At 42.2% G+C, this 137361-nt stretch overlaps 2 protein-coding genes across 7 annotated transcripts; one reads left to right on the forward strand and one right to left on the reverse strand.

The window, feature by feature from the left end:
- Positions 1-15864: 15864 nt before the first annotated feature.
- Positions 15865-40376, reverse strand: FBXO8 (F-box protein 8). Of its 3 annotated transcripts, XM_070757476.1 has the most exons (7): positions 40128-40374; positions 39895-39991; positions 31957-32293; positions 21349-21475; positions 19513-19631; positions 18751-18947; positions 15865-18191 (listed from the first exon to the last, which is right to left on the reverse strand). In XM_070757476.1, exons 3-7 carry the CDS (start codon positions 32283-32285, stop codon positions 18004-18006), a joined length of 960 nt encoding a protein of 319 aa, XP_070613577.1. In that variant the 5' UTR covers positions 32286-32293; positions 39895-39991; positions 40128-40374; the 3' UTR covers positions 15865-18003. The 3 variants fall into 3 exon arrangements, with proteins under 3 accessions (XP_070613577.1, XP_070613576.1, XP_070613575.1); XM_070757475.1 differs by lacking the exon at positions 39895-39991 and having other exon boundaries at positions 15865-18136; positions 40128-40376; XM_070757474.1 differs by lacking the exon at positions 39895-39991.
- CEP44 (centrosomal protein 44) lies at positions 40369-94481 on the forward strand. 4 transcript variants are annotated; one of them, XM_070757470.1, is made up of 11 exons: positions 40369-40795; positions 60521-60652; positions 67773-67920; positions 68357-68503; positions 75308-75415; positions 81875-82024; positions 82822-83031; positions 86063-86138; positions 91697-91821; positions 93419-93456; positions 94170-94481. In XM_070757470.1, exons 2-11 carry the CDS (start codon positions 60564-60566, stop codon positions 94243-94245), a joined length of 1167 nt encoding a protein of 388 aa, XP_070613571.1. In that variant the 5' UTR covers positions 40369-40795; positions 60521-60563; the 3' UTR covers positions 94246-94481. The 4 variants fall into 4 exon arrangements, with proteins under 4 accessions (XP_070613571.1, XP_070613574.1, XP_070613573.1 ...); XM_070757473.1 differs by lacking the exon at positions 68357-68503 and having other exon boundaries at positions 40382-40795; XM_070757472.1 differs by lacking the exon at positions 93419-93456 and having other exon boundaries at positions 40383-40795.
- The last annotated feature ends 42880 nt before the right edge of the window (positions 94482-137361 follow it).

The following is a 137361-nucleotide window of genomic DNA, read 5'->3' on the forward strand; positions in this document are numbered from 1 at the left end:
AGGTCACATATTAGAGATTGGCTGATTTTGAAATCATTTAGATAATTAATACCAACTATACGTTCTGTGCAACGGAACATTGCTGATTAGACATCTTTGTTATAGGCAAGAATGTCTGCATAGGGGTGTTTAAGATGTAAGATGCTAAAATGTGGAATAGACTAAGCCTGTGCTAGATCCTGATTCAAACCAAGCTTCCTACAGCTTGCTTTTTTTGTTTATGGGCCTTAAGCATATCCAGCCAAGCAGTAAAACACTTTCACTAACATTAGTATTATGAGAAAATTTGACAATTCTTCATCCAAGAGCCAGATTGCATAGGAAAGGATGGTGTAATAGAATTCTGATGAAATCAATTTTACCAAGTTCAATATTATTATTATTATTATTATTATTATTATTATTATTATTATTATTATTAATTAGATTTGTATGCCGCCCTTCTCCAAAGACTCGGAGTGGCTCATAGGATACAAAAACAACACAACAACAAACCTAATTAATTAAAAATTACTACTAAAATGCCATATACAGTGATACCTCTACTTACAAACGCCTCTACTGACGAACGTTTTGAGATACGATCCCGGTGTTTAAGATTATTTGGTCTCTACTTCTGAACCATTTTCATCTTTACGAACCTCAGCCACTGCTGCTGGGATGCCCCACCTCCGGACTTCTGTTGCCACCCAAAGCACACATTCTTGCACTGCTGGGATTCCCCTGAGCTTCCACTCGCTGGGAATCCCCATCTCCAAACTTCTGTTGCCACCCAAAGTGCCCATTCCTGCGCTGCTGGGATTCCTCTGAGGCTCCCCTCGTTGGGATTCCCTTCGTTTTTGCCGGCGCCGCTTTGAATCCCAGTGAGGGGAGGCTCAGGGAAATTCCAGCAGCAAGAGAACGGGCACTTTGGCTGGTAACGGAAGTTCGGAGGCGGGGTTTCCCAGCAAGGGGAGGCTAAAGGGAATCCCAGCAGCAAAAGAACAGTTTTGGGTGGCAGCATAAGTCCGGAGGCGAGGATTTCCAGCAGCACAAGGCAAAAGGGGTGACTTTTGGGGTGGGTTTGCATGCATTATTTGCTTTCACATTGATTCCTATGAGGAAAATTGCTTCTTCTTGCGAACTTTTCTATTTACGAACCTGGTCACGGAACGAATTAAGTTCGTAAGTAGAGGTGCCACTGCATATTAAAATCAGTCAGCCAATTCATTCACAACCACACATTACATCTTGTAAACAGGGGAAGGGGGCTTGATCAAATTGCCCCATGCCTGGCGACATAGATGAGTTTTGAGGCTCTTGCGAAAGGCGAGGAGGGTGGGGGCAGTACGAATCTCTGGAGGGAGCTGATTCCAGAGGGCCGGGACCGCCACAGAGAAGGCTCTTCTCCTGGGCCCCGCCAGACGATATTGTCTAGCTGACGGGACCCGGAGAAGGCCAACTTTGTGGGACCTAACCGGTTGCTGGGATTCATGCGGCGTGTGTTAGTATCTACATTTATTTGTTTACACATGTTGTTTTAGAAGAATAAGATGAAGCCAATTAAAGATCTATAGTGCTTTAGGCAGGAAAGGTCACAAATGGGGATCACATGATCCCAGGACACAGCAACCATGGTAAATACATGATGGTTGCAAAGCACCCAATTTTTAATCATATAACAATGGGGATGCTGTGATGGTCATAAATGAGAGTCAGTTTTTATAGGGCTGTTGTAACTTTGAACAGTCACTGAACAAATGAATGTAAATTGAAGACTACCTGTATTCATTTATTTCATTGAACCCCCAAAAATACAGACCATCCAGGTTGTTGGCTGGAAATGGATTGCAAGGATTTTCAATTATGTTGCAGGATATCTTTTTACCTTCCTCACAATGCTTCTGTTTCTCTATTTCTGTATTAACTGGGCAGGAAAAGATCTTCCTCCTCAGCTAGAACAACATATTGAAGGACAAATTTCTTTGTACTCTAGGTCAGATCCCTACAGCTGATATTTTCTGGGTGTGTGTGGGAGCATGGAAAAGAGCCTCTAGCTTCTCATTGGAGCAAATTGGAAGCTTTTTTCTTACTGCAAAAAAAAATGCATGCATATTGGTTTGTTTGGAGCTACAATGAACTACAGCTACTGTAAATACAATCTAACCGACTCATTTAAGCAGAATAAATAACAATAGAAACTCAATTTGTCTATTTAGTCTAATACCCTGGTTCCCAATGTGAGGGGGGCAATTTCATTTTTAATGGGGGCAATTGGAACTTTGTTTAAACCTACATAATGGCCTTTTAAGCTTTCTCTGCATGAGTAGTTCCACTTTTTGAATAATAAGAATTATGTTATGGGGGGGGGGGGGGGTAAAGGCCTCAGGATTTTAGAGTTTAGGTGGGGCATGGCCAAAAAAATATTGGGAACCACTTGTCTAATAGCTTGACCTTTAAGTTGCCTGTCTCAAATTTCCAAGGTTTCTTTTGTTTTTCATTGAATCAAAATATATTAGGAAGTATAGGGATATGACTGCACAAATTCAGGCTGAATACATAGAGTAGTGAAGTAAGAATTGGCTTTTTAATATAAAAGAATTTGTGTGCTCTTTTTAAAAAAGACACCAAGATTAACATCAGAACAGAGCATTAAGCTGGGGTAAAACACTAACCCAATGCTTTGATGAATTATTAAAGACATTGCTTTGGCCTTATGCCAATGTATGAATGCATGTTTAAATAAGGATTATGTTTTCAACACTTAATCCAATAAATGCACCCCACTATTTTCTTAGCTATATTCTTCCAGCACTTACCGGTATATTTATACAGTAAATAACATCAATAAAATCAGGTCCTGCTGATTTCTGTTTGTATGGAAACCGTAGCTATAGTTATTTAATGATTTTTTTAAATAAGTGAACTAGTGTTTGAGGAGGAAAAAATAGATTTAAATTTTATTTATCTGTAATTATGAAAAAGTGGGATAGACATTGTAAAAACCGAATAGTAAAATATAATCCAGTATGTATGCAACAATTCTGCAACATATGACTGTGTTATGGAAAATCATATTTCATTTTCCCCTGAATTATTATCCTTGCTTCCTATTTGTTCTACAGTCTTCCTGGAATGGCTCTCAGAAAAGCTACAATAATGTCATGTATTTGCCAACAGCCACCAATTGAAGGAGTTGCCAACTAAAATGGAAGAAGCTACTAACCTCACCTTTTGATCACTGAATGAGAGTGAATTCTTTCTCAAATACAACTTAAATGATGATTGGGATTGAATAATACAATTAATAAGTTTCAAAGTGCATTTCTTTTTTCTTTTTAACTTTCAATACAGTCAATCCATGTGCTGTTAATAATTCCAAAGTCCTTGCATTTAATCATAACATTTAATGAACTATGTTTAAAATTCTTACTGAATAGCTGAGTGCAACTATAACTTCTATCAATAGACTGCTAAACCCGATTGTCACAATTATTAACTGGGTGAAATGGTGCATCATAGGGCAAAAATGTTTGAATCAAGGGTCTTCAAATGGGCTGTCAGAATGTGTGCAAAATCTGGGATACACGATTCCCAAGGAAATAACATTTCAAGATGTAGCTCTTCAATGCTACTGGATGCTGCTGCAGTCACTTTAACTTCAATTTCAACATTCTGTAAGTTTCCCGGGCAATCTTGCAACCTCACTCTCTATATCCAGCATTTTTCTGCCTGCTGGAAAGGAAAGAAAGGGGGGGGGGGGGGAAGGAATGAACTGAGGGAAGAATAGAGAAAGGGACCACTGCATTTTTTCATATGACACTTCTTGTGCACCCCATGCATTTCTCTCATGTTTCCCCTTGAACCATGCAGCGTCTCTTGGTTCCTAGCCCTCCCCATCATCTTATCTGATCCATGGGACCCCCATACATCCTACCTGACTTGAGTGGCAGCTGTCACATTAGCGCTCCATACCCCACTTCCCTTTTTTATCTATGCTGCCGCCAGGCCATATTCAACCCACATGGCATTTTTTATGCACACCCATGCACTCTTCTCAACCCATGCAACTTTTTCCATATTACCTGCACAATTCCTGACCCACACCCGGTACACCCCCTCATTTCCTTCCCCACTCAGCAACAGATACTTGCCTGGTTGCCTTGGATCTGTAACTTATTTCTGGCTATCCACTGACTTTCTCCTTGCAAGTGTTCAACAAGCAAAAGAAATGGGGGAAACTGGAAAGAATTTGAGAGAGGGAGGAAGGAAGGGAGGATTATCTATAAAAGCAGCCTTCCCAACCTGGTGCTCTGCTGCTGAAGATGCCATTGCTTCTATAGACCATTCTTTGATCAGAATATCACTTCTGAATGATACACAGATAATCAAGGTCCAGCCTAAAACATTCTAGCCTAAAACTAGATCACAGACTCATTTTTTATCTGAAAAGTTGTATAAAGCCCACTTCAACCACTGGTTGTTATCTTCTGCATCATTATTTAAAACTTTGAACCACGATAATCTTACTTTTGCAGAAGTATAAAATTTGTTGAAATAAACAGATATAAATAAATACTACTTTATTATATTTTTAAAATTATTCAGCATTGATCATCAGTACAAAACATGAATTAAGCCACTAATGTATGTCCACTTGTTCTGATCATAAGTATTGTGATTGAGCTTCTGTCAGCAGCCCTTGACAAGTAAGTACCTGGCAATAGCTATTCAACTATCTCTCTCTCTTTTCCTTTTTGAAAAAGCTGTCTGCGGCGACAGAATGGCGTCCAGGTTTCCCAGGTTATTGGGGTGACATACTGCAGTGGCAGTAGAGGGCAGGAGTCTGAGAAAAATCTCATTAATCATTTTAAATTAATCCAACATTCTTCACTCAGTAGGCCAAAGGGAGACTAACTTTTATAAATGAATGTTTTTCTGCAAAAAGATTCAATGTGAGTCTTGTGGCTTTCCAAATAAACAGATATTAAAAGCACATATACAGAGGAAATAGTTATTTTTCACTGTACCAGTTAGGATTCTCTCTCAATTTTTATTTAATTATTTTGTGTCCTTAATATATTCTACCCAAAGTGGTCAGGAAGAGAAAAAAAAATAACAAAAAATAACATAGGAAAATGTTAACTAGTCTTTATATTACTCATGTTTGCTTAATCTGAGCTAATTGAGGGAGATTGTAATTCTGCTGCAAATCTTCAAATTTAAATTATTCTGATTCCCAGTGGGAAAGAATTTCATAATTTTAAGAACGTATGTATTCTTATTTCATGAATTTTGAATATAAATAATATGGGCCAAGGAAAAGTTGCTCCATCCAAGACTGACATAGTATTTTTAGTTTCTTTACCTGCTGTTTTTACATTTTCTTTACTTGTATATGCTACTTAAATCTAGTGGAGCTGGGTAGCCAATAAATTTTAATCAATTAATCGGGATTGCCAGGTGCAATAAGAAGAGAGAATTAAGCCAATGCTCTAAGGCAGGGGGCTCAAATTCACGTGGTCAGTGTCATCACGTGACGTATCAGGATTTTCACCCCCTTCACTAAACTGGGCATGGACATGACCAGCATGTGATGGATCCAGCCTGTGGACCATGAGTTGACAGCCCTGCTCTTAAGGAATCCACAGTGACAGAATATTCATACAGACATAACCATATCAAAGGTCTTGTAGTATGCTCATTCCAAGGCCTTGGCTGAACCATGTGTCACAGCTTCAAAAAAAAAAAAAGTTCTATTTAAAATCTATTTGTATCCATAAGTTACATGGTGTGGGCTAAAGGACCAGGCTCCACTTCCCTGTAGTTGAGAAAAATGGACCGTTGAACGTACCTGAACGGTCTTCTCGAAGCACTGCAAGGAGAGTCCAACGTGGGTAATACTCCATTCTGATTGGTAGGGACTGAGTTTAATTTTAATATTAGACAGACATCGCCCCTCAACCCTTCAGTCAAATAAAACGAAGGAGCAGTAAACTATCAAATTTTTATTAAATAACTATGCAACCAATGCAACAGTGCAAACGTAATAACTTAACTGAATACCATAACCCTGGTCCCTTAAGCTGGGAGGGTTTGGAGTCTCCTTGCAGTGCATCGAGAAGACCGTTCAGGTAAGTTCAACGGTCCTTCTCCAATGCACTTGCAAGGCGAGTCCAACGTGGGATATGCCCAAGCCTTAGTTAGAGGGAGGGGTAGGCTTGACCAGGGGTGCTGTAGTGGAACATATCCCTTGTAACACCCGCCTCCCAAAGGCTGCCTCTGATGAGGCAAAGGTATCTATACGATAATGTTTAATAAACGTGGAAGGCTTTTCCCATGTAGCTGCCTTGCAGATATCCTCGAGAGATGCCTGCGTGGTCCAGGCTGCTGAAGCAACTGCACTATGAGTGGAATGTCCAGTTATTCCTTGTGGAATCTGTTGACCTCTTGCTTTATACGCCTCAGAGATACAGTCACGTAACCAGCGACTAACCGTCTGAGATGAAACCCTGTTCCCCCTAGCGGTTTGGGAAAACGACACAAATAACGCCTCTGAGGTTCGAAAGGATTGTGTCCTTCGGATGTAGATCTTTAGGGCACGTCATACATCTAACTTGTGCCACCTTAACTCAGAAGGGTGAGTCCCATGTGTGCAAAAGTCTGGTAGTACCACTTCCTGGGCCCTGTGGAACCTGGAGTTCACCTTTGGTACAAAGGCCGGGTCTAATCTTAGTACAACCCGGTCTGGATGAAATTGGCAAAGGTCTGGTCTGACCGACAAGGCTGATATCTCCGAAACCCGTCTGGCCAAGGTAATTGCTACCAGGAAGGCGGTCTTAATTATCAGAAATCTTAGTGTGATTGTCCTAATTGGTTCAAATGGCGGTCCCGTCAAAGCTTGTAGGACAAGCGGTAAGTCCCATGTTGGATATCTATGGACTGTCGGAGGCCTAACGTTGGAGGCCCCTCTCAAGAAGTCCTTAATCCAGGGATGACGAGTTAAAGAACGTTGGTAGTCCTGCGCAAGTATGGTGGATAATGCTGCCACGTGTCTGCATAAAGTATTTGGCGCGAGTCCTTTATCTAATCCTGCTTGGAGGAAGATCAATACATTAAGTGGAGAAGCTGTTTGTGGATCCACACCTTGATGTTGGCAAAAATTACAAAAGGCGGACCATGTGGCTTGGTAAATGCGTTTTGTCGATGGTCTGCGAGCGGCCTGCATGGTAGCGATGACTGTGTCAGGTAGGTGTTGACTTCTCAGGCGGTCCCCCTCAAGTGCCACATGGTCCATGCTCCTCTGTTGGCTGTGATAGAGATAGAGGTTTGTAGCAAACAAAGAATTTGGAGGTATAACCCCATTGTCTCAGCAAATGAGGAGAGTAGAATTAAATTACAAAGGGAACTTAATGGATTCTTTTGTATTAATGCAACAGGTGAGATTAAACAAACAATAGTTTGGGATACACATAAAGCAGTAATGAGGGGTAACTGCATTAGTACTGAAGCTTTTATTAGGAAATCCTGGGATGTTAAGAGGAATAATTTATTAAAAGAAATAGATTTAATCCAAGAAACTTTAAAAATTACAAGAAATAGAGAATGGAATTTATTATTATCATTTAAGAAAAAGAAATTACAATTACTTGATGAAGAAAGATGGAATAAAATGAAGATGATTATGAAACATAGAATTAGAGGTTGGAGTAACAAATCAATGAAGCAAATGGTACACTATTTGAAAAAAAGAAAAGAGAAATCTTACATCTCTGCTTTAAAAGATAAGGATGGTGTAATAAAACGTAGTAAAGTAGAAATGGAAAAAATAATGAGAGATTTTTATGGGGAATTATATAAAAAAGTGTATGTTGTTTCGCAAACCTCAGAGGTTAAAAAGAAATTAAAGGAAGAAGATAGTCAAATGTTAAATGCAAAAATCACAAGTGAGGAGATATCTAGAGTTATTAAGGGATTGAAACCTGCCAAAGCTCCAGCTCCAGATGGTTTTACTGCTGAATATTATAAAGTGTATATGAATGAATTATTACCGCATATGGAGAAATTGTTTAATAATGTAATGGAGACTTTTGAAACTCCACAGACGTGGAAAATGTCAGAAATTATAACGGTCCCAAAACCAGATCGTGATTTAATGGACCCGAGTTCTTATTGCCCCATCAGCCTATTAAATCAGGATTATAAGATATTTATGAAAATATTGGCAAATAGGGTGGAGAATATATTACCAAAAATAATTGGAGAAGATCAATACGGATTTGTGAAAGGAAGGAAAATTTATGAACCAATAAGAAACGTGGTCAAGGTTTTACACCATGCTACCAGTACCAAAAGAAAATTAAGCATTTTAAAATTAGATGTTTATAAGGCTTTTGACAAAGTTAACCATGACTACCTATTTCAATTATGTAAAGACTTAAATATGGGAAACATATTTTGTAGAGTTATAGAAACAATATATAAGGATAATGTGGCTCAAATCAGAGTAAATGGCAATAGAACAGAAATGGTTAAAATTCAAAATGGAACTAAGCAGGGTTGCCCACTATCCCCAATGTTATTTGCATTAGCAATTGAGACCCTAGCAAACAAAATTAGAAATGATAAGGAATGGACAGGCTATCAAATAGGGGAACTTGAATTGAAATTAAACTTATTTGCAGATGATGCTATAGTGATGTCTGAAACCCCAATTGAAATGATGAAAAGAATAATGATACTACTTCAGGAATTTAAAGATCAATCTGGACTTAAGGTTAATATAGACAAAGCAGAGATAATATGTTTAAATACTGGCCCTAAAGAGCAAATCGAGATTCAAAAAACTTCAGGACTGAAACTACGTTGTAAAAAAATGAAATATTTGGGAATTTGGTTATTCAAGAATCCAATAAAAATAGTAACGGCCAATTATAACCTAATATGGAAAAAAATCCAGAAGCAGATTAAAAATTGGAAGGGTAAAAAGTTAGGAAGAATGGCTAAGATTAGGGCCCTTAAGATGATGATAATACCAAAAATGATGTATTTGTTTCAGGTTCTACCTGGTAGTTTTCCTGAGGCAAAATTAAGAGAATGGGATAATAGACTAAATTTTTGGATTGAAGGAGATAAAAAACCCAGAATAAGGAAGCATTGGCAGTTTGCACAAGAGAAAGAGGGAGGTTGGGGCAGCCCATGTCTAGTATTATATAGAAATGCATTTCAAATGGAAAGGTTAATGGAGCTACAGTTATGGGGGGGAAAGAAATGGGTAGAATTAGAAAAAGAAATTAATAATATAAATAACAAAGAACTATTATTTAAAAATTGGAATAGAATTGAAACCAGTACCTTAAGTGATCCTTTTAAAGCATGTTTAGAAATATGGCTTAAATGGCAGAGGACAAGTGGAATAAAGGTATCCAGGCTATCAACGTTACATGTATTGAATATAGGGGATGATGTTAACCTAAGTAGAATTATTAAAATATTAAATAATAAAGGGATAATGAGAATTGAACAATTATATGAGAAAGATGGAAGAGTTAGTAGAACTAGATTGGAATGGTGGATTGGTAAACAGAAATGGTTGCAGATTAATGCAATATGTACATACTTAAACAAAAGTGAGAATAAAGAAGCCTTTTTACGGGAAGAAAATAGTTTAGAAAAAATAATAAGTGAAAAGATAAATGAAAGTAAAGCACAAGCCGGTAATATATATAGAATGCTATTGCAGATGGAAGAAGTAACAAAAAGTTTAACAAGATGTTGGCAGGATGATTTACAAATAGATGAAAGACAAATGAAAGAAACAATAGAAAATATATACAAGATTAAAAATACGAGAGTTAGAGAGATGAGAAGAAAAATCTTACATAAATGGTATTATACACCTGTACAAATTGCACACTTCCAGGGGAAAGAGAAGGGCAAATGTTGGCATGGGTGCCAGAAAAAAGGAATTTTTATGCATATGATCTGGGAGTGTGCAGAAATTCAGAAATTCTGGAATGTAGTCCAGAATGAAATTAATAAAATGTTAAACATTAACTGGATTATTACAAAAGAAATAGCAATTTTAATTAAATATAGGGAACTAGGAGAATTTAAGGAAATTAAAACCGCAGCATTGGAAAGTGCTCAAGCGGTGATGGTATTAGGATGGAAAGATTCTACAAAATGGACAGTACAAAATTGGTACTGGTATATGGTGGATCACATACATTTTGAAATTATGGAAATAAGATTAAATAATTTTGATGAGAATAAATTGGAGAAGCTGATGGTGCGATGGAACAAGGTAAAAGACTATATGTTAAGTAGAATCTGTGATGTAAATATGAAAAATAAATTACAATCACTCTTTCAGTAATATTTGTTCAAGATAGAGCCAAGGATTAATAGATAGATAAATAAGTAAAAAAAAATTGAATCCTCTTGTAGGGGTGGTGGGGGTGAAGGGGTGTGTGTGTGTTGTTAGGTGACGGTCACATGCACTGTGCACTGTTATATGTTTGTTTTATGTAAACCTATAAAACCAATAAAAATTATTTTTTTTAAAAAAAAAGTGCCACATGGTCAGTTGCCACCACTGTGGCTTTTGGTGCACTACGCACCCCTGCTTGAGGGAGATCAAGTGATCTGGGATCCTCCAGTAAGGAGCGATGGACAGGTCGTTTAGGTCGGCAAACCTTGCTCGTCTTGGCCAGTATGGGGCTAGCAATAAAATTTCTGCCTGCTGTGCTAGTATCGTTTTGATTACCTTCGGTATTATGCATGTTGGTGGGAATGCATAAAGGAGTCCCCAGGGCCACGGGTGTCGAAGTGCATTCACTCCCTCTGCACCCAGCGATTGGAAATGGGAAAAGAATCGCGGGAGTTGCGTGTTGTACCGCGTGGCCAAATGGTCGACCACTGGGTGGCTGAACCGGCGGGTTATCTCCTGAAAAATCCTGGGTTCCAGTTGCCATTCCGCCGGATCTATGATTGTGCGGCTCAGCCAATCTGCTTGAGTATTCTCCTGGCCTGAAATATGTTCTGCTGAAAGGGATGTTAGATGAGTCTTGGCCCACCTGAAGAGTGTCTCTGACTCCTGCATCAATCTTCGGGATCTCATGCCTCCTTGGTGATTGATGTGTGAACGTGTTGCCACGTTGTCTGTAAGGATTAGTATGTCTTGTCCTTGGACTAGGTGGGTAAAGCTGTGTAGGGCTAAGGATACTGCCCTGAGCTCCAAGTAATTGATATTCACCTCTTGCAGGTCCTGCGATGACCAGAGGCCCTGGGCCATCTGTCCCGATGAGTGCACCCCCCAGCCTGTCAGGCTGGCATCTGTTGTTATTACAATTGGTATGTGGCTCCTGAATGAGCCCTGTTGAATCGCTGCTGATGCCCACCAATTTAAAGACCTTCTGAGGCGTGGGCTGAGGGTCACTCTCCAGTGTGTGTGGCTTGACTTCCTCTTTTGAAAAAGTAGTAAAAACCACTGGAGAGGGCGCAGATGGTGTCGGGCCCATGGTACTATGTCTATGCAAGATACCAGTGTACCCAATAGCTTTGACAGGAAGGAAAGCAGGATCCTTGTGTGTTTCTGCACGGAATTCACCAGAGTTCTTATATTGGCCTGTCGTTCCGGTGATAGGTATACAATGCATAGGCCTGTGTCTATTACTGTGCCTAGGTGTGCTAGACGCCTTCTGGGGATAAGTGACTCTTGTCAAAGTTTATTGTGAATCCATGTGATTGAAGCTTCTGGATGGTTAGGGTCAGATCTCGGTGCGCCTGTTCCGGAGATTTTGAGAGGATGATAATATCGTGGAGATACACCATAATCCGTAGTGACTCCTGTCTGAGTCTGGCTGTGAGGATGTCCAGCAATTTGGTGAACATCCTGAGCGCTGACGATAGTCCGAACGGCATTGCCTTGTATTGGTAATGCACTCCCTCTAGGCAAAACTGGAGGAATTGCCTGTGTGATGGATGGATAGGTACATGAAGATATGCTTCTCTGAGGTCGATGGAGGTAAGGAAGTCCTTGTGGTGTATGGAAAACAGAATTGAATGGAGCGAGTGCATTTTGAACCTCTTGTATTGCACAGAGGTTCAAATTGCGCAGGTTCAGAATTAACCTGCATCCCCGAGGACTTGGGTACCATGAAGATGACTGAGTAGAACCCCTTGCCTTGTTGTTGAAGGGGTACCTCTTCGATTGCCTCTATCTCCAATAGATGACTGACCTCCTGACGTAATAACTCTCTTTTCAGAGGGTTTGTGGTTAGTGGACATGGTAAAAAATCGGTTTGGGGTAGCTGAGAAAAGTCGATTCTCAACCCCTGAGACACGGTGGCTATCACCCATGCATCTGAGGATGTGATCTCCCAGGCACTGGCGAAATTCTGAAGTTTGCCACCAAGGGGATAATGGTCTGTCAAGTCATTTGTTACGTCTGTATTCTGTTGTTGGAACCTCGAAAGGGGTGTCTTCCCTGTTGTGAGCCTCTGCCGCGATCTGTGAAGTATCTGTCTGACCGGTATGCTCCCTGATTGTAGGAGCCCTGAAAATAGGATCTTGAACCTTGGGAAGAGGTTGAAGAGTGCTCTGCCCGGAAGGGCTGTCTACGGTTGAAAGGGGTGAAACGTCTTTCAGATCTTTTATTTGCTCTTGGTAGCACCTTTTTCTTGTCTTTGTCCTCGATGAGCACCTTATCTAAGGACTGTCCAAATAATTTTTCCCCCTGAAAGGGAGCAGCCGCTAAACGCCATTTTGACTTGGCGTCTGCTTGCCAACTGCGGAGCCATATCATCCTTCGAGATGATACTGCTGCTGCCATGGCTCTGGAAGCGAACTTCGCTGCATCAACTGTGGCGTCTGCCGAAAATTCTATAGCTGCTAATAGCTTGTTTAGGTCCTGTCTTAGACACCCGTCCTCTGGGTTGACCCTCGTCTGAATTTCTTGGATCCATAAGGTAGTTGCTCGCTTAAAGAACGAGGCTGTGGAGGCTGCGCGGAGGGCCCATGCTGCCATCTGGTGTGTCTTTCTCACCAGTCTCCGTCCTCCTGTCCTCGGGCTTTAGGCCGTCCGCCAATTCCGAGGGAACCAACGCGTTGGTTACAAGACTGGCTACTGGATCGTCTATTGTCAGAGGCGCCAGTAAATCCTCCATTTCCTGATCGAAAGTGTAAAACTTTCTCTCCACAATTGAAGGGCCGTGCGCTGCTGTTGGATGCTTCCATGGCCGTTTCACGTTCTCTATGAACAGTTCAGATGAGGGAATGTTTTCTGTCTCCTTCTGGCGCACCTTAAACAAACCCCCTGTTGTGGCAGTTGTTGGTGCTGCTCCAGCCTGCTTTCCCTCACCTGCGTCGTCAATGGTTTGTTTGGCTTTGTTTAGCAGTACACGAAACAGAGATTGTTTAAACAGTCCAGTGAAGGCCGGCGGTTCTGGGATCTCCTCCTCCCCAGAAAGGTCCTCATCCCCATCGCTATTCCTCCTCCTTGGTGTAGTCTTCCTCCATAGATTCAGGTAACGATGGAGGGGCCTTAACTATCTAAGGGTCTCTATTTCTTGGGTGTGGGGCAACTGTTGTGTATTGCTGTGCCCGTTGCCAAGCCATGCGAATAAGCATTGGCGATGATATCTTGCAGAGCTGGGGGCATGTTCTGCCATGTGTCCTGCGAGGTGCGCAGCCCTGCTGCTGTTGGTGTAACGTAGCAGTTGGTATTTGACCATACTGTGTTACATAAGATGTTTGTGGAGGTGGTGGGATGTTAGGCCAACTGGAAGTTTGACTAAGAGGGGTTGCTGGGAGAGGTGGTGGTAGGTGAGGGCGGTCTGGTGACCAGTCTTTTTCCGTTGCTGAGCCTGCTACCCCTGTAATGTTCATGGGGGAGGCCGGTGGTACATGTCCCAAAGGAAGGCTAGCCTGCGAAGCAGAGGCTGCTGGTAGCAACTGCCTCTGAGTTGCCTCAAGCTGCTTCTCAAGGGCCTTGATTCTCTTTTCTGCCTCCCTAAGGGAAGAGCCCTGAGCTGATTTAGCCTTACGTTTATCTGATTTAGTTTTTTCTCTGGGGGTATGAGGTCTGGCAGTGACTGCTGGTTCCTCCCCCGTTTGATCCACCATAATTTTCTTTCCCTTTAAAACACTCACGGCAGTAGAATAAATGAGCAATCTGCAATGGTCTGCTCCGTTCGGGCACGTCGTAAGCAAATTCCTTGACCACGCGTGCGTGTTTCCAGCCAGATTTTATCGTCGCCTGTGTGACGTGAGCGTAGGAGGTGGCCTGGGCCATCTCACTCGCCCCGTCGCATTCTAATAGATTTTTTTTTAAATGGCCGGCGTTCTTCCGTTGCCTTGGCAACGGCCCGACGCTCCGACTTGTGCCTTGGATTAAGCGCCCACTCCAAGGCATTCCAAGATGGCCGCCGTTCCGTTTCCCAGCAACGGGCTTTGTTTGGGGCTTCCCGCCTCAATTTGGCGCTGATTTCCCCCCCTTCGCTCTAGGCAAAAGTCCGACCTCGCTCCTGTTCCTTGCGGTCCATGTTCACTGGGGGCGGCGGACCCCCCCAGCGTCAACCGCCTCCTAATTCCCGGGTATGACCGCGAAGGTCAGTGACCCGGTAGTCCCCAAATTTCATTAATTTTGCCCCCTTGCTAGAAGGGGGGAGCGGCAGCTCTGAGGGTAGTCTCTTCAGAGGGTATTAACCCTATGCTGCAAGTAGGGGACCTCAGTAAGATCCTCTTCTTTCCTGTAAAAAATAGAAGAGAAAAAACGGTGTTAAATAAGTTTGAACTTACAAATTCCCTTGTATTCTTAATGAAAGTTTTAACAGAAGAAAACTCAGAGTCCCTTTACTGCGACTGAGTTTTTAAAACTGAGGGGTTGAGGGGCGGTGCCTGTCTAATATTAAAATTAAACTCAGTCCCTACCAATCAGACTGGAGTATTACCCACGTTGGACTCTCCTTGCAAGTGCATTGGAGAACATGAAGGACTATTAAATGACAATAGCTGTTCCCCCACCTGTCTTGAAGTTGCAGCTGAGTCTCTTTCTCTGCACCCAATCAGGTATAATGATGCAAGCCAGGTTGGTCCTTGCATTCACCACCAAATTACACTCCACCCTAATTCTCCTGCCCAGCTACCTGCTCTCACCTGGGCCACATCACATCTACAAAGCTTATGGATAAATAGTTTCAAATGAATGTGGCTTTCTAGTTATCATAATATCCACTACATATAATGGCTCATTATAAATTGTAGAGATACAGGCAAATTTCACAATCATGTGTTCAGAATCTGGGTCACTCAAATCTGCAGAATGGCCAATCTATGATCTAGAAGCTTCAGAAAAAAAGTGTTTTAGACTTTTATCTCACAATAGGTACTTTCAAAAGATATATCTATTTTTTAATCTGAAAAATAATCTATCTTCACAGTGAAAACCATCCATTTAAGAAAAAAAATTATGCATATTTATCTAGAAGGAAAGGCTAGGAAAATATCTAACTTTTGAGTAGATATATAATCAGGGTTAAAATTGACTGTAGTTGATTATTCACAAGTCCTAATGCTATACCCTTTCTTAATGATATTTAGAAAGAATAATGTTGTCTTCCAGAAATATAGCCCCAAATGTATTTCAGAAGTTGGGAGAAGTTTGGGAAGAAGGAATACTGCATTTTATTAAATCCTTTAAATACAAGAACACAAATATGTATAAATATCTTAGAACAAGCACCTCATTATTCTAACTAAATAGGAAACCAATAATATGGCACTAAAGTAAGTCACTATACATATTAATAATGGTTCAAATTGGTTTTTCAAAGACAATATAAAAAGACAATATAAAAACAAATAACTTGACAACTGACTAAATTTTATTGAGGGAAATATTTATTTAAAATAATAATATATAAGAAATGAGGATTGTAATTCACTAATCTGCATTTTATCCTTCATTTATATTTCACAAGAAAGTTAACCAAAGAAACCCCTAACACCCCAACCGTTATTTGCAGTGCATTAAAAAAAAATATATAATTATGTCAGCTATAGAGTAATACTAATTTCAGATTTGTCAAATTAAGTCAACAAATAAGCAGAATTCAAAATGGGGAAGAAAATATAGACATTCTAGTAATTGGAAAAATAATTGTGATAATTAAATAACATTATCAAGCACTGTTAACATTGTTATTATTACATAGCATTTCAAATCCATCATTTAGAACACAAGTTATTAACCACTTTCATGTCAAAACATTACACTTATCAGATTTTCTTAAGAAAATCTTTGCAAAATGTCCTAGTCAAACTTCTTCAAAGGTGTTATTGATAATTAAAACTTGCTTGGAAAAAATATGTATAATAGATTTGGACTTAGGAACTATGGCTGGAATCCAATTGTGCACTTCAACTTTGATTCACGGTTACAGAAAATTTTACTTAGTCCCCTGATATTTTGAGAGGAGTTGCAAAAGAGACAGAAAAATGCTGGGGCCCAATACCACTAGCTTTAATGGACACTGGCTATATTATACATCTTTTTGCATCTGGATTGCAAGATTTTTTTGACAGATAGTTGAAGTCAATGCAGAAAGTCTATAGTCCACTATTACTTTATTCCTACTAACTTTTAAATGATATTCCCTCCCTCAAATAAAAGGTGCTTTAATCCAATCATATACCAATTTATCAAATTTAAACAAGGACAATATTTATTTCATTTATATAGAAAAAATATCAGAAGGCATTCCATGGTCTTAGAAATTACCACTCCTGTGGGTATATAGAAACAGATGCAAATATACCTGATAGTGAGAACAATGTTGGGGTCAGTGCTACATTTCTCCCACTATTCATTCAAAAGGCTCTGCTTTAGCCATGTCTGTTCAGGTCACTTCTTGTATTGCAAGTGCTGAATTAGAGCATAGCCAAGTTTCACTGCCTATTAGACAAAATATTACAGGATTGGCAAGAGAAATTTCAAGGGGGGGGACTATACCTACAGCGCACATTGCGTATATCATGGGAGCAGGAAGAAAGAACTGAAAGAGGTGGGAAGGCTTGTGCAGATAGATCCTTTGGATCCCAGTCTCTTAATTTAATTCACAAAGAATGTTTTCTGACCTAGATATGACAAAATGAGTATAACTAATGCAAGTAAATAGATCTTGCAAAACCTTGATTGTTAGAAAGCATACCTAGACAGCAACAATAATAAAAGCATCCAACCTTGTTTTTTAAATATTTTAGGCACTAGATATTGAGGCACAAGGATAGACTGATACCCTGTCTTCCAGTTTGGTGGTTATGAATCAGGGTGGGGAACCTATAATTCTCTTAAGTGCTGCTGTACTAAAATACCTGACTGCCCCACTCCACCAATGGTGAAGACTGTGGGAATCATAGTTTAGCAACATCAAAGAACCATAGGTGTCCAAACCCATAGAATATTATATAGTTTATAGCTGGTTATCCATCTGTGAAGTAAACTTTTAAAGAACATGCACAGTCTCACTATGTGAAGAAATAAATTATCCAATATATCTTTAAGTAGGAAGGGGGGGGGAAGGAAAAAACAACTTTATTTAAAATATTTTACAGTAAAATAATTATGGTTATAAATCTCTTTAGTCAAATACAGTATATACATATTACATTTTTTTTAAAAAAATGAACTGGTTAAAGTGTTCAAGCAAATCAACTGCACAAGTCCACCAACTTGTCAGTTTAAAACTATAATGTCAGTATAACATTCAGAAATGGTAATATGTCAGACAAATTGCAAAGTTCTGTGCAAACTGTAAGCAAAGTTTTAAAAAAAATTGCAAAAAATTCTTCAGCTTCCATAGTAAATTGCTAAAAAAGTTGCTTGTGTACATTTTGATTGCAGAAAGAGGTTAGAATAACCAGCACTGATTTAACCACCATACAGTATCTACAACAGATAGAATTTCTTCATTTGCTGACTTCTTCTAACGACAGATGGTAAGTCTTAACAAACTGGGCTTTTTATGCAGCTACATGGCCTATAAGGTAGATATTGTCATATAGATGTCCAACAAAATCTTCACTAATATTCTGAGCAGCACGACGCGTGTTTCGGATAAATTCTCTCTTTGACATTTTATTCTTCACATGAGGGCTAGTAAGATCAATGGAAAGCAGGATCAAAGAGTAACATAATACATAAACAGCATCTAAGCATAAAAAAGAATGAGAAAATATTTTGTGAAGCCTGCTTACAATTTAAGAAACCTGCACAACGTTTTAGACTAAAAGGATTTAAATTCTTTAAGACGGGACTCTAGGAATCTATGTTCTTTATTTGTAAAATAAGATAAAAAGAATACTGTGTAGAGCAAAAGGACTGCATTGTAAGAAAAGTTTAAAATGTATATAAATTTTATCCATATTTCCTTGGGAAAGTCAATGTATATTATGTTAAAATTCTGTTTGTCTGTTCGTCCGTCTGTCTGCCTGTCTATCTATCTTCCCTTTTTTGTAGCAATATGGATACTGAATCAATTTTCTCTGGTTTTTAATAAGTATCTATATGGCACACAATAATTCTTTCAAGCTTTAAAAGAATGTACAATGTAGTTGCCTAAGGCTTTTTCTCAATTCAGTGCTATTAAACAAGATCAGATTGAAACATGAATATCACATATGCTAAACTAGTTAGCTTTTAAATTTTACAATACCACATGATATGTCAACCCATCAATTCAAATAGATACATGCTATATACATTCTTACCTGGGCTAAGGCCAAGGTCTCTCATCAGGTCAGGGTTACAAGCACAAAATCGGTGTGAAAACTTTGTAATGAGAGTTTCAAGATATTCACCACGTTCCTCAGGTGCATGAATGTGTTTGAAAAATTCTCTCAGTGCATTTGGCAAGAATTGATTTCTGAAGTTGTGTAGTGTCACAAGATCATCTAAAACATCCCGCCTAATTTAAAAGAGAAAAATACTCTGAATGGTCTATGTACACATATTTTAGATACATTGTAAAATATTCTCTGCCTTTGCTTTTCAAAATATTTGCTTCTCAAAAGAAACTATTCAACTAGACAAATTGTACATAATCAGTCATCAATTTAATACACCAATATGACCATATGGACAGCAGTAGTATAGTCTTTGTCTAATTCTAAAATAAGATGTCTACCATTTCACTTCCTTTGGGAATTCAACGGACTATAAATTTTATCCACAATGCAGAGAGTATAATAATTCTTGATTAATGAATGCTATAAAAGATGCTGATGAAGTAATACAGAAATAAATACCCTGTTTCCCCCCAAATAAGATATCCCCTGATAATAAGCCTAATCGGGCTTTTGAGTGCCTGGCAATAAGGCCAAGGGCTTATTTTGGGGTTCAAAAAAAATATAACACAGGATCTTATTTTCAGGGAAACACAGTAACAGTATCGCATTATTTCATAATGTTTTAATAACAAATCCCCATAAATACAAGGGAATGTGATGTTCGTCATTTTATAATCAAGTTACCTTTCATCAAGATATATTCTCAGTTTCTTCCAATTTAAAGTTCTTGTACAGAAGATAAATTTAGCTATTTCCTTTGGTGAATCATCCAATATTCCCTTGGACATAAAGTAGTTAACTCCCTGGGAGAAAGAGAGATTTTATATGGAACATTAGATTTTTAAACACCCAGAGTATTTCATATGGAACAAATCTTAACAATTATAGAGTAATTCTATCTTATGAGGTACATTTCAACATGTTGAATCTAATTCACATGTAAATAAAACATGTGTTAGTATAGTTACAGTTAAGATTTATATATATTAAAGCAGCAGGGGAAAAGACTCTTTCCACAAATAATTCTAGTCTTTTAAATTGTGACACAACGTTGCATATTTATGATGCCTGTGGATCCATATATAATTTCCTAATTTGGCATTATGGAAAAGAAATTGTCAAAATATGTATATTTTCAATATAATTTAAGATAGACATTTTGTTTTGCAAAGTCATTCTCTAATAAATGGATGATTTTGGATGCATATGTTCAAATTCTGTTACTCATATACATGTCTTGAAACTAAAAAACCTATTCCCAATGTAAAAACTACATGCATAGAAATCACACACTAGAACACGTCATACAAAATTATTTGTTTAGTTTTTTTATCATTTCCTTATTATAGAAATATTTACTTTCTATAAAGATTCTTTTTTTGTTAATTTATTGCATTTAACAAAAAGCACTTTAAATTTTCATGAATTTCATACTTCCATTCAAAAGGTATGGCTATATAATTTTTCCAATAAAAATAGATTTTTTAAAAATATTTGTTTTGAAATATAAATACCATACAAGTAAATATTTTTCTATCGTTTTCAATTTTTGTAATTGGTGCATTACTCTATTGTATATTTTTATTTGTATGTATTTTATAATCTCTACAATCTCTTGAGCCTTAAAAGAGCAGATCTTTTATTCATATACTGGAATATATTTTCAATTTAAAGAGTAACTGGTACTGTTACAGCAAAATTTCATTTAACTCTAACATTCCAGATAATTATAACTGTGATATTGATACGGGTATTGTATTATCTATTATTAAAATTGTTCTATATGACTCCTGTCCCTGAGTACAGTAAGGGATTCACATTTCAAATGTATTGGCTATGTTCCATATGGAAATTATATGACGTATGTGTGTGTAATTCAACCATCTTTATTCTTTACGTCTTATAATATAAATTAAATTCTTCAAGCATTATTTTGAGGTTTTGTTTCACTTTCTTTTTATTTCTAGGTGCTCTTTTTTTCCTTTTCTAGCAACATAACCACCCAGAAATCCTCAAACTTTGCATTTCATGCACTGCAGGTCTTTCAATAATGATCTGTTGCAAAATAACTTTAATTAATTCAAAGTCTCAACTGGCACAAATATAAAGATGACCTATCTGTCCCTAGAGAAAGAAGTAATCTTGAATACTAATCAAGAAATATTTAGTGAAGTAAATTAGCTTTTTAGATTTCACAATTTCTTAAACAAATTCTAGAACACCCACACATGGAGGAGGGAGGCAGACAATTACATTAAAAATCCATGTGATACAAAAAAATTAAAAAATTAGCCAATATAACAAACAAAAAACATTATATATTTTAATTACGGTATATACACCCATACCCCCTTTAAATTTGTGTATATTTATATTTATGTAAATATTTCATATTTTATTTATATTTCTCCTATATTACAAAGATACAAGCATAATTTCAGGTTTGTAAAAGAGTTGAAAAATAAATAACAGCATCATAACGATAGCTAATAGTATTAATGATATATTAATTCTACTTACCTCTTCAGGATTGGCATTAAAAGTGAGACTGCCTTCATCTAGTTGCATATACAATTTTCTGAAAGAAAATCCAAGAGGTGGATTCTTATTGTATATGGAACAGTGACCCCAAGTGGATTTGCACAGTCTACAATGTAAAAAAAAAGTCTGTTACCTATAAAAATGTCACATTAAGATTTTAGGATTCAATTTCTTGAATATTACCATCAGGTAATTGCCTTACAAAACACTGTAAAATGCAGTATGTAAAATTATCAAACAATGTAACCATAGATTTTGATAGTACTTTTCTAAGGTAAGTAATCTGAGGAATGTGTTTGAAATTTCTTTTCCCTGACAAGCAATGGGATTGTATGACTCCTCCACGAGCCAAAAGAGGGAGTCTCTACAGTAGATTGTAAGACACAGAAAGAGAGGAATGCTACTGCACACAAATATTAAGATTTACACAAACCAAGGTAATTTCAACACCTTAACTTGTACAAGCATAAATGCTCTGTCTTACACATTGGCAAAAAGAATCATAATAAAAAATACAAACTTGTAGGAAACTGACTGGTAGATGACCTTCACTCTGTCAAAAACTTAGCAGTACTCTTATCCAATGACCTAAGGCTAGAGCCAACTGTAACAATATCGCCAAAAAAGCACTAAGAGTTGTTAATCTAATCTTACACAGCTTCTTCTCCGGCAATATTATACTGCTAACCAGATCTTATAAAACATTTGTTAGACCAATTCTGGAATATAGCTCACCTGTCTAAAACCCACATTACATATCAGACATTAATATAACCGAGAGTCCAGAAATATTTCACAAGAAGAGTCCTTTACTCCTCCATTCGCAACAAAATACAGTGGTACCTCATGATACGAACCCCTCGTCTTACGAACATTTCGTGATACGAACCCGGGGTTCATGATTTGTTTGCCTTGTCTTAAGAACCATTTTCACCTTACGAACCCGAGCCGGGGGCGTGGGCTCTCCTACTGCGCATGCGCTCTACCTTGTGCTCTCTTACTGCAGCAGGGATTTCCCTGCCTTGTGACTGTCATTTCCGGAATTTCCTCCCTGCCTCCCTCCTATTCCTCCTCCTGTATTCCGCCTCCCTCCCAGCCTTCGGGCAGCATTCGCCTTCCTCCGCCGCCATCGGCACCCAGCTCCTCCTTGTCTTCTCATTTCTTTACAAGTTGAAAGTCGGGCGGCGGCGCAGAGGCTGGGGGCGGCGAGGGTGTGTGGAAGAGGCACCTAAGGCAGAACTTTCAGCTTCTGGGTGGATGGGAGGAGTTAAGTGGCTGGGCTAGCAAAATCTCCGTGCTGCTTAATTTCTCCCAAAGCTGAAAGAAACGCTGGTAAATAAAAGCAGAACTTGCAGCTTCTGGGTGGATGGGAGGAGTTAAGTGGCTGGGCTAGCAAAATCTCCGTGCTGCTTAATTTCTCCCAAAGCTGAAAGAAACGCTGGTAAATAAAAGCAGAACTTGCAGCTTCTGGGTGGATGGGAGGAGCTAAGTGGCTGGGCTGGTAAAATCTCCGTGCTGCTTAATTTCTCCCAAAGCTGAAAGAAACGCTGGTAAATAAAAGCAGAACTTGCAGCTTCTGGGTGGATGGGAGGAGCTAAGTGGCTGGGCTGGTAAAATCTCCCTGCTGCTTAATTTCTCCCAAAGCTGAAAGAAACGCTGGTAAATAAAAGCAGAACTTGCAGCTTCTGGGTGGATGGGAGGAGCTAAGTGGCTGGGCTGGTAAAATCTCCCTGCTGCTTAGTTTCTCCCAAAGCTGAAAGAAACGCTGGTAAATAAAAGCAGAACTTTCAGCTTTTGGGTGGATGGGAGGAGCTAAGTGGCTGGGCTGGTAAAATCTCCCTGCTGCTTAGTTTCTCCCAAAGCTGAAAGAAACGCTGGTAAATAAAAGCAGAACTTTCAGCTTTTGGGTGGATGGGAGGAGCTAAGCGGCCGGAGGAATCAATGTAAAACGCCGCTGGGCTGTAGCTCCTCCCATCCACCCAGAAGCCGAAAGTTCTGCCTTTTGTTTACAAGCCTCCACGCGTTTCTTTCGGCTTTGGGCTGCTTGCTCTCCCGGAAAGACCCCAGCCCACACCTTCGGGAGCTTCCCAGCCGGGTCCCTTCCACGGGGCAGTGGCCACGGCTCCCCCCAGTTCTCCCGCTGACCCTTTTCACACACGCACACCATCCCCAGTCTCCGCGCGGCCGGCTGTCATCTTCTAAAGAAGCAAGAAGAGGAGGAGGAGCTGGGCGCCGGTGGTGGTGGAGGAAGGCGCCCAGCTCCTCCTCCTCTTCTTGCTTCTTTAGAAGATGACAGCCGGCCGGCGGCGCGGAGAATGTGGCTCGGATGCTGGGAAGGAGGCGGAATACAGGAGGAGGAGGAGGAGGGAGGCCAGGAGGGAGAGGGGGAAGGAGGGAGGGAGGAAATCAGAGAAGACGCACGTACAAACCGCCCGTGCATTTCCCTCCCTTCCCTTCCAGTCATTGCAAGCCGGACAGTAACTGTTGACTTTTCCGTTAATCCACCCACGAGGCTCCCTCCGGGCAGCCTGCGCTGTCTCCCCCCGTCTCCCCCCCTCCACCCACACCCGAACAAAATCCGAATGCCGGCGGAAATGAGGCAAAAGGGGTGAATTTTGGGCTTGCACGGATTAATCGCTTTTCCATTGATTCCTATGGGAAACTTTGTTTCATGTTACGAACTTTTCACCTTACGAACCTCCTCCTTTCACCAATTAAGTTCGTATCATGAGGTATTACTGTACCTTACTCCACCAGACCTGAAATATTGAGATTAGACAATTTACAACTAGTCGCCTCCGATCTGATCTAAATGTAGTTCATAAAATCATATACCAAAATGTCCTTCCTGTTAATGACTACTTCACCTTCAACCGCAGCAATACACGAACACTTAATAGATTCAAACTAAATGTAAACTGCTCTAAACTCAACTGCAGAAAATACAACTTCAGCAATAAAGTGATCAATGCCTGGAATGCACTATCTGACTCTGTAGTTTTTTCCCCAAACCCAAAAACATTAACCTTAAGAATGTCTACAGTTGACCTCTTCCCGTTTCTAAGAGGTTTGTAAGAGGCATACATAAGTGCACCACTGTGCCTACTGTCCCTGTCCTACTATCCTATTGTTCTGCCTGGCATGAGAGCTGAGCAGTGATTAAGGTCAAAATCAAACACACAGACTGGAGTTTCAGAAACACCAAAATATATTTCCTTAACAAGTTGGCTGAGAGCCACAATTACAGCAAAAGAATGTCTGTTTACTGCCAGAGTCTGAATGATCTTCAAGGCCGATAACAAATGTCCAACCCCCCCCCCCCCCCCCCAAGGTTTATAAATAATGTCTCTGAACTGGGCTGGAAAAAGGTTACTCACTCTTTTTTGCAATAGCTGCAGTCTTTCATAAAACAATTATCCAAAGCCTGGGTTTCTCCAAGGAAGCAAGGATGATCTGTTTCTCTTTCTCTGTTAAACCATGAACGATAGGAACACTCCCACAAACCTCCCCTTTTATGCATGCTGCAAAATTCCCTATTACTCTCAGCTGTGATCAAGATCATCTCCTGCATCTGCGCAACCTTATGTTCCTATCTTCTCCTAATCCTTCGCGCACACACATTCAGGATTGGATCATTAATCACCCCCTCCTCATCCGATCCAGACAAGGCCCTAGCTGGGGGTTCCATAGACATTACAGGGGTTTCCACCTCTATCTCTCCAGAACCTTCATCTTCCATCTCTCCTTCCCCTTCACTGTCTGAATCCTCTGATAGCCACACAGGTCTCCATTGCTCGGACGGACCCAGCATCTCTGACTCAGTCTGTTACCAGAGGAGCTGGCTATGATCCAACCACAACACTATTGCCTCTTTTATTGTTACTTTTTACTTATGTTATGTTTATACAAAATACTACTATCCTATACATGTTTGACAAATAAATAAATATGATACAATGTTTTATTTCAAGTATCTTTTTCAGATTTTAGATATACAATTATAGAAAAAACCCAACAGCTCAGTATGCAAGAATTAAGAAATGCATTGCAAAGTAAAATTCTTGAATGAATAAAGAAGTTGCAACAGTTTCATTATATATGCCAATCTCATCTCATTGCCGCCAGGAATGCTACTTTGTAGGACAGGTGTCTGAAGAAGGCAGAATTTAGTGGTTCGTATGGAGCTTGGGTAAGAGAATGCAGAACTCGAGGTAAGTCCCAGGATGGATATCTGTGAACAGTGGGAGGCCTGAGGTTCAAGATGCCTCTTAAACAGTTCTTGTATTTATTCAATTCAATTTATTTATTCAATTTTTTAATGCCACCCTTCTCCTTAGACTCAGGGTGGCTTACAACATGTTAGCAATAGCACTTTTAAAAAACAGCCAGCCTATTGCCCCCACAATCCAGGTCCTCATTTTACCCACCTCCGAAGGATGGAAGGCTGAGTCAACCTTGAGCCAGTGATGAGATTTGAACCACTGACCTGCAGATCTACAGTCAGCTTTAGTGGCCTGCAGTACTGTACTGCACTCTACCTGCTGTGCCACCTCGGCTCTATTTCAGGGAAACTGCGAAGCGGTTGTCTTCGGGGTCCTGCCAGGACTGAGGATAAGGCTGCTTGGTGTCGCTGGATAGTGTTGGCTGGAGACCTAGGTGGAAGCCTTTCATGAGGAAGGAAACAATTCTGTAAATGGGAATACACAAGGGAGAGAGGCCTTCCTAGGAACACCACTGGTGAAATTTGGACCAGGTATGGTCGTAGATCCTGTTGGTAGATATTCTTCTAGACTTTAGGATCACTTCCATGGCATCTGGATCATAACCTCGAAGGTCTATATCGCACCGGATAACAGCCAAGCGGTGAGGTGAAACCACTCTGGGTCTGGATGGTGAGAGACCCCCTGCTGCAACATATCCTCCGAAGTGGGGAGTCGCCAGGGGACCTGGACGGATAGCTGCTGGAGGTCCACTAACCAGGGTCGTCGAGGACAGTGAGGGGTTGTTAGTATTACCTGTGCCTGCTGGAAGAGGATCTTGTGGATCACATCTGGCAGGATTGGAATTGGTGGGAAGGCGTATAGGAGACCTGGAGGTAAGGGGTTCTGAGTGCGTTGATTGCTTCTGCTCCCGGGGATGGGAATCTGGAATAGAACTGAGGGAGCTGAGCGTTGGTCGCGGTCCCAAACAGGTCTAGCGACGGGTGACCAAATCTAAGGCAGATCTGCTGGAATAAGTCTGGATGGAGATTCCACTCCCCTGGATCCAGCATTGATCGGGAGAGCCAGTCCGCCTGCACATTGAGGATTCCCGATATTTGGTCGGCCGACAGAGACTGCAGGTGTCTCTCCGCCCAAAGGCCCAGCTTCAGGGCTTCCTGCATCAGGGCCTTGGACCGGGTGCCTCCTTGTCTGCAGATGTGGCTCTTCGTAGCCATATTGTCTGTTAGGATTAGGACATGTCGGTTGAGGATGTGTGGTTTGAACCTCTTGAGGGCTAGCGACACTACTGGCTTGGTTGACTCCTCCCATGACCACGTGCCTTGGGTTATCAGGCCCGGAGCGTGGGCTCCCCAACCCAGGAGATTGGCGTCCGTGGTGATGGTAAACTGGTCTGGAATCCTGAAAAGGGATCCTTTGTCCAGAGCGTAGGAAGTCCACCATGAGAGGGATCTCAGGATGATGGAAGGGATCAGAATGGAGCATGATGAGTTGCTGGTTACTGATCTCTGGAATGGCAATAAAAGCCATTGGAGTTCCCTAGCATGGAGGCGTGCCCAGGGAATGATACCAATACAGGACATCATCTTTCCCAGTAGGGAAGACAGCGTGGAAATGAAGACCTTTCTTTGGGATCTGACTTGAACGATAAGCTCTTTGATACTAATCTTCCTTTCAGGAGAAAGGAAAACCTGAGGTAGGTTGGAATCTATGACTGCCCCCAGGTGCTGAAGGTAGGTGGAAGGATAAAACTGACTTTAAAAAAAAAATTAATGGAGAAACCATGCTCCTGTAGGAGAGAGATGGATAAATGAAGATCTGTACAGGTGCCCTCTTTGGAGGGACCGTGAACTAAAATGTCATCCAAATAGCACAAAATATGAATAGGGGTAGCCCAGATATGAGCTTAGTAAAGACTCGAGAGGCCGAGGACAGACCGAAAGGCATGGTACTGTATTGATAGTGTTTGCCCTGAAAGGCAAAACAGAGAAATTGTCTGTGGCCTTTTAAAACAGGAATGTGGAGATAGGCCTCCGTAAGGTCTGAGAAGGACATGAAGTCCCCGGGTGCCAGGATAGAGGACAAGGAATGCATCTTAAACTTTCTGTATTTGATATACTGGTTTAATCTTTTAAGATCCAAAATGGCTCTCCATCCTCTGGAGGTCTTAGGGACCATAAACAGGGTGGAATAGAAACCAAGTCCTCTTTGCGAGAAAAGGAACTGAATAGCCTTAATGGAGAGGAGATGATGGATCGTTTCCTCCATGCGGAGACAGGAAGAAGGGGGTCTAGAAGAAGGGCACGAAATGAAATGTTTGGGGGGAATGGAGATAAACTCCAATTGAAGTCCCCGTGCCACTGTGGAAATAACCAGGGGTCCTTACAGGAACGGCGCCAACTGGAAATGAACTAGGCCAGGCGCCCAATGGGGATAGAGTGGTCATTACCACCTGGACCTTTTTGAGACCCTCGAGGCAGAGGAGCCTCTTTGATATCGAGACCCTCTGCCCCTGGGGATTCTATCTGATTGGGAACGAAACCGGGAATTATACTGACCTGAGTTTCTTTGAAAGGTGAACCCCTGATCTTGTTGGTGATTGGACCACCAAAAGGACGGAAGCCTTTTAACAGACTTCTTGGTCAATGTTCCCTCTAATTTTTTTCCGTTGTGGGCGGAAAAGTATAGTGTCTGAGCGACAGTCCCTTTGGGACTGGGTGGCATAGAAGAATAATTAAATAAATAGATAAATAAATAAATAAGAAAAAATTCCCTTCTTTTTTATTAAAAGAAATTAATAATAAAACAAAACCAAAATCTATTTTATTACTATCTTCTCCTCTTTTTCCATCCCTGTCTCCCCCCCCCTGTGTGTGTGTGTGTGTGAACTCTTGAACCATTTCCAATAACAAGTGAGCTATTGGAAATGGTTCAAGAGTTCACACACACACACACACACACACACACACACACACACACACAAACGGCTGGGGGTTTTTTTCTCTGTTATTATTTGGGTGCTTTTTACCATATGCTTTAAATAAAGAGTCATTTCTCTTTCTCTCTCCCCCTCTTGCTCTCTCTCTCTTTTTCTTACTTTCTCTCTCCCTCTCTTTCCCTCTCTCCCCCTCTTGCTCTCTCTCTCTTTCTCTCTCACTCTTTCTTTCTCTCTCTCTTGCTTTCTTTCCCTTCTCTCTCTTGCTATCTCTCTCCCCCCCTTCTCTCTTTCTCTCAGCAGCGGCATTGGGCAGTAGCTGTGAGGTGGTGGCAGGGTGATCAGCTGTGAGGCAGACCTCCGGAACAGAGGCATCGATGGCGAGGGGGCTGCGAGAGCGCTTTCTCCAAGCGCTTCGGGAACGCCTGCCCTGCCTCTACTGCAGCCCCCTTGCTGGAAGTCTGGGACGAAAGCGCTCCCAGCGAAGGGGCTGCGAGAAGGGCGGGGCGGGCATTCCCGAAGCGCACGGAGAAAGCCCTCTCTCGCAGCCCCCTGGCTGGGAGCGCTTTCGTCCCGAGGATCAATTTTCCAAGGATTGGAGAAGTCGTACCCCAAGGCAGGAGGCGGCGGCGGCGGAGGAGAGGGGGCAGATCTGGCGGGCGGGGAGCAGGGCCGAGAGGCCAGGGGTGCAAGGTGGGCCGGAGGCACCGTGGGGAGGCAGGGGCAGCCGCGGCTCCCTTCCCTTCTACTGCCGGCACTTCCCCGTCCCGCCCCCCACGGCCTGGCAGGAGGATGGGGATCGCGCGCCCTTGGAAAACGGTGCACGGGGGGGTATTTTGGGGTGCGTGCGCGCACACATGCACAGCTTACGGGGAACGCTGTTCTTGGTAGTAGGCCCCAGGATTTTCTTCTTATCAGTGGTTTATGTAAATAGAAGATCAAGTAAATCACCAAATAATAGCTTACGTTTTAGAGGGCCCCAGGAAAACTGCCACTTCTGCCTCACTCCCGCTTGCCAAGGGCAGAGCCAGAGAAGCCGCCTGGCTACTTTCGAAGCAGCCGACTTTGCCGCAAATCTTGAGGACTGTAGGGTGGCATCCGCTATATACTGGGCTGCTGCAAAGACTTTGTTGAGGCCTTGTTGGCCCCTTAAGTCATCGGGAGGGATATGCTCTTGAAGTTGCTGCAACCACAGAAGCATGGCTCTAGTAAAGAAGGATGCTGATGCTGCACATTTGATTGCCCAGGTGTCTGCCAGGAAACATTTCTTGAGCATTTGCTCCAGATGTTTGTCCTCTGGCTTGAAGACTCCTTCTGCCTCACCAGGCATAGCTGCTGCAGAATGCATGGTCTTGACCGGTTCATCTGCTTTGGGACAAATAAGAAGATCCTCATAAGAAGGTGAGGTTCTTCTCCAGTGGAGTATCAGAAGTAGGTGCAGGCTTGTCCTGACCTGAAAGGCCTGTGGCTGCTTTTGCCTTAAGTAGCAGAGACTTAAACAGCTGAAAGGGAAAAATAGTAGAGGATGGAGGGATCTTGATTTGAGATTCTTCATCCTCAGAGAGCCCTTGGAAGGGGTCATCATCATCCTCGTACGCCTGCTCAGATGAATCAGAGTCTGGTTCTTGAGGGACTCTGTAGGCTGAGAAGGAAGTCAGGGGTCTAAGACGGGTTTGACTACAAGGATGGGGCTGCGCATTGATGGCCTTGAATTTGGCATCAATGGCTTGAGATAAGGTAGAAAACATAGATTGCAGTTCAGGAGGAAGGTTAGTAATAGAAGCAGGAAATTCTGAGGGAACCCTGTTGGCCCTGGAAGATTCAGGTTCTGAATGGATTCAAATGGTCTGGTATCTCTGGACCTAAGCCCCATAAGTTAGGCTGGGGTTTGTTTAGGTTTGGCTCATCCAGAGACAAGACAGGTACACCTGAGGGAGGCAGCTCAAAGGAGTCTGGGGGTTCCGGGGAACTAACATGCACTTGGGCCTGCACTCTTAACCGTTTAGCTGATAGTTCACAAATTTTTTGGAGTGCTTTATCTCTTCTCTTTTCAGCTCTGGTGGGTCTAGCCACTGGAGGAGCTGCGAAAAAGGAGGACAAAATCTCATCACCAGTAGGCCTAGGGTCCTGATTATTTCTGGAAGAAGTGCGTCTCTTGGGAATAGCAGAAGGCATGGCCTGAACAATTACAGGGACAAGATCTGGAGCCAAAAATCTTATGATATATAGATTTAAAAGTGCTTTTAAAAACATCTTACATAGAGTGATGCAAAGAAACCTAATTGATTTGAAAAATGGAAAAAGAAGAATTTAGAGAAATTACTGTTCCTTCTTATTAATATCAAACAAAAACATTTCAAAGTCATTGATTTATATAATAAATCAGTGTCATTCTAACTAGAATTAGAATTTTCAATTTTTTTCCTGAAATATTGATTTACACAATAATTTTACTACTTAAAAGTCAGTACGATTGTTCCCTACGTTTTGTTGAGTAATTGAATAGTACTTATTGCTATTAACAGGATGTACAGGGGGAAAGCATTTTGAAATTCCGATATTTCCCTGAAATTTTCCTGTACCTTGAGATCTAGTTAAGGCGCAGTCGTAGATGACATCATACCAAATAGCTAACCAATGAAAAAATATCGGTAGCTGTGGAAGCAAGTTGTTGCCACAGTTATGCTAATTTTGCTCGACTGTCAGACAACGCGATCTTTTTTTTTTACATTATTTTTCCCTGACTTTTAAACATTTTAATAAGGTTTGGTATTTTCTCCTGAATTATTCTGGGTTTTTTTTACAAATTCCTTGATAATTCCCTGATATTTCCCGAACCGCCGATTTCCCTGATAATTCCCTGATTTCCAAGTTTGCTGGACACCCTGTATTATACTGAACTGTTTTGAAAGAAATCTAAGCCTGTTAGTTGTGGAAACAAAACTTTCTAATAATGCAAAAGGTCTATTAGAAATTGTATTTGGAAAGCCCCTACATTATAAAATAATTTGCTTTATGATTCAAGTTTATATTATTTATGGTTAGTGAATCCCATAATTTTTAGTCTTTTTCATTCAAAGCCAAAATATTGGCATAATTAATGAACTAGAATCATGTGAAAAACAAAGTACAGGCTCCTTGTGTTCTATGCTTTTATATATCAGGACACAGTAAAAAAATAATCTGGTCCATAGCAGTTCTTAAATGTAGGTAAAAATACCTTAATAAGCAGCAACACATTATATCAGTTACTATTACACCATTTGTGGATCTTTGACTATCGACTCTTGTGTTTATCCAGCTTTAGAACTCAAACAGAACTCAAAGAGGGTGTCCTTTCCCCCCAAGACTATATAGTAATTTTTCATCTGATTTTTTTTTAAAGCACAAGACATTTTGATTTTAATTGCTTTTTCTGCCTCGTTACCTTACCCCTGCCACAGAAGCTCGTCATTAGCAAGATCCTGCCACACGCATGAAGCCAGACAGAGGTCTGTTGCATTCAGGTAGGACAAAATGGTAAAACTAAGTTCAGGAGGTAACATTTCTAGATTGATGAATCCTTCTTGTTCTTTTGACTTCCGAGCTTTCAACAGGTGGTAAATATCAATTCCTCCTTGGGCATGTTTACGGTGATTAGTATTTGAAACATTATTAACAGTCATCCTTCTACCATTCTCCCTGGAAAGACAGCTCTGTCCTCCGTATTCCTGTTGTTGTAACTGCTGGTTCCTTGCCACTCTCCACAACCCTTGACCCATCTGCAAGCCTGAAGGTTGCAAACAAAAGGAAAAGAAACATATAAATTATTTCATTAAAAAGAACAACAGGATTTCTTAATTATAACTAAAATAGTTTGCAGATAAACATTTAATTATACTTAATTCTAATAAACATATATTAATAGACAGGATTTATGTGATTTTATGGAAACTAGAGAAATATGAGGTTAGGAAATTTAATATTTTGTCTAGAGCCATGGTCAACTGCAAATATCATTAAAGATAAAGAAAAACAAAAGATTTTATAGTATTAAATCTAAACTGGTGTTTAAAAACATGATCCATTGTTTCCTAAATGACTTGAAGTGATTAATAAGCTATCATCAAAATCCACTAGATTTCCTGAAATAAATTAATTCTTCTATCAACAAACAAGGAGGGAATGTAGCCAGGTTTCTCTCCAGTACAGATATAGCTATTAAAAAATTCAGAGAAATCTTAGGGATATAGGTTCATAAAGAATATAAGCTTCTGAGTAGAAAGATCTCATGAAACTATGAGAATTTGGATGAGACAAAATAAAATCAGATAAATTTCTATCAAGATAGAATTGTTAATCATTAGTAAATGTTTGGGAACTTCAGTAACAGCAGTCCCAGTAGTCATTTGTGGATCTTTGACTATTGACTCTTGTGTTTGCTCAGCTTTAACTAACATGTCAGTTCAATATCACTGTTCCAAGCTGCGTGGCCACATGGCTGCGCATGTGACAACAAACTTCCGCGTAGCACTTTCCAACTGCCACGCAATCGTGATGTCAAATCCACCCCTCCTCTTTTTAACCTGGCGCACACAGCTCTTTCATTCTTATTAGAAAAACGTTTCTCATTGGCTGCCTCACCTCGTTGTTGTTGCAAAGCAGCAACCTGACACCAGTCAAAGCCATTCAGTTTGTAAAGTCCAGAATAACCAAGCTTCACCCTCAGTATTTAGGCAAAACAGCTTAATGGAATGATGAAGCTCATGAACATATGCAGAGCAATCGAGACATTGACACAACTCCCATGTTTGTGCTTGCATCCTGACAGTCATTTTCCAGACAACAAGGTGACAGATTGCTGCTCTGTTGAATGTGATCTCTTTTAATTTTGGATGAAGTCAGCATCACAGCAGCTGTACAGTCACAATATCGTGACTTCAGATTTCTGATGCCAGATAAATTCAAGTCTGGATTAATGCACTCATTCAGTGATGTAGTTCAGTTTGTACTAAGAGAGCAACAGTTTGGATTGCTGTCACATCAGCTGGGTATTTGTGCAACATTCCAAGCATCAAGTGCCGATTGCGAGCCAGGTTTCAGCCTGATGAATGCCATCAAGACCAAAGCTTGCAATCGGCTGCAAACTGAGCACTTGGATATGCTGATTAATCTGATCTTACCTGACTTTGGGGCACAAAGTGATCTTGACGAAGTGTACTCAGAATGGTTGATAAAGAAAGACACATGTGGGAAATTGTAAGATGACACAGACTTTCAGTGACTAACTGTGTATATTACCGTAAACACTATACAAGTATTTTAATATTGCAGACTTGCAGTATTATAAGTGATACTGATATATAACACTTTTTATTAAGCAAGTACATTGAATAAACATAGCTTTGAGTTTCAAATAACACCGATTATGTTGTCATCTTAGATGACATCTGTGAAAAAAATTCAAGTGCTCAGGCATGAAAATGTACTGCTCAAACACTATAATTTTCTGCACACACCCCAAAAAAAATTAGAGGGAACATTGATGGTGAACGAGGTCGTTTCACCCGCTGCTGTTTGAAGTCACAAATCTGCCCGTTGCGGGCTGTGCCAACCCCAAAAACGACAGGAGACCAAGACTCCTTTTTCACTTCCCCTTCAGAGAGGCTCCGGGTCGATCCGACAGAAATTAGCTCCCACAAACAGCGGGGATTTGGCATCCCCCCACAGGAGTGAAGGAGAAGCCATCTCGCTGCAGTGCTGATCATGCCCTTCTCGTGCCTTATTTCAATGATGTGTTGATCACTGCCCAAAACCAAAACGAATTGCTCGCTTGCTTGAGAGCTGTACTGTCCAAATTCGAGGAGGTGGGTCCACATGTAAACAAAATAAGTGTATTTTTGCATCCCCTCTGCAGAATTTCTTGGTTTTTAAATTGACTCCTCAGAGAACCATTCCACGGCCTTGAAAACACAAGCCATCCTGGATGCCTTTCCTCCTAGTTCTAAGTCAGAATTGCAGGTATTCTTGAGTCTCCTCAATTTTTACACAATATTCTTGCTGCATAAGTGTTCAGTTGTGAAGCTTGCTGAACTCGGGTTCCCTGGCGTTGGGGCCTGCAGGAGAAAGAGTCCTTTTCCGCTGTCAAACAGCTCTTGGTTTCAAACAATGTACTTGCCTAATAGAACAACCACCTGCCTCTCGTTCTGACTTGCAACGCTTCACCGTAAAGGGTTGGGGCTGTGCTCACTCATGGTCTTCCTAATGGGGAAGAAGTTCCCATACCCTTTTTCTACCATACCTTAGAAGGCCGCAAGAGGAACTACGGCCAGATCAATAAAGAGGCACTAGCCCTAGTGACAGGGGTGCGCCATTTTCATCATTATCTCTATAGCCGCAAGTTTGTTCTTGAAACTGATCATCAGCCTCTTCTGGGTTTGTTGTCAAGCAACTGGCAATCACCCCAGGTGATGTCACCTTGCATGACGCGTTGGACAGTCTTTCTGGCTAATTATGATTACTACCTGACATAAGGATCTGAAAAACATATCGCTCATGCAGCTGTGATGAGCCACTGCCCATTGCCTCTCACACTAAAAGACTCCGCTCCTCCATCTATAGTTTTAGGATAGACTTTTGTCTAGGGTGGTATCTTAGGTTTTGCGGGGTTGGCTGAAGAAACAGATCGCACCTGAATTCTTTCCATTCAAAGCGTGCTAATCAGAACTCTCTGTAATGTGGGGTTGTCAGCATGGCTTTATTGAAGGCAAATCATGTCAGACTAATCTCATTGATTTCTTTGACTATGTCACAAAGGTGTTGGATGAAGGTGGTGCCGTGGATATTGCCTACCTGGACTTCAGCAAAGCCTTTGATATGGTTCCACATAAAGAGCTGATAGATAAATTAGTGAAGATTGGACTTAATCCCTGGATAGTTCAATGGATTTGCAGCTGGCTGAAGCGTAGACATCAGAGTTATTGTTAATGGCGAGTATTCTGAGCAGAGTCAGGTTACAAGCGGTGTGCCACAAGGGTCTGTTCTGGGTCCTATTCTTTTTAATATGTTTGTGAGTGACATAGGGGAAGGTTTGGTAGGGAAGGTTTGCCTATTTGCCGATGACTCTAAAGTGTGCAATAGGGTTGATATTCCTGGAGGCGTCTGTAATATGGTAAATGATTTAGCTTTACTAGATAAATGGTCAAAGCAATGGAAACTGCAGTTTAATGTTTCCAAATGTAAAATAATGCACTTGGGAAAAAGGAATCCTCAATCTGAGTATTGTATTGGCAGTTCTGTGTTAGCAAATACTACAGAAGAAAAGGATTTAGGGGTAGTGATTTCTGACAGTCTCAAAATGGGTGAACAGTGCAGTCAGGCGGTAGGGAAAGCAAGTAGGATGCTTGGCTGCATAGCTAGAGGTATAACAAGCAGGAAGAGGGAAATTATGATCCCGCTATATAGAATGCTGGTGAGACCACATTTGGAATACTGTGTTCAGTTCTGGAGACCTCACCTACAAAAAGATATTGACAAAATTGAACGGGTCCAAAGATGGGCTACAAGAATGGTGGAAGGTCTTAAGCATAAAACGTATCAGGAAAGACTTAATGAACTAAATCTGTATAGTCTGGAGGACAGAAGGAAAAGGGGGGACATGATCGAAACATTTAAATATATTAAAGGGTTAAATAAGGTCCAGGAGGGAAGTGTTTTTAATAGGAAAGTGAACACAAGAACAAGGGGACACAATCTGAAGTTAGTTGGGGGTAAGATCAAAAGCAACATGAGAAAATATTATTTTACTGAAAGAGTAGTAGATCCTTGGAACAAACTTCCAGCAGACGTGGTAGATAAATCCACAGTAACTGAATTTAAACATGCCTGGGATAAACATATATCCATCCTAAGATAAAATACAGAAAATAGTATAAGGGCAGACTAGATGGACCATGAGGTCTTTTCTGCCGTCAGACTTCTATGTCTTCTGTGGGGGGACTGGATGATAATCCCTTCCCCCATTTCAGAAGTCCATCCTGGACATCTTACGCAAGGGCCACCAGGGCATAGTTCGTATGAAGGCCCTTGCCCAGGGATATATTTGGTGGCCTGGCTTTGATGAGGATATCAAGGAGAGTGCAGCAACAGGTCATAACCAACACTTTGAATTGCGTCCTGAAACCAACTGGCAGCCAATGCAGTCTGCAGAGTGTTGGACAGATATGTGCATGTCTGCTCAAGAGGCTGCGTTCTGCACAATTTGCAGTTTCTGAACGCTCTACAAAGGTAGCCCCATATAGAGAGCATTGCAGTAGTCAAACCTTGAGGTGATAAGGGCATGGGTGACTGTGAATAGACTCCCTGTCCAAATAGGGCCACAACTGGTGCACCAGGCAAACATGGGGAAACGCCTCCTTTGCCACAGCCGAAAGATGATGTTCTAAAGTCAGCTGCGGATCAAGGCCGCCCAAGTTGTGGACACTTTCTGAGGGGGTCAAAAAAATCCCCCCCAGGGTAAGATGCACAGATGGAAGTGTCCTTGGGTGGAAAAACCCATAACCACTCAGGGTTGAGTTTGAGCCTGTTAGCACCCGCCCAGACCTTAACAGCTTCCAGATTAACTATTAATTAACTATTCATACAAGTCATTTGAAGAACTTTTATACGTTAGGTAGAAGTGGATAGTTGAGACCTTGCAATAAAGTTGGCATCCTTATTTCAACCATTCCTTATCAAATAGCTAAAACATTATAAACATGGACACTTTTTACATTTTAGACAATAACAAGCAAATTGTAGCTGAGTCATTATTATTATTTATTAGATTTGTATGCCGCCCTTCTCCGAAGACTCGGGGCGGTTATACTACAGAACATATGTAAAAAGAAAAAAATTCCACAGTAGCAACAATAGCATTTTAATTTAATAGATTAAATAAACTAATTTATATTAATTTAATACATAGTTACCATGCAGCTTTACTTTGTACAAACACATTCATGAGTACTAGTAGCACACTTGTTAAAATTGAACTATACTATTGAAATTAAATAGTCATCAGCACATTAGATTACTGTCTACATTGAAAGAGAAGCAGTATTGAAATGAACAGTTTTATCTTTCTTACAGTTGAAGATACAAAAAGTACATACAGTGATACCTCGTCTTATGAACGCCCCTTCATACAAACCTTTCGTGATATGAACCCGGGGTTTACGATTTGTTTGCCTTGTTTTAAGAACCATTTTCGTTTTACGAACCCGAGCCCGGATGCCTGGGCTGTCTTACTGCACATGTGTTATCGTACTGCGCGTGCGCTCTCTGACTGCCGCAGGGATTTCCCTGCCTTGTGACTGTCATTCTCCTTTGATTACAGCCCCCGCCGGGATTCCGTGCTGAGAAAGCGCTCTCGCAGCCCCTTCGCTGGGAGCGCTTTCGCCAAGTGCTTCCAGAATGCCTGCCCTGCCTCTCCTGCAGCCCCTTCGCTGACAGCTCTGGATGAAAGCGCTCCCAGCGAAGGGGCTGCAGGAGAGGCGGGGCAGGTGTTCCCAAAGCGGGGGTGGCAACATCATGCTTCGCTGGGAGCGCTTTCGATGAGTGCTTCCGGAACACCCGCCCCGCCCCTCTCGCAGATTTTCGCTGGGAGCGCTTTTGTCCAGTGCTGTCAGCGCAGGGGCTGCAGGAGAGGCAGGGCGGGCGTTCCGGAAGCACTCGGTGAAAGTGCTCCCAGCGAAGCAGTTGCGAGAGCGTTTTCTCCGAGCGCTTTGGGAATGCCTGCCCTTCCTCTCCTGCAGCCCCTTCGCTGACAGCCCTGGATGAAAGCGCTCCCAGCGAAGGGGCTGCGAGAGGGGTGCGGCAGGTGTTCCCGAAGCGCTTGGAGAAAACCCTTTCACAGCCCCTTCGCTGGAAGCGCTTTCGCTGAGCCAGCCCCTTCACAGCTGCCCCTCTGCTGCAGCCCCGCCCTCCCAAAGGGTAGGGCTGCCATGTCCCGGTGGATTCCATCCCTCTTGCCAGGACAAGAGGATAGTGGCGGTGGCTTCCCTTTGAGAAGCAGCAGCAATGCCAGGAATGTCACATCCACCCCCCCACGAACAAGGATCCTAATGCCAGCAGTAATGGGCAAAAGGGGTGTGTTTTGGGCTTGCACACATTACAGTATTTGCTTTCCCATTGATTCCTATGGGAAACATTGTTTCATCTTATGAACTTTTCACCTTACGAACCTCGTCCCAGAACCAATTAAGTTTGTAAGACGGGGTATTACTGTATAAGATTATGCAGGTGTGAAAGAACAACACAAATAACTTTGTCTTTTATTCTATCTGCAAGATCCTCCTATCCAAAATAGTAAATTGGTTTAAGGAAGTGTTGTTATATTTAAGATTCGAAGCCCTAATGACATATGTTCTAATGATAAGCGGAACTTTCTCTGAATACCCATAATAATAAAAGTGAGATTAGATAATTGCCAGAAATAATAAACTAAGCAGTAACAGATATGAGTACATAGGATATTATCCTCTGTCTGCATTCTTAGAATTCTTTCAAAAACTTTTACTAGACCAGGGTGTCAAATCATTTTTACTGAGGGCTACATCAGGATTGTGTTTGACCTCAAGGTGCTGGGGTGGGCATGGCCAGGGTGGGTGTGGCCAGCTTGATGTCACTTATGTCAGGGCACCTATAGCGACCTGAGCGGTCTGCAAGAGAAAATGGGCTCCTGAGCTCCATTTTTCGCTGCGACAACCTACCAACTGTCTGCCAACAAAAATGGAACCGGCAAGGGCTGCCTGCAGATCTCACGAGATCAATTTTTGGCTGTGACAGCTTCCTGCAACTCTCTGCCAGTGAAAAGCCACAGGCTGGTACTTCGCTGTTTCCAGTGCAACCCTGAGGCCCATATCTAAGCATCTAATGGGCCAGATCCGGTCCAACGGTTTGCCACCCCTATGCTAGAGTGCCCCTGAAACATTTCTTTTAAAAAATGGCCTTCAAAAGCAATTTTTAAAAATAAAATGTCTGGAAGTAATGGATAAAATGGCATTATAACTAAAATAAAATGCAAAGCAAATTAGCAGCATGAAATAAAAGGAAACTTAAGCAAACATTTGCTTATACCAACTTTGTTGTCTCTCTTGTCATCCCTTTCTATCCTTGCAAGCCAGTCTTGTTTTGAATGTATTCATACACTGATTCGTATTTTTTTCTTTTTAAATACCGTTTCCAAACATGCATCTGTTTTTCTTTCACTTCACCCATTTTACTTCCCATCCTTTATGCCACTTACATATACTCCAAGCTGCACTTGCCATGGTCCACATAGTTGGATGACATACATTGTGGGTGGAAACTGTAATGTGATAACTACTTTAAAAGCCAACATCATCTCACCATTAGGAAATGTACTCTGTCAGAGTACTGACCCACTCATACTAGCGCTGAGACACCAACAGCATCTTGCACCTGTTTCCAAATGCTCTTTAATTTCCTACAGGAGTGAAGAAAAAGGAACAGACAGTGCCACCTTTAGTTGAGGATTGGTCTCAAATACGATCTAGCCGAGGACGACAGTTACAAAAAGCTCCCAGGGCTACTTTTTGTCTGGATATATTGACCTACATTACCTGTACGAAATGAGGTCCCAACCGCCGCCGCGACGACTCGGATTCCAGTCCGGGTGCTAGCCTTCAAAGTGAGGGAGCGCGGCGTCATGCAGCTTCTGCTAGCCGTTGAAGTGAACCACCTTCCCAGCGAGCTTCCGGTTCCATGCGCACAAACATGAGCCGTCACCTCCTCCACGCACGCTCGCTCCCGCAAACTCACTTTCGATCTCCTGGCGGCTACTAGAGCAACGGTCGCCGCAGCTGGGTTTTTTTAACCGGAAGTGACGCATCGGATTTTGGCGGCGCGGGGAAATTGTCTGCAGATTCGCCTCGACACTTTCCATTACTTCGGTACTGAAGCAATAACAAAACCGACGTTGTTTCCCCCTTTTGAGACACCTCTGGAGGAGCCTCCGCCGGGGCGAGCGTTTTTAAAAATGGGTCTGGAATAAATGAATTGGGAATCTGTGGGCCTGAAACAAAAGCTGGGTTTGGCTGTCCGCGGGAGCGCTTAAACTGCCGCTCAGCGTTTAAGGTGGAAACGCAGCCCGTGGCGCCAGGGCAAGGCGGGCCAAAGCGAAAGCGGACGGACTGAGCGCCAACGGGGAGAAGCGACCTCTGGGCCCTTTCAAACGCCCTCTCTGGCCAGGTCTTCAGAAGGTCGCCGGCTTCGCATTCTAAGTGCAAATGTAAGTACCGATAAATGGGTCCCTGATGCTTCCTGAACTCGATTGTTTTCTTGCAGATGTTTTATTATCCAAATAACGTCGCCAGTGCTAGAGCAGGGGTCTCCAAACTTGGCAAGGTCTTTTTTTCCCTACTGGCGATTGAATGCAAAGTTTCCCCCTTTTTAAAATAAGTAGTGAAAACACTCAAGCCAGCATGGGTTTAAAACATAATTGCTGAGCTGGAGGGTTTTCCTGGCAGATAACTGTCAGGACTTGTGAAGGAGTGCTTCTCTTATCCATTTGGTCTTTGCAGCAATAGTACTATGGACAGTGATGCCATACCATAAGAACTGGAATCAACAACACTATTGCATTGTTTCTGCTCTTTCCTAACTGGGCAATTCTGGTAGAGGTGGTGGGGAATAAGGTGATAAGGCTGTGTCTTGTGGGATGTCATAGGATTCAGTCTGCTCTCCTCTTTACATCAGTCTATTAGGAGAAGATGTATGGTGGTTTTGGGTTGAAAGTCTGTAGAGATTCTCAGTCATCCAGGTCATCCTTATCCCAAAGGTGCTTTTTCAGGAGGCAACTGGATTTTCTTGTTTTTTGTTTTTGTTTTGAAGACATTTTGCTTCTCATCCAAGAAGCTTCTTCCTGTCAGAGCTGAAACGTCTCCTCCTGAAGAAAGTCCAGTTGCTTCCTGAAAAAGCACCTTTGGTTTTGGGTTTGTTTTCTGATTTCCCTATTTCCCTACCTCTTCATCCTTGGCTAGGCCGGGAAATACAGTTGGAATGTCTACCTCTCTGTTAACTTTGAATAGGATGGCATTTCCCCTGAAGAAGCAGATCTATGACTTGGAATACTCTTGGAGTCATGATTGTGAAAAATGCATAAGTGGAAGCTCTAGTTATAAAAAATTTATATATATACAGTGATACCTTGTCTTACGAAATTAATTGGTTCCGGGAGGAGATTCGTAAGGTGAAAAGTTCATAAGACGAAACATTGTTTCCCATAGGAATCAATGGAAAAGCGATTAATGCGTACAAGCCCAAAACTCAGAAACCCGGAAGCCGGGCCGCCACCGCCGAAGGAGGCTTGAGCCTCCCGGTCCTCCCTGCCCCTTCGCCGTACGTGTCATCCTGGGTGAAGCACTGTGGGGGGGGGGAGTCAGGAAAGTCCTCCTGCTCCCCCCCCAGCCGGCTTGAGCCAGGATGACAGACAGGGCGAAGCGGCATGGAGCAATGTGAAGCTCAAGCCGCCGCCGGCTTGAGCCTCCCTTTGCTCCATGCCGCTTTGCCCTGTCTGTCATCCTAGGCGAAGCGCTGGGAGGAGGGAGTCAGGAAGGTCCTCCTGCTCCCCCCAGCCGAAAACAACGGAGGTCCGCTGCCGCCCGCTTGAGCCAGGATGACTGGTACGGCAAAGCGACATGGCGCAATGTGAACCTCAAGCCACCGGTGGCTTGAGCCTCCCTTTGCTCCTCGCCGCTTTGCCCTGTCAGTCATCCTGGGCAAAGTGCTGGGAGGAGGGAATCAGGAAGATCCTTCTGCCCCCCCCCCCGCCGAAAACAAAATGGAGGTCCACTGCTGGCAGCGGCTTGAGCCTCCCTTTGCTCCACGCCGCTTTGCCATGCCTTTCATCCTGGGCAAAGCGCTGGGAGGAGGGAATTAGGAAAATCCTCCTGCCCCCCCCCCGCCGAAAACAATGGAGGTCCGCCGCCACCTGCTTGAGCCAGGATGACAGGCAGAGCGAAGCAGCATGGAGCAATGTGAACCTCAAGCCACCGGCATCTTGAGCCTCCCTTTGCTTCACGCCGCTTCGCCCTGTCTGACATCCTGGGCAAAGTGCTGGGAGGAGGGAATCAGGGAAGGTCCTCCTGCCCCTCCCAGCCGAAAACAAAATGGAGGTCCACGGCTGGCGGCGGTTTGAGCCTCCCTTTGCTCCACGCCGCTTCGCCCTGCCTTTCATCCTGGGCAAAGCGCTGGGAGGAGGGAGTCAGGAAGGTCCTCCTGCTCCCCCCCCAGCCGAAAACACAACGGAGGCCCGCCGCCACCAGCGGCTTGAGCCTCCCATTGCTCCATGCCGCTTCGCCATACCTGTCATTCTGGCTCAAGCGGGCAGCGGCAGACCTCAAACTGTCCCAGTGAGGGTATGGCTAGCTGATGAGGCCAAAATAAGGCCGAAATAGATCTATCCTAGTCTTCCTTAATTTTCAAATTCATCAAAAAAACATGTGACATACATATATATACTATTTTTTATAACTAGAGCTTCCACTTGTGCATTTTTCACAATCATGACTCCAAGAGTATTCCAAGTCACAGATCTGCTTCTTATGGGGAAATGCCATCCTATCCAAAGTTAACTGAGAGGTAGACATTCCAACTGTATTCCTTGGCCTAGCCAAGGATATATATATATCTTCATCCTTGGCTAGGCCGGGGAATACAGTTGGAATGTCTCTGTGTTAACTTTGGAGAGATAGGTATATATATATATATATATATATATATATATATATATATATATATATATATATATATATATATATATATATATATATATATATATGTTTTCGTAAATTTTCACGGGTATATGTATGTAGATTGTTCTGAGTTCGGGTTTTGCCCTGTGTAATGTTTTGCATGTCTATGCGACGTTTCGGTGAAATCACATTCACCATCTTCAGGCTGGAGTTCCAATCTTTGTGTTGTTGTAAATGGAATATTAGCAAACTGACATTTCTTTCTAGTATGTAGTGTGGGGGTGGAGATTTGCTTTGAATGTAGCAAATAGATTGGGTGACTATGCTTCAGTGATCTGATTGGTTGGTGTAATCATAGTTGTTAGAAGGAATGACATGAAGATTTTATGAAGTTTTTTGTTTAAGGCTGATTTCCAAATATAAAATTCTAAAATCATAATAATTAGAAGGATTGACATGTTGATTATTATGAAGTGTTTATTTTGTTTAAGGCTGGTTTCCAAATCTCTGGCAGGCGGGAGGTATCATCTCTTTTATTTAAACAAAGGGGTCTCTTTTCAATTTCGATAGCTTCTAGAGAGATTCTTTTATATAAATTCTCTGTTTTGTGGAGTAATTTAGTTTTTTCAAAGTCAATTTCGTGCCCTGTTTTTTTAATGTGCTGGACAAGGGAGGAGGTCTTTTCTTGTTTTTTGACTGCATTCACATGTTCTGCTATGCGTTGGCTCACTCTTCGGTTAGTTTGTCCAATGTATGTGGCTGCACATGTTTTGCAAGGGATTTCATAGATTCCTTGGTATTCCAATTGGATTTTATCTTTGGGGCTCCTTAGGATATTAGATATTTTTTGGTTAGTGCAAAATGAGGTTTTGATGTTATGTTTGTGCAGGATTTTACTAATTTTATCCGTGGTGCCTTTGATGTAAGGAAGGATGGTGGTGCCATTGTCCTGTTCTTGATCTTGTTTTTTGGGGGGTGTCTCTTTATTGATTAGGTTTGTTATTGTTTTCTCTTTGAATCCATTAGAAATTAGTACATCTTTGAGTTTGTTCAATTCAGTTTTTAAGTGCTCATGGTCAGCTAAGCGTTTGGTTCTGGTGATGAGAGTTTTGGCCACTGAGGTGATTTGTGCGGGGTGGTGGTGTGAGTGTGCATTTAGATAACGGTTGGTATGGGTTTTCTTTTGGTAGATAGTATGTCCTAGGCTGCCATTGGGTTTTTTATAGACCAGTACATCTAGAAAGGGAAGTTGATCATTGATTTCTGTTTCCATAGTAAACTGTATTTTGGGGTGTAGGCTGTTGAGATGTGTGAGGAAATTGTCTAGTTTTTCTTTACCATGTGGCCAAATTACAAAGGTATCATCAACATATCTCAGCCAAAGTTTGGGTTTGTATTTGGCTTGCTCTAAAGCATTATTTTCGAAATATTCCATATAGAGGTTGGCTATGACAGGTGATAGAGGTGATCCCATGGGGGCTCCCTCTATTTGTTTATATCTTTGTTCATTATAGATGAAGTATGTATTGGTCAGGCAGTGGTTGGTAAGGTCTAGGATATATTTGGGGGGTTTGTGTTTGTCCTGGATAGCTGTCAAGGCTTCTTTAATAGGTATTTGTGTGAACAGGGACACGACATCGAAACTTACAAGTAGGTCATCGGGTTGTAGGTTTTGTTTTTTAATTATTTGTATAAAGTGGAATGAATTTTGAACATATGAGGCAATAGTTTCTGTATATGGTTGAAGGTATTTGGCTAAAAATTTGGCAAGGTTTTGTAGAGGGGAGCCTATAGAACTGACTATTGGTCTGAGAGGTATTCCTTCTTTGTGTATTTTTGGAAGGCCATAGAGTTTTGGACATATGGAAGATTTTTCTCTGGGGATGATTTTTTGCTGGATTTCTTCGCTGATGGGAGAGGCCTTGATTTTAGATTTGGTGGTTTTTTCTAGGTAGGTGGTAGGATCTGTGCTTAGGAGTTTGTAGGCCGGGTTTTGTAGTAGATTTGTCATTTTTTCTTTGTATTCTGCTGTGTTCATTACTATAGTGGAGTTTCCTTTATCGGCTGGGAGGATTATTATTTCCTGGTTTTTCTTAAGATTGATAAGAGCATCTCTTTCTTCTTGCTGTATGTTGCTTTTAGGAGGTTTACTAGAGCAAAGAATATTAGTGACTTTAAGTCTGATTTTGTTAGCAGTATCTGGGTTGATTTTATTTAAAGTTGTTTCAATTCCACATATGATGTTTTCAGTTGGGATGCGTTTTGGAGTTATTGCAAAATTGAATCCCTTTGAAAGAATATTGGTTTCTGTAGTGGTGAGTATCCTGTCTGATATGTTATGTACTGTTTTGGTCATGAATAAAAGAGATGACACGTCCCGCCTACCAGAAATTTGGAAACCAGCCTTAAACAAAAAAAACACTTCATAAAAATCACCATTCAATCCTTCTAATAATTATGATTTTGGACTTTTGAAATTTGGAAACCAGCCTTAAACAAAAAACACTTCATAAAATCACCATGTCAATCCTTCTAATAATTATGATTACACCAACCAATCAGATCACTGAAACATAATCACCCAATCTATTTGCTACATTCAAACCAAATCTCCACCCCCACACTATACACTAGGAAGAAATGACAGTTGCAGACATTCCATTTTACAACAGCACGAAGCTTGGAAACTTCAGCCTGATGATGGTGGATGTGATTTCACCGAAACGTCGCATAAACATGCAAAATATTACACAGGGCAAAACCCGAACTCAGAACAATCTACATATATATATATATATATATATGTCAAATGTTTTTTTTTTTTTAGCATTTGACACATACAGAATATATAATACAGCTATAAAATACAGAATATACACATATAGCTATAAAATAAAATTGACTGCCTTGAAATGGTCCTGGGTTGGGCCTAGAGGCAAAAAGGAGCTGTGACGTTCCTTCAATATACCAGGGTGACCCGACATTAAAAAAACATATATATATATAAGAAAAGACTTCCTCCCTTGTCCAGCACATTAAAAAAACAGGGCACGAAATTGACTTTGAAAAAACTAAATTACTTTCCAAAACAAAAAATTTATACAGAAGAATTACTATGGAAGCTATAGAGATAGAGAAACACCCCTTCAGCATGAACAAACGTGATGACACGTCCCGCCTACCAGAGATTTGGAAACCAGCCTTAAACAAAAAAACATATCATAATCATCACCATGTCAATCCTTCAAGTAATTGTGATTCCACCAACCAATCAAATCACTAAAACATAGTCACCCAATCTATTTGCTACATTCAAACCAAATCTCCACCCCCAACACTATATATAAGTAACAAATGGCAGTTGCAAACATTCCATATTTACAGCAGCACGAAGCTTAAAACTTCAGCCTGATGATGGTGAATGTGATTTCACCAAAACGGATTCGGATTTCTTCCCATGTAGGATTCAGAGATTTCTGGCGATGTTTCAACGAGGTCCCACTCGTCATCTTCAGGCTGGTGCTTCTGTCCTTGTTCTTGGGCGAACACAGTGAGACCTGAGCTGCCTTCCCTCTATAAATACTGGTGGGTGGGTGTGGTTTGATGGCTCATCAGCTGCATGCTGTGTTGAAACTTCCTGGTGAATCAGTGGGGTAACACCTGGGGTCCTTGCTGTAACTGAGGTATGCTGCTTATGCAAATCACACCCAACTACCAGTATATATAAATTACAAGCCTTTGCAGACCCAATAGTCTCTACTTCAAAGTTAATAGACTTATTAGAAGAATATGGGAAAGTAGCTGGTTTGAAAGTCATTAAAAACAAGACACAAATATTAACTAAAAATATGACAGATTCCCAGATAAAGCAATTAGAAACTAAATCAAACATGAAAATAACCGAGAAAGTAAAATATTTAAGTACAGTGATACCTCGTCTTACAAACGCCTCGTCATACAAACTTTTCGAGATACAAACCCGGGCTTTAAGATTTTTTTGCCTCTTCTTACAACTATTTTCACCTTACAAACCCACCACCGCCACTGGGATGCCCCGCCTCTGGACTTCCGTTGCCAGCAAAGCACCCGTTTTTGCACTGCTGGGATTCCTCTGAGGCTCCCCTCCATGGGAAACCCCACCTCCGGACTTCCGTGGTTTTGTGATGCTGCAGGGGAATCCCAGCAGGGGAATCCATCAGCGCAAAAACAGACACTTCGCTGGCAACGAAAGTCCGGAGGTTGGGTTTCCCAGCAAAGGGAGCCTCAGTGAAATTGCAGCATCGCAAAAACACAGAGGTCCGGAGGTGGGGTTTCGAGGACTTCAGTGTTTTTGTGATGCTGCGATTTCACTGATGCTCCCTTCGCTGGGAAACCCCACCTCCAAACTTCCGTTGCCAGCGAAGCGCTGGTTTTTGCAGATTCCCCTGCTGTGATTCCCCTGCAGCATCGCAAAAACACAGAAGTCTGGAGGTGGGGTTTCCCATGGAGGGGAGCCTCAGGGGAATCCCAGCAGTGCAAAAATGGGCACTTCAGCTGGCAAAAGGGGTGAATTTTGGGCACGCATTAATCGCTTTTCCGTTGATTCCTATGGGAAACATTGTTTCATCTTACAAACCTTTCACCTTAAGAACCTCCTCCCGGAACCAATTAAGTTTGTAAGACAATGTATCACTGTATTTGGATATCAGCAAAATCCATGTCATTAAAAGAAGACAACTACAATAATTTATTTATTTATTTATTTATTAGATTTGTATGCCGCCCCTCTCCGAAGACTTGGGGCAGCTAACAACAATAAAGAAGACAATGTAAACAAATCTAATATTAAAAATAATCTAAAAAACCCCAATTTAAGAGACCAATCATCCAAACAACTATATCATGTGTAAATTCTATAAGCCTAGGGGGAAGGGAAAAATTTCAATTCCCCCATGCCTGATGACAGAGGTGGGTTTTAAGGAGCTTGCGAAAGGCAAGGAGGGTGGGGCAACTCTGATATCTGGGGGGAGCTGGTTCCAGAGGGTCGGGGCCGCCACAGAGAAGGCTCTTCTCCTGGGTCCCACCAAATGACATTGTTTAGTCGATGGGACCCGGAGAAGGCCAACTCTGTGGGACCTAACCGGTCGCTGGGATTCATGCGGCAGAAGGCAGTCCTGGAGATATTCTGCTCCAATGCCATGAAGGGCTTTATAGGTCATAACCAACACTTTGAATTGTGACCGGAAATTGATCGGCAACCAATGCAGACTGCGGAGTGTTGGTGTAACATGGGCATGCCTTGGGAAGCCCATGATTGCTCTCGCAACTGCATTCTGCACGATCTGAAGTTTCCGAACACTTTTCAAAGGTAGCCCCATGTAGAGAGCATTACAGTAGTCGAACCTCAAGGTGATGAGGGCATGAGTGACTGTGAGCAGTGAGTCTCGGTCCAGATAGGGCCGCGACTGGTGCACCAGGCGAACCTGGGCAAACGCCCCCCACAGCTGAAAGATGGTTCTCTAATGTCAGCTGTGGATCGAGGAGGACGCCCAAGTTGTGGACCCTCTCTGAGGGGGTCAATAATTCCCCCCCGGGGTTATGGACGGACAGATGGAATTGTCCTTGGGAGGCAGAACCCACAGCCACTCCGTCTTATCCGAGTTGAGCTTGAGTCTGTTGACACCCACCCAGATCCCAACAGCCTCCAGGAACCGGCACATCATTTCCACTGCTTCGTTGACTGGACATGGGGTGGAGATGTATAACTCGGTATCATCCGCATACTGATGATACCTCACCCCATGCTCCTGGATGATCTCACCCAGCGGTTTCATGTAGATATTAAATAGCAGGGGGGAGAGGACCGACCCCTGAGGCATCCCACAAGGGAGTAACCTCGAGGTCGACCTCTGACCCCCCACTAACACCGACTGCGACCGACCGGAGAGGTAGGAGGAGAACCACTGGAGAACAGTGCCTCCCACTCCCAACCCCTCCATCTGGCGCAGAAGGATACCATGGTCGATGGTATCGAAAGCCGCTGAGAGGTCAAGAAGCACCAGGACAGAGGACAGGGCCCGCCAGAGATCATCCATCAACGCGAACAAAGCAGTTTCCGTCCTGTAGCCGGGCCTGAATCCAGACTGCTGGGGACCTAGATAATCGGCTTCTTCCAAGGACCGCTGGAGTTGGAGCACCACCACCTTCTCAACCTTCCCCATAAAGGGAAGGTTGGAGACTGGACTGTAGTTATTAAGCACGGCTGGGTCCAGGGAAGGCTTCTTGAGGAGGGTGCCTTCTTATAAGGAGCCGGGAAGGACTCCCTCCCCAAGGAGGCATTGACAATCTCCTGGACCCAGCTCCGTGTCACCTCCCTGCTGGCCGAAACCAGCCAGGAGGGACACGGATCCAGTAAGCAGGTGGTGGAACTCACAGCTCCAATGGCCTTGTCCACTTCATCAGGTGTCACAAGATCAAACTCTTCCCAGACAGGTGGACAAGTACGTTCCCCAGTCACCTCGACTGACTCGTTGTCAGTTGCCTCTGTTATCCAATTGGAGTCGAGGTCCACCCAGATCCGAGTGATTTTATCAGCGAAAAACGTGTTAAAATCCTCGGCACTACTCTGCAAGGGCTCCCCAACTCCCCCCTGGTTAAGAAGGGAGCGGGTCACCCTAAAAAGAGCGGCCAGGCGGGATTCCACTGATGCAATCAAGGCGGCATGATACGCGCATCTTGCCGCCTTGAGCGCCACTTTGTAAGTCTTAATGTGAGCTCTTACAAGTGTTCGATCGGATTCGGACTTACTCTTCCTAAAGCTCCTAAAGCAAATTAAAAACGACTTAGCAATTTGGAAGAACTTGTAATTATCATTTTTAGGTAGAATTTCTACAATTAAGATGAATATCTTACCCAAAGTTTTATTTTTATTTCAAGTAATTCCGATAAATCCCGGAAAAGAATTTTTTAAAGAATTAACAAGAATAACAAAAAAATTCATACGGTAAGACAAGAAGCCTAGAATAAAATATCGTGCAATAGAAGATACAGTGGTACCTCGAGATACGAGTTTAATTCGTTCCGGACCTGGGCTCTTAAGTCGAGCAGCTCTTATCTCGAACGACTTTTCCCCATAGGAATTAATGTAAATAATTTTAATTGGTTCCAGCCCTCAAAAAACTCACAAAGTTAGTCTAAATTATGCAGAAAGACATGTTTTTAATGAAGAAATGTACATGTACATATAAATGAATAATGAAGTTTCTTTCACTTAACTTGTAAACTTTCTTAAACTTTTAAATTTACATATGTTCAACTTCTCTGCCACCCAATCCTGTAGGACAGAGGTCCCCAACCCTTTTTGCACCAGGGACCGGCTTTAAGCGATCAAGAGAGGAATGGGTGAATGAATGGACGGAGGGTGGGAAGGAAGGAAGGAAAGAGGGAAGGGACAGGAACAGAGGAAGGAAGCAAGGAAACTTATGAAAGGGGAGAGTAAGAGAGGAATGAGTGAAGGGAGGGAGGGAAGAAGGTGGGAAGGAGAAAGAAAAGAAGAAATAGAGGAAGGGAAGGTAAAAGAGAGAAAGAAAAAGAGCAAGAAAGAAAGAAAGAAAGAAAGAAAGAAAGAAAGAAAGGGGGAAGGGACAGGAACAGAGGAAGGAAGCAAGGAAACTTATGAAAGGGGAGAGTAAGAGAGGAATGAGTGAAGGGAGGGAGGGAGGGAAGAAGGTGGGAAGGAGAAAGAAAAGAAGAAATAGAGGAAGTGAAGGTAAAAGAGAGAAAGAAAAAGAGCAAGAAAGAAAGCTGCAAGCCCCCCCCCCCCCCCGAGTCCCCCAGGCCGGCTGCAACCTTTTAAAACACGCGCGCCGCTTCGCAGCTGTCTCCTGAAGCCGAACGCGGAAGTTAGCGTTTGGCTTCAGGAGACAGCTCCTTGGCGCTTGTATCTCGAATTTGGGCTTGTAAGTAGAACAAAAATATCTCTCCCCTCCCAGCTCTTATCTCGAGTTGCTCTTAAGTAGAGCAGCTCTTATGTCGGGGTTCCACTGTATAAAGAAAGAGGGAGTCTCGCCTTTCCAAATTGGAAGTTATACTACGAAGCCGTTTCTTTAACTTGGATTAAAGAATGGCTTACTTTACAAAACAAGGTTATTAAATCTAGAAGGCCATGATCTAATGTTGGGATGGCATGCTTTCGTATGGTATGAAAAGTATAGAACACATTCCTATTTTAAGAGACATATAATTAGGAAGGCTCTTATAGATGTTTGGATCGATATAAAGAAAGATTATTTTTTAGTTTTGCCAGAATGGATATCTCCTATAGAGGCCATAAGCCACCCAAATTTAATACAAGAGGGTAAGATCTGGAAATACAAGGACTTAGTAGATAATCAGTGGAATTTAAAAACGAATCAGGACCTGTTGGAGACAGGTATTGTTATAGACTGGTGGCAATATGCGCAGATTAAGTCTAGGTTCTATAAAGATAAAATAACATATATACTTAGAAGGGACAATAACATCTTAGGTAAATTAACAACAAATCAAAGAAAATTGATTGGAAAAACATATAAATTTTTAATTAATTGTAAAAATACTGAATGGACATTAAAGGATAATATGATTAGTTGCTTTAGAAACCTAAACAAAGAGATAGACTTAAATACTTGGGAAAACGTATGGACATATAATTGGAAAATAACAAAGTCAACATCCTTCAAAGAAAACCAAATTAAAATGTTTTATAGATGGCATCTGCCGCCAAATAGAATTTCAAAAATGTTCCAAACTAAGTCACCTAACTGTTGGAAATGTAAAGTAGAAATATGTACTTATCATACTTGGTGGACATGCCCAAAAGCAAAAGAATATTGGAACCTAATAGAAAAATGGTTAAAAGAAATAACACAGCAAGAAATCAAGAAAACATCAGAACTCTTTTTATTAGGTATTTCAAATAAGAAATATAAAAAAGATATATATTATTTAACAATCCATATATTAGTAGCTCCACTAAGTGTTGCATGTTATGTATGTCATGTCTGTCTATGCAATTTAATAAAAATATTTTTTTTAAAAAAAGAATATTATGACTTGCATATTGACAAACAAGCTGCATTCATTTTTATCGATGCAGAAAAGCCTTTGATAAAATAAAATTTATTTTATCAAAGACTTTTTCTGCATCGATAAAAATGAATGCAGCTTTTTTGTCAATATGCAAGTTATAATATTCTATCCAAATGGAATTTGGTGATAAATTCAGTAGAATGATAAAAGCAATTTACAATCAACAAACCGCACGAGTCCTGATAAATGGAGATACGACCAATAAAATAGAAATTAAAAAAGGTGTCCAACGAGGGTATCCACTTGCTCCCCTAATTTTCATATTAGCGCTAGAAAGTTTATTAAGAAACATAAGAAATAAAAAAGAAATAAAAGGCCTGAAAAGCAAAAAAGAGGAATACAAATTACAAGCTTATGCTGACGACATGGTTTTCATCCTTGAAGAGCTGCTGGAAAACGCTAATATCCTCTTTGATGAGATTGAAAGATTCGGAAAAGTTGCAGGATTAAAAATTAACAAAACTAAAACTAAAATAATAACTAAAAATATGACAACCAAGCAAAATGAAAAATTAGAGAATTCCCTAGGTTTAAATATAGTTTAAAAGATTAGGTATTTAGGATTAACACTAACATTGAAATGCTCAATAATAAAAAGAGATAACTACGATATAGTAATACAAAAAGTAAAAACAGACTTAGAAAAATGGGCAAAACTTCAACTATCACCTCTCAGCAAAATTGCCTTAATAAAGATGAACATACTCCCGAAATTATTATATTTGTTTCAAACCGTCCCTATTAAATTAAACAAAAACTTTTCCAATACCCTAGATAAAATAATTCACAGATTCATTTGAGCCAAAAAGAAAGCTAGAATTAATTTAAGATACCTACAGAATCGCAAGACAAGAGGAGGGATGGGATTACAAAACTGGAGATTATATCAACAGGCCGTAGCCATGACCTGGATTAAGGACTGGATAACCCTTTGAGACAGAAGATTATTGACAATAGAGGGCTTTAATTTGGAATTTGGATGGCACTCCTATCTGTTTGGTGCAAAAATAAATCATACAGCTTTTTTAAACAACACTACATAAGGAAAAATCTAATAGAAGTTTGGTTAAAAATTAAAGGGCAACATTATATACAACTACCAAACTGGATATCACCAACAGAAGCAATAATCTACCCAAATACATTAGATACAAACAAAATACAGTGGTACCTCAAGATACGAACTTAATTGGTGACGGGAGGAGGTTCGTAAGGTGAAAAGTTCGTAAGACGAAACATTGTTTCCCATAGGAATCCATGGAAAAACAATTAATGCGTGCAAGCCCAAAACTCAGAAACCCAGAAGCCGGCCGCCACCACCGAAGGAGGCTTGAGCCTCCCTTTGGCCCATGCTGCTTCGCTCTGCCTGTTGTCCTGGGTGAAGTGCTGGGGGGAGGGAGTCAGGAAGGTCCTCCTGCTCCCCCCCCCAGCCAAAAACACCCGCTTGAGCCAGGATGACAGGCAGGGCGGAGCAGCGTGGAGCAAAGGGAGGCTGAAACCGCCGGCGGCTTCAGCTTCCCATTGCTCCGCGGGAGCGGCAGACCGCCTTTGTATTTTTGGTTGGGGGGGAGCAGGAGGCGCAGGATCGGGCCGGCGGTGGGCGCGCCGCGAGGTAGCAGGTCAGCATCCTGGGCGGCTGGGCGGCGGGCGAGGAGGTGCAGCCGAGTGGACCTGGCTCTGGCTCCGGCTACACCTCCAGCCAGAGCCAGGTCCAGCTACACCTCCAGCCAGAGCCAGGATGGGGCGGGCAGTGGGCGCGGCGGCAGCGGTAGGGGCGAGGGTGCGGCCGATTCGGGGGCTGGCGGCCCCCGACGCAGTGGGGAACATCGGCGCGGGAGGCAGGAGAGGACCGGGCGACTGGAGCAGCAGCGCGGCTTCTTTTTGCCTGGGAGGGAAGGTGAAATGCCAGCGGCTCTAGCAGCTGCTACGAGCGGCATTTCACTTTCCCTCCCTTGCAAAAAGGCCGGCATTCTGGGATGATGGGGCCGGACTTCCCAGGCGGAAGGCGTGCCCCTCTCCGTGGCTTCTTTTTGCCTGGGAGGGAAGGTGAAATGCCAGCGGCTCTAGCAGCTGCTACGAGCGGCATTTCACTTTCCCTCCCAGGCAAAAAGGCCGGGCGAGGAGGTGGAGCCCGTTTCTTTCCTGCTGCCACTACTCTCCTTGAAGGTTTTCCCGACAAAGCGCTGCGCTGGGCTCCAAACTGGCGCAAAGTTCTCCCTGCCTCCTCTGCGGCCACCTTCCCCAAGGAGCCTCCCAACCGCAGAGGAGGCAGGGAGAACTTTGCGCCACTTCGGAGCCCAGCGCAGCGCTTTGTCGGGAAAACCTTCAAGGAGATAAACGAGCTCCGAAGTGGCACAAAGTTCTCCCTGCCTCCTCTGCAGACGGGAAGATCTTTGGGGAAGGCGGCCGCAGGAGGAGGAATAGGAGGATAAGCTGCAGCAGCACCCGCCCCGCCAGCACAAAGGTAACCCCGCCCCCTGGGCAGCAAGAAGGCTCCTTTGGGAAGGCGGCCGCAGGGGGAGGAGCTGGAGAGGCAGGATAACTTTGCGCCGCTTCGGAGCCCGTTTCTTTCCTGCTGTCACTATCTCCTTGAAAGTTTTCCCGACAAAGCGCTGCGCTGGGCTCCAAACTGGCGCAAAGTTCTCCCTGCCTCCTCTGCGGCCACCTTCCCCAAGGAGCCTCCCAACCGCAGAGGAGGCAGGGAGAACTTTGCGCCACTTCGGAGCACAGCGCTTTGTCGGGAAAACCTTCAAGGAGATAAACGAGCTCTGAAGTGGCGCAAAGTTCTCCCTGCCTCCTCTGCAGACGGGAAGATCTTTGGGGAACGCGGCCGCAGGAGAGGAATAGGAGGATAAGCTGCAGCAGCCCCCGCCCTGCCAGCACAAAGGTAACCCCGCCCCCTGGGCAGCAAGAAGGCTCCTTTGGGAAGGCGGACGCAGGGGGAGGAAGAGGAGGATAAGCTTCAGCAGGGAGGTTGCTGGGAAGCCCCCCAGCCCGGCTGTCACCTTTTAAAACAGCCGGGCGGCTTTCCAGGAGCCTCCCGCAGCCGAACGCCAAACCCGAACTTCGGCGTTCGGACGTGCGGCTATTTAAAAAGGTGACAGCCGGGCTGGGGGGCTTCCCAGCAACCTCCCGAAACCCGAACTTTTGCCGAACTTCCGGGTTCGGGGTTCGGGGGGTGCTGGGAAGCCCCCCAGCCTGGCTGTCACCTTTTAAAATAGCCGCGCGGCTTCCCAGGAGCCTCCAAACGCCGAACGCGGAAGTTCGGGTTTGGGGTTCGGCTTCGGGAGGCTCCTAGAAAGCCGCGCGGCTATTTTAAAAGGTGACCACCAGGCTGGGGGGCTTCCCAGCACCCCCCCGAACTTTTGCCGAACTTCCGGGTTCGGGGGTGGGGGGGTGCTGGGAAGCCCCCCAGCCCGGCGGTCACCTTTTAAAACAGCCGGGCGGCTTCCCAGGAGCCTCCGAACGCCGAACCCGGAAGTTCGGGTTTGGCGTTCGTACCTCGAAAAACGTTCGTAAGAAGAGGCAATTTTTTTCTGAACCCCGGGTTCGTATCCCGAGTTGTTCGTAAGACGAGGGGTTCGTATCTTGAGGTACCACTGTACTAACTTACGAACCATTATTAAATGATGATATTCTACTACACACAATTCAAGGATTACGAGATAAAGGGATTACCATTGACTGGATACATTATTGTTCTGTCGAGCTCTCTGGTAGAATCCTCCCCAAAATGCACAGATACAATTCCAGACACACACACACGTTTGAAAATTCAAAACAATGTTCTTTATAATGAAAATTCACTTAAACCAAGCCCTCTTTTGGGATAGCAAAGAGCACATGTCTCCAAACAAACTGGTAATTTATACAAGTCCCTTATCAGTTCTATGATACATAGCTTGCAGCTGTGAGGCAATTCACAGTCCTTCTTCTTTCACAAAGTGAAACACACTTTGCTCTGGTTTAGTTTCAAAGCGGGGGAAAATCAGCACACAAAAGGTCAAAGTCAGTAAGGCAGTCACGAAACACAAGGATCAGATAATCCTCCACAATGGCCAAACCCACAGTCTACTCTTTATAGCAGCCTCACTAATTCCCACAGCCCCACCCAACCACAGGTGGCCTCATTTTCTTTGATAATAATCTCTCAGTTGTTGTTGCCTATGCATCGCTCTCTGCATGCATGGCTGTATCATTAACTCTTGTTCTGAATCCAAGGAGAAGCTAGATAATTGATCTCCTTTTGAGCTGTCTGCCACACTCTCCTCCTCCCGGTCACTCATGTCTTCTTGGTCAGAGGAGCCTTCATCAGCATATTCCACTGGGGGCAAAACAGGCCTGCAGCATGTGGATGTCTCCCCCACATCCACAGTCCTTGGGGCAGGAGCTGGGCCAGAACTAACCACAACACATTATTTACAAATAAAGTCAAAATACAATGAAGATAAGAAAATAGGATTTCAATCGAAAAATCAATTAGACAAAATATTATTCAGCCCAGAAGAAAAATTGGTTTCAAAATTCTATAAACAATTTCTTAATGTAGAAATGATGGAAGATCAGCTTAAAGGACCCATGATACCATGGGCACAAAATTTCAGCTACACTATTAATATTGATGAGCAGCGTTCCCTGTAAGTTGCGTGCGCGCCCCAAAATACCCCCCCCCACGCATCCTTTTCCATGGGCGCGCACTCCCCATCCCCCTGCCAGCCCGCGTGGGGGGGGTGGGGGTGGGAAGGGGTGGCAGTAGGAGGAAAGGGAGCCGCGGCCGCCCCTGCCTCCCCACGGTGCCTCCGGCCAAACGCGCTCCTGGCTTCTTGGCTCTGCCCCCCGCCCGATCTGCCCCCTCTCCTCCGCTGCCTCCTGCCTTGGGGCGTGACTTCTCCCGCGGCGGTGGCGGCTGCGGGACAAAAGTGCTGCCAGCCAGGGGGCTGTGCGAGAGGGCTTTCTCCGTGTGCTTCGGGAATGCCCGCCCCGCCCCTCTCGCAGCCCCTTCGCTGGGACCGCTTTTGTCCCAGACTTCCAGCAAGGGGGCTGCAGTAGAGGCAGGGCAGGCGTTCCCAAAGCGCTCGCAGAAAGTGCTCTCGCAGCTCCCTCGCTGACAGAGAGAGAGGGAGAGAGAAAGTAAGTGAGAGAGAGAGAGAAAGTGGGGGAGAGAGTTAGCAAGAGAGAGAAGAGAAAGAAAGCAAGAGAGAGAAAGAAAGAGTGAGAGAGAAAGAAAGCAACAGAAAGAGAGCAAGAAAACAGAGAGAGAGAGCAAGAGGGGGAGAGAGAAAGAGAGAGAAATTACTCTTGATTTAAAGCATATAGTAAAAAGCACCCAAATAATAACAGAAAAAATCCCCCAGCCGTTTGTGTGTGTGTGTGTGTGAACTCTTGAACCATTTCCAATAGCTCACCTCTAATTGGAAATACTGTAGTTCAAGAGTTCACACACACACACACACACAAGGGGGGAGGAGACAGGGATGGAAAAAGAGAAGATAATAATAGTAATAGATTTTGGTTTTGTTTTATTATTAATTTCTTTTAATTAAAAAAGAAGGGATTTTTTTATCTTATTTATTTATTTATACATACATACATACATACATACATACATACATACATACATACATACATACATACTTCTATGCTGCCCAGTCCCAAAGGGACTGTCGCTCAGACACTATACTTTTCCGCCCACACCGGAAAAAAATTAGAGGGAACATTGTTGATGAGTGGAAAAAAATATGGATTATTAATTATAAATTGACAACATCTTCTACATATAAAGAGAATACAGTGATACCTCATCTTACAAATGCCTCATCATACAAACTTTTCGAGATACAAACCCGGGGTTTAAGATTTTTTTGCCTCTGCTTACAAACTATTTTCACCTTACAAACCCACCGCCGCCGCTGGGATGCCCCGCCTCTGGACTTCCGTTGCCAGCAAAGCACCCATTTTTGCGCTGCTGGTATTCACCTGAGGCTCCCCTCCATGGGAAACCCCACCTCAGGACTTCCGTGTTTTTGTGATGCTGCAAGGAATCCCAGCAGGGGAATCCCAGCAGCGCAAAAACGGGCACTTCACTGGCAACGGAAGTCCAGAGGTGGGGTTTCCCAGCAAGGGGATTCTCAGTGAAATCGCAGCATTGCAAAAACACAGAGGTCCGGAGGTGGGGTTTCCTATGGAGGGGAGCCTCAGGGGAATCCCAGCAGTGCAAAAACAGGCGCTTCGGCTGGCAAAGGGGGTGAATTTTGGGCTTGCACGCATTAATCACTTTTCCATTGATTCCTATGGGAAACATTGTTTCGTCTTACAAACTTTTCACCTTAAGAACCTCGTCCCGGAACCAATTAAGTTTGTAAGACAAGGTATCACTGTATCTATAAAATGTTCTACAGATGACATTTGCCACCTGCCCGACTCTCTAAAATGTTTCCAAATACATCACTAAAATGCTGGAAGTGCCAAAAGAAAATTGGAACTTTTTACCACACATAGTGGACTTGCCCAAAGGCCAAAAAATTTTGGGCTAAAATTAAAAGTCTTTTAGAGCAAATAACAAACTTACAAATTCCATTAAAACCAAAGCTATATATGCTCGGAATTATCAGGCAAAAAATAGCAAAAGAGGACAGATATCTAATAATACACATAATTACTGCCGCCAGAATCACATTTGCGCAAAATTGGAAACTAAATAATATGAGCCGGGGTGGCGCAGCAGGTAGAGTGCTGTCCTGCAGGCCACTGAAGCTGACTGCAAGATCTGCAAGTCAGCGGTTCAAATCTCATCACTGGCTCCAGGTTGACTCAGCCTTCCAACCTTCCGAAGTGGGTAAAATGAGGACCCAGATTGTGGGGGCAATGTGCTGGCTCTGTTAAAAAGTGCTATTGCTAACATGTTGTAAGCCGCCCTGAGTCTAAGGATATGGGTGGCATAAAAATAGAATAAATAAATAAATAAATCCCATCAACCTTAAATATAATAAATAAAATCTATGAAATTACTGAAATGGATAAATTGACAATGGAAATTCGACAAAAAGACAATACAGTATTCTACCAGAAGTGGAAAAGATGGTATAACTGGGTTGACCAAAAAAACTATTTAAAACTTTAAAAAATTACACTACAGTCAAATATGTTATTTACTATCAATCTTGTTACTCTTTATTATTCCTGTAACAACAAGGTCAACTTGCAAGTTGGCAAATATATGTTTGTCTTATCCTTTTTTTTCTGTATTGTATTTGTCTTGTCTTCTTTTTAGTGTAAATAATTAATAAAGACTATTTTAAAAAAATAAAACATAGAAACATAGAAGACTGACGGCAGAAAAAGACCTCATGGTCCATCTAGTCTGCCCTTATACTATTTCCTGTATTTTATCTTACAATGGATATATGTTTATCCCAGGCATACTTAAATTCAGTTACTGTGGATTTACCAACCACGTCTGCTGGAAGTTTGTTCCAAGGATCTACTACTCTTTCAGTGAAATAATATTTTCTCACGTTGCTTTTGATCTTTCCCCCAACTAACTTCAGATTGTGTCCCCTTGTTCTTGTGTTCACTTTCCTATTAAAAACACTTCCCTCCTGAACCTTATTTAACTCTTTAACATATTTAAATGTTTCAATCATGTCCCCCCTTTTCCTTCTGTCCTCCAGACTATACAGATTGAGTTCATTAAGTCTTTCCTGATACGTTTTATGCTTAAGACCTTCCACCATTCTTGTAGCCCGTCTTTGGACCCGTTCAATTTTGTCAATATCTTTTTGTAGGTGAGGTCTCCAGAACTGAACACAGTATTCCAAAAGTGATGCTTTTATTTTTTTTAAACCCCTACATGGCTTGACTTCAGAACTACCTTCTCTGAATAAAATTATCCTGTCCTGCCTTGATTGTCCCTTAAGCAAAAGTTTGTGAAGTAAAGTTGTGAAATGAAAGAAATGGGAATCAGAAAGAACTATTTTCTGTAATGTTCCACAAGTCATGGAACAGTGTTTTTTTTCAAAATTCTGTATTGTATTGTTATTTTAATTGTGTTGATTTTATGAATGTCTTGTACTTAGAGTTAGTTGAACCTGACAGATAATAGGTGAATGAATGAGTAAATAAAGTTTGTAAGACAAAATTATTCTGTTTTCTAGGCAACAGTGAGCATGTATTATTAACTAAAAAAATAATTATACCATGGCTACAGGAGATATTAAAGGAAACTTGCATAAAATAGAACAAAAACTTCGGATTATAAATTATCCAATTGATGTGGATTATATGGGGTAAGTGGAAGCATATTAGTAGCCAATATTTGGTATAAACGTGGCTTATTGGTGAATTGCCTATTGAATTTTCTGCTCAGCAAACAACTATTCTTTGTTTTTAAACAATGTACAGCGTTATCTGAATGTAGTAAAGCAGTCTCTTCTAATCAGAACAAACTAGAATGGGAACATTCTAGCAGCTCAAGCTGCTGCTGTTTAATGCCAGGCTCCCCTCATTCGAGGCTTAATATTTATTGTTGTTGTTGTTGTTGTTATTATTATTATTATTATTATTATTATTATTATTATTAATTAGATTTGTATGCCGCTCCTCTCTGAGGACTCGGAGCAGCTCACAAAAGCAATAGATACAATAAAATACAAATCCAATATAAACTATATTAAAAAACCCATTATAAAAAACTAACAACTCTAAAACAATCATACCAATCTCATATGTTGAGTCAGGAAAGGTAAGGGGAGAAATCAATCCCCCCATGCTTGGTAGTATAGATGGGTCTTCAACATCTTATGGAAGGCAAGGAGGGTGGAGACAATTCGAATCTCAGGAGGGAGTTGGTTCCAGAGGACTGGGGCCGCCACAGAGAAGGCTCTTCCCCTAGGTCCCGCCAGACGACATTGTTTAGTCGACAGGACCCGGAGAAGGCCGACTCTGTGGGACCTAATCGGCCGCTGGGATTTGTGCGGCAGAAGACGGTCCCGTAGGAATTCTGGTCCGATGCTATGTAGGATTTTATAGGTCATTACCAACACTTTGAATTGTGACCGGAAACTGATCTGCAGCCAATGCAAGCTGCAGAGTGTTGACGAGACATGGGCATACTAGGGAGGCCCACGATAGCTCGTGTGGCTGCATTCTGCACGATCTGAAGTTTCCGAACACTTTTCAAAAGTAGCTCCATGTAGAGAGCGGTGCAGTTGTCGAACCTGGAGGTGATGAGGGCATGAGTGACTGAGAAATGAGGAGGAAGCTGACCTGGCATGTATAACTGATACTTGGCTGGGCCAGGGGGGGAGTGTTCCCCTCTCAGAGATGTGCCCAGACAGGTTTCAAGTTATGCATCAGCTGCGACCCCAGGGAAGGGGTGGAGCTATTATTGCCTGGATGAGTCTTCTTCCTCGCAGGATCCCTGCCCAGAGATTGTTGGGTGTGAGTCTTCCTCTTGAATTTGGACTCAGGGGTTCCATTGAGCTAGTTTTTTGACATATTTGCCTCCCAGCTGCATTAGAATGGCTCTGCTTGTGCTGCTAGATGCGGTAGCCGGATTGGCGGTAGAGTTCCCCAGGCTCATAGTACTTGGGGACTTTAACTTGCCATCACTTGGCAAATCCTCGGATATGACTCAGGAGTTCATGCCTTCCATGACAACCATGGATTTGACCTAAGTAGTTCAGGGTCCGACTCATGGGGAGGGGGAACACACACTTGACCTGGTGTTTCTCTTAGGTCAGTAGAGGTATGATCTGGAATTAAGGGGTATAGTTGTTTCTCGCTTGTTGTGGTCAGATCATTTTCTACTGAGTTTAGACTTTAAGGTACCACTCCCCCACCACAGGGCGGCAGAGCCGATTAAGTGACTTCGTCCCAGATGCCTAATGTACCCTAAAGAGTTACAGAAGGAGTTTGGGGAGATACTTGACTCTCTTGTCCACAAACCAGCTGAGTTACTCTTTGTTTTAGTTGGTTTCCAGAGAATCTGATTTAGTGGAAATTTTTCAAGAAAAATTGCTCACCCTGCCCACTACTACTCCCCCAAAACAGCCCAGACACTGCCCCTGCTGCCAAATGTCCCACAGTGGTGGCAAGGACGTGAAAATGGGATGGAGCCAGTCTCTGCTACCTGCCTGCTGCCCTTGAATAGGCCAAACTCCGAACAACTTTTAGTTTTTTAAATTTGATAAATTTAGATATTTTTTCTTATTGTATTTTAATAATCAAGTTAATCTATTTTAATTATTACTAATTTAATCTTAATATTATTGGGGGGTTTCTTAATGAATGGATGACTGGGGTGTATGTAATATTGTGTATAGGATGAATGATTGGTGTGAGTGTGATGGTTGGAGTGGCTGGGATTATGGTATGCATGAGATGAATGAAAATAGCATGAATGACAGATTTGGCCCACCTGACGCTCGGGAGCAGGAGAGGAAGGGGCACCGATCTCTGGGGTGGCAGAGGGTCGGAATATTTCAGTGTTGCTGGGGAGAGGCAGATATGGCGGGGGCCACAGAGTTAGCCATTCCAGGGGAACGAGGGATCATTGCTTAATAACGATCCCTTGTTCTGGCTCTGTGAGCCCAATCTTGGGTACTGGTGATGAGTGTAACTCTGGCCCTGGGCTCAGGTTGCTGCTGCTCAATGCCAGGTCGGTGGTAAATAAAGCTCTCCTCATCCGGGATCTGATCCTGGATGAGGAGGCCGACCTGGCATGTATTACTGAAACCTGGCTGGGCCCAGAGGGAGGTGTTCCTCTCTCTGAAATCTGCCCAGCCGGGTTTCAGATATGGCATCAACCTCGACCCCAGGGAAGGGGGGGAGGAGTGGCTATTATAGCCAGGGAGAGCCTTTGCCTATGTAGACTCATTGCTCCGGAAATTGCGGGTTGCGAGTCACCATGACAGCCATGGACCTGACTCAAGTAGTACAGGGTCCGACTCACGAGGGAGGGCACGCACCTGACATGGTATTCCTTTCCGAGCAATTGAGTAATGGTCTGAGACTAAGGGGCTTAGAAGCACTGCCTTTGTCATGGTCAGACCATTTCCTACTATGGCTTGACTTCCTGGCTCCAATCCTTCCCCGCAGGGAGGCGGAACCAATTAAGATGTTCCGCCCCAGACGCCTGATGGACCCAGAGGGCTTTCAGACGGCGCTTGGGGTTATTCCAGAGGCACTCGTCCACAGTTCGGCGGAGTCTCTTGCGGAGGCCTGGAACAAGGCTGCAGCGGAGGCTCTTGACCGGATTGCGCCTTTGCGACCTCTCCGTGGCGGTAGACCCCGTAGAGCTCCATGGTTCAACGAGGAGCTCCGGGAGTTGAAACGCCAAAAGAGACGTCTGGAGGAAGAGTAGGTCTGAATCTGATCGAACACTTGTAAGAGCTTTTATTAAGACTTACAAAGTGGCGCTCAAGGCGGCAAGATGCGTGTACCATGCCGCCTTGATTGCATCAGCGGAATCCCGCCCGGCCGCTCTGTTTAGGGTGACCCGCTCTCTTCTTAACCAGGGGGCAGTTGGGGAGCCCTTACAGAGCAGTGCCGAGGATTTTAACACGTTTTTCGCTGATAAAGTCGCTCAGATCCGGGCTGATCTCGACTCCAATTGGACAATGAGTCAGTCGAGGTGACTGGGGCACGTACTTGTCCACCTGTCTGGGAAGAGTTTGATCTGGTGACACCTGATGAAGTGGACAAGGCCATTGGAGCTGTGAGTTCCGCCACCTGTTTACTGGATCCATGTCCCTCCTGGTTGGTTTCGGCCAGCAGGGAGGTGACACGGAGCTGGGTCCAGGAGATTACCAACGCTTCCTTGGGGAGGGGAGTTTTTCCAGCACTCTATAAAGAAGCGCTTGTGCGCCCCCTCCTCAAGAAGCCTTCCCTGGACCCAGCCGTACTTAATCACTATTGTCCAGTCTCCAACCTTCCCTTTATGGGGAAGGTTGTTGAGAAGGTGGTGGCACTCCAGCTCCAGCGGTCCTTGGAAGAAGCCGATTATCTAGGTCCCCAGCAGTCAGGTTTCAGGCCCGGTTACAGCACGGAAACTGCTTTGGTCGCGTTGATGGATGATCTCTGGCGGGCCTGGGACAGGGGTTTATCCTCTGTCCTGGTGCTCCTTGACCTCTCAGCGGCTTTCGATACCGTCGACCATGGTATCCTTCTGCACCGGCTGGAGAGGTTGGGGGTGGGAGGCACTGTTCTTCATTGGTTCTCCTCCTACCTCTCTGGCCGGTCGCAGTCGGTGTTAGTGGGGGGTCAGAGGTCGGCTCCGAGGTCTCTCCCTTGTGGGGTGCCTCAGGGGTCGGTCCTCTCCCCCCTGCTATTTAATATCTACATGAAACCGCTGGGTGAGATCATCCAAGGACATGGGGTGAGGTATCATCAGTATGCTGCTGATACCCAGCTTTACATCTCCACCCCATGCCCAGTCAACGAAGCAGTGGAAGTGATGTGCCGGTGCCTGGAGGCTGTTGGGGCCTGGATGGGTGTCAACAGACTCAAACTCAACCCGGATAAGACAAAGTGGCTGTTGGTTTTGCCTCCCAAGGACAATTCCATCTGTCCGTCCATTACCCTGGGGGGGGGGAATTATTGACCCCGTCGGAGAGGGTTCGCAACTTGGGGGTCCTCCTCGATCCACAGCTCACTTTAGAGAACCATCTTTATTTTTTTATTTTTTTTAAATTTTATTTTATTAATAGAGTTGAAAGCGACCGTTAGGTCATCGAGTCCAACCCCCTGCCTGAGCAGCTGTGGCGAGGGGGGCGTTTGCCCAGGTTCGCCTGGTGCACCAGTTGCGGCCCTATCTGGACCGGGACTCATTGCTCACAGTCACTCATGCCCTCATCACCTCGAGGTTCGACTACTGTAATGCTCTCTACATGGGGCTACCTTTGAAAAGTGTTCGGAAACTTCAGATCGTGCATAATGCAGCTGCGATAGCAGTCATGGGCTTACCTAGGTATGCCCATGTTTCACCATCACTCTGCAGTCTGCATTGGCTGCCGATCAATTTCCGGTCACTATTCAAAGTGTTGGTTATGCCCTTTAAAGCCCTTCATGGCACTGGACCAGAATATCTCCGAGACCGCCTCCTGCCGCACAAATCCCAGCGACCGATTAGGTCCCACAGAGTGGGCCTTCTCCGGGTCCTGTCAACTAAACAATGTCGGTTGGCGGGCCCCAGGGGAAGAGTCTTCTCTGTGGTGGCACCGACTCTCTGGAACCAACTCCCCCCAGAGATTAGAACTGCCTGTACTCTCCCTGCCTTCCGTAAACTCCTTAAAACCCACCTCTGCCGTCAGGCATGGGGGAATTGAAACACCTCCCCGGGCATGTTTAATTTATGCATGGTATGTTTGTGTGTGCGTCTGTTAGTATATGGGGTTCTTTTAAATCTTGTATAAATTTTAAAGTTTTCTGATTATTTCTGATTTGTTCTATCTTGTTGTGAGTCGCCCCGAGTCTTCGGAGAGGGGCGGCATACAAATCTAAATAATAAAATAAATAAACAAATAAATAAACTTGGAGCTTAGTGCAGTGGCGGTGGGGGTGTATGAAAAATGGAAGCCCCCAGCTGCTGCTGCTTTTCACTCTTCCCCACCTGCTTGTTCACTCACCCGGTTCTTCCTGGTGAGCAAATTGGCCCTATTGAGTTATCCTGTGATGGCTTAGAGGCACTGAGTTGTCAGAAGAGACTTGGTGAGCTGGCTATGCCAGATTGGCCATGCCAAGTTGTCCGATTCCAATACAGAAAAAAGTCTGTATTTTTTCATTAGTCAATTTTTCTGTCCGGTTATAATTAGAAAATTAAATAAGAAATAAACAATAATTGAGAAATAAAAGCTGTATATTAAAGTTGAATACAGTGATCCCTCGAGTTTCGCGATCTCGAGTTTCGCGAAATGCCATATCGCGAGTTTTCAACCCGGAAGTAAACTCCACCATCTGCGCATGCGTGCCCTTCCACGCATGCGTAGATGGTGGAGTTTCCCCGCCGGGCAGAGGCTTCCCTGGGTCTTCCCCCTCTTGCCCTGGTAAGACAGCATCGGCACGAGCAACGGCGTGGGCGGGCGGGGGCGGCACGCGCGCGGGAAACCCCACCTCCGCCTCCCAGCTGGGAAGCGGAGCCAGCAACAGCGTGGGCGGGCGGGCGGTGCGCGCGAGCCTGGGGACACCCTAACTCTGCTTCCCAGCGCGCGCGCGTTGCTGGGGAAAGCGCGCGCGCGCTTGGGGACTCCCTAGGTCCGCTCCCCAGCTGGGGAGGGAGTCCCCACCGCGCGCGCGTTGCTGGGGAATGCGCGCGCGCTTGGGGACTCCCTAGGTCCGCTCCCCAGCTGGGGAGGGAGTCCCCACCCCGCGCGCGTTGCTGCGGAATGCGCGCGCGCGCTTGGGGACTCCCTAGGTCCGCTCCCCAGCTGGGGAGGGAGTCCCCCACCCCCGCGCGCGTTGCTGGGGAAAGCGCGCGCGCTTGGGGACTCCCTAGGTCCGCTCCCCAGCTGGGGAGCGGACCTAGGGAGTCCCCAAGCGCGCGCGCTTTCCCCAGCAACGCGCCACCCCCAGGCGCGAGCAACGGGGTGGGCGGGCGAAGGGCGGCCGGCAGTGGAAGCAAAAACACCATCTGCGCACGCGCAGATGGTGTTTTTACTTCCACACCGCTACTTCGCGAAAAATCGATCTTCGCGAGGGGTCCTGGAACGGAACCCTCGCGATGATCGAGGGATCACTGTAGTCTCTAATAAGAGTTGGACTTTGCCAGTTCCTTTGATCCCTGTGTTGTTATAAAGTGAAAAAAATCTGTTAGAAAACAGATTTGTCATCCTATTCATTTATAAATGAATCATAATAAAATAAATTTGTTTCCATGCCATAGCATTTATTTTTCAATAAGTATTTAGCTAAGATTACATTCACTCCTAGAAGATTTTTAAACTCTTGATTGCTATTATTGTTTAAACAGATTGTACCATTTTATTTAAGATACTAAGCTTTAATGAAATTCAGAATACAGTATTTAAAACAGACAGCACATATCAAGTACATAGCAATTGCAACATCTTTCTCCATATAAAAATTACTTTTTGCATCCTTTTAATAAGGATGCAAAAGGCAGGGAATGCTTTGTTTAAAGGTAAAACATAAATCCAGTCCTCTTTTGAGAAAGGTTTAAGAAATAATCCTGTTTCAATTTTTATTGTTTTTACATGTTAAAAAGTAATGATGCACTCATTCCCCAAAATGCAGAATAATGATTCTGAAAACAGAATATAAAATAGTCTTACTTAAATGTATCCATGGTCTCCTGATGGTGTTTCAGAAATATAGAAATAAATCTACCGTGATAAAGGGGATATAAAGATTTATCAGTAATTTCTTATCTTGTTTTTTCCACTATTACAGGTTGGCAAAGGGTGATCCGTCTGTATTTTTGCCAATCATTAGCTACTGTTTCACATCATTCTCAACATATATTGCAGAACTTGTAATGGAATCGGGGCTGGAACTTACAGCAAAGAATGATTCACGTTTTGTTGATGCTATGTATAAGGTATATACCTTAAATATGCTAATGTGACAATGTTACCATTAATAGTAAATGAAGAAGTAAAAGTGTCATTATACCTTGAAATTTAAACATTGTTTAAATTTTATTGCATTATGGCATAGTGTTATAAGACCACTAACTTGGATTTCTATATGCTGTCCTCTAGCTAATATCTCTACACAGAGGATGCTTTGCTTCCCAGAGCGTCCTAGAATATTTGGTTATTTATTCTTTATGCTCAAAGAAAAGTGCTCTTTTTTTTGTGCAGAGAAAGTGAGAATTAGAACAATTCCTCTGAACTCAGAGAAAGGGTCAGGTAAAGAAGCATGCCTCTGGTATTTTATGGAAAGGGGCTTCCCCATACCTACTGTAGCTGAGCAGACATATAAATATCACTATCATTAAAATAAATTCCATTTTTTAAATCTATTTTCTGCAGCTTCTTCGTGATCAATTTCAGTACAAACCAGTCCTGTCAAAACAGCAGTTCCTTCAATATGGCTTTGCAGAAAGAAAAATACAGATTGTTTGTGATATTATTAGTTACATTTATAAAAGGCACAAAGAATTCAGTAACCTCAATAAGGTATTAAAATTTATTTTGTTAGCATTTTAAAGACAATACTAGTCTGGATTTGTGTCAACAAGCTCAACCTCAACAAGACGGAGTGGCTGTGGGTTTTGCCTCCCAAGGACAATTCCATCCAATTTCCATCTGTCCGTTCATTACCCTGGGGGGGGGGAATTATTGCCCCCCTTAGAGAGGTTCACAACTTGGGCGTCCTCCTCAATCCACAGCTAACATTGGAACAACATCTTTCAGCTGTGGCGAGGAGAGCGTTTGCATAGGTTCGCCTGGTGCACCAGTTGCGGCCCTATTTGGACAGGGAGTCGTTGCTTATGCCCTCATCACCCCGAGGTTCGACTACTGCAACACTCTACATGGGGCTACCTTTGAAAAGAGTTCGGAAACTTCAGATCGTGCAGAATGCGGCCGCGAGAGCTATTGTGGAGTTACCTAGGTTCGCCCATATGTCTCCAAAACTCCGTGGCTTGCATTGGCTGCCGATCAGTTTCCAGTCACAATTCAACGTGTTGGTAATGACCTATAAAGCCCTACATGGCATCAGACCAGAATACCTCTGGGACCGTTTTCTGCCGCACGAATCCCAGCAGCTGATAAGGTCCCACAGAGTTGGCCTTCTCCAGGTCCCGTCGACTAAACAATGTCGTCTGGTGGGCCCCAGGGGAAGAGCCTTCTCTGTGGCGGCCCCAACCCTCTGGAATCAACTTCCCCCAGAGATCAGAATTGCCCCCACCCTCCTTGTCTTTCGTAAATTGCTTAAGACCCACCTATATCGCCAGGCGTGGGGGAATTGTGACACCTCCCGCAGGCTTACAGAGTTTTATGTATGGTATGCTTGTGTTGTATGTTTTTTTTTTAATGACGCGTTTTTAGATGCTTTCTTTTAATTATTATATTTGTTACACTATATTGTTTTTATTATTGTTGTGAGCCACCCCAAGTCTATTGGCAGGGGCAGCATACAAATCTAATAAATTATTATTATTTTTATTATTAATAAAAATTGTTAGCATTTTAAAGAAAAAGCTAGTTAATATCAAAATACTGTTTAATAACTCACATTTTCATTTATTAATGTTTTAATTAATAATCTTTCTTTTAACCCTGCTGTTCTGTTCGAAAAAACTTCCTAATGTTATGTTCGGGTCACATACGACCCGGACCAAAAACTCTTCATTTGAAGTGCTTATGTTTGGTCAATTTGAAAACTTTTTTCACTTGGAAAGTACTCTGAACATTTCTGCACACAATGATATGAAAATTGAAATGAAAAAAGTAAATCTTATTGGTTTATTTTGCGGATATATTGCATGCCCCCCCCCCCCCCCGTTTTTGTGAATTTTTTCAATTTATGGATAGTTTTGCTTGCAAAATCCATTCTATTTTACGAAAGTTGGTGTGGAATTGGTAGCTTGAACATTTCTGAACATAATGATATGAAAATTGAACTGGAAAAATTGATGCATATTGGTTTATTTTGTTGATGAAATGCATGCCCCTCCGTTTTTTTGAAATAGTCTTCACTTTATGGATAGTTTTGCTAGCAAAATACATTCTATTTTACTAAAGTTGGTGTGGGATTGGTAGCTTGAACATTTCTGAACATAATGATATGAAAATTGAACTGGAAAAATTGAAAAAATTGAACTGGAAAAATTGAAAAAAATTCACAAAAATGGGGGGGGCGTGCATTATATCCGCGAAATAAACCAATAAGATTTACTTTTTTCATTTCAATTTTCATATCATTGTGTGCAGAAATGTTCAGACTACTTTCCAAGTGAAAAAAGTTTTCAAATTGACCAAACATAAGCACTTCAAATGAAGAGTTTTCGGTCCGGGTCGTATGTGACCCGAACATAACATTAGGAAGTTTTTTTGCCCAGCAAAAACTAAGCCCCCCCCCCCCCCCCCAAAAAAAAAAAATTCTCATAGAGAGAACCCCTGAAATGATGAAAAGTCATGAAATTTCAAGTTTCAGATATGCAGGGAAAATGTTTTACAGGGACTCAAACTTGGTTTCGGGTCACATACGACCCGAACAGAACAGCAGGGTTAATTTATATACCACTTACTAAACACACTATGATTCAGAGTTTTTTTTCTTTCTGGTGTTTGGAACATTTCAGTTTTATTAATTTTATTCTGAGTATAAGATTCACTGGAGTATAAGAGGCACCTTAGTTTTGGGGGAGGAAAAAAGGCCTCTGACTCACAGAAAATAGCACAGTACAGATGATATACACTATTTAGTGTGTATTTCTGTGCATATATGTCTGACCCATAAAAATAGCAAAGAATTAGAGAAATGTATGACAATATATTAATGCCAGAAAGTTTTCTTAAATGTGGGTCATGCTAACTCCTTCCAAATATTTAAATACCGTATATACTCGAGTATAAGCCGACTCGAGTATAAGCCGAGGCACCAGTTTTGCCACAAAAAAAGGGGAAAACTTATTGACCCGAGTATAAGCCGAGGTTAGAAAATGCAGTGGCTACTGGTAACTTATAAAAATGGAAACCAATAAAATTACATTAATTGAAACATCAGAAGATTACATGTTTTAGAATATTTATTTTAAAGAAAACCAGTAAACTAGCTCTGTAAATTTAAAACAGAATTCCTTCTCATCATCTCATCATTAATTGGATTTACATTATTGTTCTGTTTTTATATATGCTGTGAGCCACCCTGAGTCCTTGGAGAGGGGCAGCATACAGATCCAGTTAATTAATTAATTAATTAAATAAATAAATAAATCTGTATATCCAAACAAAGCTTCAGCATTAGCTGCTGTGAGGTTATCAGCATAGAAAACCAGATAGGTAGGTAGGTAGGTAGGTAGGTAGGTAGGTAGATGATAGATAGATAGATAGATAGATAGATAGATAGATAGATAGATAGATAGATAGATAGACAGATAGACAGACAGACAGACAGACTAGTGAGACAAGCAAAACTTGCAAAACACAGACAGCTCTTGTGGTTTTGTATCCTAAATATGCAGGTCCTATTAAGAATCAAACTCATTTTTAAAATATGTAAAATGCTTCCCCTCATACTTGTTAATTGAAACTTGCTCTCAAACCCACTTTATAAAAGGCAACTTTTAAAGATCCACAAACACACTTTAGGAATTCCTGTCTAGCTCTTGCCTTATTAGTTCCTATCCAAGCAAGGACAGCAACTACCACAAAATACCATTTTTTAAACGGTTTAAATCCTTTCAAAGGAGGGGGAGGAGAATCAGACAGCAGGGAGCCTTTTTAATCCAGCTAAGGGCAATGTAGAGGGAGCAAGGAATAGTTACGGTAAACCTGTTGACAAATACACACAGGGAGTAAAAAAAAAAAGCCTCCCGGTTTCAACAAGGGAAAAAAGGAGGCACTTTGGCCACACCCCCACTCCTTCAAAGAGGTAGCTGGCTTTTTTCACGGTGGGGGGGGGAGGGGGCATGCACACACCCTCTAAAATTCATCCTCCCCCTTTTTCTTTGTTGCCTTGGCTTCCCTTTCATTCCCACCCCCACGCTGCTCTAGGGCTTCCTCCCTCCTGCCGACTCAGATAGGGTTTATTTGTTGACAAATACACACAGGGAGGGAGCAAGGAGTAAAAAAAAAAAAAGCCTCCCGGTTTCAGCAAGGGAAAAAAAGGAGGCACTTTGGCCACACACCCACTCCTTCAAAGAGGTAGCTGGCTTTTTTCACGGTGGGGGGGGAGAGGGGGCATGCACACACACACACACACACACACGACCTCACTGGCTTCCCATTGCTTTTCCCCCCTCTCGGTTGGAGCACTTGGCTGGCTCCTTTGCTTGAGCCAGGGAGAGGAGGCACCAGCCCCACCCCTCCCACAGCTCCTACGGCAGAGGTCCCCAACCGCCGGTCCGCGGACCGGGACCGGGCCGTTGGGGTTTTCCAGCCGGTCCGCGGCGCCGCTGCCCTCCTGGCAGAGGACATTATGCAGGACAGGGTGGGGCGTCGGGCAGGGCGGGGAGAATCAGGAGGCTCCTTTGGCGGCTGGGGGCTGCCTGGCTTTGTGATTTTGGCTGGGGGGGAGTTAGGAAGGTCCTACTTCTCCCCCCCCCCAGCCAAAAACTCAAAGCCTATCTGCTGGATACGGGCGATGAGCGGGACGAGCGGCGCCGAAGCCGGTGGCTGTGGCAGCTGCTGCAAGAGGCTTCCGCGCCGCTCTGTCCCACTCATCGCCCGTATCCAGCAGATAGGCTTTGAGTTTTTGGCTGGGGGGGGGAGAAGTAGGACCTTCCTAAGTCCCCCCCCAGCCAAAAACTCAAAGCCTATCTGCTGGATACAGGCGATGAGTGGGACAGAGCGGCGCGGAAGCCTCTTGCAGCAGCTGCCACAGCCACCGGCTTCGGCGCCGCTCATCCCCGCTCATTCCCCGTGTCTGGCAGAAGCTGCTGCCCGAGTGCTCTTGGCTGGCGGGATTCAAAGTGCTGGGGTGGGGGGTGTCCTGACAGCCCCCCCACCCCAGTGCTTCGCCTCCCGCTGGGACACCCCCCACCCCAGCACTTTGAATCCCGCCGGCCAAGAGCACTCGGGCAGCAGCTTCTGCCAGACACGGACAATTAGCGGGACGAGCGGCGCCGAAGCCGGTGGCTGTGGCAGCTGCTGCAAGAGGCTTCCGCGCCACTCGTCCCACCCATTGCCCGTATCCAGCAGAAGCTGCTGCCCGAGTGCTCTTGGCCGGTGGGATTCAAAGTGCTGGGGTGGGGGGTGTCCCAGCAGGAGGCGAAGCACTGGGGTGGGGGGGGCTGTCGGGACACCCCCCACCCCAGCACTTTGAATCCCGCCGGCCAAGAGCACTCAGGCAGCAGCTTCTGCTGGATACAGGCGATGGGTGGGGACGAGCGGCGCGGAAGCCGGTGGCTGTAGCAGCTGCTGCAAGAGGCTTCCGCGCCGCTCTGTCCCACTCATCGCCCGTATCCAGCAGATAGGCTTTGAATTTTTGGCTGGGGGGTGGAGAAGTAGGACCTTCCTAACTCCCCCCCAGCCAAAATCACAAAGCCAGGCAGCCCCCAGCCGCCAAAGGAGCCTCCTGATTCTCCCCGTCCTGTGGAGAAGTGTGGAGGGCTGCGTCACTAAGCTCCACCCCTCCATAACCCCACCCCCATATGACCAAAGCCCCGCCCCCCGGGCCGTGGAAAATTGGTCTAGCTTAAAGCCGGTCCCTGGTGCAAAAAAGGTTGGGGACCTCTGTCCTACGGCATGCGAGAGGGGAAAAAAGCTGGTGCCTCCTCGCTCTGGCTCAAGCAATGGCGCCCTCTTGTGGTGACTTTGTCAATGACCCGAGTATAAGCCAAGGTTGTGTTTTTCAGCCCATTTTTTGGGCTGAAAAACTCGGCTTATACTCGAGTATATACGGTAGATCTATTCCAAACATAACTAAATCAGGGTTTAACTTAGCTACCTTATCTTAATACTAAAACAGGGCACTGTTACATTTCAGGTTATGCTTTCATAAATCTTTAAAATTGATGTCGCTTTCTGGAAGTATTATCTGCTATTTAAAAGAAGATAAAATAGCACTGGGCCTCGTCAGATAAAGCTTCTTCATTTTGTTAAGTTGTCTGGAACAATAATAAAGCAGCTTTTAAAAATAAGTCGAATAATTTGAACATTCTATAGGCATTTATAGTTATTGACTTACCTCCTTGCATATTTCATCCTCTTGGGGGGCAAAAAGGTGTGGCTTATACATCTGTCTTGTAGTTAAACTTGCAATAGTTTTAATAATTACTAAATTAGTTGTGAATTTATTCAAATTCAGGAAAAAGATTTATTTCAGTAATTGCTTTATGTGTGAATGTTTCCACATGTATATAGGCTCCCCAAAAATTATCTATCCCCAAATTGTCAGAACATTGCATTTTTCTCAGAATAGTTTTTGGAGTGATAGTTGTCATTCCTCCCATATTATCTGCTTGCTGATGCTATTCCATTAGTGCTCTGATTGGCAAAACCATGGCACTCATGCCACAGATTGCACGTGGAGCCATATCATATCAGCACGCTAGACTCTACCCTATACCAGCTCCAATGCACATGTGCGTGCTGGCCAGCTGATTTTCATCCTTGGAAAGGCCGTTTCACCATCTGGACGCTTCAGGGAAGCTTTCCTGAAGCCCTGGAAGCAATAAAATACCCAACGGACAAAGCAGAAGTTAGGAAAAAATGCACTTCTGGTTTGCCTTTGTGCTGTTTTGTGCATTCTAGAGGGTTAAGGGAAGCTTTCTGAAGCCTCGAAGAGTACGTATTGCAAAAAACAGCACAATAGGCAAACCGGAAGTGCATTTTAAGAACTTCCGGTTTTCCGGTTGTGCTATTTTTTTGCACTCCAGAGCATCAGGAAGCTTCCCTGAACCCTCCAGAGTGCAAAAAACAGCACAATGCCAAAATGGAAGTGTGTTTTCTGAACTTCCGTTTTGCCAGTTTGGGCAATTTTTTCACATATCAGAATTCAGTAAGGCCTGTGCACATGGGCAGGGGGCAGCACAAGGGTGAATATGCGAAGGGGGGAGGGAAGGGGTGTGGGCACATGCACACATGCTAGCACACACACACACACACCATTGGCACAAAAACCAAAAAAGGTTTTCCATCACTTCATTAGTGTATTGACATGATTGATATTAATACCAATATTAATATTAATATCATCCATCATATACTTTTAAGATCCTGAATTTCAGTAGACTGATGTAATAAACATACTTCGTTTTGCATAAAATGCAAACATTATCATAACTCTAGATATTGACTTTTTATATCTTATAGATAAAAATTCAAACAGAAAAAAGAACCCATTTGGTTAAATCTCTATCCCACACAAGTTTTTCTAATCAGCCTATTACTGTAGCTGTCAGTACTGTGGATTTGCAGCAGGTAGGAATATTCAATATTTTTTAGTATAAGAGTTAAATACTTTTCATGTCATTTTAAAATATTATTTTTATCCTAATGGATATTTTGGTGTTCCCAGATATTTTTATATGTTTTATCTGTTTTCAGCATAAGTAACTTTGTTGTTAATAATAATGTTCAGGGAGGATGTTAACTGATTTATTCTATTTTAATGAACTGATTATATAATTTCTTTTTTTAACTTTGCATCTTTGTACTGTAAGATGACTTTCAAATGTTCAGAATATAATCAATCATTTTTTATTATAGTCACAGGACAGCATTACAGATAAAAGCATTAAAAACAATGATAAAAATAAAAATAGCAATAGCACTTAAGCTTATACAGTATACTGCTTCACAGTACTTTTCAGCCCTTTCTAAGTGGTTTATAGAGTCAGCATATTGCCCCAAAATTTGGGTCCTCATTTTACCCCCCTCAAAACAATAGAAGGCTGAGTCAATCTTGAGCCTAGTGACATTTGAACTGCCAAATTGCAGGCAACTGGCAGTCAGCAGAAGTAGCCAGCAATAGTCTAGTCTAATCACTGTGCCACTGTGGCTAAAAAACCGGACAAAATAATATATTAGTAGTAGTGGATTATCATTAGCTGTTCATAATTTAGATCTGTTCTTCACTGAATCTTAATCAGTTTAAAAACCCTGCTGTTTCCCTCGGATCTAATAGGACCCGAAATGAAGTTTGAGACCCTGTAAAAAATTTTCCCTGCATATCTGAAACTTGAAATTCCATGACTTTTTCTCAATTGAGGGATTCTTTCTAAGGGTGGTGGGTTTTTTTTTGGGGGGGGGGGGGCTGTATAGTTTTTTCTGGGCAAAAAAAGTTAGCAATGTTACCCTCCGGATCCTTTTAGACCTGGCGTATAAAAGGGTTGGTTCTAGCTACTAGAATGGTCTTTTTGAATATTTTTTTCACTAGTATACTAATTTCAACATTTCTGAACACAATGATATGAAAATTGAATTGAAAAAAATTAATGCTTATTGTTTATTTTGCTCAGAAATGCCACCGCCCTGTTTTTGTGAAAGTTTGTTCATTTTCATCTAGATTAGGCTGCAAAATCTTACTTTTTTGACCATCTTTGGCATTGAAATACTAATTTGAACATTTCTGAACACAATGATATGAAAATTGAAATGAAAAAAAATAATGCTTATTTATTTTGCTCAGAAAAGCCACCGCCCCGTTTTTGTGAAAGTTTGTTCATTTTCATCTAGATTAGGCTGCAAAATCCTACTTTTCTGACCATCTTTGGCATTGAAATACTAATTTGAACATTTCTGAACACAATGATATGAAAATTGAAATGAAAAAATTGATGTACAGTGATACCTCAAGATACGAACCCCTCGTCTTACGAACATTTCAAGATACGAACCCGGTGTTTAAGATTTTTTTGCCTCTTCTTCCGAACTATTTTCACCTTACGAACCCAAGCCGCTGCTGCTAAGATGAAGGGGTTTCTTTTTTTCCACTTTTTTGAAGAAAGAAAAGGGAGGGGTGGCTTAGAGGGAGGAAAAGACTTGGCGTTTTTGCAAGCACTGAGGGGAGTGTCTTTTTAAGAAAGAAAAGGGAGGGGTGGCTTGAAGGGAGGAAAAGACTCGGCGTTTTTGCAAGCACTGAGGGGGGTGTCTTTTTAAGAAAGAAAAGGGAGGGGTGGCTTGAAGGGAGGAAAAGACTCGGCGTTTTTGCAAGCACTGAGGGGGGTGTCTTTTTAAGAAAGAAAAGGGAGGGGTGGCTTGAAGGGAGGAAAAGACTCGGCGTTTTTGCAAGCACTGAGGGGGGTGTCTTTTTAAGAAAGAAAAGGGAGGGGTGGCTTGAAGGGAGGAAAAGACTCGGCGTTTTTGCAAGCACTGAGGGGGGTGTCTTTTTAAGAAAGAAAAGGGAGGGGTGGCTTGAAGGGAGGAAAAGACTCGGCGTTTTTGCAAGCACTGAGGGGAGTGTCTTTTTAAGAAAGAAAAGGGAGGGGTGGCTTGAAGGGAGGAAAAGACTCGGCGTTTTTGCAAGCACTGAGGGGAGTGTCTTTTTAAGAAACAAAAGGGAGGGGTGGCTTGAAGGGAGGAAAAGACTCGGCGTTTTTGCAAGCACTGAGGGGGGTGTCTTTTTAAGAAAGAAAAGGGAGGGGTGCCCCCCTTGCCTTTCTTCCTTCCCACTCACCCTTTAGCCTAGCCTTGCTTCTTCCACCCGCCCCCTTTAGCTGCTCCTCCCTGCCCTCTGTTCGCCTCCCTTCTAAAGTTTGGGATTTTCCTGAAGGATTTGCACGCATTATTGGCTTTTACATTGATTCCTATGGGAAACATTGTTTCATCTTACGAACTTTTCACCTTACGAACCTCCTCCTGGAACCAATTAAGTTCGTATCATGAGGTACCACTGTATATTTGTTTATTTTGGTCAGAAAAGGGCCTCTTCCCCACGGCTGTGTGCACTTTTTTCAATTTATAGATAGAATAGCCTGCCAAATCAGAATATTTTCACCATCTTTGGCATTGGCATACTAATCTGAACATTTCTGAACATAATGAATTTTTAAAAAAAATGTTTTAAACACTTGGAGTCCTCCGGGTCAAAGGTTGGTTCTAGCTACTGGAATGGTTTTTTTGAATACTTCTTTTGCTAGTACAGTGGTCCCCCGATTATTGCGAGGGTTCCGTTCCAGGACCCCTCGCAATGATCGGTTTTTCGCGAAGTAGTGGTGCGGAAGTAAAAACACCATCTGCGCATGCGCAGATGGTGTTTTTACTTCCGCCGCAGCAGCGAGGAGCCGAAGATTGGGGTTTCCCCACCGCCCATGCAAACTCCTCGCTGCCGCTCGCCCGCCCTTCGCCCGCCCACGCCGTTCGCTCGCGCCGCTTCCCAGCTGAGTCCTGAAGCCAATTCGCTTCAGGACTCAGCTGGGAAGCGGCTCGAGCGAACGGCATGGGTGGGCGAAGGGCGGGCGAGCGGCAGCGAGGAGTTTGCGTGGGCGGTGGGGAAACTCCTCGCTGATGCCCGCCGCTCGCCCTCCCGCCAGTAAGAGGGGGAAGACCCAGGGAAGCCGCCCAGCAGCTGATCTGCCCGGCGCCATCTACGCATGCGTGGCCATAGAAAAAAAAGGCGCACATGCGCAGATGGTGTTTTGACTTCCGGGTTGAAAAATCGCCATATAGCCGTTCGCAATGATCGGGATCGCGATACCCGGGGGATCACTGTATACTAATTTGAACATTTCTGAATACAGTGGTACCTCGAGATACGAGTTTAATTCGTTCCGGACCTGGGCTCTTAAGTCGAGCAGCTCTTATCTCGAACGACTTTTCCCCATAGGAATTAATGTAAATAATTTTAATTGGTTCCAGCCCTCAAAAAACTCACAAAGTTAGTCTAAATTATGCAGAAAGACATGTTTTTAATGAAGAAATGTACATGTACATATAAATGAATAATGAAGTTTCTTTCACTTAACTTGTAAACTTTCTTAAACTTTTAAATTTACATATGTTCAACTTCTCTGCCACCCAATCCTGTAGGACAGAGGTCCCCAACCCTTTTTGCACCAGGGACCGGCTTTAAGCGATCAAGAGAGGAATGGGTGAATGAATGGACGGAGGGTGGGAAGGAAGGAAGGAAAGAGGGAAGGGACAGGAACAGAGGAAGGAAGCAAGGAAACTTATGAAAGGGGAGAGTAAGAGAGGAATGAGTGAAGGGAGGGAGGGAGGGAAGAAGGTGGGAAGGAGAAAGAAAAGAAGAAATAGAGGAAGGGAAGGTAAAAGAGAGAAAGAAAAAGAGCAAGAAAGAAAGAAAGAAAGAAAGGGGGAAGGGACAGGAACAGAGGAAGGAAGCAAGGAAACTTATGAAAGGGGAGAGTAAGAGAGGAATGAGTGAAGGGAGGGAGGGAGGGAAGAAGGTGGGAAGGAGAAAGAAAAGAAGAAATAGAGAAAGAAAAAGAGCAAGAAAGAAAGCTGCAAGCACCCCCCGAGCCCCCCAGGCCGGCTGCAACCTTTTAAAACACGCGCGCCGCTTCACAGCTGTCTCCTGAAGCCGAACGCGGAAGTTAGCGTTTGGCTTCAGGAGACAGCTCCTTGGCGCTTGTATCTCGAATTTGGGCTTGTAAGTAGAACAAAAATATCTCTCCCCTCCCAGCTCTTATCTCGAGTTGCTCTTAAGTAGAGCAGCTCTTATGTTGGGGTTCCACTGTACAATGAAATGAAAATTGAAATGAAAAAATTAATGCTTATTTGTTTATTTTGCTGAGAAAAGCCTGCCCCCCCCCCCCCCCGGCTGTGTGCAATTATTTCAATTTATAGATAGATTAGCCTGCAAAATCCTTTTTTTTTTTTCATTTCATTTTTCATTTGTTTGTGATCAGGGATGTTCAAATTAGTATACTAGCGAAAAAGGTATTCAAAAAGACCATTGCAGTAACTAGAACCAACCTTTTTATACTCTGAGTCTAAAAGGACCCGGAGGGTAGCAAGTGCATAGTAAATGTGAGGAGACTAGCAGGGTTTTAAGAAGTCTGTGTAAAGACTTCAGAATATTGATCAATGATTGAGGTGATAGAATGAAGATCTATTGATCTGTTACCCTCTCCCTAAAAGTACTGAATCTGACAATTATGTCATTTCTTACCTTATATTAACAGTCTCATTTTTTATCTTATATTAACAGTCTGCTAATGGATTATTTTTCACTGAATGAGGACAGTCATACAAAGATTGCTGCCCAGGAGAATTGACATTTCTATTCCACTCTGATTAATGTATAGCAGAGACAAAGATGCTGTATAGGAACAATTACAATTGATATTTTAAAAATAGGACTCTCTTTTATTAGAGGATTAGAATTGCCCCCCACCGGGAGATTAGAATTGCCCCCACCCTCCCTGTCTTTCATAAACTACTCAAGACTCATTTATACCACCAGGCATGGGGGAGTTGAGATATTCCTTCCCCCTAGGCCATTACAAGTTATGCATGGTATGTCTGTGTGTCTGGTTGGTTTTATAATAAGGGTTTTTAGTTGTTTTATTATTGGATTGTCACATGCTGTTTTTATCATTGTTGGTAGCCACCCCGAGTCTACGGAGAGGGGCGGCATACAAATCCAATAAATTATTATTGTTGTTGTTGTTGGTTGTTGGTTGTTTTTCAATCCCAACAGCCGAGAAGCCCCCCGGCTGTTTCAAAAGGCGATGGCCGGGCGGCAGGGCTTCTCAGCGTCCTCCTGAACCAGAACGCTAAACCTGAACTTTTGCCGAACTTCCGGGTTTGATGTTCGGGAGAACGCCGAGAAGCCCCCCCCCCCCCCCCCCGGCTGTTTCAAAAGGCGACAGCCAGGCGGCGGGGCTTCTCGGCGGCCTCCCGAACACCGAACCCAGAGGTTCGGCAAAAGTTTGGGTTCGGCGTTCGGGTGCGGGAGGATGCTGAGAAGCCCCGCCGCCCGGCTGTCAGCTTTGCAAAAGAGCCGCAGAGCTGTCGGGCCAGTCGGGAGGCTCAAACAGAGGTGGGGAATCCCAATAGGGAATTCCATGGGCGGAGCTTTGACATCACGAAGACGTCCTTCCTGGCCGGCCGAAATGTGGACTCCAGCTAGGACATCTTCGTGACGTCAAAGCTCCACCCATGGAATTCCCTATTGGGATTCCCCACCTCCGTTTGAGCCTCCCAACTGGCCCGACAGCTCCGCGGCTCTTTTGCAAAGCTGACAGCCAGGCGGCGGGGCTTCTCAGAGTCCTCCTGAACCCGAATGCTGAACCTGAACTTTTGCCGAACCTCCGGGTTCAGCGTTCAGGAGAATGCCGAGAAGCCCCCCGGCTGATTCAAAAGGCAACAGCGGGGCGGCGGGGCTTCTCGGCGGCCTCCCAAACGCCGAACCCGGAAGTTCGGCAAAAGTTCGGGTTTGGCGTTTGGGTTCGGGAGGACACCGAGAAGCCCCCCGGCTGTTTCAAAAGGCAACAGTGGGCCACCCAAACCCGAACCTTTGCCAAACATCTGGGTTTGGCGTTCGGGCAGCGGGTTCATAAGATGGAAAAAGTTTGGAAGAAGAGGCAAAAAATTTATGAACCCCGGGTTCGTATCTCGGAAAGTTCGTATCACAAGGGGTTCATATCACGAGGTACCACTGTACAAGAAAGCATATTAAGAAATCATATCCACTACTAACCACATATTCTGTGAAATTTATGAATTTATGAACTTGAAACTTAAATTCATTCTCACAATTATACAAATGGGACTGATGTCCAAGCAAAAAGAGGAAATGACATATCTTGCCCTCGAGGCTTGAGATTATCTGTCTGTGTAACATTAAGGAAAGCAAGTATTTCTAGTGAATATCAGTGCAAATATATTGCACAGATACATTACATCAAAATGCTTTTAATTGAATCAATTTGTTTAATACATCATTTACTATTAAGGGGTCTTTTACATGCACAGAAACCTCAAGTAGAGCATCATAAAAGTGTAACTAACATGCATATCCCTGAAGATATCAGTGAAACACTGCAGGAAATGAAATATTACGTTGTAAATAAGGTTGAGGTTTTGGACCATGGCATTGATGTCTTGGATAATATAGATGTACAGGTAAGACCATTCTTACTTTCTTAGGTCAATTTTGCTTGTTAAAATGACATTTGAAAAATCAATGTTTGTAAGTAGACAATTCATAATTGAGTAAACATTAATATGAATAAAATTATTTAGATAAAAAGCTTTTGTATTACTATTTTGAATTGAACAAATTGATTATGTCTAAAGAATAAATACAAATAATTGGTTCTAGATTTCTATATGTTTTGTTGCTTTGACAAGACAATCTTATGGTGCAGGAAAGCATGAAATATGATATAATACGCTCCATTTTCCCGCCTCACTTTTGTCCTGTGGAAGTTCACCAGCACTCAAATGTAACTCAGCCATGGGATCAATGAAAAGATAATATACTGCTCAAAAAAATAAAGGGAACACTCAACACATCCTAGATCTGAATGAATAAAATATTGTCATTGAATATATTATATTATTTAAGTGTTCCATTTATTTTTTTGAGCAGTGTATATTCTATCATTTATGTCTTTAAGGCAATGCATGTCGGGTAATGAATGTTTTGCTACTAGTAACTATCCTTTCTTCTACAGAGCAGATCTAAAATAAAATTTGAACTGGCAACAGGTTCTGTGTGAATTATTAGAACTTTCACTACTTGTCTTGTTATTTATAGATTTTGTGGTGTGAATGCTAGTACACAAGGTTCTAATGAATGAACCAACACTGGATATGATTTCTGATTTCATGTGGAAGTCTTTACATATTTCATGTAATTAGTAAAAAATCCTAACTTGTGCTATGACTATAGTGAATGAAAATTATGTTATTTTTAGGTTGTAAAGAAGGACAGTCAATTAGAAAACTTGAAGAGTCAGCTTGCTGAACTGCAGCAAAAAATTCATTCATTAAGCAGTGTGGAGGAAAAGTTACAAACTTTAGAGAAGAAACTACAAGGGAAAATTGTTATAGAAGAGAATGAGTGGAATAATCTTTTGAGCCGCGTCCTCCTCCTTGAAACACAACTGTTGCTTCATTCCAAAACAGTATGTTTTATGATGTACTTTCCTTTGTGTTAAAAATTAGAAATACAGAAATCTAATATTTAATATTGTACTTTTAATTTTAAACCTTAGCTATTAATTCAGATAGCACAAACTTTCCCTATTTTATACTGCTAAAATATTATTTTTTCAATTATACTGGAAAACCTGTAGAAACTACTGAAAATAGTTAATGTTAATGTGTGGAATACTGCTGTGTTGGCTGTTTATCACTTTTCGGTATTATTTGAATTTTTTCTTTAAGCAATTTATTTGATTTTTAATATATTTCTAATGCTACGCTGAAATGACATACGAGTTTCTGCTTCTTAAAACATTATTTTAAAATTGTAAATTTGAACCGGAGAATGTATAATGAGGCATTATGTTCGTGTTCAAGATAGGGTCATTGTTGCTTTTCTTAGTGTTTGCATTGTTTCAGGGTGTTACTATCTTGCAAGAGATAGTTTAACAGTTGGCTGGTCACAGAGTTTGATACTATTAAAAGAGAATGACTCTCACTTGGGTTTTATCTCTGAGGGAGAATTAGAAGCTGTATTTCCCTGCTCATAGTATACCACTTTAACCATTATACCCTTCTGGTTCTCTTAATGTTTGAAAGTACATTGGGAATTTAATTACTTTGTTTTTTAATGCAAAGATTTTGAGTTTGTACCAAAAATATCCCACTAACTTTTGTACCATAGAAAAAAGTAATCGATCCAATCTATTAGATTATATGAATAGTATATCTATTATGTTATACTATCGAATGTTATACTATCAAATGTCAATAATTCATTCCATAACTTGGTTGCAACCCGATTTGGTTGTAACCCGAACCTAATTTCCTCACTGGATTGTATGAAAATACGATCAATCCATTCCAGACCCCTGTAAACTGTATATAAATATTGTTTAAGAGTTTTAAACAAATAGTTAATTATGCCATAGAACTCACAGTGTAATAGTAGAAAACAAACCAGGGTATCCAGAGGGGCCTGGCTCATCCTCCTCAGAATCTGACATTACCAGAGGTGAACAAGGAGCGCTCACAACAATCTCCAGTGGAAATCCAAAAATAATCCAGTCTCGATCTTATATCAGCTGTTTTCCGCCTATTCCGTGAGGTCTCTACTATCTTTTTGCTTGTTAGAGCAATCTCTGCTTTCTCCTCAGTCTCCTGGCATGATCCTTATAATTCGATCGCCTTTCCACAGTACGGCTCTCTTTCTTAAGTCTCCACCAATGTCGATCAATCCAAGCTAGATTCCCCTCAATGTCTCATCAATTTGCATCTTGGCTGCTTTCTCCTGCTTCATTCTTTGGAATCGTCTTCAGACCAACCAACAGGTTGATTTCTTCTCAGTCGGCGTAGTGACTCCTCTTGTGATCCGGATGGCTTGCTCAGCCACCTCGGACACTCCAGATCTTCCCCTCTCAAATTGCTTGATTCTTTGGGTCTGCAATTGCCTTGAGGCTGCTAAAACACTGAGAAAAGCTGACATATCCCCAGAGAGACTGAAGGCCACTCAGCTCCAATGTGACATCAAAACTCGAAGTCAGATTAAAGGATAACTTTAACATGGAATGGCAGACAAGAATCCTTGCTTAGGACTTGGCACTGAGAGGAGGGGAGGTGGCGGGGGGAGAGAGATCCCGGCCTCCAAGCTGCTAGGATTCCCAACTGCAGAGCTTGCTTAACTCTGTTCCCAACCCTGAGTCCTTCAGGAGTGGACGACATACTAATCTAAACAAAAAAACAAACCATCACCATGCATGCAAAACAACAGTAATAAAAAAGCTGCGATCAAGGCTTCTATTTCAGGCAGGTAGGAGAAGGGGAGATAGGCTGTCTAGCTTGGGAAAAAGTTAATCTTATAAAACAATTGAGAAGCCAGCGAGAACGAGATTAAAGGGTAACTTTAACGTGGAATGGCAGACTAGTTTGTTCAGCAAATTTTGACTTTCTCTATGGTGCAGAAGGGGAAATTGGCTGCAGCCGTGTTTGATCACCACTTGAGTGTGTTTGTGACCAGATTCAAAAAATTTGTGGATTTTTTGGTTGGAACCTGATTTGGTCATGATCTGAAGCATTTGTGACCAGAGTTTCTACTGTAGTACTGAATTTTTGGTGTGACAAGCAGTAAATTATGCAGTTGTTGCTATATTGGATGTCCTCCGATTTGAAACATGATCTACAGAAATATCACTTTATCTCAGGTAGATCAGTGTTTCTCAGAAGTAAACATTTTGCCCCCCCCCCCAACTCTCCAATCTGGGTTCCAATGGAATTTTAGCATTAATATTTATTAGTTTACTTATTATAAGCTGCAAGCAAACTATTGGCTGGGGAAGGCTTCTTTACCTACTTACCTAGGAGTAAGTCACATTGAATTCACTGAAACCTGTTTTCAGTTACGCGGGCATAGGCTACTATGGTTAAGGCCTTCTTGATGTTTTGGGGTCGCCAGTCTGGCCCATAAGTCTCTCCTCTGCCGGGCACTCACAGTGAATGTTGTGGAAGGAGGCTTTAGGGTGCACACAGCTGCAGATGATGATGCTCTTGCCCTGCCTGTCCACCTTCTCTTCCGGGCTCAGAGCAGGTACAACTGGAAAAACACTCCCCATCTGGGGGAATCAATTGAGGGACCATGCATGTTCCCCGGGGTCACATGTACCTCCTTGGCATCGTTCCATGGTCCTCCAGGGAGGCACGCCCCACTATTTGAGAAGCCCTGAGTTAGATAGTGTTTCAATTCAAAGTTTGAAGATTTCCTCAATCACCTAATTCATGAATTGTGATACTATAACTGCAGAAAATAGGAAGGTTGGATTTATATACCTAAGGCTTTGATTACTGAATTAATGAAAAATTTGAAAGTTAAGGCTATTTAGTTTGCTACTAATATGTTATTAAAATGTTGATAATATAATTTAGTTATTGCAGAAGTAGAACTGAAAACTTCAAAATAATTAATTATTTACAGAATAATTCATGAGTTATTAATGGTAAAATATTTTTCAATTTCAGGCTGATTTATTTACAGAATTAAATACTGTCAGTGAAGAAGAGTCTACAAGCAGAAACACGACAGCGTCTTCTTCTGGTAAGTACTTCTTGCAACTTTCCTCAATCTTTTTTTTTTTGCTCTACAATACTATCTATTTAACCCTGCTGTTCTGTTCGAAAAAACTCCCTAATGTTATGTTCCCGGGTCTATTTGACCCGGACTGCAAATTGATCATTTTAGGTACTTATATTTGGTCTTTTTGAAAGCTTTTTTCACCTGGAAACAAGTTTGAACATTTCTGCACACAATGGAATGAAAATTGAACTGAAAAAATTAATCCTTATTGGTTTATTTTGCACATAAATGTGCCTCCCCCCCCCCCGTTTTTGTGAAAGTTTTTTCAATTTATGGATAGTTTTGCTTGCAAAATCCATTCTATTTTACTAACGTTGGTGTGGGATTGGTAGCTTGTACCTTTCTGAACATAATGATATGAAAATTGAACTGAAAAAAATGATCCTTATTGGTTTATTTTGCTCATAAATGGGCCCCCATGTTTATACTCAAATAGGCTTATACTCGAGTAGGCTTATACTCGAGTAGGCTTATACTCGAGTATAAAATGATATGGTCTTATATTCAAAAATAAACCAATAAGAATCATTTTTTTTCAGTTCATTTCTATTTTTCTTATGTTTAGGATTGTTCAATTTAGTATATCAAAACTTTTGAGTTTATTGATAATTTTGCCTGCAAAATGCATTCTATTTTACTATTCTATTTTGGTGTGGGATTGGTAGCTTGAACCTTTCTGAACATAATGATATGAAAATTAAACTGAAAAAATGATCCTTATTGGTTTATTTTGCTCATAAATGGGCCCCCATGCTTATACTCAAATAGGCTTATACTCGAGTAGGCTTATACTCGAGTATAAAACAATAAACCATTAAGAGTCAATTTTTTCAGTTCATTTATATTTTTCTTATGTTCAGGATTGTTCAATTTAGTATATCAAACCTTTTGGGGGAAAATTCCTTAGGGATTTGTAGCCTTAAAAAATATAAATTGACACGAAATTCAAAAAGGATGGGGGGAGGGGCTTTTTGATCAAAATAAAAATATAAGTCTCAATTCACAAAAACGGGGGGGAGGCACATTTATGTGCAAAATAAACCAATAAGGATTAATTTTTTCAGTTCAATTTTCATTCCATTGTGTGCAGAAATGTTCAAACTTGTTTCCAGATGAAAAAAGCTTTCAAAAAGACCAAATATAAGTATCTAAAATGATCAATTTGCAGTCCGGGTCAAATAGACCCGGGAACATAACATTAGGGAGTTTTTTTGCCCAGCAAAAACTAAGCCCCCCCACCCCCCCCAAAAAAATTCTCATAGAGAGAACCCCTGAAATGATGAAAATTCATGAAATTTCAAGTTTCAGATATGCAGGGAAAATGTTTTACAGGGGACTCAAACTTGGTTTCGGGTCACATACGACCCGAACAGAACAGCAGGGTTAAATATACAGTAATACCTCGTCTTATGAACTTAATTGGTTCCAGGACAAGGTTCGTAACGTGAAAGGTTCATAAGATGAAACAATGTTTCCCATAGGAATCAATGGAAAAGCCAATAATGCGTGCAAGCCCATTAGGAGAATCCAAAATATTAAGGCTTAAAAACAAAAGCGGTGGCCAGACAAAGCTGAGGTGAACAGAGTGGGGGAAGGGAGTCCCAACGAAGCAAGGTGAAAAGAGCCTCTCTTGAGCTCCATGAGTCCCTGCCTCCCGTTTTTTGTCCCCCCCCCCTCTCCTCATCTCCCCCACACCTTTCCCCTCCCTTGAGCTCCATGAGTCTTTTCTTCCCGTTTTTGTCCACCCCATTCTCATTATCTCCCCCACACCTTTCTCCTCTTGAGCTCCATGAGCCTTTCCCTCCCGTTTTTGCCCACCCCAATCTCCTCATCTCCCCCACACCTTTCTCCTCCCTTGAGCTCCATGAGTCTTTTCTTCCTGTTTTTGTCCCCCCTACTCTGCCCAGCAGAGCACCCGTTTTTGCGATCCTGGGATTTCCCTACAGCATTGCAAAAACACGGAAGTCAAGAGGTGGGGTTTCCCATGAAGGGGAGCCTCAGGGGATCCCAGGATCGCAAAAACCTGCGCTTGGCTTGCATCTCAGTGGCGGCGGCAGGTTCGTAAGGTGAAAAAAGTTTGTAAGAAGAGGCAAAAAAATTCCAAACCCTGGGTTCATATCTCGAAAAGTTCGTATGATGAGGGATTCGTATCACGAGGTACCACTATATATTGCATGGAAATTTACTCAAGCTGAATTTTAGTTACTATGGCATATAGTGTAGTCACTTTTTAAATACTGTTTTATCGTTATTTAGCAAGTTATATGCTGTTTTTATTACTGTTGTTAGCCGCCCTGAGTCTAAGGAGAGGGGCGGCATACAAATCCAATAAATAAATAAAATAAATAAATAAATAAAGTTAACTAGCTACCGTATATACTCGAGTATAAGCCGAGTTTTTCAGCCCCAAAAATGGGCTGAAAAACCCGACCTCGGCTTATACTCGGGTCACCACAAGAGGGCGCCGGATCACCACAAGAGGGCGCACCGCGGGAGCCTGTCAGACATTGCTGGCTTGGGCGGGTGTGGGAAAGGGCAAAGTGCGGCGGCAAAGGGCGCTCCAACCGAAGCGGCTGTGGCAAGAGTGGGGCAGTTGCCTCCTCCCCAGCTCTAGCAAAGACGCCAGCCCTTTGCCTTTGCTCTTAGAGCTGGAGCTTCTGTCTTCTTGCAGGTGCCTTCCCTTCCCTGGCTCCAGCAAAGGCGCCAGCCAACTGCTCCGATGGCGTGCGAGAGGGGGAAAAGGCGATGGTGAGGTCGGGGGGGTGGATTCCTGCTTCACGAGTCCCCCCCCTTGCGGCTTCCCCTCGCCTTTTTCCCCTCGCACGCCATTGGGGCAGTCGCGGGGAAGAAGAGAGAGAGGGTGCCTGCATGCGCCCTTTCTCTCTCCCCCCCTCCACCTTGCCGGCTTCCCCTCGCCTTTTTCCCCTCGCACACCATCGGGGCAGTCGCGGGGAAGAAGAGAGAGAGGGTGCCTGCATGCGCCCTTTCTCTCTCTCTCCCCCCCCCTCCTTGCCGGCTTCCCCTCGCCTTTTCCCCCTTGCACGCCATCGGGGCAGTCGCGGGGAAGAAGAGAGAGAGGGTGCCTGCATGCGCCCTTTCTCTCTCCCCCCCTCCACCTTGCCGGCTTCCCCTCGCCTTTTTCTCCTCGCACGCAGCTGCCCTACCCTTCCCACAGCCGCGTCACTTGGAGCCCCCTTTACTTCCCTCTTGGAGCTCCTGTCGGCATCTTGCAGCTGCCTTCCCTTCTCCGGGTCCAGCAAAGTTGCCAGCCAACTGCTCCGACGGCGTGCGAGAGAGGAACAGACGATGGGAAGTCAGGGGGGAGGGGATTCCTGCTTCATGAGTCCCCCCCCCCCGGCCTCACCAGCTTCGCATCGTCTGTTCCTCTCTCGCACGCCGTCGGAGCAGTTGGCTGGCAACTTTGCTGGACCCAGAGAAGGGAAGGCAGCTGCAAGATGCCGACAGGAGCTCCAAGAGGGAAGTAAAAGGGGGCTCCAAGTGACGTGGCTGTGGGAAGGGTAGGGCAGCTACCTTCCCTTCCCCGGGTCTAGCAAAGTTGCCAGCCAACTGCTCCGATGGCGTGCGAGAGGGGAAAAGACGATGCGAAGCTGGTGAGGTCGGGGGGGGGGACTCATGAAGCAGGAATCCCCCCCTCCCGACCTCACCGGCTTTTCCGGAGCAGTTGGCTGGCAACTTTGCTGGTGCCGGGGAAAGGAGGCAACTCACCCTTCCCACAGCCGCTTCACGGTGTTTCGAAAGACAAGTTCTTTGTCATTTCATCATTTAAAATAGCCCGTCGAAGCCGTACATCCAGGAGACCAGCCTGTCGGAAAAAATCCACCTTGCCAAAACCGCACCGCACGTGTTTGTGGTTCACCAGGTGCAGTTTGGCTCCTGTTCTCTCCTTTAGCAATTATTCCAGTTCCCCGTTTGAGCAAAGGGCTTAAGGGATCATTAAGGCATAATAGATGAGTCTGCATATTTTTCTCCAGCTAAATGTGGTTGCTTCATTGTAAACTCTGGGCCGGTGAGAATTACAATCACTTGGCTTCAACTTTTACAATCTTGGAGGCTCAGCCTGGCTTTGGAAGAAACTGGTGAACTTAGCTTCTTGTCATTATTATTATTTATTTTTATTATTATTTATTAGATTTGTATGCAGCCCCTCTCTGTAGACTCATTAGTAGACCATGTGGCTGACATGGACAAAATATAGCAGCAACAACAACAACAACAAAAACAACAACAAAATCAACAAACAACAATAACAGAGTTGGAGGTCATGCTGATAACCTCACAGCAGCTAATGCTGAAGCTCTTCTTTGGATACAGATTTATCTATCTATCTATCTATCTATCTATCTATCTATCTATCTATCTATCTATCTATCTATCTAATTGGATTTGTATGCCATCCCTCTCCAAGGACTCAGGGTGGCTGACAGCATATATAAAAACAGAACAATAATGTAAATCCAGTTAATGATGAGAAGGAATCCAGTTTTGAAGGATTCTAACTCTTAGGTTTTAGCTTTGTTGCTGATTGAGCTACTTTTTTTACTTTTTAATTTATTGTTAATATTGTTAATTTGTTTACCCTCTTTTAAATTTACAGAGCTAGTTACTGGTTTTCTTTAAAATAAATATTCTAAAACATGTCTCAATTAATGTAATTTTATTGGTTTCCATTTTTATAAGTTACCAGTAGCCACTGCATTTTCTAACCTCGGCTTATACTCGGGTCAATTACGTTTTCCCAGTTTTTGTGGCAAAAATTGGTGCCTCGGCTTATACTCGGGTCGGCTTATACTCGAGTATATATGGTATATAGATTTAGATCTAAATTCTCTAGATTTTTAGAGAAGAAAAATAAAAACTTCTGACAAATATGTTCTGTTGCATTCTTTCAGATAAAGAGTCTGAATCAGGAACAAATTTAACTTGTCTCTGTTATTTCAATTGTATTATTTAGTATTTTTATTGAAAACTGACTTTTTCTTTTCTCTAAAGTATTATATTTTTATAGTAAGCTACAGTACTTCTGTAGAAGTATCAACCTATAAATTAATTTTAGTGTGTGGCAATTGAAAAGGCTTGAAGTATAATAAAATACAGGTGCTTTTTCTAAGCTCTGAGATCAATTAGAAAGTTTCATATGCTTTCTCCCTTTAAACAGAATTAACTATTATTTTCTCAATGTAAAAAGTTTGGCATTCCCATGTAGGGTTTTGTTGTTTTAAAAAAACTTGAAGCTACCTCAAAAACCTCCTTAACGTATGCAGAAAAATTGCAGATTCACATCTTGTAAATTTCTTTTAGCTCTGTAGAAAAGGTTTATGCCGGGAATAAAGTAATTTATCATGTTGCATTGATTATAATACTATAATAATTTACATAATATTTACTTCCGAATTCACCAGAGAATATTGCTTAACAATATCTTTTATGAATATATTTTGTAAATCAGATTATATGATTAAAATGCAAAGCTGGTCTTTAAAAAATGAGTTTATTCATAGATAAAGAGAAAGTAGAACTGCCAGACAGTCCTCATCAGTCATCTGGGTATAGTTCATCATTATCTGCAGATCCATCTCCCAAAGCCCTGGATGTTAATGATGATGTTGTGTCAGAGGTTTCAAAGGTAAGTTAAAATTTACACAGGCATATATATATATATATTTATATATATATATATATATATATATATATATATATATATATATATATATATATATATATATATATTTGTTTTCGTAAATTTTCACGGGTATATGTATGTAGATTGTTCTGAGTTCGGGTTTTGCCCTGTGTAATGTTTTGCATGTCTATGCGACGTTTCGGTGAAATCACATTCACCATCATCAGGCTGGAGTTCCAATCTTTGTGTTTTTGCAAATGAATATTAGCAACTGACATTTCTTCTTAGCATGTAGTGTGGGGGTGGAGATTTGCTTTGAATGTAGCAAATAGATTGGGTGACTATGCTTCCGTGATCTGATTGGTTGGTGTAATCATGGTTATAGAAGGAATGGCATGAAGATTATGAAGTGTTTTGTTCAAGTCTGATTTCCAAATATAAAATTCTAAAATCATAATAATTAAAGGATTGACATATTGATTATAATGAAGTGTTTATTTTGTTTAAGGCTGGTTTCCAAATCTCTGGCAGGCGCGAGGTATCATCCCTTTTATTTAAACAAAAGGACCTCTTTTCAATTTCAATAGCTTCTAGAGAGATTCTTTTATATAAATTCTCTGTTTTGTGGAGTAATTTAGTTTTTTCAAAGTCAATTTCGTGCCCTGTTTTTTTAATGTGCTGGACAAGGGAGGAGGTCTTCTCCTGTTTCTTGACTGCATTCATATGTTCTGCCATGCGCTGGCTCACTCTTCGGTTAGTTTGTCCAATGTATGTGGCTGCACATGTTTTGCAAGGGATTTCATAGATACCTTGGTATCTATGAAATCCCTTGCAAAACATGTGCAGCCACATACATTGGACAAACTAACCGAAGAGTGAGCCAGCGCATGGCAGAACATATGAATGCAGTCAAGAAACAGGAGAAGACCTCCTCCCTTGTCCAGCACATTAAAAAAACAGGGCACGAAATTGACTTTGAAAAAACTAAATTACTCCACAAAACAGAGAATTTATATAAAAGAATCTCTCTAGAAGCTATTGAAATTGAAAAGAGGTCCTTTTGTTTAAATAAAAGGGATGATACCTCGCGCCTGCCAGAGATTTGGAAACCAGCCTTAAACAAAATAAACACTTCATTATAATCAATATGTCAATCCTTTAATTATTATGATTTTAGAATTTTATATTTGGAAATCAGACTTGAACAAAACACTTCATAATCTTCATGCCATTCCTTCTATAACCATGATTACACCAACCAATCAGATCACGGAAGCATAGTCACCCAATCTATTTGCTACATTCAAAGCAAATCTCCACCCCCACACTACATGCTAAGAAGAAATGTCAGTTGCTAATCCATTTCGGCCTTATTAGGCCTCATCAGCTAGCCACACCCTTTCTTTACTGGGATTCGATCTGGGAAGCTTCTGCATTGTATATATATATATATATATATATACATATATATATATACACACACACACACATACATACATACATACATACATACATACATACATATATATGCAGAGCTATAGAGCTATTGCCTTAGATAACACAAGTGTAGAAAGTTAAAACTCTTGCTTTTAAATTGTAGGAAACAACAATTCAAAAAATGGAAAGAATTAACAAAATGTAAGTAAGAAGATACAGTATTATTTTTTAGTAAATATTCAAATGTAGATACAGAATACAGAAAACAATTTAATGTACCTTGGTTAACTCAATATCAGATGAATTGAACAGAATCTTTCATTATGTGCGGGCAAAAACATCTATTTGCTATTTTACATATGCATAAATGCATAAAAATGCTCAAAGAAAATTTCATTTCAATTTCACTTGTGCACACCACTCAGACTTAGTGGACATTCTACTTTAACTGAAACACATTCCTCTTCAAATTAACAGTGTCCTGTACATGTGTTTTCCATATTCCTATGAGGTGGTATTTTCTTAAAATTGTACTAGACAATAAATCAAACTAAAGTTATTTATTATTAAAGCAATGAGAAGACAATATGACATGTTTTAATAATAAAGTTTAAAGTATTTTTATTACCAGTGCTTTACTAAATAAAATAATCTTGGATTAAGTAGTAATCTGGTTGGAAAAAGTAGTGATTTTTGTTGGAAAGGTTTTTTTAAAAAAACTCAATGTTTAACTTTCTACTGGGAAATATTTAAAGTGTTATTGATTTGGAAAATTAAAAATTCATTTAACATAATGGAATATGTCTGTTCATCATATTTCTACAAATTTACCAATTATAAAGTAGATACAAAATTGCTACTGTTTTTATATTTTGGAAGTCATTTAACTTTTTTTACATATTTTATATCTTAAGGGTTGAGGAAACTTCAGAATTGTTGAAGATTTCACGTAACACCTCTTCAGAGTATTCTACTCAACCAGAGAACTGAAACTAATTATTCGTGTCCATTAACTTATATACATCTCTTTGGATCTTTTTTGTTGTGTTTGGGATTGAAATTATTTAAATTGTTCCTTTAAAAAAAAAAAATTTTTGTATTATATGTGTGCCATTGAAATGAATCATTTTATTACAAATAACTCAATATGTGGCAACCTTAATGTACCCAGTCTATTTTTGTAACAAACTTTTCTGGCATTAGATTAAATGATATATAATTTTAAAGAACAGGCTCAGTAATTATATTTTATATTTTGTTCGAAATAATTTAGCTGGGGCTTGCATATTATACCTTATATATATATATATATATATATATATATATATATATATATATATATATATATATATATATATATATATATATATATGCCATCAGTAAAGTGTGCAAGTCTTTTATGCATAGTATATATTGTTTTTAACATATCTTAAATGTATGCAGATATATTTTAATATTTATCTGTAATAAGAGCAGCAATATATTTCAGCTTTCATCATGCGTGATAAAGTAAAAACATTTTGATAAAAAGTTATTCAAATAAATAAATAAGATTTTGAGATTTCGACTAGCAAACGTATTGAATATTTTAGTGCTAGGTAACCTGACACATTTAAGATCAGCAGAACAGATGGAGACCATTGAGTTGGTATAAAAAGTACACATTTTTATGATTTGAGGGGTATAAATGAAGCTTTGGAGATTAAAGTTGATGTAAAATAGTCATAAATGTGATTTATTTGGGTGAGAAATATCCAAGGAATGGGGGAAAGGAATAAACGTCTTTAAATTGTTTTATACTCATATGTACATTGGTATTCAGTGATCAAAAAAATAGACACTGCACTTATGGGAACACACTATGAATAAGAAAAAGCTGCTTAAAATTGCCTTGGTGAGGTGGGTGGCATAGAAGTGTAATAAATAAAATCATTGGCTACTAAACAATCAGCTATTAAATGAGAAATATCTATAATATTAAATCATTTATTTACAAGAAGAAGAAAAGGAAATCAAGCATATAAAACAGTATAGAATTTCCAATTTTTGAATAGTCCTCCAAATATTAGTGAAAACGCATGCAAAAATAAAAAGTGAGTAAAGTTCTTCAGAACAGATACTACGCTTGATCTTAGCCAAAATTTTAGAATACATTGGAACCTCTACCTAAGGACGCCTCTACTTAAGAACTTTTCTAGATAAGAACCGGGTGTTCAAGATTTTTTTGCCTCTTTTTAAGAACCATTCTCCATATTGAAGGAGCGGGTCCAGCAGTCACGTGGGTTGCTTGCTGTCCAATCCGCATAGGACCGAGCCTTGTCTTTAAAAAGATTGCTGGATCCCCAGAATTCGCTCGGTCCTCCTACCGGCAGGACGCGTGGTGGATTTGTTCAGATTGCCTTTGAACTGCAGACGCTCCTGGGCCTAGGAGCTTGGGCCTCCTTCCTCTTGGGAATTTTTGCCTAATCATAGTAGCTTCTCCCCCTTTGGCTCAGGCCTTGTCCCTGTATTTGATTCAAGCCATGGCTTCATCTTTTCCCAAGAGAGGCACTTCTTGCAAAGGTCCCATGGATGGTAGGCTGTTCAACTGTTCAAGTCCCTTCTATTCAAGGCAAGAGCAGCCACAGGCCTTGCTGGTCAGGACAAATCTGCTGACTCCTCAACTGCTACCCCAGAGGAGAACCTTCCATTCTTCATGCAGGAGCAAGAGGACACTGAGGTCATTCCCATGCCTAAACTGTTCAAGGATGCTCTGATTAAACAGTGGGACCACCCAACTTTGGGATCTAACCCCACTTCTAAGGACAAGAAATTATATAAGATTTCTCCATCTTATGAAGATCTTGTTTTTCCCAGAGCAGACGAACCAGTGAAAATCCTACTCTCTGCTGCAGCCATGCCTGGCGAAGCAGAAGAAGTGTTAAAGCTTGAAGATAAACGCTTGGAGCAAATGCTCAAGAAGAGTTTCTTCACTGATACCTGGGCTATTAAAAGTGCAGCAGCAGCGTCATTCTTCTCCAGAGCCATTCTCTTGTGGCTTCAACAGCTTCAACAGCACATCCCCCCCTGACGGCTTATGGGGCCAACAGGACTTCAATAAAGTATTTGCAGTGGCCCAATATGTAGCGGATGCCACTCTGCAATTGTCAAAATTTGCAGCAAAATCGGTTACTGCCTCAACAATTGCCAGAAGACTTTTATGGCTTTGCCCCTGCCAGATGGGCGTGAGGCAGAAGTGGCAGCTTTTCATGGGGCCTCTGAAGCACAATCTTTCATTTGGTGACCTCTTGGACCCCCTACTTACAGACACCACTGACAAAAAGAAAGTCCTGGGGCCCACTGTCAAGAAGGCTATCAAAACACAGCAGCCCTTTCAGCGTCCCAATCACCAGCAAGAGCAAGGGTTCACATTCCAAAGGAACTGAGTTCAGTATAATCCCCGCTTTCGTTCCCAATCATAGACAGGAACCCCAGGGGCAGAGGATCTCGCTTTCAGAGGGGCTCCTTCTCTAGAGCCTTTAAAAGGTCCAGATGGTAACCTCCACCCTATTCCCATTGGGGGGGTGCCTGGCCTGGTTTGCTTCCAGCTGGCGCTGTTTCTGTAAGGACCCCTGGGTTATCTCCACAGTGGAATGGGGGCTTCAGTGGGAGTTCATCTCCATGCCTCCTAAACACTTCATATCCTGCCCATCCCCTAGATCTCCTTCCTCCCGTCTCAGAATGGAGGAAGCAATTCAGCACCTTTTGTCTATTAGGGCTATCCAACCAGTACCTTCTTCTCAAAGGGGCCTAGGCTTCTATTCCATCCTCTTCATGGTCCCTAAGACCTCTGGAGGATGGAGGGCAATTTTGGATCTTAAAAAATTAAACCAATATGTAAAATATAGAAATTTCAAGATGCATTCTCTGTCATCCATCCTGGCTTTCATACATCCCGGGGACTTCATGTCTTCCTTGGATCTTACGGAGACTTATCTCCACATCCCTATTGTGAAGGGCCACAGACATTTCCTCTGCTTTGCATTTCAAGGCAAGCATTATCAATATAGAACCATGCCCTTTGGGCTGTCCTCGGCTCCTCAAGTCTTTACTAAGCTCTTGAGCGCCCTGGCGACCCATATTCGGGCCACTCATTCATATTTTGTGCTATTTGGATGACATATTAATTCATGGTCCCTCCCCCTTCAGGATTCCAGACCAATTTACCATCACCACGGATGCCAGTCTGGGGGGCCCACACTCCGGGCCTGATAGCCCAAGGCACGTGATCAGCGGAGGAGTCATCCAGGCAAATCAATTGGCTGGAATTGAGAGCAGTGTCATTAGCCCTCAAGAAGTTCAAACCACACCATCAATCAGCATGTACTGGTCCTAACGGACAATATGGCCTCAAAGAGCCATATCTGCAGACAAGGGGGCACCTGGTCCAAGGCCCTGATGCAGGAAGCCCTGAAACTGGGTCTCTGGGCAGAGAAGCATCTACAGTCCTTATCAGCCGACCACATTTCGGGAATCCTCAACGTGCAGGCAGACTGGCTCTCCCGGTCAACTCTGGACCCAGGAGAGTGGAGTCTCCATCCGGATCTATTCCACCAGATCTGCCTCAAATTCGGTCACCCATCAGTAGATCTGTTTGCGACCACGGCCAATGCTCATCTCCTTCGGTTCTATTCCAGGTTCCCATCCCCGGGAGCGGAGGCAACAAACACACTCAGAACTCCTTGGTCTCAGGTCCTGCTGTACGTCTTTCCCCCAATACCAATTCTTCCAGACATAATCCACAAGATTATTCTCGAGGAGGCCCAGGTGATTGTGATAGCCCCTCACTAGCCTCACTGTCCCTGGTTCGCAGACCTACAGCAGCTATCAATCCAGGACCCCTGGCGACTCCCCGTTTCGGAGGATATGTTGCAGCAGGAGGTCTCTCACCATCCAGACCCAGAGTGGTTCCACCTCACTGCTTGGCTGTTATCCGGCATGACCTAGACCTTTGAGGTTATGACCCGGACACCGTAGAGGTGATCCTCAAATCCAGAAGATTTTCTACCAACAGGATCTACAACCATACCTGGTCTAAATTCCATCAGTGGTGTACGCAGGAAGGTCTCTCACCCCTGTGCATTCCCATTCGTAGAATCGTATCCTTCCTCATGAAAGGTTTTCATCAAGGCCTTTCAGCCAACACCATTCGGCGCCATCTAGCAGCCTTATCTTTGGTCCTGGCAGGACCCTGCAGACAACCACTTCGTTCCTTTCCTGAGATACAAGAATTTCTAAGAGGCATCACAAACCTCAGGCCTCCTACTGTCCATAGATATCCGTCCTGGAACTTACCTCAGGTTCTGCATTCCCTAACTCAAGCGCCATATGAACCCTTAATCTCATCATCCTTCAGGTACCTTTCTTACGAGGTAGCCTTTCTTGTGGCAATTAGGTCTGCCCAACGCATATCAGAACTGGTGGCCCTTTCCATCTGGCAGGACTTATGCCAGTTTCACATGGACAAAGTAGTCCTCCGTCTGGACCCCACCTTTCTCCCAAAGGTCAGCTCCATGTTCCACAGATCCCAGGACATTGTGTTTCCTTCCTTCTGCTCCAATCAGAACCACCATCTTCTCCAATGCACTTGCAAGGAGAGTCCAACGTGGGTATTTCTCCAGTCTCATTGGAGGGACTGAGTTTTAATTATAAACATTACGCAGGTACCGCCCCCTAGCCCACCAGTCATGAAAACTCAGTCGCAGTAAAGGGACCTTTTTGACTTTTCTCTCTGATGTTTGGGTATTAGTAAAATAAATTATTGCTTTTACCTTTTTGATTTTATTACTAATGTCTTTCTTTCACTTCTTCTTGCAGGTTTCTTCATGGACAGGGGCTCCCTCTTTCACAGCAGGGGATCAGGCCCTCCGCGGGCTCTCCCCTTGCCTGTCACGCCCGATCCCCCCACGACTGTTTTCTCTCCCAGGCGCTGTGAGGGAAAGACAGCGGGGAGACGTGGGGGAGGAAACTTATCCAAAGGGCGGGCCGGGTAGCCGACCTCCGCGGTCGCACCCGGCTGTTCAGAGGTGGTTGCCGTTGGGAGGGGCCTGCCCCGCCCGGCGAATAGACCAGAGCCGAGGAGCTGGCGACCTAATCGGCATCGGCAAGGAGGAGGCGGCGGCGCGAAAAGACGCCTCAGAAGCTGCAGTTCGGCAGCGGCCGCCATTTTTTTGGAAAGAAAAACGGCGCGAAAAGCCGTTGCGGCCCCCGCCGGTTGCCATGGCAACGGCGCGGCGGCCATGTTTTATTGCCGAGAATGCCATTGAGGGTGAACGGGCCCGGGAGGGCTCCTAGCCACGCCCTAGCCTCCCTGCTATCGCGCAGCCGCAGTAGCCATTGCATTTTGTGAGGAATTATCGGCTGCGTGAGAGGTGATTAATAGCGCTTTGGAGGCTTCCGTGAGTGTTACCTGCCAGGAATTATGGCTGATACCTCTGCACATTCTGGAGAGGAGTTACCTACCACCATCAGGCCCTGTACCCCCCAGGATAGAGGCGAGGGCAAGCGCCCCGAGAAGGCCAAGGGCAAATCCTCTCAGGGATCCTGCCTTAAGGAGGCAGAAAAAAGGATACGGCCTCTTGAGAGACAACTGGAGGCCCAGAAGCAGCAGGCCGCTCTGTCTCAGCCCAGCTTCGTGAGGGGACCCTCACCCATTCCGGCCTCCCCCTTGAGTGGCATAGCTGGGGTTGTAGGCTCGGCAACGGAGCAGGATTGGTCGCCAGAACGCCCCCCAATAGCACCTGAGGCCTTTAATATACAACGTGGAGCACAGCTTAGACAGCCCACTGCTACTTTTACACCCTCTGCAGTGGGCCTGAGGAGCTCCCTGGACACTTGGCAAAGCATGCCACAGAATCTCCAAGATTTGATTGCAAATGCATATGCCCAGGGGATCACGATCGGTGCTCAACAACAGACACCTATGGCCCAGAATCTACAGCCCCGGCAGAGGAATTTGTGGGCTGCTCCAGCTCCGGCCTCTCTCCCAGGATCAATGGAGGAGGAGTTGTTTCCTGAGGAGGAAGACAGCGTGGATGGCGAGGGGCTATCGGGAGACGAACAACCACCTGAGCCCCCGAGTCTAATTGGCCTCTTTAAGCCCTCTCTTTTTCGCACTATGCTTAATAAAGCCAAGCTGGCCTTTGAAGAGGCGGGCGAGGGAAAGCAGGCCAAGGATGCCACCGCACAGGCCTCTACAGGAGTCTTACTCTCAATACCAAAGAAGGAACCGGAGAACATCCCTTCCTCTGACATTTTTATTGACAACATTAAGAAGCCTTGGGAGACTCCAGCAGCGGCCCAGGGACCCTCCGCCTTCGATCGGAAGTTCTATACGTTCGATCAGGAGATGGAATCGCTGTTAGCTCCTCCTACTATTGACTCTCCGATAGCAAGCCTAGTTTCTTCCGCCCTGGTGCCATCTGAGATTTCTGAAGGATTGAAGGCGGAGGATAGGAGAGCTGAAACCATAGCTCTCAAGACACATCAGATGGCAGCCTGGGCCTTAAGAGCCGCCTCGGCGGCCTCGTATTTCAATCGGGCCACTATCCTGTGGATACAGGAAGTCCAATCAAGGGTGAGCCAGGAGGATCACCGATTGCGCCAGGACTTAAATAAGCTACTGGCGGCTACGGAGTTTTCGGCGGACGCCACATTGGATGCGGCCAAATTCGCATCACGCGCCCTAGCGTCTTCCCTGTCATCCCGCAGATTAATTTGGCTCAGAAGCTGGCAGGCGGACGTTAAATCAAAATGGCGCCTAGCCTCAGCAAGCTTCCAGGGGGATAAATTATTCAGAGACTCCCTGGAAAAAGTCCTTATCGAGGATAAGGACAAGAAGAAGGTGCTCCCAAGATCCGGCAGGAGAGGAGACAGACATTTCACCCCTTTCTACCGCAGGCAGACATTTCAGGCCGAGCCCTCCTCAACGGTCTCCCAGGGGTCAAGGACATCTCCACAGGGCTCTTTCAACCAGGGAGGATACCGCTCGGACAGGCAGTACTTTGCGGACCGAGGCAGACCTTTTCAGCAGGGACGCCGTCCATACAGAGGATCAAACTTCAAAGGATCCAAGCGAGCAAAGTGACTCGCCAGTCCCCTACCCTCTGGGAGGCAAGCTTCTGCATTTTGCCAACGCCTGGAGGGCTACATCCCTCGACACCTGGGCAGTTGCTACAGCAACCCAGGGGTTGAGGATAGATTTTCTGCGCTTGCCTCCGAACAGATTCCTCCCATGTCCTCAGGTGTTGGACCCACAAAAGAGAGCCCTGTTGTTCAAGGAAATAGAACATCTACTAGAGATAGAGGCGATAGAGGAGGTTCCGGTACACCTGAGGGGAAAAGGCTTCTACTCAGTCATTTTCCTGGTCCCCAAGTCTTCAGGAGGGGTTCGTTTGATTTTAAATCTGAAACGGTTGAACCTATATGTGCGTTATCAAAAGTTCAAAATGCACTCCCTGAAGTCTATTCTTCAGTCCATACGCCCGGGGGACCTGCTCACCTCTATCGACCTCAAAGAAGCCTACCTACATGTACCGGTACTCCCAGCACACAGGCAATTCCTCCGGTTTTGCTTAAACGGATCCCATTACCAATATCGAGCAATGCCATTTGGCCTGTCATCAGCACCCAGGACATTCACAAAACTTTTGGACGTCCTTACGGCCACCTTGCGACACCGGTCGGTGCGCCTTATGGCATACCTCGACGACATGGTGATATTGTCAAAGTCCTGGGACCAGGCACAACGAGATCTTCAACTCACCTTGACCACCTTTCAGTCACACGGATTTACCATAAACTGGGACAAGAGCCACTTAACACCAACAACCCGCTTGGCTCACCTGGGCACCACCATAGACACAGAATTGTGCCAGGTATTTCTGTCACAGGACAGGCAGACCAATGTCTGAACTCTGGCCCAGACTTTGCGTTCCCAGCCAAGGCACTCTCTAGCATTCCTGTCAAAGACCTTGGGCACGCTAGTGTCCTGCATAGATGTCGTCCCTTGGGCCAGGTTACACCTGCGCTCTCTCCAATGGTTCTTACTACCCTTTCAACGGAGGAAGACCAGTCACACCAATACACAGGTGGTCCCCCCTGCAGGGGTCAGGAGGTCCATGCGATGGTGGACCTCAGCAGCCATCCAGCGAGGATCTCCATTTCGAGGGCAGGACTTCGTCACTATAACGACGGATGCCAGTCTGACGGGGTGGGGAGCCCACCTCTCATCCAGCGTGGCCCAGGGTCAGTGGGGACCTCAGGATTTGAGGGACATCAACATCAATTTCTTAGAATTAAAAGCGGTATCCCTGGCACTCCACAGTTTCTCTCACTTAGTGCAGGGCAGCCATGTCCTGATTCTAACGGACAACGTCTCAGCCCGCTCTTATATAAACCACCAGGGGGGGACCAGATCCAGACGCCTGATGCAGGAGGCCGAATCTCTGTTCAAATGGGCAGAGGTCAATTTGGCCTCTCTCTCAGCCGAGCACATATCAGGACTGGAGAATGTGCAGGCGGATTGGCTGAGCCGCAGGACTTTGGACCCGGCAGAATGGAAGTTGGACCCCAGAGTGTTCTGGGAAATAACAAATCGATTCAACACACCGATCTTGGACCTGTTTGCCACGTGTCACAACACACAGCTGCCACGCTTCTTTTCCCGGTTTCCATCCGCGGGAACAGAGGGAGTGGATGCCTTGCGACTGCCTTGGCCAGAAGGACTCCTGTATGCGTTTCCACCTACTCGCATACTACAGAGGGTTCTGCAGAAGATCATACAAGAACAGGCAGAGGTACTACTAGTAGCACCCTTCTGGCCTCGACGGGCGTGGTTCTCGGACATGATGGAGCTGTCCATCTCCCCACATTGGAGGATTCCGGACCATCTAGTAGCCCTCAGCCAGGGATGCATTGCGCACCCGGAACCTCAGTGGTGGAGCCTGACCGTGTGGCACTTGAGGGGGACTGTCTGAGACGGTTGCACCTCCTGGACACGGTCATAGCTACTATGCAGGCGGCGCGCAGGCCATCTACGCGACGAATCTACCAGTCGGCGTGGTCTGCCTTCTGCACATTCTGCAGAGCCCAGAAGATCGACCCTGTATCGGCGCCGCCGGGGACCGTCCTAACCTTCCTTCAGGCAGGACTGGATAAGGGATTGGCTCCAAACACTTTGCGACGGCACGTGGCGGCGTTATCTACAATTTTAAGTCAGGACTATTACCGGCCTTTGTCTCGACACCCTTGGATCAGGGATTTCTTAAAGGGAGCATCGAACATTCGACCAGCTACCATTCATAGGTTCCCCTCCTGGGACCTATCGTTGGTACTTAAGGCCTTGACAGCTCCACCCTTCGAGCCATTGAGGACGATACCGATGCGCTTCCTGTCCATCAAAACGGCATTTCTAGTCGCTATTACTTCGGCCAGAAGGGTGTTGGAGCTGTCGGCCCTGTCAGTGAGGCCTGACCTCTGTCTGCTCCATCCGGACAGAGTGGTTCTTCGATTGGATCCTGCTTTCATCCCCAAGGTGAACTCTGGTTTCCATAGAACACAAGAAATAGTACTGCCTAATTTCTGTACACATGGCACACATCCATCTGAACTCAGATGGCATAAATTGGATGTGAGACGGGCGGTTAAAATTTATACTCGTAGGACACAGACTTCCAGAGCATCAGAAGCCTTGTTTATCTCCTTTTCTTCGCATGGGGGAGGCACTAGAGCAGGGGTAGGGAACGTTGGCTCTTCTATGACTTATGGACTTCAACTCCCAGAATTCCTGAGCCAATCATGCTAGCTCAGGACTTCTGGGAGTTGAAGTCCTCATGTCATAGAAGAGCCAACGTTCCCTACCCCTGCACTAGAGTGTCTTCACAGACTATTAGTCGTTGGATAAGGGACTGCATCACTGAGGCTTATAAAGCATCAGGACAGACGGTTCCTCAGGGAATAACAGGACATTCCACGCGCAGTGCGGCTGCTTCGGCAGCCTGGGCTACACAAGCTTCGATCGAAGAGATTTGTAGAGCGGCCACATGGGCAGCTCCATCTACCTTCATCAAGCATTACCGGATTGACTCTTTTGCTTCCGCGGAGGCAGCGTTTGGGAGGAGGGTGTTGCAGAGGGTGTTTATTTATTTATTTATTATTTGGATTTGTATGCCGCCCCTCTCCGAAGACTCGGGGCGGCTCACAACAAGTGTAAAACAAATCATAAATAATTCAATTAATTAAAATATTTAAAGATTTAAAAAACCCCATATACTAACAGACACACACACAGGCATACCATGTATAAATTAAATGTGCCCAGGGGGAGATGTTTAGTTCCCCCATGCCTGACGGCAAAGGTGGGTTTTGAGGAGTTTACGGAAGGCAGGAAGAGTAGGGGCAGTTCTGATCTCCGGGGGGAGTTGGTTCCAGAGAGTCGGTGCCGCCACAGAGAAGGCTCTCCCCCTGGGGCCCGCCAACCGACATTGTTTAGTTGACGGGACCCGGAGGAGGCCCACTCTGTTCTACATGAACGCCCTTGGCCCTAGTTTCCCTCCCGTTTATTATGTCTTGGGTACATCCCACGTTGGACTCTCCTTGCAAGTGCATTGGAGAAGAACCGTTGAAACTTACCTGAACGGTCTTCTCGATGCACTGCAAGGAGAGTCCAAACCCACCCGTTTGGTGGACCAAGGGCTCTTTTCCATGACATTATTGAGGTTATTTGTTGGTCAGTTTTTGCCTTCCAGTTGTTTAATAAAAAGTTTATAGTTTACTGCTCCTTCGTTTTTTTATGACTGGTGGGCTAGGGGGCGGTACCTGCATAATGTTTATAATTAAAACTCAGTCCCTCCAATGAGACTGGAGAAATACCCACGTTGGACTCTCCTTGCAGTGCATCGAGAAGACCGTTCAGGTAAGTTTCAACGGTTCTTTCCATCAGATGGCACATACTAGATCTAACCAGAGCTCTGCGGATCTACATCCAACGAACTAGACCTTTTTGTAGGTTCGAAGCCTTATTTGTAGCCTATCATCCCAAATCCCTGGGATCCAAGGCGTCCTCAACTGTATTAGGCTGTTGGATTCAAGGGGCAATCTCGAAGGCATATGAGTCAGCTTCCCTCAGCGTACCAAGAGGTATCATGGCACATTCCACAACAAGTGCAGCCACATCAGCCGCATGGGCAACCCAAGCTCCCTTGGAAGAAGTCTGCAAAGCAGCCATTTGGGCCTCTGCACATTCGTTTATAAGGCACTACAAAATTGACTATTATGCTTCAGCGGATGCTGCCTTTGGCAGAAGAGTCCTCCAATCTGTTATCTCTCATGATAACCAACTAATCCCTCCCTAGGGACACATCTATTGGGTATGTCCCACGTGACTGCTGGACCCGCTCCTTCAGTACGCAGAAAAGAGAGTAGAGCACCATTTAAGCCACCACTTTTTCGAGCCTAAGTCTACGGATTCGCGAATTCTGGGGAAGGGGCAAATCTAGCAATCTTTTTAAAGGCAAGGCTCGGTCCTATGCAGATTGGACAGCGAGCAACCCATGTGACTGCTGTACCCACTCAGCTTATGAGAAGAGGCGTTCAGGTAAGCAATCAACGCCTATTTTCTACTTAAGAACTCAAGCCCGGAAAAATTTCCCAGGAAATTTGAGAGCGGCACAAAGGCCCGGCCAGTTTCCTGCCATTCCCCCTTTAATCCCAGCCATCTTGGGCTTTTCTGGGCTGCCAGAGGAGCCTTTCAGTGGTGCTTAAGGAGGCTTTGGCAGTCCATAGCGAATGAAGCATTTTCCTTTCTCTGGGTGCTTGGAGAAGGAATAAACTTCTGCCAGCGCCCAGAGAAAAGAAATGCTCCCTTCGCTCTGGGTGACCCAGAGCGAATGGAGCATTTTCCTTTCTCTGGCGCCGCCTCAGAATCCCTCTTTTTTTTAAAAAAAAAAAAGCCTTAAAGTTTTGGATTTTTTTGATTCCCTTCATCTCACCTTCTTCCTTCTGTAGCAACTGTCCTCCTCCTCTTCTTTCTCCTCCTCCTCTCACCCAAATTCCAAACTTTTATTTCTTTCCTAATGGGTTTGCATGCATTATTTGCTTTTACATTGATTCCTATGGGAAAAATTGCTTCTACTTACAAACTTTTCTACTTAAGAACCTGGTCACGGAACAAATTAAGTTCTTAAGTAGGGTACCAATGTAACTACAATTTACAGCAATAACTTCTTTAGGGAACAATCGTGTAACTACATAAAATATAATTTCCATTTATAATAAATTTGCTCAAAACTCTGATTAAAAATAAGAACCATTACAAAATGCAGCACAATTTTAATGATCCTAAGAGATATTTTAAAAGCACTTTAATACATAACATGAATTAATTCTGCATTTTGAGAATATCATTTCCAGCTAATAATTTTTCCCATTTTACAATGAAAGAGTACTTTTATTATTATTTAGCGTATGATGAGAACATGATAGAAGAGAAGTAAGTATATATGCACAGTCCATGCAATTATAAGTATGGGGTATAGCAGTGGCTTCATAACTGGATGTCCAATTCAGCTATTGCCTGTGGCATTGCTTTAGGACAGGGGATGGCAAAGGGTGGCTCACAAGCCACATGTGGCTCTTTGGCCCCTAGAACTCTTTCATATGTGGGCATATGGTATTTTCACATACGGCTTAGGAACTGCTTGCTGAAATTGCTTGAAACTGCTTGGTTCACCTCAAAAATCAAGCCGAAAATCCATTGGAGTTTAACTGATTCAAAGCCTCGTGGATTTCCATGGAGACAGGATTGGTGGGATAAAACCAATAGTTCACTTCCATTTACATGAGAAAGCAAGACTCCAGCAGAAAGAATTTATTTATTCATTCATTCATTCATTCATTCATTCATTCATTCATTCATTCATTTATTAGATTTGTATGCCGCCCCTTTTCAAAGCCTCGGGGCGGCTCACAACAACATAAACAGTGTACAAATCCAATTATTAAGAAATACAGTTTAAAACCCTTATAATAAAATAATCACACAATCCAATCAAACCATACACCAACCTTCACAATTGGGGTGTGTGTTAATTTCCCCATGCCTGGCAGCAACGATGAGTTTTTAATAACTTACGAAAGGCGAGGAGGGTGGGAGCAGTCCTAATCTCTGGGGGGAGTTGGTTCCAGAGAGCCGGGGCCACCACAGGGAAGGCTCTTCCCCTGGGCCCCGCCAGATGACATTGTTTAGTCGACGGGACCCGAAGAAGGCTAACTGGTCGCTGGGATTCGTGCGGCAGAAGGCGGTCCCGGAGATATTCTGGTCCAATGACATGAAGGGCTTTATAGGTCATAACCAACACTTTGAATTGTGACCAGAATGCTAACTCTGGAAGGAGGCGTGGTCATCCGCTGAGACGCCACAGCATTTTTGTGCTCCTGCGGAGAATTGCCAAACCCCCGCTGTCTGGGGGTGCTGATTCATTTGAACCAGTTCCGAAGCTCCCTGAAGGGGAGGGGAAGAAGGGGACCCGGTCTGGAGCCCGTTTGGATGGAATGCTGTCCAAGAGCCTTCACCGGCAGTGGAGTGGAAGCAGCTTGCTGCTCTTAGCCATGGTGACTAGGATCGGGAAGATTGAAGTGAAAGTGATGGATGTCATCTGGAATGGGAAAGGAAAGTAAGGAAGAGAAACAGAATTGTTGACTGAGATATGCACTTTGGCTGTAGAAGAGATTTTGTTAAAGAACTGTGTTATGATAAAGGAACTTTCTCACTAATTGGGTTAAGTGGCTAAATTGAAACCAAAACTTTCTAACTTGCAAAAATTAAGGAGAATAAGGAAGTAATTCTGAAACGCATTTGGATAAAATTGGATGGTTTGAGGCTTTGAAATTAGATTTAAAGAAAAAAAAGAACTTTAAGAATTTAAATAATTTAAATAGAATCTTCTTGGTTTCAAATGATTTTAAGTGTTTTTTAGAACGAATTGGTGGAGCCACCTGCTGGTCAAAGCTTTATTGTTATGAGAATCTTATTTTACTTAGAGAATTTGAAGTCTCAGCACTGGCCTTGGAAAAGAGAAATTAACTGGATTATTGATATTTTGTCTGCAAAGGAGACTAAGAGAGATGAAAGGAGGGTTTGCAAATCTTGTGTGAGCCTGAACTTTGTCTAAACTGTTTTGCAAAACAGTGGATTACACCGGCTCCAATCAAGGTGTTGGTCATTACCTTTAAAGCCCTACATGGCTTAACGTCAGACTATCTTTGAGACCGCCCTCTACCACATAGCTCCCAGCGACCAATAAGGGTCCGCAGATTTGGTCTTCTCTGGATCCCATCAGCTAAACAGTGTCAGCTGGTGGGTCCATGGGGGAGTGCCTTCTCTGTGGTTGCTCCAACTCTCTGGAACCAGTTACCTCCTGAGATCCGGACTGCCCTACCCTACTGCTGTAAAGTAGCTGTAAATACCTGGCTTTTCCATCAGGCTTGAGGCTGTTGATCTGATAGTGTAAAATCAAGATCTGGCCACAAATGGTATGCATGGGTTTTTTTTAATTGTTGTTTTTAAATTATTTTAAAATAGTTTTTTAGAGGTTTTAATAATACTGTATATTGTATGTTTTATTTTTGGTTGTGAGCCGCCTGGAGTCTTTAGGGAGTTGGGCGGCATCCATATATACATACACACACACACACACATACATACATATATACATACATACATACATACATAAATAAATGTTTCAGGTTTTACACAGGAGGGCTCATCTCTTTTAACAAAACATGGTTGCAGAAAGTCAATTTCAGTCAGCTTGGTGACCTGATCTTTCAGTGTGTAGTTAATTAAATTTCCCTTACAAGTCTTATGCAGAGATTTAAAGTGGAAACATTGAAAGGTATGTCTGTGTTAAGCTGAAGTACAAAACAAAGTGCTTTGTGTGCATAGTTAAGTATGCACACAAGATCTTCTCTGCTATCTTAAAAATATATATCATAAAAGTAAATCAGCATATAGTTTAACAAAATGGTTGATGCTTTGGAGAAATAGTGGTGAGTTGGCATGATTCCTGGGCTTATATGGGTATCCATGTCCCTTGCTTCCTAGAGAGGAGGTTGGAAAGGGAATGGCTGGGGAGAGAGGAAATTTTGGCTAGTTTACAGCCCTATTCAGAACAGATGTTCTACATCTAAGGACAAAAAAAAAATTGACAAATTTAAATGGTAAAATGTTTGTGGCCTGCCAAACACAGAAATGACATGTATCTGCTTTCCAGACCAGCGGACCAATCTCACAGCCAGCCAGCATCTCCTGAAAACTGCGGGGACAATTGAATACGGAATTAACAGAATTAAATTTATCTCCCTTTAATATTAACATTGGCTACTTTGAATGCAATGGCTGGATTTAAAAAACAAGGAATTGTGGAGCTCGAAATTTGAATTTGGGCTGATATAGAAATATTGGAGAAAAGCAAATGTGAACTTAGTTCACAGCTCAAGCGATCTGCTTTGAAATACATGGAGAAGGAAGATATATTGATTTTTAACACTTAGAATAGTATTCCTGACTCATAATCAACTGAAAAAACCTAGAATTTGCTGTTCTTTCCTTATTAGGGTCTACATATTTATGCGAACAATTATTTTCAAGCATAAACATTATCAAGAGTAAATTGAGATGTCTTATTAATGAGAACCTTGAATCGTGCCTAAAATTAAAAACAACAACAAACAAACATGATACTCAAACTTTCCAAGGAGATGCAAGGCCATTGTTCACATTAGTGTTTGTCAGTCGTTGTCATGATTTAATTTTGTGGATATTGTAAAGTAAATTGTAAGGAATTTAATTTTATCAATAAATAATATTTGTATTAGTTTTATTCAACATACATATAGTTTAACTAAGACACTAAAACTTTAATACAGAGATACAGAAAGGGGGAAATGTAGAGATGGATATATAAGGAAGGGTGTGGCTAGCTGATGAGGCCAGAACAAGGCTGAAATGGGACCATCCTAGTCTCCCTTAATTTTAAAATTCCAGCTAAAAAACATTTGACACATATATATGTGTGTGTGTGTGTGTGTGTGTGTGTGTGTGTGTGTGTGTGTGTTTATGTCGGATCACCCTGGTATATTTTAAGGAACGTCACAGCTCCTTTTTTGCCTCTAGGCTCTTAATTTTAAAATTCCAGCTAAAAACATTTTATATATATATATATTTGTTTTTGTAGATTTTCACGGGTATATGTATGTAGATTGTTCTGAGTTCGGGTTTTGCCCCGTGTAATGTTTTGAGTGTCTATGCAACGTTTCGGTGAAATCACATTCACCATCATCAGGCTGAAGTTTTGAGCTTTGTGCTGTTGTAAATATTTACAACAGCACGAAGCTCAAAACTTCAGCCTGATGATGGTGAATGTGATTTCACCGAAACATCGCATAGACACTCAAAACATTACACGGGGCAAAACCCAAACTCAGAACAATCTACATACATACATACATACATACATACATACATACATACATACATGCATGCATACATATATGTCATGTTTTTTTTGCTGAATTTGAAAATTATACACAGAGAGAGAGGGGGGGAAGAGAGATACAAAAGTGGAGAGAGAGATCAGATAGAGAGGGAGGAGGGAGAGAGGTTCAGAGGCAGAGAGACAGACATACTGAGAAGGAGAGAGATACAGAGAGATACAGACAGAGGGGGAGAGATAGATACAGAGAGAGGGGGTAGAGAGAGACACAGATACCAAGATGGGGAGAGAGATAGAGGGGGAGATAAAGGGGAAGGGGGAGTGAGCCATAGAGATGCAGAGATAGGAGGAGGGGAGAGAGGTACAGAAAGGAGGGGGAGATAGAGATGGTTGGTAGAGAGAAAGATATAGAGACGGGAGAGAGAGAGAGAAGGGGAGAGAGAGAGAAAAGGGTTTTATGGGTCCCAGTTTTCTGTTCTAATGACCGGCTGGGTAGGTGTGGGTAGGGAGTCATGTGACTGGGTGGGAGTGAGTGATGTTGATCTGGCCACACTCACCCAGGTTTTATGGCTCCTGTTGTTTTTTGTTTTGTTTTGTTTTTCTGTGGGAAATTGGTCCAAATGGCTCTTTGAGTGTTTAAGTTTGCTGACCCCTGCTTTAGGGAATTTGATAATGTACACCGTGAGCAGTCTTGCACAATATGTTTAATAGCAGTAGCACTTAGACTTCTATACCACTTCATGGTGCTTTTACAGCCTCTCTAAGTATTGTACAGAGTCAGCATGTTGCCCCAAACAATCTGGGTCTTCATTTTACCCACTTCAGAAGAATGGAAAGCTGAGTCGACCTTGAGCTGGCGAGATTTGATCTGCCAAATTGCAGGCAGTCGGCAGGCAGCAGAAATAGCTTGTAGCACTGCATTCTAATCACTTTACCATTGTGGCTTGTAATAATTTGGATATCAGCACCACAATTACAATAAGAGGAATCTCCATCTTCACTGATTCATGACATGCACTTTCCCCAGTATCACACCTAATTTTGTTCAATTTCAAATCCACTGTGGTGTCACAGTGTTTAGAAAATAATATTACAGACAATAGGTCTTCAAACTTGGCAACTTTAAGACTTAAGGACTTCAACTCCCAGAATTCTCCAGCTAGCATAGCTGGAGCATAATTCTGGGAGTTGAAATCCACAAGTCTTAAAAGTTGCCAAGTTTGGGGATTCCTGTTACAGACTAACTCTGCATTCTACTGCAAGGGTTCAATCCTGACTGGCTCAAGGTTGAATCAGCCTTCCATCCTTCCAAGGTCAGTAAAATGAAGACTCAGATTGTTGGAAGAAATATGCTGTCTAATTAAGAAGAATACAGGGATACCTCGTCTCACGAACTTAATTCGTTCTGTGAGGAAGTTCATAAGTAGAAACGTTCGTAAGATGAAACTGTTTCCCATAGGAATCAATGTGAAAGCAAATAATGCATGCAAACCCATTAGGAAAATCCGAACTTTAAGGCTTAAAAAAAGAGCGGTATGGAGTGGAGACGGACAGCGAGGAGAAGCGAGGAATGGAGGTCCTAACGAAGGCTAATGTCACCCCAAATTGCTCCCAAAATCACCCCTCCAGATGCTTCCTACGCCACCCCAAATCTCTCCCAAAATCACCCCTCCAAAAGCTTCCTACACCAACCCAAATCACTCCAAAAATTACCCCTTCAAATGCTTCCAAGCCACCCCAAATTGCTTCCAAAATCACCCCTCCAAAACCTTCCTACGTTGCCCCAAATTACTCCAAAAATCAACCCCTCCAAAAGCTTCCTACATTGCCCCAAATCACTCCAAAAATTACCCCTTCAAATGCTTCCTACGCTGCCCCAAATCACTCCAAAAATCACCCCTCCAAAAGCTTTCTACGTTGCCCCAAATCGCTCCTAAAATCACCCCTCCAGCCACTTCCTATGCCACCCCAAATCGCCTCCAAAATCACCCCTTCAAACGCTTCCTATGCCACCCCAAATCAAGGTCCTAACGAAGGCAAATGGATTGAAGAAAGGCAGCAAGGAGCAACGAGGCAAACACTTACTATGCTACCCAAATCGAGGTCCTAACAAAGGCAAATGGAGTGAAGAAAGGCAGCAAGGAGAAATGAGGCAAACACCTACTATGTCACCCCAAATCGAGGTCCTAATGAAGGCAAATGGAGTGAAGAAAGGCAGCAAGGAGAAATGAGGCATTTTGAAAGGAGAGGTGATTTTGGAAGACTTTGGGAGCAATTTGGGGCGGCAAGGAAGCTTTTGGAGGGGTTATTTTGGGAGCAATTTGGAGTGGCGTAGGAACCGTGTGGAGGTGATTTTGGGAGCAATTTGGAGTGGTGTAGGAAGCTTTTGGAGGATGATTTTGGGAGCGATTTGGGGCGGTGTAGGAAGCTTTTGGAGAGGTGATTTTGGGAGAGATTTGGGATGGCGTAGGAAGCTTTTGGAGGGGTGATTTTGGCAGCGAGATGGGGCAAAGGAAGCGGTAGGCTGGGGGGGGGGTTGGCAGTGGGATGGGGCGGCTGTGGGGAGCAGAGGAAGTGGAGGGCTAGAGGGGAAAGTGCCAGGGAAATGGGGCAGCTCCGGCGTTCCCCGCTTTGGGACTGCAGGTGCAAGCAAAAGGAAGTAGGGAATCCTGCCGGGGGCGGCAAGCAAATGGGAAATCCCGGCAGTGCCAGTCACAAGGCAGGGGAATCCCTGCGGCAGTAAGAGGGCGCACGTGCAATAAGAGAGCCCAGACATCCGGGCTCGGGTTCATAAGATGAAAATGGTTCTTAAGAAGAGGCAAACAAATCTTAAACACCGGGTTCATATCTCGAAAAGTTTGTATAAAGGCGTTCATAAGACGAGGTATCACTGTATTTGTAGCTCAGGATTGACACGATAGATCCTTGGTGCTCTTTGGGTTTGCTGATGTTTCATTACCCAAACTAGATAGTATCATCAGTGCTAGTAAGGAGTGCTTTTTGCTTGTCAGTTTATATTCTAGTGGCTTGCCTGTCATTGTTGCTTGGGTGGTGTTAGAGATCCTTTGATTGGGCTGTTTATCATTGGCTTCTTTGGCTTTTTAAATTGGGCTATTGTTTACTGGATTGTTGGTCTGATGTTAACCTTCATTAATTAGACACATACACAGAGAGAGAGGGGGGGAGAGAGAAATGTATACATACATACATACTGTTGCAAAGGTTATTTGTTGTATTTGTGTAACAATTCTCATGAAAATACTATAACATTCTGTATAAACATATTCCTATATACCTAGCTATAAATTATATTAGGAAGACTAACTTATACAGTATTCTTACTTAAGTCATATTGCCTTTCTGGTTGTAAATTTCTTTAGTACATTTGCATTGCAATCACAAATTGAACAGATTAGACAGATCTGTCTTTTCCTTCTATTGAGACTTTAATTCTCCAACTACTCCAAGTGGATAGTTGTGTAACCTGACAATCCTTTTACTGTGACAACACACTTGAAGGATGCTAAAACAGGAAAAGTAGATTGTATCATTTGTCAAATCTGTAACTAAAGCTGAAATTTTGAAACAAAATTGTTGCCATCCTAGAAAGTTAGGATGGGCAACATACACATTCCTATTACAGTCTTCATCATTGGTCATGCTGCCTTGAAATCCTATTATTATAATAATAATAATAAATATTTGAAAGTCTATACATTACTGATTCCAACTGTATGCTAGTTCATAAACAGTTTACAAATACATTTTATTTTCTGTGCATATCAAAATTTTTCAAAAAAAATGTTCCCAGGATATGACAGATAGTCTGGAATTATATACTTTATCAATATGGTCCCCTGAAAAAATGTTACTGCTTTTATTTCTATACATATTCATAAATCGTATATCTCTTAAATGTATAAATCATTCCCTCTACATAACTAAGTTTATTTCAAGTGACATTTCAGTCTGAGTCACTCACAATTTTATCATAACAATATAACTGATTTGCACAACTTGTTATAGTTTTCCAAAGTCATAATGGTCTATGCATGGTATGTATGTATGTATGTTTGGTTTTTATATTAATGGGTTTTTTAATCGTTTTTAGTATTAGATTACTATTGTACACTGTTTTATTGTTACTGTTAGCCGTTCCGAGTCTCCGGAGAGGGGCGGCATATAAATCCAATAAATAAATAAATAAATAAATAATAGCTGACTCAATCAATATCCTTAAACATAAATTAAATAACCAGTACTATGCTTCAGAATGTTGGAAATTAAGTCTTATAAAATTATTTCTCTTGCATATGTTGTTTCACATCATCAGATGATAGTCACAAAAATCAAGCTTATTACCCTGTTTCCTCCAAAATAAGACATCCCTGATAATAAGCCCAATCAGGCTTTTGAATGCAATAAAGCCAAGTGCTTATTTCAGGGTTCAAAAAACAATAAGATAGGGTCTTATTTTCAGGAAAGCACGGTAATAATATGGTAATTGAAACCAGCATAATGAAGGTAAAGTGGGTGAACAGTTCAGTGTTGCAGCTTTTACATTCTAGCCTTCATTTCAGGGGCAGTGCTCAAAATATTCTTCTCTACTTTTCAATATTGGAGAGTTGAGAACATTCAAAAACAAGAAATAAAAAAGTAAAACATTCACAAATTTACACACAAACTTAAAAAGCAGTTCTGACTAGGGTTTTTTTGTGTTTGGTTATTTGAAAATAGGATGATATTTTGGCTTTCATTTTATCATTCTTGCATACTGTTCCTTTTCATATCTGTTTTTCCATTTTGATTTTTCAAGTCATTTGAAATGCTTTCCCTAATTTAAAATATGTTTATTTTATGTTATTTACATTTTCATTCATTTATTATAAATGTGCAATACTCAATTTTTTGCCATGATTGGAAAAAGCTAGCATCATTTACAAACTAAAATGATAGTAATTTAGAAGCATCTGGTTTCAAGATTTATATCAGTGTTTAAATCCTGAAAGTGCTGGCATTTTATAGCTCTTTGGAGAGAAGGCAGGATCTGCATTAGCACTTTTTAGTGTAACAGTTAATGCATTGCTGAACAAAATAGACATTAAAAGACTAAAATAAATCTATAAACATATTTGTGATTTATTAAGAAAGGGAAAGAAATGGAATGATTTTATGTTTGTATTTTAAAGCAAATAAAGATAAAATTGGTTTGGGAAGTATTTTGGTCATGCTATTTACTCAAATACTGGTATTTTTTAAAAAAAAAATATCTGGATTTAATGTTTCCAGTTTTTTACCTATTGATAACTTTATTCTTATGAGCATGTCCCCATCTTCGCTTTGATTTCACTGATTATATAATTGGACTAATACCTAGTGGAGTTTAATTGACAGTGCAGGCATAATCCTTAGACTTTAATATACAATGTTTTAAGCTATAATTTGTTTGTGTATTGTAACCATTACTAAACTTGCTTTATTTCCTGAGACATCAGGTAGTCCTCAACTTACAAGGATTGGTTTAGTGACCATTCAAATTATAAAAACACTGAAAAATCTTATTATGAACATTTTTCATAGTTACGCCTTTTGTAGCATCCCCATGGTTACATGATCAAAATTCAGATGCTTGGCAAATGGTTCATATTTATGACCTTTGCTGTGCTGCAGTCACTTGTGCACGCTTTTCACAAGCAAAGTTGATAGGGAAGCCAGATTCATTGAACCAGGTTATTAACTGCAGGGATACACTTATCAACTGTCATAAAATGGGGAAAATTCACTTAACAAATGTCTCAGTTAACAATAATATTGGTCTAAATTGTGAACATGAGTCAAGGACTACTTATAGTATGTTTGGGATGGGATGATGATGTTTTAATGGAGCTCTGTGGTAAATAAAAAAAGATTTAGCAAGATTTAAAGAAAACTGAAAATAAAACTCGTGACGCAAAATAAACTACACAGTGCTTCCAATAAGGATGATTCAGAAATTGCAGCTGTCCTAGAATGTGGAGGCATGGCATTTATGGGCATATCTTGTCAGATACATACAGGGGTAGGCACTACTCCCAGATAGGGGGGAACGCAGCGGGGTAGCGAAAATGGAGCTCCACCTCAGAGCACCCAATTTGCACTGAAAGATGTTGAAAGAAAATGCAGGGTGTCCTGCATAAGCCGCACCCACAGTTTGTAGTAAAAACTTTGGATACATATAATTGCGCTATTATATAAGCTGCACTGATTCTAAGTATAATTCCCAGTGCCAGTTGTGACCTATTAAGCTCTTCAAGACAGAACCTGGCTTTAGAATCTGGTTATCTAAGGAACCTTTCTTTCTTTGGCCATATTTGATAGGTAGGCATATTCCAAATGACATCTTTAAAATAGTGTCATCTGATGGAATCTTGGGAGTATGCCTTCTCTGTCTTTGGCTGCCCTCTGTAGTATCCAAATTGCCCTATTCTGCTGTCTGCTTCCAGTTTCCTGTTCAATCTGCGTTTAGCTCATACAGTTCTATTTCGCTCAGATTTTGTTAGTTTTTATATAAACATAGAAACATAGAAGACTGACGGCAGAAAAAGACCTCATGGTCCATCTAGTCTGCCCTTATACTATTTCCTGTGTTTTATCTTAGGATGGATATATGTTTATCCCAGGCATGTTTAAATTCAGTTACTGTATATTTACCAACCACGTCTGCTGGAAGTTTGTTCCAAGGATCTACTACTCTTTCAGTGAAATAATATTTTCTCACGTTGCTTTTGATCTTTCCCCCAACTAACTTCAGATTGTGTCCCCTTGTTCTTGTGTTCACTTTCCTATTAAAAACGCTTCCCTCCTGAACCTTATTTAACCCTTTAACATATTTAAACGTTTTGATCATGTCCCCCTTTTTCCTTCTGTCCTCCAGACTATACAAATTGAGTTCATTAAGTCTTTCCTGATACGTTTTATGCTTAAGACCTTCCACCATTCTTGTAGCCCATCTTTGGACCCGTTCAATTTTGTCAATATCTTTTTGTAGGTGAGGTCTCCAGAACTGAACACAGTATTCCAAATGTGGTCTCACCAGCGCTCTATATAAGGGGATCACAATCTCCCTCTTCCTGCTTGTTATACCTCTAGCTATGCAGCCAAGCATCCTACTTGCTTTTCCTACTGCCCGACCACACTGCTCACCCATTTTGAGGCTGTCAGAAATCACTACCCCTAAATCCTTCTCTTCTGAAGTTTTTGCTAACATAGAACTGCCAACTCAGATTGAGGATTCCTTTTCCCCAAGTGCATTATTTTACATTTGGAAACATTAAACTGCAGTTTCCATTGCTTTGACCATTTATCTAGTAAAGCTAAATGATTTACCATATTACAGACCCCTCCAGGAATATCAACCCTATTGCACACTTTAGAGTCATCGGCAAATAGGCAAACCTTCCCTACCAAACCTTCCCCTATGTCACTCACAAACATATTAAAAAGAATAGGACCCAGAACAGACCCTTGTGGCACACCGCTTGTAACCTGTCTCTGCTCAGAATACTCGCCATTAACAATAACTCTCTGATGTCTATGCTTCAGCCAGCTTGAAATCCACTGAACTATCCAGGGATTAAGTCCAATCTTCACTAATTTATCTATCAGCTCTTTATGTGGAACCGTATCAAAGGCTTTGCTGAAGTCCAGATAGGCAATATCCAGGGCACCACCTTGATCCAACACCTTTGTGACATAGTCAAAGAAATCAATGAGATTAGTCTGACATGATTTGCCTTCAGTAAAGCCATGCTGATTTGGGTCCAATAAGTTATTGTTTTTTAGGTACTTATTTATCCTCTTTTTGAGTAGAGTCTCCATCATTTTAACTATAACTGATGTCAAGCTAACTGGCCTGTAGTTACCAGTTTCTTCTCTACTGCCCTTCTTGTGGATAGGCACAACACTGGCCATTCTCCAATCCTCAGGAACATCTCCTGTTAACAGGGATTGGTTAAACAAATCAGTCAGGGGGGTAGCAATGACAGATCTGAGTTCTTTAAGAACTCTGGGGTGGATGCCATCTGGACCCATTGCCTTATTTATCTTTAATCGTTCAAGTTCTTCTAAGACATCGGCTTCTACGATCACTGGAGCATGATGTGTTAAAACAGAATTATCATGATTGAATGGAAAAAACCATAAATGCTATAGCCATAATATACTTTTGTGCATTAGTTACTAGCAAATAACTTTTTCTAGATTCAATTCGTTGTCCAACTGATTGTATCTTACCTGTCTATTTATCCATCTAAATCTGTCTATCTGTCTGTCCATCCATCCATCCATCCATCCATCCATCCATCCATCCCTCTATCTATATCTATCTATCTATCTATCTATCTATCTATCTATCTATCTATCTAATTATGTCAGGTTAATTTTCTCTAGATGAAAGGTACTGCAACTGTGGGAGAAAAGCTCCAATAAATATCCAATGTTTTGTAACTCAAAAATGATAGTCTGTTGCCTTGAACAATATAGAAACTGAATCTATTAAAGCTACTCTTATATAACATATGTCACTATACCAGTTGTGGCTTATCTGAGAGCAATGATGTTATGAGGCAATAATCTTTTAATTTTATTGATCTTAATCTGGTCAGTAAAGTTAACCCTGAAGAAAAGTAAGGGCAAAAGATATGGTTTCTCATCATATTTGTGAGTTCAATTAGAAGAATTTTAGCACAGATATCATTAAGTTAGTCTTAGAAATCAGACAATGATAATAAACCAATGTGTTAATCTACACCACCCAAGTTCTTATCCTTAAAGGATGTTGAGATTATCACAAATAATACAATATTAAGATATATTTGACAAGGGGAAAAAGCAAGGAAAAGCTTGAAAATGTTGCAAAATTCTAAAAAGAATGGTTTTGGCCTGCCAGATTGGGAATATCAGGCTCCAGTACTTAATTGGGTGAAAGAATGGATTGATTTGAAGCACAAAAGATACTGACTTTGGAGGGATATAATCTTCAATTGGGCTGGCATATTTTTTATTGGATGAAAAAAACAAAATGCATGTTTCTCCAAAGACATTGCATTAGAAAGGTCTTATTATTAGTATGGGAGAAAATTAAAGAAAATAACTATTTAAAAATGCCAGTCTGGATCTCCACAATGGAGTATTTGATTCCTTCAATTGTTATTGATATGGAAACATTACTAGATATAAAGACATTTTGAATGAAAGGGTGAAGCTTAAAACTAAACAGGAACTGAGTGGTCAATGAATTGATATAACATGATGATTACAACTGAAGATACAATCACGATATTAGAAGGATGCTAAAATGTATGGTTTCTATAAAGAACCAACAGAATTAGACCATATACTAACAATGACAGAGAAAAAAACTAACAAAAAACAGTAACACACAGCAAACAAAATTGATATGCTGGATTTGTATCACAATATCCCAAGTCGAACACTTACCAAGCGTCTAGGACTGTGTGATGTATGCAGATCCAAGCCTTTTGCAACTGATGGATCATGATTTTTGTCAATTTTTATTGTTATCAATTGTTGGCTGAGGCCAGTGTGCCAATTAGTACTGGGACCACCTGTACTGGTTTATGCCAGAGTTGTAGTTTGATTTTGAGATCATGATATTGGCTAAGTTTTTCTTGTTGTTTTTCATCAATTTGACTGTCACCTCAATGATCCACACTTTTTTTCTTTTCCACAATTGTGAAGTCTGGTGTATTGTGTTTCAAAACTTTGTCAGTTTGAATTTGAAAGTCCCAAAGTATTTTGGCATGTTTGTTTTCAATTACTTTTTCAGGTTTATGATCCCCTGAGCTGCAAGAATCAAACCTTCTGTTTCCTTCTTCAGTGAGCCATAACCATCTCTTCTCCTTATCAATTTTTTCTTCAATTTTGTTGAGGAACTGCCCATGCAAAGCTTTATTGTGCCAGCTGTCAGCTCTGGTTTGCATTGTAGTTTTCCTATACTGGTTCTTTGTCTGCTGTGCTTTCAGAAGCTTCCAGTTGTTTAATTCAGCTTCAGACATACTATGCAAATTCCCAAGTCTCTAGAAAAGTGACTGATGTTGGGAAAGATGGAAAGAAAGAGCAAATGATCACCAGCCACATGGTTAAGAGTGCATTATTGGGAAAGTTTAAAGAACAGGTGTGGTCTACTTGGTAGGAGTTGGAAATGACTTGATGGTACATAAACAATAGAATGGTCAGTGGAATGGTTTTCCTGTTTGAACAGCAATTCAATTTACAACATTTTTGTGGTAGACACACCTCTGCTTTAATATTGTAATAAAAAGAATAATCCTGACTGCACATACTAAAACCTCCACTAGGTGGCAATGAAGTAACATTAGAAACAATAAAAGTATTAGACTCAAGGACAAGATCAAGTGAACCCAAGATCATTTAAATACAAAGCTCGTGCCTAATTTATTCCTTGGCAGTCAGTTAAAGGTGAACTTTTTCTATTATGCACTTAGCAAATTCAGTAGTTTAAATAGCCCCTAAGATCTAATATATTTGTTAGTAAAGAGCAATACATGCTCCATAGCACTGTAGGAGATGGACCAATGTTACAGATTGAGGATTTTAGTGCAGGATTCCAAGAATCTCAAGTTAATCTTCAGTGGCATTTAGCTTTAAGTATATAGTAACTGTCACAAGTAATACTTTTCCTAACACTTTTCCATGATTTACATGGAAACTTTTTATTTGCATAATTTTTGCACTTTGATATTTACCTTAGTTCAGTGTTACATTTCTTACATAAATAAATAAATAAACAATGCAGGCATAATGAGTGACAGTTTTTCTGAAATATGGAGAACTTTTGCAATTAACATAGACAGTTTTGAGCAATATATACTCATGTTTGATGTAAGAAAGCTTCTAATATTAAAAGCACAAAGACAAGTGATGTGGTGAAGGTGATGGGGTGTCTCCCAGGGGCCACTGCCAGCAGGGACAGGAGGCGGATTACAAACATTGTCAAGGCTGTGAGTAAAGGTAATAACGTTGATGTGGTGGTGCATCTTGGCACAAATGATTTGTCCCAGAGAAATGTTAATGTAGTAAAAAGAGATTTTCAATGTCTAAGTGTGGAGCTGGGTAAAATAACTGATTCAGTGACTTTCTCAGAGGAGTGGCTTTGCGCATGCGTCCAGAGTAGACGCTCCCACGGAACGCTCTCCAGATGTGATTAAAGAAAACAAATCTTAACCCTCAACAGCCCTCCCAAGCTAAGTGAAAGTGATTTATGAGATAGAGAACTTGAAAGAGACTTCGAAAACCTGCTCGGATCAGCTAAAAAGAGGAGTTATAGACCAGAACTTCACTGCTAAAAAGTGAGTAAAACGACCAAGGGAAATGGCGACTATCCCAGATCTAGGGGGGGAAATGGACACACTCCTCCAGGCATTTACTAACATGGGGGAACAACTTAAAGAAATGCAACTAGCCATGAAAGAAATGACAGATGGCATGAACGAACTGAAAGTTCAATCCAAAGATCAGGAGATAAGGATCTTGAAACTGGAGGCTGATAGGAAAAAACAAGAGCAGCGTATAAACAATTTGGAGGACAGGCAGAGGAGATCAAACTTACGATTGAGGGGCTTTACGCAGGATTTTGGTGAAAATAAGAAATTAACCCAATTGATTTACCAATGGTTCCTGGAAAGTAAAATCACAGTGGACTTGGATGAAATTGAGACAGTCCATTGGGCTTACGGTCCTCGGAAATTAACCAACCAAAAAGATATTCTGATAAGATTTGCCCTGGAGCGGAGAGCAGCCGAAGTTTTTACACAGCTTAAACAAACTGCAAATCTTCATTATAAAGGCTCTCCTGTCCGTGTCTTGAAAGATTTATCTCCCCAGACGCTGATGTTAAGAAATCAGTTGAGACAAGTGACGAATATGCTCCATCAGAATAATCAGCGTTACACGTGGAAGCTTCCAGCCACGATTCTGATTTTCAAAGATGCCAAGACTTATTCTGCGAGCTCCCTGGAAGAAGGAATGCAAATGCTTCGACAGCTGGGAATAAATCCAGATATAAATCACCAAGCAATGTCAACAAAAGATACAATTAGAGCTGAAGGGGGAGCAGCAATTTCTCTGTTATCTATAGGAGATCCCAGCAGCCAAGAGAAGGAGGAAAGAATCATCGCATTAGAAAAGGAACTAGCTTTACTCCGAGAAAAGGGAAAGAAGGAGGAGGGACGCGTCACACGCCAAAAGAAGAAATAAGAAACAAGTATTGCATTGTATAACTGGTGTTGTTGTTCCCAGCTGACTAACTTTTTGGGTATTTTTTCCCCTTTAATATCTAAAGGAAGGAATGGGGGGGGGGGTTTGAGGGTTACTATTTGACTCTTAAAGGAGTATTTTTGTTAGAGCGTACTAGAGGGATAGCAAAGCCATGGGTGCCTCTCGGAGCCAATGGAGTTTTCTTCCTTTGATTCCCCCCTGGGGGAATGTTGAGGGAGGGGCATTTGGGTGGGGGTTCAAGATTATAAATGGAGAATCTTCCAATATGCTTCGCTTTACAGAGGGGAGAAATATAATTAAAAGGAATGGGTGAAAAAGTTCTGATGTCACTAAATGTAAATGGTTTGTCGTCACAGATCAAACGTTACAGAATCATGAAACTGGCTAGGGATAAAAAAGTAGACTTTCTATTTTTATCAGAAACACATAAGGGGAGAAAAAGAAATGATAAATTAACAAACTGTAAGGATTGGGGAGGGGTATATGAGTCCAGAAGCAAAAATAATAAAAGTAAAGGAGTGGCAATCTTAATAAATAAAAGAGTTCCTTTTGAATTGACCCAGACTAAAAGGGACAAGGAGGGAAGGGCGTTATTAAAGGAAAAATGAACGATAAGGTAATAACATTAGCAGTAATTTACGCCCCAAATGTAAACACAAAGCAATTTATATTAAATACAAAGCGTAAATTGAATAACTTCGCAGAAGGTACAGTGATTTTGGCAGGTGATTTCAATATTGAACTGATAGCAGGGAAACAGGGAAAAAATAATTTGCCATTAAATAAATTAGGTATGATGGATCTTCATGACGAGGTGACAAATAGAGCCACATTCTATTCAGCTAGGCATAACAAGTTTAGCTGCATCGACTATATATTAATGAACAAAATCAGGAATGCATATCTTAAAAGAGATGAAACTGAAAGCATTTGGTTATCTGACCACGCCCCATTATTAGCAGTAATTGTATTTGACTCAAACAATAAACAAAAAATATGGAGATACAATCCTATTGTGTCAGGAAGAGAAGAAAATAAATTGAAACTCTAAAAAGAATTGATTGAATATTTTAAATTAAATGACATGGGAAATATGAAGCAATCAACAATTTGGGATGCACATAAGGCCTTTATGAGAGGGAATTGTATCAGTACCGAAATTTATATTTTAAAAAAATGTGAGACAGAAAGGAAAAAATTAATTAAAGATATTGAATTAACTCAAGAAAGATTGAAAAGTACAAGAAATGGGGAGTGGAACAATTTACTAAAAATTAAAAAAAACAATTGAGACTTATGGATCAACAAATATGGAATAATATGAGATTGATTGTAAAGCAGAAAATTTTGGGATGGGGCAATAAATCAATGAAACAAATGGCAAATTATTTAAAAAAAAGAAAAGAAAAATCTTGTATAGTTGCTTTAAGGGACAAGAAAGGTGTTACAAAACGTAGTAATGATGAATTGCAAAAAATAATGAAAGAGTTTTATGAAGAGTTATATAAAAAAGATGAGATTATTTTGCAAAAGATAAAGACTAAGGAGAAACTAACTGATGAAGATAAACAAATGCTAAACGGGACAATAACAAATGATGAAATTATTAAAGTTGTTAATGGACTGAAACCTGCCAAAGCTCCAGGCCCAGACGGATTTACGGGGGAATATTATAAGACTTCTGGGACTCAATTATTACCTCATTTGGGGAAACTATTTAATAACATACTTCAAACCTTCAACATTCCACAGTCATGGAAGACATCCGAGATTATCACTATTCCAAAACCAGATCGTGATTTGTTAGATCCGGGATCCTATCGCCCCATCAGTTTATTAAACCAGGACTATAAAATATTTATGAAAATTATAGCAAATAGGATAGAGAGTATCTTACCAAAAATAATTGGTGAAGACCAATATGAATTTGTTAAAGGAAGAAAGATTCACGAACCAATTAGAAATGTTGTTAATGTGTTACACCATGCTACCACTACCAAAAAGAAATTATGTGTTCTGAAATTAGATGTGTACAAAGCATTCGACAAAGTTAATCATAATTACCTGTTTCAACTTTGTAAGGAATTAAATATGGGAGAAAACTTCTGTCAAATTATAAAAGAAATTTATAAGGATAATATGGCCTATATTAGGGTAAATGGAAATAGAACAGAGAAAATTAATATCCAAAATGGAACTAAGCAGGGGTGTCCACTCTCCCCCACTTTGTTTGCAATGGCAATTGAGGTTCTAGCAAATAAAATTAGAGATGATAGGGATTGGAAGAGTTACCGAATTGGGAAACTCGAATTGAAATTAAATCTCTTTGCAGATGATGCCATAATACTGTCTGAACCCCCCCATTGAAATGATGCAAAAATTAATGGTGGTACTTCAGGAATTTAAAGACCAATCAGGTCTCTCAATTAATATTGAGAAATCAGAAATATTCTGTTTGAATATAGGTTCCAAAGAGCAAATCGAGATACTAAAAAATTAGGATGTAAAAAAATGAAATACTTAGGAATTTGGTTATTTAAAAACCCAAATAAAATTGCTGACGCAAATTATAACTTAATATGGAAAAAAATGCAAAAGCAAATTAAAAAGTGGAAAGATAAAAGTTTGAGAAAAATGGCCAAATTAAGAGCTCTTAAAATGATGATTATTCCAAAAATTATGTATTTATTCCAAGTTTTACCAGGTACCTTCCCAGGAATAAAACTAAGGGAATGGGACACTAAAATAAATTATTGGATTGAAGGAAATAAAAAACCTAGAACAAGGAAACGATGGCTGATTGCCAGAGAAAAAGATGGAGGATGGGGGTACCCAAATTTAGAATTATATAGAGAGGCATTTCAAATAGAAAGATTAATGGAATTACAATTATTGACAGAAAAGAAGTAGGTGAAACTTGAAAAGGAGATTAACAATGTTAAAAACAAAGAGATTTTATTTAAAAAATGGAGCAAAATTGAAATCAATAGATTAGCCGATCCTTTGAAAGCAGCTGTAGATATTTGGTCAAAATAGCAAGGGAAATTAGAAAATAGGAACTCAAAATTATCAACGTTGCATGTTTTGAATATAAATAATGACATTAACCTAGATAGGGTTATAAAGGAATTAAACGATAAAGGCATAATGAGAATAGAACAATTATATGAAACAGACGGAAGAGTTAACAGAACTCGCCTCGAATGGTGGTTGGGCCAACAAAAATGGTTGCAGATTAATGCAATATGCAAATATTTGAATAAAACGGAGATTAAAGAAGCATTTTTAAGAGAAGAAAACTGTCTAGAGAAAATACTGAAAGAAAAGAGTAATGATTCAAAAGGACAGGCTAGTAAGATTTATAGTATGTTATTACAAGTGGAAGAGGAAGTGATTAAAGGCCTAACAAGATACTGGCAAAACGAATTACAGATCAATGAAAATGAGATGGAAGAAGTAGTAGAAAATATATATAAGATAAAGAACACAAGAATTAGAGAAATGAGAAGGAAAATCTTACACAAATGGTACTTCACGCCAGTAAAACTAGCACACTTACAGAGGAAAGGAAAAGGAAACTGTTGGCATGGTTGCCAAATAAAAGGAGTTTTTATGCACATGCTCTGGGAATGTGCTGAAGTTCAAAATTTTTGGAAGGAAGTACAGAATGAAATTAACAATATGTTAAACATTAATTGGATAATCACGAAAGAATTAGCAATACTAGTTAAACATGGGGAATTACGAGAATTTAGAGAAATCAAAACAGCAGCCTTGGAAAGTGCACAAGCAGTAGTGGTATTAGGGTGGAAGGACAGCAATAAATGGACAATCCAAAATTGGTACTGGTACATGGTGGACCACATTCACTTTGAAATTACGGAATCAAGAATAATTAACTGTGATGAAAATAAATCGGAGAAGCTGATGGCACGATGGAATAAGGTGAAAGATTATATTTTACGTAGAATATTTGACGACAATGTGAAAAATAAACTTCAATCACTCTTTGTATGTAAAGGAATGTAAACCGGAGCCAAGGAAGAAATTGAAATTTACTGTAAATAACTGAACCCCCTAATGGTGGAGGGGTTATTGGTGTTGGGCACTTTTTCTTTAAGTTTTTTGTTGTTGTTGTTGTTGTTTGTTTGTTTGTTGTGGAAAAATTTAATTAAAAAAAAGTGACTTTCTCAGAGGTGTTACCGGTTTGTGGCCAAGAGGATAAAACAACGTGTACCAGAGAGTTTAATGTATGGTTAAGGCAGTGGTGTAAAGCTGAAGGTTTTGGCTATGTAAGTCATGATGTCAGTAGGTGGTCTAATAGGGAGTTGTTTAAAAGGGATGGTTTGCATCCATCATACAGAGATACCCAGGTGCTCGGTGAGGAATTCAGAACTTTTTTGGACAGGCATTTAAACTAGGTAAAGGGGACAGAGATGTAACTGATGTGGGTGATTTCTGTCCCCGACCAATGAGGATAAATCAGTTTTTGGAAGCTTATGAAAAGGGAGCTGCAAATAAAATAGATGTAGTTGTTGATGATAAGGGGCAAACTAATAATGAAAATAATGTTCCTCGGGTAATGTGCACGAATGCTAGAAGCTTGAGCAACAAGCTCCGTGAGTTAATGGCCATAATATCTAGAGATAATTTGGATCTGGTTGCCATAACTGAGACATGGTTTAAGGATTCTAATGAATGGGAATTATCCATACCAGGATATACACTGTATAGGAAGGATAGAATAGAGAGAAGGGGAGGTGGAGTAGCCATTTATGTTAAAGAAAGTCTAAAAACAACACTAATTCAAAATACATGTCAAGATCTGGAGACTCTCTGGATTTGCATGCAAAATAAAGAAGGTTCTGTCATTAGAATTGGGGTGATCTATAGGCCTGCAGGGCAATCTGAGGAATATGACAACAAGATGGTGGATGAAATTACCCAAATGGCAGTAAAGGGAGATATTTTGGTTATGGGTGATTTCAACATGCCTGATGTTGACTGGAATATCCCCAGTGCCCTTACATGCAAAAGTAAGAATATAGTAGAGGCCTTTACAGGAGCAGCTCTGGCACAGCTGGTTAAGACACCAACTAGAGGGGAGAATATTCTAGATTTAGTTTTTACGAATGGGAATTGAGTTTCAGAGGTCAAGGTGGGAGAAAATTTAGGTTGCAGTGACCATCTATGTTTGTGGTTTGATGTAAAAACTCATTGTGAGCAATCCTATAATGCAACCAAAGTATTGGATTTCAGAAAAACAAATTTTAATGCAATGGGGGAATATTTAGATAACAAATTAAAGGGGAGGGATAAAATGGCAGGAGTGAGCACCCAGTCGACTGTATTAAAAAAGGCCATCTTAAAAGCCACTGGACTGTATGTAGGACAAATAACTAAAGGTAAAAGGAAGAAGAAACCGCTATGGTTTAGCAATGATGTAAGGGCTATAGTCAATGAAAAAAAGGCTTCCTATAGGAGGTATAAAGATTCTGGAAGTATAGCTGATAGGGAGGTGTATAAAATGAGACAGAAGGAGGCGAAACAGATAATATATGCTGCTAAAGCCTCAAAAGAGGAAGAAATTGCCAAATCTGTAAAGAAGGGGGATAAAACCTTCTTCAGATATATTAGTGATAAGAAGAAGAAAAACTGCAGCATCACGAAGCTTAGTACAGGGAATAATACATGCATTAATGGGAATAAGGAGATTGCTGACCATTTCAATAGCTACTTCTGTTCAGTTTTCTCAAAAGACACCTTACAAAATAATACTATAGAGGGATATAGCATTGCTTCCAGCTGTACGGATTCAGCTCCAGTGATCTTAGAAGCCGATGTCTTAGAAGAACTTGAACGATTAAAGATAAATAAGGCAATGGGTCCAGATGGCATCCACCCCAGAGTTCTTAAAGAACTCAGATCTGTCATTGCTACCCCCCTGACTGATTTGTTTAACCAATCCTTGTTAACAGGAGAAGTTCCTGAGGATTGGAGAATGGCCAGTGTTGTGCCTATCCACAAGAAGGGCAGTAGAGAAGAAGCTGGTAACTACAGGCCAGTTAGCTTGACATCAGTGGTAGTTAAAATGTGGAGACTCTACTCAAAAAGAGGATAAATCAGCACCTAAAAAACAATAACTTGTTGGACCCAAATCAGCATGGCTTTACTGAAGGCAAATCATGTCAGACTAATCTCATTGATTTCTTTGACTATATCACAAAGGTGTTGGATGAAGGTGGTGCCGTGGATATTGCCTACCTGGACTTCAGCAAAGCCTTTGATACAGTTCCACATAAAGAGCTGATAGATAAATTAGTGAAGATTGGACTTAATCCCTGGATAGTTCAATGGATTTGCAGCTGGCTGAAGCATAGACATCAGAGAATTATTGTTAACGGCGAGTATTCTGAGCAGAGTCAGGTTACAAGCGGTGTGCCACAAGGGTCTGTTCTGGGTCCTATTCTTTTTAATATGTTTGTGAGTGACATAGGAGAAGGTTTGGTAGGGAAGGTTTGCCTATTTGCCGATTACTCTAAAGTGTGCAATAGGGTTGATATTCCTGGAAGCGTCTGTAATATGGTAAATGATTTAGCTTTACTAGATAAATGGTCAAAGCAATGGAAACTGCAGTTTAATGTTTCCAAATGTAAAATAATGCACTTGGGGAAAAGGAATCCTCAATCTGAGTATTGTATTGGCAGTTCTGTGTTAGCAAATACTTCAGAAGAAAAGGATTTAGGGGTAGTGATTTCTGACAGCCTCAAAATGGGTGAGCAGTGTGGTTGGGCAGTAGGAAAAGCAAGTAGGATGCTTGGCTGCATAGCTAGAGGTATAACAAGAAGGAAGCGGGAGATTGTGATCCCCTTATATAGAGCGCTGGTGAGACCACATTTGGAATACTGTGTTCAGTTCTGGAAACCTCACCTACAAAAAGATATTGACAAAATTGAACGGGTCCAAAGACGGGCTACAAGAATGGTGGAAGGTCTTAAGCATAAAATGTATCAGGAAAGACTTAATGAACTCAATCTGTATAGTCTGGAGGACAGAAGGAAAAGGGGGGACATGATCGAAACATTTAAATATGTTAAAGGGTTAAATAAGGTCCAGGAGGGAAGTGTTTTTAATAGGAAAGTGAACACAAGAACAAGGGGACACAATCTGAAGGTAGTTGGGGGAAAGATCAAAAGCAACATGAGAAAATATTATTTTACTGAAAGAGTAGTAGATCCTTGGAACAAACTTCCAGCAGACGTGGTAGATAAATCCACAGTAACTGAATTTAAACATGCCTGGGATAAACATATATCCATCCTAAGATAAAATACAGAAAATAGTATAAGGGCAGACTAGATGGACCATGAGGTCTTTTTCTGCCGTCAGACTTCTATGTTTCTATGTTTCTAAGTTAAATTAGCAGGAGAAAACATTACCTTTACAGTGTCAGGCCGAAATCTTCATGTGGAGTTAGAGAGTTCAGCCTGACACAACACAAGGGGGGATGGGAGGGGTAGTGAGTAGTCAGAGGGGAAAGTTACCAGACACAACCAAAGATTCCTTTCTCCAAGCCAAGGTCACCTTTTGTTCTACCTCAAGTGAAGAGAAGAGGAAGTTGATAAGCCCCTGCACACAGACTGGCTCTCGTGATGAACTTGTGGGTGGGGGGAATGTAAGATGAACCTTTACCTAGGTGGGATTCTGGAAACTAATCAGAATCGGAATGAAGATGGCGTAGCCAACATGGTTCTGTTAATACATCGAGCTCTGATTGAGAGAATTGGACTGGGACTTGGTTTATTTCTCAGATGCTATTTGGAATGCTGACATTAAATTCTGGTCCTCATCTTCTTCAGGGGCCTGAGCTTCCCTCCCTCCACTACCAGCTACTGGCAGAGGAGTAAACTCAAGATAAATGCAAAAGAAGGGGTTAACTGAACACCCTAAGGAAAGGGGTCTTGGAATTTCCAGAACCCCTCCTCCAGATGGAGCAAAAAGAGATGAAGGCATGGGATGGGCTGATGAAACAACCCGCCCTCAGGATTTGTCTCTTCTTGGAGCCGTGGGAGGCCAGGACACTCTGACCAAGAGAATTGAGACACAATTCTGTGCCGGCCAGTTGCCCCCTGCAGACTGGAGATCACTGAAAAGCCAATTTGTTGACCAGCCTGAATTTGGGAGCCTGCAATCGGTGTCCAGGAGCCAGTCCTTGGCAGATCTCCCTGACTATTTAGGACGTCTGACTGTAAGTGGAACAACCCTAAACAGCCCCCAGATCTGCGGATGGGTCTTGAAAGCCCCAGGGGATTTTAATGCTGGGTTAGGGAAGGAAACCCAGCAAAGTGAAGAAATCCTTTCTTTCCACATGGCTGCAAATGAAACCCCTAAAGGTGCTGCAGCAGGATTGAAAACTACCTGGGTGACCCTTCTTTCTGAGCCCAGGCTGGCACCCAGATCCGATGGGGGAGACCCCAAGCAGGGGAGACAAGAGCCTGGGGAACACCCTGAGATGAAGACGCTTGGGACTGTGTATATTCCGGGGATAGGATGCACCCTTACCTCCCCCCTGCTCAGGAATTCCAGCAGCCAAGTCCTTTGAGTGAAACTGTGAAATGACTGCTGTTTCTTTTCCTGCCCCTGTGCCTCCTCCCCCTGTGCCTCCCCCTGCCAGCAGAATGAGACTGAGACAGGAGCCCCCTTCTCAACGGTGTGTGTGTGTATACCAGTGAGGAGGGTGCATCCATTGTTTAACACCCCTTTGCCTGCCACATTGCCTGCTGCATCCGCCCCTGGATTGCCTGGCCCATCTTCCTTCCAGGCAAAATATGATGGGGATCCGAAGAAACTTAATTACTTTCTCTACAGAGTTGGAACATTTGTAAGGCAACATGGCCATTTCTTTCCAACAGATCGCAAGCTAATTGAGGCCATTTCTGAGGCTTTAAATGAAGGGGAAGCAGCTGAGTTTATAGCTGAACTGTTTGATGAAGCCGCTCCTGAGCTAAACGATGTAGTGGGGTTTGTTGAGTTAATGAGATTGAGATTTCAAGATGTTGCAAGCTAGGTAGATGCAGAAAAACAGATTGGTTTGCTAAAACAAGCAGGCCGACCAGTGAAGGAATTGGTGTGGGAATTCAGAAGAGCTGCAGGTAAATTAAGGGACTGGCCTGAAAGATTATTGATCCATATTTTTAAAAATGCTCTTGACCCAGAATTAAGAAGGGCATGTGAAATCCGGGGAATCCCTTGGGCCATTCATAACTGGTATGCCACGGCAATTACTTTGGATGAGGTGGTTTTTACTGAAAAGAAACCGCCCCCCAGCCGGGCCTCTAACAAACCTCCAGGATGCCGCCCTTTCCTTCGCCAGCTGGGGCCTTCTCGTTCAGAGGCCATGAGGGGAATAAATTGCTACCAGTGTGGTAAACAAGGGCACAGAGCGTCTGAGTGCCTGGCACCAGCCCCCCCCCCCCCCCCAAGAGCCAAACCTCACGCAATGGCAAGGAGAAGACCTGGAAAACCCTCTGAACCAGGGCGTTGGGCTTTTCAAACAATGGAGCTGTTCCCTCCTGAGGATACTCCTGGGGCCGAAAAAGCCATCCCTTCAGGACCCAGCCCCAACTGGAACAAGGAATCGCTTTCAAGCAGTGAGTTCTAGTTCCCTGAAAATGGCCTACTCCCATGTCTTTTTTGCTCATAGAAGGCCATGCATACTCATTATAGATACTGATTATTTGTTTACTGGATTACATTGTGCCATAATTAGGAAGATGTTTAATAAAGCACCCACAGAATAAAAATAAAGCAGTAAAATAAAAAAAAATAAAATGATCAAACCAATATCTAGTATTCACAAAAGCTGTGCTAGAACATTATGTTCCTGTTTGTTTGTACTTATTTAATTATTATGTTCATGTTCAGATGTGTGTCACAATACCACTTTATAGTAGAGGTTATCATCTAGACCAGGGGTCTTTGCTATCTGAGGAATTCTGGGAGTTGAAGCCCACAAGTCTTAAAGTTGCCAAGGTTGGAGACATCTGATCTAGCCAGTTCAATACAGTTCTTGTGAGAGAAAAAAATCATCAATTTTATTTTTTTCTTATAAGTACTAATCGGACAAGGACAATGATCTGGCATCCTCTGTAGTCTGTGCCTGGGAATCAGCTGGCCACAAAGGACAGGTTATCTCTCTGCTGGTCTTTAGCAGGATGTAGCAGGAAGTATGCTTAGAAAGGAAAAGAGATATTGGCATTAAAGACTGACATATATTTAATAATAATTTAATAATAATAATTTATTAGATTTGTATGCTGCCCCTCTCCGAAGACTCGGGGCGGCTCACAACAACGATAAAAACAATATTATACTGGCACTTTTATGCTGACCTTTTCTTTTCATGCAAGGGTAAACTATATGCTATTTACTTTAACAGTACATATTTTGATATTTTTATAGTAATATTTATGCTATAGTGTATCTGCCAAAGGTTGTTCTTATGTAGGAAGTCAATCAACAGAGCTCAGTTCAATTGATGGGTTTAATTTCACTAAATAGGCCTAATGTCTTTTTAAATGGCACGAGATTTAAAGAAAGTTAGTTGCAACTCATTGAAATAACTATCCCTCTGGAATTCCTTTAATCTGCATGTCCAGATGACATTTACACCCAAATACTCAGGAGATTCAATTAAGATAAGTAAATTTCCTGTTTGTGAAATACAAGTTACTTCATTTTCCTGAGTGATTTTAAAGGAAGAGAAAAGCCGTCTCCCTTCAGTATTCTGTGCTTGGAAGATAAACACAGCGCAGGAAAGAACAATGTTCATTTCTTTGTAACAGGCAGTGGCTAGCATGTGATTTCGTCTTATATATTAAATAGTTGATGAATAGACTTAGCAGAAAACTAAATCAGTAGGAAATGTGGGCCAAGATCCAATGAATTCAGAAACATTTCCATGACGCCAAGCTAGATTAGCCCTTGCTCTTTCTCAAACAAACAAACAAAAACAAAAATAGAATTATCACTCTTCGTGTTGCATGGTAATTTTTAAAAACAAGTATTTTAATCTGAATTCAATTCAATTCAATTTATTAGATTTGTATGCCGCCCCTCTCCGAAGACTGCAAAGTCAACACTTATACTTGTCAAAATATGCATGTAAAAAGCCAGTTTGGGAAATGCAGAAGAGAGTTTTTAAAAAATCAAATTTTAGTAGATTACAACAAGGCAGTGGATGAGCCCATGTTGCTTATTTGAGCTTTGTGGAAACTGAGAAAAAATTCTGTTCATTGTTACAACAATGTGTCTAGCTTTAGAAGATATGGGCATACAAACAGAAACTTAATTTCAGGATCAACTTAATCTTCTGGCAAAGGGTCAATTGATCTTAAACAGCTTTCCATGGTACTAATAAACTTATATTGCACTTCTAAATTATGAATGGCAGCTGGGAAAAGATGCTTGGCTCTCTCCCATCAGACTGATAATATAATTGGCTCTTGAAATGCTGAAATAGCTCTTAGAATGTCATGTGAATTTCTGGACTCACTCAACTCATTAAGCATAATATTCAAATTCAACACTTGTAGGAATAATTTTCCCTCCACATAAAAACAATTGTTTTGGAAACCATTTTCTACTATGCCATTCTTCACAATATTGCAAAATTAAAATGAAAACAATAACAATTTGACTGGCAAACTCTGCGTGTTTTGCAGTTTGGCCAAGCTGTCTACATCAGGTGGTTCATAAACCTGATATAAACTCCAGGCTAGAAAGTTTTTAATTTATTAAAAATCAATATGTTGTATATAGGATATTACTGTTGCACAAAATAAGGGAATTGTAAATATACTTTCTAAATAAATACTGGGTAACAACATTAGCTGGTAGCAGAAAGAAATTCTAAGCTTGCTTTGCAAATATAAAGCAGCCTCTGTTCTGAGTAATTCATGACCCGTTGAAGTAATTCATGACCCGTTGAAGTGGTCAGACCCCACCTGGAGTACTGCATCCAATTTTGGTCACCTCACTACAAAAAAGACATCGAAACTCTGGAGAAGGTGCAAAAAAGAGCAACCAAAATGATTAGGGGACTCGAAACCAAGACTTACGAAGAGAGATTGAGAGAACTGGGCATGGACAGCCTAGAAAAAAGAAGGTCTAGAGGGGACATGATAGCAGTTTGCAGATACTTGAGGGGTTGCCACGGTGAGGAGGGGGTCTCTTTATTCCCCAGGGCACCAGAGGGCCGGACGAGGAACAATGGTTGGAAGCTGACCAAGGAGAGATTCAACCTGGAAATAAGGAAGAACTTCCTGACGGTCAGAGCGATCAACCAATGGAACTGCCTGCCAGGGGAAGTGGTGAACTCCCCAACTCTGGACACCTTCAAGAGGAGATTGGACTTCCATTTGGCTGGGGTGCTGTAGGGTTTCCTGCTCAGGCAGGGGGTTGGACTCGATGACCTAACGGTCCCTTTCAACTCTATTAATAAATAAATAAATAAATAATTCACTGATGGTACAGATATTGAATAAATGGATAAAAATGATACAGTATGCATGACTGGAAATAAAACTGTGAGTATAATGTTCCACATTATTTTAAATGTGGTCTGCAAGAATCTGTAAGAAAAGAAGAAAAGAGAACCTATCTATCTATCTATCTATCTATCTATCTATCTATCTATCTATCTATCAGAATTCAAAATAAATGTCATTTCCACAGGTTTGTTTTTTTTTAAAAAAAGTTCTTGATAAATGGGCAAGTTATGGAAGAAACATTTGGTGTAAAATAAATCAAAATATCCTTCTCTCATTTTAAAATAATAAAACATTGAACACTGGTAATTTGAAGTGTCATGTTTTCTGAATACTTCAGAGACTAGTTGGAGTTTAGCATGAAAGATAGAAAAAATGAAAATGGTAAGGTCTGCTATAATTCATGAGCTTGATATAAACTAATTATTTCAAAAATACAGTGGTACCTCTACTTAAGAACGCCTCTACTTAAGAACTTTTCTAGATAAGAACCAGGTGTTCAAGATTTTTTTGCCTCTTCTTAAGAACCATTTTCTACTTAAGAATCCGAGCCTGGAAAAATTTCCCAGGCAATTTGAGAGTGGCATGAAGGCCTGGCCAGTTTCCTGTCATTCCCCCTGGGTTTCTCTCTCTGGCACGGTGTATGGGAGGCAGCCTCACACCGGGTGTATGGGAGATGAGTGCTCCTCCTCACCACCTCAGAGTCCCTCTTTGTTTTAAAGCCTTAAAGCAGGGGTCCCCAAACTTTTTACACAGGGGCCCAGTTCACTGTCCCTCAGACTGTTGGAGGGCCCGACTATTAAAAAAGACTATGAAGAAAACCCTATCTACACTGCACATACCTTATTTTAAAGTAAAAAACAAAATGGGAAGGTACTATTTAGAGGGGGGGGAGAAGTCTGAAATTCATATATGTTTATGTTTTGCTTTTAATTTTCTTTTGTTAACATCTGATTGACTATACTGTACAAGGTTTTCTTGGCTTATAGAAAAATGTATAAAGAAAGAAGGAAGCACTTTGGCATAATGGTTAATAAGTTAGAAATATAATTGGTGTACTTTTTGAAGGAACATTAAGGAGGGAATTTAATTAAAAGAAAATGAATGTAATTGGATGACAACATTAGAAAAAAACTTTTTCAACTTTTTTGATGATTGATATTAGTTACTAACAAAATACCGCATTTTATTCATGGAAAATTAGATAGTACACTGTGTTGTTTGAATGTATGTTAAGAGAAAAATAAAAAAAAATTACCCCCCCCAACAGTCCTTCCTTCCTCTGTCCCTCCATTCATTTCATTTTTCCTTCCTTCCTTCCTTGTTCCCTCCATTTCTCCTTCCTTCCTTCTTTCTTTCCTTCCTTCCTTCCCTCCTTCATTCCTCTCCACTTCAGTTTCTCTCCCTCTTTTTCCCTTTTTTTCTTTCTCTCTCTCTTTTCCCTCTCTCTCACAAAAACTTCAATGCCCCGCCATTGGGGGGTGGGAAAGGCTCCGCCGCGAACGCCCAAATTATCAATCTGTATTTAAAGTATGCTTAATGTTTAACAAAGCCAATGTCTAAAAAATATGAGAGAATTCTTGAAAAATGAGAGGACTCCAAATAAGAAGGTGTTTTTTATGAGGGTGGTTTTTTTATCCCCACAAAATATCCTGTGAGAAAGCTTTTTCAATTTAACACATAGCTGAGACCCATGTAATGTGATCACTTATTGTTTCAACGAACAATTC

This window comes from Erythrolamprus reginae, chromosome 7 (genome assembly GCF_031021105.1).
Source record: "Erythrolamprus reginae isolate rEryReg1 chromosome 7, rEryReg1.hap1, whole genome shotgun sequence".
Lineage (NCBI taxonomy): Eukaryota > Metazoa > Chordata > Lepidosauria > Squamata > Dipsadidae > Erythrolamprus > Erythrolamprus reginae.

Coding starts and splice junctions, on each gene's coding strand:
- FBXO8 (XM_070757474.1), bottom strand. CDS start 40,215: ATGACGCCGCGCTCCCTCACTTTGAAGGCTAGCACCCGGACTGGAATC. Junction 19,632..21,348: donor TTAATGCCAATCCTGAAGAG/GTAAGTAGAATT, acceptor TCTTTCTCCCAG/GGAGTTAACTACTTTATGTC. Junction 18,948..19,512: donor AGAATATATCTTGATGAAAG/GTAACTTGATTA, acceptor CTTTTAAATTAG/GCGGGATGTTTTAGATGATC.
- CEP44 (XM_070757470.1), top strand. CDS start 60,564: ATGGCTACAGGAGATATTAAAGGAAACTTGCATAAAATAGAACAAAAA. Junction 75,416..81,874: donor GTACTGTGGATTTGCAGCAG/GTAGGAATATTC, acceptor TTACATGCACAG/AAACCTCAAGTAGAGCATCA. Junction 83,032..86,062: donor TGTTGCTTCATTCCAAAACA/GTATGTTTTATG, acceptor TTTCAATTTCAG/GCTGATTTATTTACAGAATT.